Raw genomic sequence first — 128066 nt, 5'->3', positions numbered from 1 at the left:
TATTAAATTAATGAATTAGTAGATTCCAGTTTCAGCACTTTCACAGTGTCTATTAAACTGTTTTTTGATTACATTATCGATAGGCTCAATTATATTCTCCATAGACTCGATTATATTCTCCATAGGTTTGATTATTTTCTCCATAGGCTCGACTATATTCTCCATAGGCTCGACTATGTTCTCCATAGGCTCGACTATATTCTCCATAGGCTCGACTATATTCTACATAGGCTCTACTATATTCTCCATAGGCTCGACTATATTCTCCATAGGCTCGACTATATTCTACACAGACTCGACTATATTCTACACAGGCTCGACTATATTCTCCATAGGCTCGACTATATTCTACATAGGCTCTACTATATTCTACATAGACTCGATTCTATGTTCATAGTCTCGACTATAGTCTCCACAGGCTCGACTATATTCTCCATAGGCTCGACTATATTCTCCGCTCGACTATATTCCCCATAGGCTCGACTATATTCTACACAGGCTCGACTATATTCTCCATAGGCTCGACTATATTCTCCATAGGCTCGACTATATTCTCCGCTCGACTATATTCCCCATAGGCTCGACTATATTCCACACAGGCTCGACTATATTCTCCATAGGCTCGACTATATTCTCCATAGGCTCGACTATATTCTCCGCTCGACTATATTCCCCATAGGCTCGACTATATTCTACACAGGCTCGACTATATTCTCCATAGGCTCGACTATATTCTCCATAGGCTCGACTATATTCCCCATAGGCTCGACTATATTCTCCACAGGCTCGACTATATTCTCCACAGGCTCGACTATATTCTCCACAGGCTCGACTATATTCTCCACAGGCTCGACTGACTATATTCTCCACAGGCTCGACTGACTATATTCTACACAGGCTCGACTATATTCTCCATAGGCTCGACTATATTCTCCACAGGCTCGACTATATTCTCCACAGGCTCGACTATATTCTACACAGGCTCGACTATATTCTCCGCTTGACTATATTCTCCACAGGCTCGACTATATTCTCCACAGGCTCGACTATATTCTCCACAGGCTCGACTATATTCTCCACAGGCTCGACTATATTCTCCACAGGCTCGACTGACTATATTCTCCACAGGCTCGACTGACTATATTCTCCACAGGCTCGACTGTATTCTCCACAGGCTCGACTATATTCTCCACAGGCTCGACTATATTCTACACAGGCTCGACTATATTCTCCACAGGCTCGACTATATTCTCCACAGGCTCGACTATATTCTCCACAGGCTCGACTATATTCTCCACAGGCTCGACTATATTCTACACAGGCTCGACTATATTCTACATAGACTCGATTGTATGTTCATAGTCTCGACTATATTCTCGACAGGCTCGACTATATTCTCCGCTCGACTATGTTCTCCATAGGCTCGACTATATTCTCCACAGGCTCGACTATATTCTCCACAGGCTCGACTATATTCTACACAGGCTCGACTATATTCTACATAGACTCGATTGTATGTTCATAGTCTCGACTATATTCTCCACAGGCTCGACTATATTCTCCGCTCGACTATGTTCTCCATAGGCTCGACTATATTCTACACAGGCTCGACTATATTCTCCATAGGCTCGACTATATTCTCCATAGGCTCGACTATATTCTCCATAGGCTCGACTATATTCTCCATAGGCTCGACTATATTCTCCATAGGCTCGACTATATTCTCCATAGTCTCGACTATATTCTCCACAGGCTCGACTATATTCTCCGCTCGACTATATTCCCCATAGACTCGATTGTATGTTCATAGGCTCGACTATATTCTCCACAGGCTCGACTATATTCTCCATAGGCTCGACTATATTCCACATAGGCTCGACTATATTCTCCATAGGCTCGACTATATTCTCCATAGGCTCGACTATATTCTACATAGGCTCTACTATATTCTACATAGACTCGATTCTATGTTCATAGTCTCGACTATAGTCTCCACAGGCTCGACTATATTCTCCATAGGCTCGACTATATTCTCCGCTCGACTATATTCCCCATAGGCTCGACTATATTCTACACAGGCTCGACTATATTCTCCATAGGCTCGACTATATTCTCCATAGGTTCGACTATATTCTCCGCTCGACTATATTCCCCATAGGCTCGACTATATTCCACACAGGCTCGACTATATTCTCCATAGGCTCGACTATATTCTCCATAGGCTCGACTATATTCTCCGCTCGACTATATTCCCCATAGGCTCGACTATATTCTACACAGGCTCGACTATATTCTCCGCTCGACTATATTCCCCATAGGCTCGACTATATTCCACACAGGCTCGACTATATTCTCCACAGGCTCGACTATATTCTCCACAGGCTCGACTATATTCTCCACAGGCTCGACTATATTCTACACAGGCTCGACTATATTCTACATAGACTCGATTGTATGTTCATAGTCTCGACTATATTCTCGACAGGCTCGACTATATTCTCCGCTCGACTATGTTCTCCATAGGCTCGACTATGTTCTCCATAGGCTCGACTATATTCTACACAGGCTCGACTATATTCTCCATAGGCTCGACTATATTCTACACAGGCTCGACTATATTCTACATAGACTCGATTGTATGTTCATAGTCTCGACTATATTCTCCACAGGCTCGACTATATTCTCCGCTCGACTATGTTCTCCATAGGCTCGACTATATTCTACACAGGCTCGACTATATTCTCCATAGGCTCGACTATATTCTCCATAGGCTCGACTATATTCTCCATAGGCTCGACTATATTCTCCATAGGCTCGACTATATTCTCCATAGTCTCGACTATATTCTCCACAGGCTCGACTATATTCTCCGCTCGACTATATTCCCCATAGACTCGATTGTATGTTCATAGGCTCGACTATATTCTCCACAGGCTCGACTATATTCTCCATAGGCTCGACTATATTCCACATAGGCTCGACTTTATTCTCCATAGGCTCGACTATATTCTCCATAGGCTCAACTATATTCTCCATAGGCTCGACTATATTCTACATAGGCTCGACTATATTCTCCATAGACTCGATTGTATGTTCATAGGCTCGACTATATTCTCCACAGGCTCGACTATATTCTCCATAGGCTCGACTATATTCCACATAGGCTCGACTATATTCTCCATAGGCTCGACTATATTCTCCATAGGCTCAACTATATTCTCCATAGGCTCGACTATATTCTACATAGGCTCGACTATATTCTCCATAGGCTCGACTATATTCTCCATAGGCTCGACTATATTCTGCATAGGCTCGACTATATTCTCCATAGACTGGATTGTATGTTCATAGTCTCGACTATATTCTCCACAGGCTCGACTATATTCTCCACAGGCTCGACTATATTCTCCATAGGCTCGACTATATTCTCCATAGGCTCGACTATATTCTCCATAGGCTCGACTATATTCTACACAGGCTCGACTATATTCTCCGCTCGACTATATTCTCCATAGGCTCGACTATATTCTCCACAGGCTCGACTATATTCTCCACAGGCTCGACTATGCTCGACTATATTCTCCACAGGCTCGACTATATTCTCCACAGGCTCGACTATATTCTCCATAGACTCGATTGTATGTTCATAGTCTCGACTATATTTTCCACAGGCTCGACTATATTCTCCACAGGCTCGACTATATTCTCCACAGGCTCGACTATATTCTCCATAGGCTCGACTATATTCTACATAGGCTCGACTATATTCTCCATAGGCTCGACTATATTCTCCATAGGCTCGACTATATTCTCCATAGGCTCGACTATATTCTACATAGGCTCGACTATATTCTCCATAGGCTCGACTATATTCTCCATAGGCTCGACTATATTCTCCATAGGCTCGACTATATTCTACATAGGCTCGACTATATTCTCCATAGGCTCGACTATATTCTCCATAGGCTCGACTATATTCTCCATAGACTCGATTGTATGTTCATAGTCTCGACTATATTCTCCACAGGCTCGACTATATTCTCCACAGGCTCGACTATATTCTCCGCTCGACTATATTCTCCATAGGCTCGACTATATTCTCCATAGGCTCGACTATATTCTCCATAGGCTCGACTATATTCTACACAGGCTCGACTATATTCTCCGCTCGACTATATTCTCCATAGGCTCGACTATATTCTCCACAGGCTCGACTATGCTCGACTATATTCTCCACAGGCTCGACTATATTCTCCACAGGCTCGACTATATTCTCCATAGACTCGATTGTATGTTCATTATCTCGACTATATTCTCCACAGGCTCGACTATATTCTCCACAGGCTCGACTATATTCTCCACAGGCTCGACTATATTCTCCACAGGCTCGACTATATTCTCCACAGGCTCGACTATATTCTACACAGGCTCGACTATATTCTCCATAGGCTCGACTATATTCTACACAGGCTCGATTATATTCTCCGCTCGACTATATTCTCCATAGGCTCGACTATATTCTCCATAGGCTCGACTATATTCTACACAGGCTCGACTATATTCTCCATAGGCTCGACTATATTCTACATAGGCTCGACTATATTCTCCATAGGCTCGACTATATTCTCCATAGGCTCGACTATATTCTACATAGGCTCGACTATATTCTCCACAGGCTCGAATATATTCTCCGCTCGACTATATTCTCCATAGGCTCGACTATATTCTCCGCTCGACTATATTCTACATAGGCTCGACTGTATTCTCCATAGGCTCGACTATATTCTCCATAGGCTCGAATATATTCTCCATAGGCTCGACTATATTCTCCATAGGCTCGACTATATTCTCCATAGGCTCGACTATATTCTCCACAGGCTCGACTATATTCTACACAGGCTCGACTATATTCTCCATAGGCTCGACTATATTCTCCACAGGCTCGACTATATTCTCCACAGTCTCGACTATATTCTCCACAGGCTCGACTATATTCTCCATAGGCTCGAATATATTCTCCATAGGCTCGACTATATTCTCCATAGGCTCGACTATATTCTCCATAGGCTCGACTATATTCTCCACAGGCTCGACTATATTCTCCACAGGCTCGACTATATTCTACACAGGCTCGACTATATTCTCCATAGGCTCGACTATATTCTACACAGGCTCGACTATATTCTCCATAGGCTCGACTATATTCTCCGCTCGACTATATTCTACATAGGCTCGACTGTATTCTCCATAGGCTCGACTATATTCTCCATAGGCTCGAATATATTCTCCATAGGCTCGACTATATTCTCCATAGGCTCGACTATATTCTCCATAGGCTCGACTATATTCTCCACAGGCTCGACTATATTCTCCACAGGCTCGACTATATTCTCCACAGGCTCGACTATATTCTCCACAGGCTCGACTATATTCTCCACAGGCTCGACTATATTCTCCACAGGCTCGACTATATTCTCCACAGGCTCGACTATATTCTCCACAGGCTCGACTATATTCTCCACAGGCTCGACTATATTCTCCACAGGCTCGACTATATTCTCCACAGGCTCGAATATATTCTCCGCTCGACTATATTCTCCATAGGCTCGACTATATTCTACACAGGCTCGACTATATTCTCCATAGGCTCGACTATATTCTCCGCTCGACTATATTCTACATAGGCTCGACTGTATTCTCCATAGGCTCGACTCTATTCTCCATAGGCTCGAATATATTCTCCACAGGCTCGGTTGTATTTTCCATAAGCTCGACTATATTCTACATAGGCTCAACTATATTTTCTACAGGCTCGGGATAAGCATCTGCTCCTGGAGACATCTTGGGACATAGGGCAGCCAAACAGATAGTGTATGAAGATGAGGAAAAAGGTTGTTTTGATTCAAAAAGGGGGTGAGATTTAAATAGACTTCCTGTTCGTCTCCTGACCTTAGCTAGTAGAGGCGATAAATTTAGATTTTTACTGGCAACTGCATTGAAAAACTGTAAATAACCTTATTGTTTTTGTTCTGCCAGTAATGGCACATATTTCTTTTAGCACTGAAGTAATTAAATGTGTCTCTGATCATGTTAAACAAAATTAGTTGTTATGTAACTCTTCTAATCTTGCTGTAGACTATTTGAATGAGAAAAGGCACAAAATAATATTAGTAATATTTCATCTTATCCTTATCTGCACATCCAGCTCATGAGGTGTGCTAGAAATGTGCAAAAAGATGAACTCAGCTTCCTGCAAGACCAGATTTAAGGAAGTTAGTCTTTGTATTGTTTGGGTTGCACTGTTCTCTTATCAGCTCTATTATTAGCTGGCCACTCGCTCTCTGCAGTTGCCTTCCTTCCAGTATTTCCTGATTACATTTTTCATCCCTGTCTCAACTACATCCCCGGTTTTCGTGCGCTGTGTACTTTCCCTGGCAGTTCCTGTATGAGGTGACATCCTCACCATGATTAAAACTGTTTCCCCATGAGAAAAGCAACGTGCCCCAAACTTCCACCGAGACATGCCTCGATTACCTCTGTGACTTAATTATATTTTACACTTGAGGTTTTAAGCCAAGTCTGTGACCCAGTGTCTGCCAAAAGCATAGCCAGCAACACATGGATTACATGAGTTGTCCGTCAGTATTCCCAGACAATTATACCTGGTAGAAAAATAAAAGAGGTAGGAGGATATTGAGACCTTATGTAAATATTAGTGTTATTATTTCATGGCTTGGCAAAGACTTTCATCCCAAATGACTCACAAATTCTGGAACCCATTTGCAAAGCCGAGCTTTGCACAAGAGAAAAGCAGGTAAAGTACATTGCTCAAGGGTACAACCGTTCCACATAACACGTGTTGTATTAAAACAGGTCGTGCTCAAATTAAGTGGACCCATGAATTGAAATGAAAAAACGGTCCCTTTTGAGAGGAAAATAGATTAGTTTTGCTGATAGATGATCACTCTGTGATCTGAATAAGTAAATTTTGGCCAGTTGTGGTAAAGCTGATTTGTATCAGTTAAGATTTTGTCCTGAGGGCCACTGCAGGGCGGTGGGAGGGAGAGAGTGGTTGGGGGGGGCGGACATGGCAATTTATCCATGAATACATCAAAGCCTTTTAAAGTGACTTAATGCTACAGATATGATTTTTCATTGTTTACAGTGTATAACCAAATTTAATTTGCTGCGAGGAATTCCTAAACAGAGTTTTAGCTTTACATTCCTGAGGCTGTTAGCGTCAAGTCAGTAACATAAAATGTTAAATGCAGTTGCCAAACACGTCTCTCTATGCAAGTCTGGTGCAGTACTGACCTTTTAATAGGAGTATATTTGACAGAGTTCCCTGTGGTACTATTCATTATTGTTGTAACACTAGCTCAAGTACCTTAGTGGAAAGTAGAAATTGTGGTTCCCCTCAACCAAAACCTGCTCATTATTGTCCATGTGAACTGCTTGTCTGATTCATTAAGCGTTTCCCGCACTGCATGCTCAAGAGACACAGAGAAAGCAAAGAAAGAAGGAACTGTACAAGGGAGGGAGGAAGATGGTAGGCTGTGGTTTAGCATGAGTGTGCTTGAAGTGAAACATGATTGATTAGTGCATTCTTGGGTTGACATGCCCCCGCTGCAGCTGAAATCTGTTAACTCAACGTACACAGAGTGAACCGAATGAAGAGTCAAACCTTTGTGACTGCCACATGGCAAATGTCATGGTTGGCTGGCCAGGGCACAGCTCAAGTAGGGTAGCGGAGCTCTAAACAAACAGTCAACTATGGGACCGAGAGTGTGTGTGACACCGCATGTCCATGTTTGGCAGAGTATGCATATGTGTGTGCATGTGTTTGTATTCAAATGGATGCATGCATAAAATGATGGGTTGTATTTTTCCTTGGCTGACATGAAACCTAACACAACATGACAGAAGCTGTGTGTTCGCTAACATCTGTTTGCACATTATAAACAAACATGGCATTGGACAAATCTGGTGAGAGACAGCCACAGCTACATCCTGTGGATTACTAGAGGAAGTGAACCCGGGGACTGTTACTGTTGCATTCACAGTACATGTCACCGGTTTGAGATCACTCTAAACAAAAAGGTCCTTGTATTTTACTCTCTGCATCCATTCTAGTTGGGTTAATGTGGATTTAACACAACTCTGGTAAAGGTCAGATTAAATCAATTCTTGGTAAAGCCAGAGCATGGCCTTAGTGAGGCTGAGGAAATACAATAAGAAGCAATGTGATGAGTGTTGCGTGAACCTACCTGTCTGGAACCATTAGTGGTTACATCAAAGCCTAAATGAAATCAGAGTCTTGCTGAGAGCTGTCATTATTAGAGCGGTTTGAGAGTCTGCAGGGCCAGCTTCCAGATCTCCCTCGAGCCCAACGTGCTCTATGGGGACAGCTAACTCTGCTGCAGCAACTGCTGCTCACTGTTCATTTCTGTGGGCCGAGTTCACACCTGTTTCTGCCACTAATTAGTAAAAATAAGGTGAGGAAGAAAGGCTTTCTGAAATCATGATGCTATCAAATCACTGCTACAATGAAACTGCCATTAGTGGTATTACTCGCTCTTCTCAGCAGGACATTGTAATGATTTCTCACACAAAAGATAATAAATAAAATATACCATCCCATAAAGCTGTTACGTAGACTTTTTAAGTGGAAGACTTCGGATGAAACTCTACCAGATGAAATGCTAATTTCTAGATACATGCTTGTACAATTCACCACGGGGAGAGTGAGGTGTCACACGGCTCTACATGCTGGTTTCATAGAGTTCCTGTCCACGTTATAGTGCCATAGACAGAACCTGAGGCATACCTGTTCAGTCAGTCTAAATATAGGTGTGTGCAGCTTTATAGGTGGCCTTTGCAGTGAGGACAATCATTGAGATCTTGACCATTGTGGGGGAAATAGCAGCTCACCAGGAGTGCTGCGTGGCTGTCACAGAAGTCCATGCTTGACAGGCTCGCACTTGAAAAGTCCCTGCGCTGTGAGCGACTGTCCTCTCTCTCCTGTCTACCCCTTATCTGCTCCCCTCAGCCCCTGCCACACACACACACACACACAACTTTTCTTCATCCATCACACAACAGTGTGCTGCAACAACTGTCTCCCTCGGCCACCTCTGTTCCCTGCCCACTCAAGGAAGATGACATGTGTTTGATGGCCAAAATCACTGCGCTGTCTACCTTCTCTGTCTCCTCGGCAGCAAGCACACCACAGCCTGGGGGCGAGTGGGGGTTGAGTGAGTGGCATGTTTGTACTGCTCAGCGCCTTCAGAAGAGATTTAATGTAGCTGATATGTTGTTTTGTTTGTTGCTTTGTATGTCGCTCTTAATTAGCTCCATCGACAAACAGCTGCCCCCCTTAAAGTCACTACTGCTAATCAGAAAAGTCGAGGAGCCAGAGATGAAGAGCAGAATGACGCTGACCTCAAAATGTCAACCGGTGTTGCATTTCTGATTGTTTACGCTCGCTCTTTCACACACTGGTGTGCATGATCTTGGTTAAAGCTCTTTGCATATTTGAACTCTGCTTTTTGTCCATAGTTCTCTGTCCTCATAGAATTAGTTAGGAAGGGGAGGAAATTAAAAGGCTAAAAAAGCCTTGTGGCTTTTTCTTGAAAGGATGGAAGCTCATTATGGGGAAACAGACTGAACCTTGGCTGCCTACGCCATTCATTTGGGGAGCCATGAGGCTCATTATCCTTTTGGAGAGACTACAGGTCAGGGCACCACATCCTGCCTTCCGCATTCACCACAGCAACAAGACCCGCAGAACACTAAGGTGACGTTATGGTTTTTTGCTGTTATCTTATTTGCTACTCAGCCAAAGAGTCAAGAGGAGATGAGAAGAGGTGACAGCTGCTAGTCACTATGAGCTTGGATGGTTGATGGTAGTAATGACGTTTGTTTAGGGAGATCTGCATCAACAGTCTTAAAGTTTTGCCACTGCAGCTACTGAGGTGGTGCAATGTCCCACAGCAATATGAACTTAGGTAAATAAATAGTATGTTTTACCTTTGCCATACATATAACCACAATGTAATAACTATAATATACATTTTGCATCTTTCTGTGGGCGAATCCTTAGCCTGTGTCAGTCTGGTCTGGCTCAGGTCATATTTAGTCAATGTATTTGAAGAAGTGCACCTGCTATCATTGCTTTTTTGGTTGCCAAAGGCCGTTGTTGTTGATTGTACCCTGGATGTGTTATTGACTTCAAATCCTCTGGAACAAAAACAAAATGAAAGTGAAATCAGTGTGAAAGAAAATAAAAGCCAGAATAGCTCTTGGGTCTATGATGCCAGTTCAGAGATTTCTTAAAACGCCACTGCAAATAGTAGAGAGAGATCAGATCTAGTCTATGTACTGCGTATGGACCAAACAGAGTAACTTACATAAAAGATTCAGACTCAAGCCAGCTTCAGGTTTCTTACCTCTATGGAGCTCTAATTTGTGAGCATGTTTATGACTGTAATGGGTGTGAGGGCCCTGATAATGCTCCTGAGAGTCGCCCACGCACTGAAGAACTTAATATTATGAGCATACTGTTGATGAAAAGAAATAATGTGATTGAGAGGTTGCCGTGAAATGTATTTATCATCTACCTGGCATATTGTAGGTCTGGCCTTCAGAATCATCCTTCTCCTCTGTTCCATGTCGCCCTTCAAGTTCACCTCCTCCCCTCTAGAAATTCCCAGCTTGTCCCTGTGTCTGTGCGTCTTCTGCCTCAGATACACTTCATTCTGTGGATATGCATCATATCATACTAAGACTCATATGTTAAAGCACAGACTGTTTTGAACACTAGACAGTCCACTCTCAGTTTTTAACAATACAAACCCTTATCATACTGTATAATTAGTACTGACACTGCATTTTGTAGTCTTCAGCAGCTTAACTAGCAAGAGTTACTCATCCGTGAATTGTACCACAGTGTTGTCATAATCTTTAATAAAACTGATAAAAATATATTTTCAGTGATAAAGAATAAGCCCCATATTTTTTCAGCATCGCAGCTTTTTTCACCTGTCATCTGTCCTTGGGTTCAAGAAACCAGTAACAGACTTCTACCCTGGGCACCAGCTGTTTTTATCTGCTTGTTGCTGTTGGAAATGATGGCACTCAAGGGCCCTTTCTTAGCCTTGATAGGGCTGGGTATCTATTCTGAACCTTATGGCTCTTTCTATACCCCTGCTAACAGTATGACCACAGTCCGCCCTTATCAGTAACCCCACCACAGTCCCCTCCTTGATAGTGGCTTAAGGGAAAGGGAGGGAGGAAAATGGTGGTTTGGATGTGATGTTTATGATTCCACTGTTGCTGCCCTTTCCTGCTCCCCACCCTCCCAATCTCTGAATTCCATGGCTGACCGCTAATGGAACAAAGCTGCTGTCCACTCATCTGTATGTGTCACATGTTCTGCTCCAAGCCCCCACCCTCCCACGGATATAGTGAATCATCTGCGAGAGAGTAACTGGAGCACATGGCCACTCTGCCCCCTGGCTTTGCCTTGCCAGTGCCAGTGATGAACCCACTGCCTGCCCAAGGAGAATAAAGACAGGGCAGGCAAGAGTTTGCTCATTGTGGATCTACTCTCCTCTCCACCCCTGCAGCTTGCAGAGCTCAAGCCTGTATGGGTGGCCCTGTCGGAGGCTGTTTGCTCTTAATTGAGTTGCTCACTCAGCCACTGGCCCTTGGGGACACCTCTGTGTCACTTCCTATGATTAACCTAAATTTCATCCATCGTCCAGGACTGCTGCCAGATCTGGTACGGCTAAGAAGTATGTGTTGAGACATGCAGAATAAAAGAGCAAGGAGAGAAAAAGAAAACAGGGGGTTGAGGAGGAGGCCACGGTAGGATTGGATGAGGGTGGCAGAACAAATCTACCTATTAACATGAACATGTATTCATAAAATAGAGAAGTGGATACCATGTGAAGGGTCTAACTTTCCTGCCTCAGTGAAAACTGTACTCCATTGATGTCGCAGAGGATTGAGCTAGTTGAGTGGATTTAAAAATGATTGTTTGTCCTACCATGTTCCATTAAACAGCATTGGTGTGGACCAATTTTGGGCTTTTTAGCTCTGGCCTACCTGCAGGGGACAGGGCAGTAATGGATGAGGTTTTCTCTGTTATTTTCTCAGGCTATGTTGCTCATTTCCCCAGTAAGTATCAGGAGATCAAATGCAGAGAGTGAGGGGCGATTCTGTCCAGTTCTATACTGGGCCGAACAGACCTTTCCTTTATTGGCACTCCAAGAAGAGGTATAAATCACGTCAACCAGCATCGACCAGAACCTTGGTCATGAACAGAAGTTCACAACAACACATGGATTTGCTGCTGTCTGTGATCAATGTGAAGTTATTTAACAGCTTTGATGGGCGAACGTCAGCGAGCACCATTGTTTTCCTTTTTGGTTTTCGCAGCTTTTTCTTGTGTTTGTGCTCGCTTGTTTTCTTTCTCACTTGCTTCCTTTTTCATGCCTATTTTGTTTTCCAAACACTTGTGTGCATCGGCAGCCCTCTCCCTGCCAAGGCACTCATGGAGAAGTGATAGGCATGGGGAGTCTGTGGGCCAGCAACCATGAAATAAATATGGATGGTCATGAGTGAGATGAGCGGGGATCATCTGTTTTGCCATCTGCTTGTGCGAGAGCGTGGATGTAATGACTGTAGTCCTGCCTAGCCCGTTGAGCCTTCCGTTGCTGGGAAGGCGCTTGACGGAAACGCACACTTACTGGGTCGACAAAGTCACACGAATACACATACACCCCCTGCGTGTACATGTACACATTCATACATGCATGCACGCACACACACACCTGCACAAAGAAGCACCACTGATTGAGCACGCAGGCAGTTGTTCCCCCTAAAAGGTACAGTACAAACCAGTAGCTGCACACAGAGCCGTGTACGACAGTACAGCAGCGGTTTCTCCGCTAGGTCCGGGTACAAAACCCGGTCTGCTGTGTGTGTTCGAATGCTCTGCCTATTCTGTGAGCATCTGGCCCGTCGTGGCCATTAGAAATGACAGGTTGACAATTGCCAGGCAGGATTGGTGTTGGTGATTGTTCAGCTGGCACTGTCTACACTGTGACAGTCTGTTAGTGTCTCTGCATGAAGAACAACATGGGACTTGTGTTTGCACCACTCTGGCCATTGAGGGGAATAAAAAGCTGCACCAAACCAGCAGCACCAGTGACTCCCCCATCAGCCCTCCGCTCTGCCCCCCAACCAGACAATCCCCTTTTTTTTTCCTTGGATGGGTTTGTCGCTCAGGGCTGGTAATAGTTTGAGTGTATGTTTAACTATCTATCTATCTATATCTATAGCTATCTATATATATCTATATATAGATAGCTATAGATATAGATAGAAGAAAAGGAAAAAACAGGCTGTTGAATTATACATATTCCTTATGGAGGGTGACACAGTAGGAGCTCTCAGAATCAATCTTGACGCTTGGATGGAATCATAGAGCGCAGAGAAAATGGCAAACATTGCTGTGGCTCAATGGCCTGATGCTCTCATAAATATGTTTTTATGGCCCTGAATGAGCTGGGCCACAGAGATGTTTGGTGCTCATAAAGGTGTATGTGTGTGTTAGCCTGGTACGGTATAATGCTTACTGCTGGAGCTTCAAAAATATTCCTAATTTAATTAGCCTATACAACATGAAAATCAATAGAATGTCAATCATAGTTCAGCATGTGCTGTATCATAACTCAGGAGTTGAGTGCAAGACAAAGACTCGATTGCTGACTCTTTCTTGTTTCTCAGCCTGTCTTGCAGGGAATGCTATTACTGTACAGTGTATATTGTATTGACCATTTGCACAACAAACTTACAAATGCATCCAATGCAACACAACATTCTCAAATCAAATCCTGTCTCATTTACTGGATCCTCTGTGGAGAAATTGAACATTCTGCTGCCTCTGATTTTTCATCCATCCTTTGGGTTAAGTGTTGTCTTGGGAACTCGGAGAAAAGCAGGCGGCTGGGGGTGGAGTGGGGTGAGGGAGGCTGTTAAGAGGCCCTTGAACTATAGTCTACTGTCAGTGGAGAGTGCTGAATGAGAAAATTGTCCAAGAGGAGAAAAGAGAAGCAGAAGAAGCAACAGATTCATGGCTAGGATGATTTGCTTTGCTTGTCTACACCCCCTGAAGCTGCCAAGCTCCACTATCAATGAAATACACTTGAGCTAAACCTAGGATAACTTCTCACTATGTACAAAGTCATGGGATGGGAAAGTTAAAGTTGCTTTAGTTATAATGTGGTTTTTTCCCTTTTCTTCTTGTTTTCAGTGTCTAAAAAAATAAATAAAACGTAGCAGCCATCTCTATTCAACTGAGATGCTTTTCTCCCCTCGTTCAGTCTGAAGCGTCACCAACTGGCTCGCTCTGCAGCTTATTTCATGTTACCCTGCCATTTATGTTACAGCAAACACACTCTTTGAAATCAGTGTGAAGAAAATATCCGTCCCGACTGATGTGTGGCAGCCACAGGACACACCACTGTGTTTTGAACCTGTGTAATTTGGTGATTAATGTTGACCCTGTCTGCCCGATACCTTATTTATCTCCCGTTTTATTGAACCACAGGGACTTGAAAGACTGTAGGAACTCAAACTCTGGATGCCAGTAGTGCATGAGTATGACGCAAAGGAAGTCCCCTACCTCTTCCATTCTTTGATGCCCTTTAGTTCTTGGATGACTGACCTGCCAATAATAGCCGAGCCTCACTTTCATGGCCTGTTTGCTCCAATAAAGATTAATAACATGATGTGGATTTAAATGGCACAAGGCTGGCATCGGCTCTATGCCTCATTCCACATAGGGCTAGAAATAGCCAATATCTGGCCCAAAATGTTATAGGGAAACTGGGATTAAGTTTAGCTTGATGTCGGCCATCTCGCCACTGCCCAGATTTCTACTAGCACTTTCCCAGCAGCAATCTCACAGCTTTGTGGGTCACATCACAGAATTCCTGTCATTGAGGGCGGCGGGTTTTAACATCCAGGACTGTGATATCTCCTCCCAAAACCCTTCACTCTGCCTCTTCCCTTCCACCGATAACAGCTAATCCTTGCCTCACATTAAACTGTGACCAAGATCAATTAAAACCCTGCCTCACCCTGATAGCAATCTCCCTCAGCAGCAGTCAGTGGTGAGGGAATTTTGTGTGTGTGTGTGTGTGTGTGTGTGTGTGTGTGTGTGTGTGTGTGTGTGTGTGTGTGTTCAGCATGTGAGTACACATGTGGATGAGTCTGACTGTGTTTGTCGAAGAAGACAGCCATAAAAGAGAGCCATCCCCGTCGTCTTCAGTGGGTTGCAGTCAGTTGCCAAGCCACAGGGAGAGTCTGCCATTGATTTTCATCGCCTCTTAACAGAGATGAAAGACAATAAAAAACAATAACAGTGATGATCACAACACTGCTGGCCATGTATGCATATAATGATTATCCATATCTTAATTAGTATTCTTTCCTTTGTTGTAATAAGGTTTTTCTGGCACTGGTCTTATCATTATTATGAATTCTGTAATAAAACTGAGTAATGCTTTTGAGTGTGTGTGTGTGTGTGTGTGTGTGTGTGTGTGTGTCTGCAGCTGGGATGATACAATGGTGCTGATTGTGGGTCTGCACCTCACATTGTTCCTCCTTCTCTCATTTCTCATTTCTTGGATCGGCCCAATGGAGATCACCCACACAAAGAGGATTCTCTCCACCTATCATTTTTATTTAGAAAGTGGAGCGTAAGTGGGCAGTGTTTTCTGTTGCGCATTGTGTGCCAGTTTTCTGGTGCAGAGTTGTTTCCAAAACCATTGGCATCATAGTGAGACTGGTTGGCAGATATGGTAGGTTTGGTCTTGGGGTGCCAAATGTGCTTTGGCATGTGGTATGGAGGGGTTGGCTAGTGGGAAGTGAGGGACGCCATGAAGGTAGAGGAGAGGGAGGGGATGGTAGTGAGCACGGCAGGACTGGGCGGGAACAGAGGCGGAGTAGAGTCTCAAGCGTGCAGGCTGGCTGCCAAGCCGACTGTCATGTTAGCCAGTGGGATCGGCTGCTGTGGGCCTCAGGTTGTTTTGGTGTGTACATCAAAAGGACAGGCTGTGAACATGAAAACACAACTCACCCCCCCCCCCCCATCTATCCCATCTTTTGACTCTCCTACACTACTTTTTTTTCTTGCTCGTGGGCTCTCTTTTCGTCTCCTTCCCCACGAGAGGCACATCCAAGTTGCTGCACTATCTTTGAGCTCAGGAGGAGAGACAGCACGCCTGCAGGGTTGCCACGACAAAGTGCAGGATAAACCCGGGAGAGAGGCGCAAAGGATAGAAGTGAAGAAGAAAGGTGGCCAGAGGAAATGAATCCCCCATATTTTCAACAGAACAGATGACCCAGGAAATCTAAACACAAGCTTCTCACTGCATCACAAACCACAAGAAAAGTGCCATCTGCTGCCATTTTCACCCTCCTTTAATTCTGTCTGTATTTTCTATTTTGCACTGCTGTCAGCACTGTTTCAATTACATCCTGTAGCTGATGTCTATAGTGGATTACACCAGCTTGGCTATGGCTACGGGTTGACGTGTGTTTGTAGACTATGCAGGGCTTTTTTCTTTTGTTGTCGACTCCAAAGACAATTGTGTTCTTGGCCTGCGAGCAGTTTCTACCCCTTTGCACCACAGTGCAAGAATTAAGTTGTGAAGGATCCAAAATCAGAACAAAAGATCCAATTTTGATTCCTTAATGTTGTTGTTGTTGTTTTCTTCCCATTTTGTTCCACACTTTATTTTTAGTTGATGAGCTTTTTTCTTCTCCTAGATTGGCTCTGCTTAGTTGTGACCTAGTTTATTAAAAGGGGGAGTTTGGCCAAGCCATGGGAATCAGGGGCAGATTAACTTTCACTTAGTTCTCCCTAGCACAGCTCCATATGTCAGAGCTGCTGCTACTGCTGCTATAAAAAAAATGGAAGTCACTATAAAAGAGTAAAATAACTTGTGGGTGTGAAATGCCCACTTCAACTGAGCAGCTGCATCCTTAGCACAAACTAAGTGAAGGCTGAGTTATGCTGCTCGTCACTGGCAGTCACCGCTGCACTTTCGTGACGATACGGATCCATTTAGAGCTCAACACAGAATTTTAACTACTGACTGGACCAACACAACACTAGATGGTTCGTACATTATCAGGCAGTGCTGTGCTGTGCCTATATAAACACATAAAGTAATCATGTTCAAAGACGCGTTCACAGAGAGTTGGAAATGGTATAACAAAATGGGAATTTTTCTCAAGTTACTGCAAAGGAGAAAATTACGTAGCCTTTCTACTGCCTGCTGTGTGGGAGAAAACACAAAGCAGCTGAAGAAGGTCATTCACAGTACTTTCCATCTCCACACATGCTATAGCCCTGATGTGTACAATAATTACATTTCTGAGGAGGTGCACACCACAGCATGTAGGCACCTCAGGACCTCGGTGCAAAAGCATCACTCAGTCTTAAGAGTTTGTGTTTGGGGCTTAGTTTAGAAGTGAGTGGCTAGCGGACAGAAATGGAAATGGGTTGTATTTCTTTATTAAAATTTGGAGTTGGCAGTCTTTCAGGCGTCAGCAGCCATCTCCACCAATGCCAACAAATACAACATAACAAGTAAGCAAAGGAAAAGTGGTTGATTATTTGATTATTGGGCGGAATAATATGCAGAAGTGAATCACAGGACATCACTGTTTTAGAATAATAGGCTGAAAACATATATATATATATATATATATATATATATTTACATATCTTCGCTGTTTATTTGCCTGATTTAGTGTAAAAACATCCATATTATCCACAGCCTTGCTTGTAATTAAGCATATTCAGAAGTGATAACCTCAGTGAACCTTAAAGCATTTACAGAATTATCCAACTAAAGTCAGCTTAAAAATAAATCAGGGATCAGGAGTAAATGACAAGAGGATAAAGGGATAGAAGATAGGAGAATGGTGTAGAAGGGTGCTCTGCTGCTTGTCTTGCTTTGCTGCAGTCAGAGGGTGTGGGCCAGTTGGTTATTTAGATGCCAATGAAAGATCCTGGGGGTGTTTCTTTTTTTTTTTTCTTTCTTTGAGAACTGCTATGTGATTTCCATATGTCAGTAAATGCTGCTTCTGGCTTAGAGCATCACATGCTCACACCCATGACCCAGTAATATTTTAGCATCCTGATCTGGGCCCATCTTGTATAATAGGCAAATCTGTCTAAGCCTCACTCATGGGAGTACACAGTTACTGGCAGCAGAAGACACCATTTAAAGATGGGTGACAGTTACACTGGTTGTGCATTAGACGTCTTCACAACTAATTGGAGTCTGACTTAGGTGACAAACCATGTCACAGCGTTTACCACTGCAAATGGACCACTATTCATCGGTAAATAGCCCTAAAGGGGCATGAGCATGTGCTGCTCGTGCTAAATGTCTACAATGAAGCAGGACAATCAGACCAATCCAGTGGATGTCTATGGGAATAAATAAGGAACCCTTCTTCTCTTCACACTGTCAATTGAGGTCTGACTATAAATTCAAAGAAGATTCAAATCAGTCTCCGGATGCAAAGACACGCAGACATTTGCATGGTGACACAGGATGTATAAGCGGTCAGATGATGTGCATATGACACTCAAGATGGACAAAATGTTCCTGAACTAAATGGTCACTGGGAACATGAGCAAATGCAATGAATGCCGTGTGGAGTGAGTCACTTAATGACTGCAAAAACAAATCGCACACTCACAGTCAGAACACACACAAGCACTAATCAAGACGGGTGAATCCTGCAGGCAGATCACTCATCTATGTCTCTGCCTTTCATTACCTGCCCTGCTTCATGTGAAGACAGTTATATGGAGTTGCTTACTGCCTCTGCAGAGCATCTCTGCAGGGCCCCCTCATGGTGGTCCCCCCCCCCCCACCACTGAAAAACTACCCGTGGCTACTTTTAAAATTGTATCGGATGATTAGACTTGGGTTGTATCCCAGAACACCACTCAGCCCCAGCAGGGATTCAGCAGGGAGCATCACAGCCAATGCATAATTTCTCAAGATGGGGAGACTCACACTGAGCCAGTGTGTCCCAATCCTGCAATGGCAAACATGTGAATGGTTTATCGAAGAACTAAATAAGGCCGTATTGAACAAATGGGAAAAAAAAACCAAAAAAACAAAATTGGACTTGACACATTCAGATGGAGTAACCAGTTCAGTAAAATTCCAAGTAAATGCTCATTATTGGATAAAGAGGAGTTGGATACTTCTTTTTCCTTTTCTTCTACTTCTATTTGGCCTGTTTTCTACTGTCTGCTCCTTCATCTCCCACATTCTCCATAAAGGGATGCTCAAGAATACACGCCGCAATTCTCTCTTCCCCAACTTATCCACATCTTAATTAAAGGTTTTATGGCTTTTCCTAAGTTTTATTTTGTATTCCTCTTCAGTTATCTTATCTAAATGCTCTAATGGAAGGCAATTTTCTAAATCTGAGGAGAAAAACTGCATTTTTGGAACAATGACAGCAACAGCATAATGTTATGAAGATATTTGTGGACCTCCCTTATCTGCCAAATGAGGAGATTGCAGTCTCTTTCATCCAGTTCTAATCAACGCTGAACATGTGGGAAACTAATCGTGTTTTTCTGTTTGCAAAACAGCACCCGCTTCACCTCAGAGTGGGACAGTATACTGGCTAGAACAGATTATACTCTGTGCTGTACATAACAACGGGTCAAATGTACAAAATGTGCATCTTTTATTTTTAATGGCTTATGAATATTTAACTGCCAGGGTCACTCTGCAAAAAAATCCCACAGTGGAAATCAATACATTTTTTTTTTTTCTTTTTTTTTTTTTTGTGGAAACCTGGGGAAAGCATTTAGTCTCACTAAAAAATACTATAATTTACCCTGAGCGTAATCTCTTAAGCACTCTGCCAGGGAGAGCTGACAGCACTGAATGTGTGTGAAAGAGTTTCACTGCATGTGTGCATGGCTGCATGTGTGTGTGTGTGTGTGTGGTTTGCTGTCGGGAGCCCTTTGTTGTGGCTTTTGCACTGTTGACTGTACTTTTCGTACCGCCGTGTGTACAGCGTATGACTTGATTCCAGCAGGATTTATGTGTACAGTATGTGTTTATGCAACTAGAAAGGCATCTTTCATTCTGTCATGCTCATAAATTTAATTTCTAAGTCAAGAAACATGAAACAGGAATTAAAAAAACAGACTTCCACTGTGACTGGATGTGTGCCAGCATACTTTCAGCCAATTTTTTTTTTCTCCTCAGCTTTTTTCTTTATCCAGCACTAAAACGTTTTAACTGGGGGTGATTGTGCAGACCTATCTTCCAAGGGTTTTCTGGAGAGCAATGGTGTTACCATGGTGTTCGCACCCCTCTCTGTGCAGTAAACAGGAGCCAGTGATTCCCCATTGGTATGATTTTGCATGCAGGTTGGAGAGAGAAAGCTGCTGGCCCCCCAAATGCATTCCATCACCAGCTCCCTGAGGGTCCACTGCTGGAGCCGTATTACGACACATAGAGGAGAGCAGGGACAGAAAGGTTTGGGCACAGGGAAATGGAGGGGTGTATTAGAGAGGGAGGAAGAAGATTTTCAGAAGAATGTGTTGAGGTGGATGAGAGAAAGAAATATCAAAACGATAGAGGAGAAAGCAGATACATGTTAAGGAAGTTAAAACAGGATGAAATGTATAGTTGGCACATAAAAGCAAAAGACAATTATAAGCAGCACAATATCTAACATCAGTAGTTTCTCCAGGAAAATGTTATCTCAGCTGTCCTCAGCTGTCTTTGTGAGGCCCCATACAGAGCCCTGAGTTAGTGATAGGGGCCATACTGATGAGCAGTCCCGATGCAGTGTGAGTGTGAGGTAAGCAGCTAAGACGCCGGTGTCTTATCTCCTGCATGATTTTTTTATTTACTTTTTGGAGTCCAATCCTTTTATCTGTGATCTAACCTGCAATGACGAGATAAAGCTGTGCTGACTTTTCCATAAATGCACTTATCCGAGCTGTACAAGCTCTCCAATGCCAATGAGATCGGCAGGATGATCACTTAGTATTCAGCACGCATGCCTTCACCTGTACTGCCCTGTGTTTCACACACTCTTGCCCACAGATATACAAACACACAAAGAAGCATACACATACACCCACAGTACATGAACTCATACACAAAGCACAAAGGCGTGCACGCACAAAAACACGTTTCCACTTGTGTTGCTGTGTCTACAGGCTATTCACAGTAATAGCTTGGGCTTTCAGCCCTAAGTGTGTTTTTTTCTGTTCCAATCATACAATAGTGCCTGCTGAGCTGGCAAGTAAGAATATCAAACAGCAAATGCAATTCCTGAGAGCCGTCTGTACCAACACCAACTTGTAACATGAATTTTTCATCATTTGGTGTGGTAATATTACCTCATTAGAGTACTCAGGCAGCCATTCAATAAGCGTGGCCATTCTCCCTGCCAAGACTGGATCAGTGGTTGTATCAAAACAGCTCAATTCATTCACCCCCACCCCTCAACACACACACACACACACACAGGGGATAATATCTTGCTTTACATGCATTGCATCAATATGTAATGAGGGTCATGTGTGACACTTGAGATAAACATGTGAGACAACCCCTGGAAACATATTGGGAATATTGAAATATGTAAGCTGAATGCACAATGCCCACACAAACACACTAAACTTTTCTCTCACACACACACACACAGTATTTTCCATATTTCTATCTCCTTGTCTCTCTCACCCTCACTTTCACTCATCTTTCTACTCCTACTGGGATCACAAGGTATCAGACACAGAGCGAGATGGGTGAGAGGTGTGTGTGTATGGGAGTTGGGTTGTGGGGGGGGGGGTGTGACTGACTAAGAACCACGATTGAAATATCTATACAAATATTCCGAGCAGGTCTTAGAGCGCCTAAGTCACTCTAGTCTGGTGTATTCATTACTTCCCCGGCTCACTAGCCTTATGCTCACTTACAGCAGACAGCTGCTAGCTCTTTTGGTGGGTTGAGCCCAGTCTCCTGGTGAAGTCAGGAGAAAACGCTATTTTCACCTGGCTGCTATTTATTTGTGGGATGAAAACATCACAGGTTGGGACATTGCAGATCTGCACCATCGCATCATAGCAGGTGTTCAGCCCACGTGGTAAAGAAGCACTAGCTGGTTATTTATTAATTTCTCTGGCTAGGAAAATATTTACACATCTTTGCTGCCGCTTCTCCAGAAGCATATTGTTGTTTTTCGTCACTGAGTGTGTTTTTACTCTTCTCATGGCAGGAAGCCATAACATGAATGGAAGTTATTATACGAGGTGAGCATGCAAGTCAGGAAAAAAAATGGCCGTTTGACACTTTAGACTCAGTAGGGAATTATGAAATAGCTGCATCTTTTTTTAGAGTTGTTACAAAGAATAAACAGCTTGCCCTAATAACACAGGCTGCACAGGACGTGACGTAGATGTCTGCATGTTTGTAGACACATCAGGTCGGGCTGTTTCTTTAATTTTAGCTAAATTAGTAAATTAGAGGCAGGCAATATGGATTAAATCCTAGAAGGTAGTATGTCTGATTGGTATACAATACTTTTGAAATATTGAAAATATACTAAATATTATATTATATTGTAACATGGCTCTATCATCAATCTGTATTTGGCAATTTGTTCACATATATATATATCTATATATATATATATGTTTCTACAGCTCTTAATCCACATTACATGGATTTAACATGAGATACACAGGGATTTGAGAAGATCAGCGTCTGTTTAGAGATATAAAAAGAAAAAAACCTCCTTTTTGTCATCTTTATATCCAGTGCAATGTTGAGGGGTGCTGTAGACTGTAGACTCATAATCTATTTTTGCATGTTCATGTCAAATACATTGTGCTAACAAGTCCCACATCTTTCTGCTCTAAGCCCCAAATCCTTTATCCCTGTTGTTGTCACGTATTCTTAGCCCAGTGTTGTTTCTTACCCAGCCCAGCAGCCCATGTTATGTTTCCTGTTCTAACCATCTTATTTACAGGTTATGGTCTCATGAAAACTAGCTCTGATGATTTCGGACACCAGAATGATGAGGCGTGACGTACATGATGGACGCAGGAATCACTCCCTGACTGACCGGTCTGTGCCACAACTACACCAGCTGTCTCTGTGCCTGGTGGAGCGTGCTGTCTCCCCCGACCTTCATCACTCCCAGGCCTCCGGCAAGCTGCACAGCTTCTGTTTGCCTCATGCTAAGAACCAAATCTGGCATAAGGCTGCTTAACATAATGACACTTCTGCACTGTATCACTTTATGGTAAGCCCGCTCATATCTTGATCAAATTTGATTCAAACTGATCTGAGTTTAGTGAAGTACAAATGTTGTACCGTTTTTTTCCAGCAGCGACCCTCTGAAAGATCCATATTACTGAGATTCTGTGCATTGGTATTAGATTAAATACTTGGTTGTATAGTGAAGCCTTCCTTCAAATCCACTGGTAATTAATATCTGAAAATAATATACTACATGGTTCATGCCAGATACCAGGAAGACTTGTGTGAGGCAGGAATTGTCCTCAGGAACCATGTCTGCCTGCGTCTTGGCCTCGGTCAGTCTTATTGCTTTGGTCCTGTTTCACAGCCCCTCTCCCTGCTCCAATATGATAAGATTTACTGGCATGTCCAACGGGTAATCTTGTTTATTCACTGTAGCTGTTTGGATCCCAACATCACCAGGAGAATTAAAGCCTCTGAATCTCAGTAGGAGGTCAAGCAGGGAATGGAAATGTAGTTTTCTGTCTCTGTTCTGCCTCAGTGTTGGTGTTCATTAGTATTGTAACAACTGATATTATTTTTGCTGCAGCTTACACTTACATTCTCTCTTCTGATGTTGATCTCGTTCTCCTACTTGAGCTCTTCATCCCTGCTTCCTCCTGTTTGCACGAATGTGTTTGTGTGTGTGCGAGAGAGAATCTCTCAACGGCTCAAATACTGTTTACCGGATGTTGCTTCTGTTTCTAAATGGTGCCGGTTCAACAGCCACGTTTCAGACTCAACACTGATTTCTGGATTCCGTAGCATCGATCCAGCATCTACCCAGCAATTTATTAAATTGCCACTAAATTATTTAATTGATCAGTTGGAAAAGCCCAGAGGTATTTGGGCCAGGAGGGGCAACAGAGCTGACAGTCTGCGGGTTAAGCAGGGGGATGCGGTCTGTCACATGAGCATGCTCTCGCTCTCTGCAAGAGATCTTCAGTTATAAGAGGCTTGCACTACTTTTGCATCCGTCCCGTCAATCCTTCACCTCCATTGAGATAAGCCCAGGCCTTTACCACTTGGGCTTATGAGGGAAATCTGTAGACACTGAGAGTTGATCTCATGCTTTTTTTAACTACAAATCCTCTTTGCAAATCTTTCCTTTAGAGACATTTGACATACTGCATTTCAATCTGGCATCACTTTGTGGTCCCTGTCCTTCTTTCGCCCCGATACCTTAGAAGGTAAAGATCATCACACATTTTCGCTTATCACTGGCCAAGATGTTGAATAATGGGCGGAGCTTGATCTGCGATACAGCGTCACCATCCGTCCATCACATCAGCATGAAAACAGTCCCGGTAAAGCTGAGATGTAATCTTGGGATTCAGATAGCAGCAATATGTAAGGACCACAACACCGGCGAAACACAGCTCTGACATGGCAATGTGCAAGTCACGCTGCAAACATAGTGTGTTTCTGCCCTCTTGGGTCTGACAATCTCTCCATCAGTGAAGCGAGTGGCTCACAAAATCAATTCAGCAGCAAGAAAGAAACAGACCGCATGGACATCTTAGGTGACAGAGAGCTTTTATTTACTCTCTTTCTCACTTTCACCTCCTAATAGATAAGACATCAAGATACCCACAGGGAGCTGTTTGTGGTGGTCTGTATCTTTCTATGCGTGTGTGTGTGTGTGTGTGTGTGTGTGTGTGTGTGTAGGTGGAGACGGAGGAGTGGGAGGTGGGATGGGGATGCAGGTTGTATGCGATTGCATCAGCTATAGCGCCGGATTCCTGGATTTCACTCACGTATAGTGGGGCCATTGAAAGGAAACAGGTGGCAGAGTACGGCAGGGTTGAGGGAGGGGGCTATTGTAATTAATGCTGCAGATGCTGCTTTCTGCAGCGCATCTGGGCAGTGCTCTCATTTCCAGAAATCTCCTCCAAATTCTCTGCAAATCCCTGCAGGCCTTCAGAAGCCTTCTAAATCTCTCTGCAACTTCTTCTATTTCCCCTTGTCTCTTAACCATCACCTCTTCCTCACTCCTCTCCCTTTCTTCTCCTGCATCTAATACGGAAATATTTCATCTCCTCTTCTTTGCTTTTTTCCATATTTTTGATGCCTCCTCTGTCTTTAAAGTTTTTAAATGCTCCATGCCACTGTAACCTCCATTTCCTTTTCCTCCCAGCTCCTCACCCCCCCAGACCCACACACCTTTGCATAGTTCAGCAAACCAGAGGCATGTATTTGCGTGACAGTGATAGCAAGCCCAGTCTCCTGTGATTACAGTGTACTCAGGATTAGAGGGAATATGCTCTAACATATTCACTCTGCTATTATGCTGATATCCCCTAACGCTGCTTCACAGGAGCACCGGAGCCAGGCCAGGACGCTGCCTCACTGCAAACAACATGCAAAGCACCAGGTGGGATACAGCCTCAAAACTGGCCAAATGGGACTGCAGGGGGTTCAGTTCTGATTCAGCAGCAGGAAGAAAATACACCAAGTTTGTATTGATTAAAGCAAAAGTGTGAGTGGAACCTTTTACATAAAACATGGGGCAATTTAAAGGGCAGGAGAAATAACGGGAATGATATACTGTATGCAGTATGATCTGCTGCTTCCACTCCTGTCATTTTGTAAAATTGCAACATGCGATACATTCAGATGGAGGAAAAAAAAGTAGACATACTTTGATTTGCATTCATTCACACATGAAGGGCACATTAAAATAAGGGCAAAGAATTTAACAATCTCCTGAATTTTCTCCCCTCTTATCTCCCCCAGCTCGGCAAGCCCTGTGCCAACGGAACGCTGGGGAAAAAAAAGCATCTTTGCATAAAATAGCAAGCGAGCAAAATCTAAAACAGTTGGTGAGGAACTCTAAATAATCACGGTGCTTTTGGAGATGAATGCATTAGCATAACTTAGTCCCAGCGAAGTAATCACTCGTCTCAGGGTGAGAAGATCCCCTCTAGGCTCATCTCACTCCTGCTGTTTGTAGTGCCCTGAGTTCAGCCTTGGCAGAATGACTGACCCCCTGAGAGAGGGGCCTAGATAGGACACGTGGCAGGGAGGAACAAATTCCAAACCCCCTTTGGTTCGTAGCAAAGTGCCTTCGGCAAGTGATAAAATCATACACGAAGAAGGATAAATCTGCTACAAAGCATCATTTACTCTCTTTATCTGCATATGACTGTGGGAGTGACCACATGTACTGAGAAGACAGTGTGTTCAGATGAAGCTATGACCATGTCAGCATGTGTTCACTGTAGGGAGTCTACAAGTGAAGAAACTAGCATGTCTTTAAAAGAGAAAACATGCTCTATATCTAAATTAAAGGCTCAATGTGGGACTGTTTTTGACAGATCCTAGTTCTGCATTTGGAAAAGAGGCTCTAATATGAAGGACCTTAACGTTTACCTTTGGTCTTGCATTTGAAACATGGCAGGAAACTGTAGTTAATGTAAATGTAAAGTACAAGTACATTTATATGTAACTTTGTGTTGTTAAATGTTATTAAAAAGCAATCCAGCCCTGCATTGGACACAAAACAGACAAATCAGTTAGTTGTAAAGACTGTGGACTTTCCAGGTAATACATGTAATGTACTTATTGAAAGCTGCAGTGTCCAAATTATTTTATTCGAGGTAGAATGGGCCCAATTAAACCACAGGGTCCAGAGTGAGGCTATAGCTGAGCTTTTAGAGGAGCCATTTAACTCTCAAACTAAGCACTAATTTTCATGGTTCAGAAGCCAAGTCGTCTAAGACACAACAGGCTGAAGTGGGAAAATGTCTAGTTTTATCAACGCTGTTTGAATTACTTGTATTCACAAAGCAACAATGCATGTGCCAAGTGCATTCATTTCTCAGCGTATACCCCTTCACACATGCATACAAAACCTACAGACGGCTAGATACAGCTGCCTTCTGTGCATGTGCAGTCACAGTTCACTCAGGGTCGTCAGGGGTTGAATGTCTGCCAGTAAAAACAGAAAAACAAGATTAAGTGCGGTTATCAGCCACTGTGCAGCACAACAGCTCCAGCATCAAACAACATACATACAGTATAACCTCTATAGCGACAGTAATTTGACTTCTGAATCTGTTATCATTTCTTTCATGAAGGGGGAAAAACTGCACGTGTTGCTTGGATTGTTGTTTGGACTCTTTTATTACCTTGTCTGGTTTTTTAAATGTGTCAATAGCAGCTCTGGGAAACAAGGTTTATATAGTCTGGGTGAACTTTCTGTTCTTTGTGAAGTAAGAATATGACTGGCTTTATGTGACTTGACAGTGGCTGCATTTATCTATTTAATTTATGCATGATTTAATTAAGCCATAGCTGCAACTCACAGAGTTAAAGGTAATGCAGAAGGTTTGGAAAGGTAATGTTTTAGTAATAGAAATGAGTATTATGTCTAACAATAAAGTCTGAAGCTGCAGAAATACTGCATCTTGGATACATTAAATGTTAGTCATATTCTCCTTAGTGAACCAATATTTATCAATTATTAACATCAGTAATTCATCGTAGATGAATATAATATGTTTATTGTGGCTACAACACCAGTTAGGATGACCACTCAAGGATTTTAACTTCATGCTATATTAATCAGTGTTAATTTTAATGATTAAACCGTGTCAACTACCATAAACCATTGGGAATCAGCATCCAATCAGGAGCTCTGAGCAGCTTTCAGCTCCCTGTTTTGTTTCTGTGATCACTGACCCTCGTCAAAATGTTTGGCATTTTATTTTTTTATGTTAGCTGTTGGCACTTCGCTACAAGCCAAAGCGACACTGTAAATACAGTCACTGTTGCTCATGACAGCCCGCGGACCTTGTTCTTGACAGCTGACATCCTACTGCATGAAGATTGCTAGAGAGTAGTTCTCAAACTGCTCACGAGTTCTGCGTAATCATGTGTGTGCTGTTTTTTTTTTTATTTTTAAGAAACGCTGCTGTTGAGCTTTTCAAATTTCCTTCACTCTTGGAGCACCGCAGACTGATTGCCACTCCGTGCACTGTACTGGGGTGATGTACAGGAAATACAGATTTGTTGTCGTGTCAGGAGAGCTGTGTCTGTAAGCCTCTGTGCTCGTGTGGATACTAGTGACAAAGAAGGTTCCCATTGAAGTTGCCTTTATTTAGATTCTGAAGAATCAGAAAGAGGCTAAAAGTGAACATTTCCACTGGAGCGCCAGTCTCAGGGAATTCAAAGCTCATTCACAACTGACAGAGGGCCTTGTGTATTTCAGTGTCAGACTGAAAAGTCTGCATTAGCATAGTCTTACTGAAGTTCCCTAAAGTGGCACATATATATTTCATCAAATTCTGCCTTTTCTCTCGGCTGCTTTCCAAATGTTGTGTGACTTGCATTGTGTCACATTCTGATGCATTTCTCTTTTTTTTCCTCTGCCTCTCATGGGTTTTATGTTAATGGATCCATTAGGGAAAAAAAAACACTACATGTTTACAGTAAATGTGACAGTTGGTTGTGCTCTCGCTTATCTTTTCTATCCACATCACAGCATTCATATCCTTCTTACCTCTATTTGCTAGCTCGTGTTTCCTGATATGGCAGCTTGTTTCCTCCTTTAATCAGAAAAAGGTAGTTTTTGATAAAACAGAAAAGTGTTTTTGACCTGCTGGGGCTTTTCAATCATCACAGGCTTTTTTTTTTTTTTTTTACCATGGAGAACTTCCATGTTGTCTGGTTGATGGATTTGAGGTCCAAAACCAAAACCCCTTTGAAATCCACACATGTACACAATGACGTGGCTGTGCAAGCAACCTAGTATGCACACACACATATCAAAAGACCAACAATATAAGGGAATTTTATTAGGTCAACTCTTCCCGTGTTAAAGTGGGAAACAAAGGCTGCAGAGCTGAATTCACTGGAATCTCTGGCCAAATTTCCCATATTTGACTACAAAACTTGCTGGCGTCGTTGATAGTTGGCCTCTCAGTAGGTTGGCCATACTTTTTCATGTGTGCGTGTTCGTGTGTGTGTCTAAAGTGGCTATTTGCTTGTGCTCATGTCTGTGCATTGGTTATGTGCATGAGTTTGGCAGGGAACATGATCAGGATGAAAATATGTGTTGGCTTACTGACTTGTTGGCAAGATCTAAATGAGAGCAAATAAAAAAGGAGGCCAGGAATAGAAGATGGGGATGGACGGACACTGCAGAAGATAAAAGGTTCAGATAAAGGCAGTGACGGCCAATTCTCCATGTGTTTGTCAACCCTCTGATGTTACAGGTGTTATTGTCTAATCCGTTCGCTTTCTGTAACCGCCAGTTGCTAAGGGGTCATCCACTCTTTTCTACCTCTATGCATGTACGTCTGCGTGTTTCCTTCCTCTATTGTCTCTGTTTCTTCCAGCCCGAGTAAATGTCAGAACAAGCTGCTGCTCTTCCCAAACCACGCCGTGGGAGACAGACCAACCTCATCGCCGTGGCAACCCTCTGTTCTGGCTCATATAAAGAGGCAAATGCGGAGAAGAAAGGAACTTTTATGCCTCTGAACCCCCACTAGTTTCCTTACCCTCCCCACAAATCCTTATGCATTGTCGCCCAGGCCTGAACCATGTGGCCAAACTCCCAGGCTTCACTGAGACTAGAGGAGGGGAAGAGAGGAGAGCTGCCATTACTAAGTAGGTGATGAGGGATTTGGGGAAATCAGTTAGATAATTAAAGTATTGCAGAAATATTAGCAGGAAGTCTATGGCACAATGTTCCTTGGTATACCTTATGCATTAATTGAATAGTAGCACATCAGTTCTCAATGAGAAATACTCGCCTGTGACATTTCTCATAAGAGGTAAAGAAAACTCCATGAATTACCAGCAAGGCAAGTAAATGGCACTATTAGACTTCCCAGAATGCTTCCTTGACTCTGAGCCATTGTATTTGATTTCAATTTATACCAGCAGGAGACTGCCTGATACCTTTCTTCTGTGGTAATGGCTTTCTTCTGCAAGCTGACTTGTCACCTCTAACAAGAAGTGTACCTTAAGGGATTTCAGTGGTCATAAGGAGTAGTGGTAGGAGCCTGGCCAAAGACTGCCACTCATAGCCAGAGTAAAGACTACTTTCTGTGACAGCACAGTCGGTCGTGGCACTAAGTTGAGCTGCTGAAATGACAACATTTAGCTATTACTGTCCTTCAGGGAGAGGTAGGAGACCACTGGTGGTGGTCAGAAGTGAGGAACCATCTGGTTGTGTGTGAGGGGCCATATTTAACACTGGCATGAACCCAGTACTGCGTCTCTGATGCATCTCCTGCTTTGCACATTATAATCACTGTATGTCACTATTATAATCAAACACACACAGACCATAATCTTTAAGTTGTTTGTCTGCTCTAACAAATTAGATTCCTTTTCTCCCTGACGCTGTAACAAATTCCTGTCTCTTATTCTTGCATTGGGTCTTTGACCTTTACCCTTTTTTCATTTAACCCACACCAACGTCACATATTATGTCACCGTATCCATCTGTGTCTATGGAGAGGAAAATCTTCCTCCTGCTTACAGCTTCTTCACATTTCATCACTGAAAAATGCAATGGATACAGAGCTTCAATCTGCAGTAGGTAAACAAATGCACAGGTGTGGGTGAGTGCAGTATTTGCATGTAAATGTTAGTTTCGTGCAGAAAGGGCTGTTTTGCCAGTAATAATCAGTGATTACACATGTGGTTCCATGCTCCCTCATTAGAACTAATATGCTGTGTGTATGTGCATGGAGGGCAGAAGGTACATGCATGTACGAGCTGTGGCAGGTGTGTCTGACAGTGTTTTCATGTCAGATGCCCTGTTTTTGTTTTTTTGTTTTTATCCTATGAAGTTTTTTAAGCTATGCGTCCATTTTGGCTAGGATTTTCATTACGTGTGTCTGTATGGACAGTGGGTATGCATAATAGTGTTTTCTGCTCGGCTGGCTGTGCCGGTGTGCGCCTGTGTTCAGGTTCCACATGACCCCGGCTCCACTGGGAGGCCCATGTCTTTAATGTCCCCTGTTCAGTTCTACCTGAAATGTGGGTCAAAGGATGAAAGAATGAACCCTATCTGCCACCCAGCACACACAGACTCACTGGGCTCTGAAAAATGGCTTCCTGGAGATTTGAGTGGTAACAAGGTGGCGTTGTGGAGGACACTGAAGCACACAGCCTTTACAATTCACCTTACGTAGCAGCAGGCGTAGTGTCCTAAATCTACATTCTGTTACATCTCTCCATTAACAACAGTTATCTACTGCAACAGTCACTCATCCAGTCCTTTCCCATCTCCCTTCCTCTGTCTCTTTCAGTTTGTTTCAGGACAGCTCAGAGTTGATTTTGCACAGACTAGATGAGAATGCTGGATTTGCAAGTAGGCAGCAAGTCGATTAGAAATGCATTGTGGCTCAGTGTCTTCAGTGTCTGCTGGCAACTCCGTGGCTGTCTCTCCATTTCTCTCTTGCAGTTTTCTTGCCTTACCTCTATTAGACTTTATTTTTCCCCCTGACTAAACCTCTCCAACAATGCTGATGCTCTGGACCAGCTTCAACTCTCAGAGGAGGAAGGAGCCCTGCTCAGGCATCTGTGCATGTCAGTGTGTGTGCAGGCATTCCTGGGTATGTTTGTGTGGCAGTTAGGGAAGATAGTCCTTGCCAAAGAACAGGGCGAGCATCCTTAGTCCCCTGCGTTTTCGAGCAGCAGCTACCACTGAGTTCTTTTCTTTTGCTGCTAAAAAACACTAAGGGGAAGCAGGGAATTGTTCCTGCACTGGGACACTCCGCCTGTCTCATAACATAGCCCTGAGGGCCTCAGGCTTGGAGCGGGGCAGTGTATGTGGAGGTTGTTAAGACCTACTGCCTGTCACAGATAAAGGCTGCAGGCCTCCTACTAGCAGCAGGACACAACCATCTGGGAGGACCACTTGCAGTGCTTATATCCATGCAACCCCCTGCTGTGCATCCCTATATTCACACATACACAGTATCCTTTGAAATCTATGCTGGGCCAGGGGAGGACCCTGTCAGGTTGATGGAGAAGTCCCCTTGGCACACTTTGTCTCCACCAACTTTTTAAAGAAGACTTAAACACACACACATGCACGCACGCACACACACACACACACACCTTCTATCAGTCTGGGCAGTCAGTGCTTTCTTTCTCTAACACCTCCGTGTCTCCATCTTGCCCGACCGGTGCAGCACATTGTTCCTGGCCCATTCCCTGAGAATGGCAAAGGGGTGTAACTTGTCATTGTGTGAACAGACATCAGTGCTTGATGGGAGCTTTAAAGACAGAAAGGAGATTCCTCTGTCGTTGTGGAGGACACTGAAGCACACAGGCAGTGTGCAGTGGACTCTAGAAAGTGAGGACCACTGTATGCATTTTGCATTGGCTGATGTGCGCATCAGTGTGAATGTCCAAATTACACCATTGCGATTTCTATGCCATTTAAACCACATGGTGGTCTGCATTTGCTCCTGGCTTATGGTTTGTGTATCCCACAGTTCTAAAGAAAACTTTTTATGTTCTATAATGGCCCAAACTGTGTAGATATTAAATTTCAAGTTTGCGCTTAAGCTTGATAAATGAGACATCACCAGTTTTGGCAAAGAATGGTCCCTATTACATCCTAACAAGACCAGTGTATCTTTTTTTAATAAGCTCTTTTGTCCAGGTTAGACAGTTATGAGTGACGTGACATTGAAAGGCTCTCTCATACTGTCCCATCTTGCACCTTAAACTTACAGTATGGCATTCTGTACATGGTATAAAAATGGTAAAACGTGTAGTTCTGGATACTAATAGATAGTGAAAGACAGCGCACACTAATGAAATATGTATGCTGACATACGGAGGGAGGACAGTGGATAGAATTAGAAATCTTAACTTGTTTGGTTTCTCCTGTCCGACTCAGGTGCTGATCGCCTTCTATCTTTACCAGTGGAACCATGAGGAGCGCGTCATGGAGCTATCCAGGGAAATTACCCTGTCGACAGACGGCACATTGAGACTTCGTTAGCACAACCACCCAACCTAGTGTCTCTCCAGCCTGATCGAGCAGAGCAAGTCTCCATGACAGTAAACAAAGCAGAATCACAGACCTGATGAAGAAAAAAATGTTCTGTTTTTTCATGTGATTCAGTCGCTGCAAATCCCTGAATACGCGTGTGGTTTTGTGTGTTCATGTATTTGCACATATGAATTTGTGGAGTCAGTGTGTGTTTATCTTTGTTTTTTTAGTATGTATGTTTATTTTGTCTGTGATTTTATGAGGGTTTTTATATGTAAATTAGACTGAATGTATACAATGTGTCCACATAATACACCATATAATAAATTTCTGTGTTTAGGTGTTTATATTTGTGTGTGTGTGTCTTTCTACCTGTGTGTGCGCGCATGTTTCTTTGTGTGCTTCAGGCAGTGAAGAATGTCTGTGTTGTGGAGAAAGAAGAAGCAGAGGAGAGGTGTAAGTCAGAGACTGCAAGTAAACAACCTGCAGTAGCTACAGTAAGTGCCAGTCTTCCTGCCTCTCTTCCTCTGCCTCCCCTCCTTCCTCCTTTACTTTTTATTCCTCTGCTTAAACAAATATTCACAGCGATTGTACTCATTCAGAAATCTTCTGGGCTTTGCGCCTGCGCTCCCCCTTTTCTGTACCTAAATTGATAACTGAAGCGACTATGGCCATGTAATCAATTAAGGTGTTCATCCCCATCTCTGAATCAGAGAGTTAATTGGCTGGTGCCACAGAGAGGCTGAGACGGAGAGCAGCCTAGGGCAGGAGGGACTGTTGGATTACTACAGATGGGCTGTCAGACCTATTTGCATTGTGCCTGACTTGAGGTTGTTGATTGGTTTTCTGGTTCACAAATTGCTTGGGTGTGAGCCGCACACAGGTTAGGATTGGACCTTGGTGACAAATCCTGCCAGTTTTACTGAAGAGGGCAGGAATAGATATAGAGCACTCACAGCGGGTTATCTCTGGTTTGATCCCAATCTTTCAGACAGATGCATGCAGCTTTCTCTTCCATTAAACACCCTTTGTTACTTTTTACCCAATGTCCGGAAAAATTCTTTGCCACCTGCAGTCAGCACTGCTTTGTCTGAGCACACAGAGAGCAAAGCATTTCAAGTCCAAACAACCCTGCAGTATTGATCCACCCCACACCTTATTCCATTTTGTCCTCTAAAACATGGCTTTTCACTCGGTTGACTTCTATTCAAAGCCATCCAGTGAGACCTGTATCAATGGGAAAGCTTGACTTCATTCCATAGCTCTGGAAGCCCCCTGGGAGCTAAGCATAGGCTGCTAGACCATGACAGGCAGGGGGCTAATAGGCCGGATAGGATTGGATAAAAGAAGTGGGGGGTGTTCTTACAAAAAAAGTTTTAAGACCAGGACACGGCCATCTGCTTTTGTGGTGATGAGCATCAAAGCCTGAAGGAGCCCTGTTGGGTCCCTCTTTCAGATGGCTGTCCTACATATGGACTTCATATTTCACCAGGACAGACAGTCAGCAAGACCCATTGGGCCACAGCCCAGGCCACTATTCTGTCTCCCTGCATGGTTTCCAGCCTTTGAGAAGAGCAGCAAGATTACTTTTATTTCTCCTGAGAAATGTGGCTAATAAATGACCAGGCTTGACCCAGAGGATTTGGGCCTGTGCCCCCACTTCACTAACTGAAGGTATGGAAGAAGCAGGGCTCCTCGGGTGTGTTGCTGTTAAGAAAAATGTTAGAGAAATGGGTCAGTGCATGGCTGCAACGACATGCTCCCAGGGTGATTAATTATTGAAGTGACTAATAATACATTTGCTGGTAGCACCACGGGGCTTCAGTCCACAATGGTGGCAGTATAACAATAATCAGCCCTGTTGCATCTTTTATATCTACCCACCCTTATGTCTCCCCAACTTCCTGTTAATTTCCACTCTTTTTGTTATTTTGCCCCTACAGATTTGTTCTCCTCCTCTGTCTCTCCCACTTGACAAACACAGACTTCATTATCTAATTATGCCTTTTCACTCATTCTCCCAATCTCTCCCTATCCTCAGCCCCTTCTCTCGTTTCCCCTCCGTCAGTAGCATAGCCTCTATTTGCAAGTGAGGCTGGGGGAAACGTCTGCTCCTTGATGAGAAATGTGAAGGCCAGACACATATAATATCAGTGCTGATGAAAACCAGCCACTCTTGTCTAATTTCGCTTCTCCTTTGCCTTTTGCTAGACTTTGCTTGCCTCAAGGTAGCATATGGCATTCTCTCAGACTGCTGGACTCACTGGCCTCCCACACAACCATGTGCAGCCATCTCTCCCTCACTCACAGCTCCTTTATGGGCTCTCCAACAGTTATTTTCTCCCGTACCCCTGTCCCCTGCTACTGTGTGGAGCCTCCGCATTCTATTTCACACAGCCACACTTCAGTGACGTTCACTACATGGACGGCTCAGGTCTGGCAGTCAGTGAGAGGAGGGCGGTCGAGTCTGGAAAACAGAGTCATTAGTTAAATATTAGCCAGGCTGCTCTTTTCCCCAGCTTCCAGCCTCAGGAGGTGTGCAAGAGTCATACACTTAAAAAACAATGGGCCGTAAGGGGATGGCTTTGTACTGATATGTGCGCACGCACACACACACACACACACACACACACACACACACACACACACACACACACACACACACACACACATAAACACACACACACACACACGTACAAAGAAACCTCCATTTCTACAAAACTCCTATAGAAGATGTTCACCTATAAATAAATATAACCTACAGTTACAAAGGAAAACAAGAGCAGACATACTTGATATGGGCTTTGTTTTGCCTCCAGATCTATTAATTCTGAGGTGAAGACACAAAGTTAGTCGACAGTAAAGTCGTGCAGATACAGAGAAAGTCGTGTACCAATGTATGTGTTGCATTTTGTTTTGGATATTATGGGCAGTGGGAAAGTGAAGCCAAATGCAGTATTTGTTATTTCCTGCCCAGTAAAAAAGATGATAAATACATGGAGGTAGATATTGCTTGCTTTGGTATTTCTGTCAAGGTTCTGCAGCATCTGTAAATTACACTTGGGCAGGTGGTTTATCTTTCTCTTTCGGTGGCTCGTTTGCTTTGATGGTGTGAGAAGATGTTTAGTTTGGTGATTTTATTGAACTCTGTGGATGCCATATTGGCCACTTTTTTAGGTCTTCGTAGGAGTGATGCTTCATGTGTTTCACTCCATGTTTGTGTGTGTGTGTCTCTCTCTTCGAGGGGTTGTGTATGATGTATGGGAGGCACAAGATGCATGAACATGGTGCACAGGATTCATGCTGTTTGTGTGGTGAAGGGTGTGTTGAATTCATGCTGTGAGCCATAGAGATCATCTCTGCTCTGCCCAGGAAGCCTCTGGTCAGAAAACAGCTATCTCAGCACACTCCCTCTCTTCTCATTTTTCCTCCTTCTGTTCTGTCTTTCTTTATCGCCTTTATATCGTCTTCACTTTAAATGCGAAAGTTCAACATATGAAAAGAACATTTAATGAAGAAAGGAATGCATTTCTTAATTTGACCCACAGTATAGCATGATAAGCTACAGCCACACATTCAATAGGATTTTCTTCTCTGCTGTAGCTTCCATATAATGTCCATCTTGTGGAACTCCACTCTTCAGGTAACTTAAAGCAGATGGTCCTGCAATGGGAAACAGTCTGATTCATAACTTAGCAGTCCAGAGTCCCTGCTTTCCTTCCTACTGCACCTAAGAAATCACCTCATGTCTTATTTTCTCTTTGACAAGAGAGATGTGGTTAAAGTTTGGAATTTGAACTGGTAACAAAACAGGGCACTGACATTGACCAGGTAGTGCAGAAGGACAAATACACTTCAGAAGGCACACATCTCATTTTACTGAGTAGACACTATATCTACTGTCCTGCACTGTTAGACCAGTGATAGATAGATAGATAGATAGATAGATAGATAGATAGATAGATAGATATATTATATAGATAGATATAGATAGATAGATATATTATATAGATTGATATAGATAGATATATTATATAGATTGACATACATAGATAGATATATTATATAGATTGATATAGATAGATATATTATATAGATTGATATAGATAGATAGATAGATAGATATATTATATAGATTGATATAGATATATTATATAGATTGATATAGATAGATAGATAGATATATTATATAGATTGATATAGATATATTATATAGATTGATATAGATAGATAGATAGATAGAAGCTTTATTATATTATGCTAGATATATCGATATATAGATAGATACTTAGCTAGATCTATTATTAGATTGACATACATAGATAGATATATTATATAGATTGATATACATAGATAGATATATTATATAGATTGACATACATAGATAGATATATTATATAGATTGATATACATAGATAGATATATTATATAGATTGACATACATAGATAGATATATTATATAGATTGATATACATAGATTAGATAGATAGATAGATAGATAGATAGATATAAAGATAGATAGATAAACATAGATATATAGATATAAAGATAGATAGATATCTGTAAATTTGAAATTCCTGCCACACCCATGCGTTTTCAGCTTTGCCTTTTATCGTTCCCCAGAATCCCCAGCTGAGTGAACTGGGCAGGCACAGGTGTGAGCAATTAGTCGGACTGAGTAATGTACTCGTCTGCTCTCAGCTCTTTGCTCTCCTGAGTCCCAGACAGGGTCCATTGGGCAGGCAACAGTGCAATTAGTTCAATTTGGTAGCGTTGATTCATCCAACAGTAGCCCCCAATGCACATTCTCCTACAATAAAACACAGCTCTATGAAACAGGTCTAATCCTCACTTTGGTACAGAAGTTCTGCATTGCAAATTAATCAGCAGTGTCAGACAGATATTATAGTACAGTAATATGCTCTGTGATCATTAAAATCATTTTGTGCCAAAGGGTTAATAAAAATCACAGGATTCACACGTTTTTCAACAGTCAAGCATGTGTGTTTGGGAGCCTACAATACCCAAGGCCTATTTGTGAGGGTTTAGGCGTATAGTATTTGTGTTGAAGAGGTGGCACTGATACCTCATTCAAATTAATTGAGGTGCAGTCCCTTGCCCATATGGCATATATTTGCCGTGCATACTCAATAGAATCACTATACACACATGTTCATAACCCTTTAATCAATTAGTCTTTGGAGAGTAATGCAATGTCAGCTGGTAGCACTAAGGAGTCCCTTTAGTTTGCGTCACACACACAGCCAGCTCACACTAAATCTCCAGTCCTGCCCCCCCCCCCCCCCCCCGGCACCCCCTCACCCATTTTCCTGGGTATTGTCTATGTGGAATATGTAGACTGGCCTGAACTCTGCTGACAAAAAAACAGAAGAAAGTGATTAAGCAGAGTGAGCTAAACACATGTAATGCATATTGTTTATCAAGACACTGTGAAATCATCGTGTTTCTTACCATGCACGGCCCCTTAACTGCTTCTTATGGTTACAACTGTGTGTAAATGGACCCTAGCTACCTACACAGTGCACCCCCTCTCCCACCTTGCCAGATCAGGAATGCGTAGACACGTTCCGCCTGTAATGTTCTTTACCGTTTGCACTGTTTATGCAGTCCGCAGACTCATTTAAATAACCTTGATTACTTTATTTCACCGTGCTGGTTTGTGTGTGTGTGTGTGTGTTCGGTTGGGGGGACACGCAGAGAGAGAGAGGGTTTACAGAGGTAATGTAGTGTTCCTTGGTGCTTTTAATTCCTGTCGATTATGACAGTATGTGCAGTCTGGCTTATTTATTATTATATCATAAAGTCTGTTTATTTTAATAAGGCTTATAATGAATGGCACCATTAGAGCGCTGAATTCAGGAATGTGCATAGGCGGAACAGCACTGATTGCCCATTCAGGTTTTCCTCCCTGTTTTCTTAAAGGGAGTGTGTTGGGGAGTAGTGGAGGGTTCTCTGGACTGATTCACTTTATAATTAAAAAAGTCCAACCATCCATGTTTATTTCTTTATGTGTTTAGTGCTGGATGGGAACCATTGCATGTCTGTGCTTGTCGTTCTTCACACAAACTTCATAGTTCTGTGTTTCAGCAGTTCACGGTAAGAACACGTACACAACAATAAAAACAATAATCAAAAGTTATTCAATCTAGTAGCCTGTTTATCTTTTGTCAATTCTCTGCTTCAGAAGAATTCACTCGTCTTGTAGAGCCTGTCGAGATGCAGTCAGAAATGGGAAATTAAGACTTTTAATCAAATTATTTGTTCTGCTTTAAATCCCCTAAGGATATTCACTGTACCTTTAAATCAGATTTGACGCTTGTGTAGGATTGCGAGCATTGTTCAGTGCAACTTTAATCAGCCTATTCTGTTTTGTCTTTGCTGGTTTTCTCACACTTTTGCAATTAAGCAAGAATTTCTTTTGAAGTTGATTGCCCCCTTCTCTCGCATTGCTTTGTCTGTAGTTATTCAAATGAGAGCATAGCGACCTGGCATACCACCCTGCATTGTGCCTGCTGAGTTCATACCACTGCTATAGAGCATAAACAAAGACTGTTTAATTAGGTGCCTTGCACTTTATTAGTCCTTAACTCATACTTAACACACATGCATAGACACACACACACACACACACACACACACACGCACACACACACCAGCATCCCTCCTGAATACAAACAACACTGCCTGTGTTATGGTCTTAACTTATTAAATAACGAGGCTCTTACTCAGCTTGAACAAAGAATAGTTAAACTGCAATGAGGACCAGCCTATGTGTGCTTGCTCTTGTGTTTGTGCGTTTGTGTTGTCTTAGCCAGAAACAGCAGCTTTTTGCTAACTGCCCTTTTTGTCAGGATAACAAAGAGGAAAGATGCAACATTTATAAATCTTAAACTGGTGAATCCACCTCCGTCTTTAAATATATGCAGGCACATGCGCTGACATCCCTTTTCTCTAATTTAGCCTCCTCCTTTGTCCCTTTGACAACTTTGGCCCAATAGACTCTTTAGCCTGGTCACCATGGAGACCCCCCCCCTCCCAAGTGGCGTGGGAGTGGTGCGGGTCAGGGGAGGTCAAGCCGAGGGAGTGTTTTGGCAAACGGAGCACGCTTCATTAGGTCTTTTGGCTTGGGGTTCATTAAAACTGCAGGAGAGGACATTCCAGGAGACTCTATTAACCAAGCAGTCCTGTGTCACACCGTCAGGCCAACAGATTTGAAGCATCTTGTGTTGAACATCCCCCCCCCCACACACACACACACACCCCTCCCTTTAGCCCCCTCCTCACACGCAGACACAAAGCCACACGTGCACACATGCACACACACAAAACCACATGTAGATTTTGTATACGTGTGCACAAACACAGTTGGTTAGGTCTTCGGCGACACCGCTGGCCCACTCTTCCTGCGCTCTCCCTCACACAATAGCCTCCATCTGTTGGCCCGTTGAACTTTCCCTCGCGGTCCTCTGGGGGTTGTGAGTCTGCAAGTGCAGGGAACCACAGTCGACCTTTCATTGCTCCCGTGACACCTTCGGATCAAAACAGACACTCGGAAGTCTGGCAGTAGAGGGTGGGGTAGAGTGTTTTGGAAGTAAAGTTGAAAGAAGGAAAAGAGATAGATTGTTAGAGGGATGAAGTGTTGTTGAGGTGGGTAAGGGTTAGATGACTAGAATGAGGTGGGAGCAAGTTGTATGAGGAATGAGATGATGGAAGGCAGAGGGGAAGATTAAAAGGCACATGCTCTGTAAGTCACTGGCAGTTCATACATTTAATCTTAGTGCAGATAGTGTGGCTAAAATAAAAAAAAATCCTATCAGATTGAGCTACAGATATAATTACATCAAAACACTTTGGTTAGATCAAAATGCAAGCTATTGCACTTCAGAGAGACCCTGACTGAGCAATGCTTTTAGCTGTCGGCTGCATAAGCAGGTATAACTGGATTATCCTTGTGTTTTGGTTGGCGAGCCTTATCGTTGTAGGCTCCGCAGTTGGTCAGTTCAAACTGGACAGATTACAGTTTGCAGAGAAGAGGTTTAGCCTCATTTGAAGCTCTGATATGTTAATTAAAGTGGATTTTCTGAAAATGGGACGGGCGGGATGGAAAACTCCACCTTAACAAAGCCATAAGCCCATCTGTTGGCAGAGGTATATTTGGGTCTGATTGGGTGTTTTTCTTGATGCTCTTGTACTTCTACCCCTTCGAGAACCAGTTGGAGCCTTTCAGAACGAGGACATTTTTGTAAGATGTGGTCTTTATGGACCGTGATTAGTTTAGCATGAGCCTAGATAATAAACTTCGAAGGTTGCAGTAGTTCTGTTCAAATAGGTGTCGAATCATAAGCACAATACATTTGCCGTCCGGTAAAAATAAAGAAACTAATATACGTGTTTCATAACAAATGTAGTATTTCAGACTTTTTTTTTCAGATTTAATTGGACTTAGATTTGCTTCTCCACAGCATATACATCTCGATGCACTGTGCTTTTGGACCTCTGATGTTATGAAATGTAGTGCAGGTAATGTGTATCTGTGTATGGCGTTAAAATATACGATAAGCTAGCAGGTGGCCAGTCTAACTTATATGAATTTCTTGCTCAAATCTTTGTACAAGTTGCACAAAGCAGAAGAATTATCGATAGAAAAACCCAGATATCTTCTTATTTTAACCACTGCTTTTTGAAAAACACCACTAACTGCTAGACTATGACTGCAACGCTGAATAGCGCCGCTCAACTGAAGACACATTGTCTGCCTAATACATAATGAGTCTGACTTAACAGTAGCTTTGCTGTTGAGGGTTGAGGTGACAAAAATCTCCCAGAAAGGAGCCTCACTCTCTAATAATTGCAAATAACAAAAACTGAATTTCAACCATTTGAAAACTACAATACCAGGACCCCCTCTTTAACATAAAGAGTGCTAATACTAATGCTTTGTGAGACAGGTGAGGGGGAACGTTGCAGGTGACCTCGGCCCACTGTAGCTAAAGCTGTAGCAGTGAGAGCTCTGCTGAAAGTTTAGTAGAAGAATGAATGTAGTGAGTGGAGGCCCTTTCATAAAAGATATAGGAAGACAAAGATGCGTGTGGGGGCGTGTGGGGTGTATTTGTGGACAGCAGAACACAAATAATATAACAAAAGGGTTTTGTTATTAAAGTGGTCTTTTATTGCTTAATAGCTTTTGTTAAAGGCTTGTGATGGATCCATTCAATATTGTTTCTTTCCATGCCTTGTTTTTGCCCCCGTTTTTAGCTCACCCAGATTTAGCTCAGTTTTATCCTCTAATCCGTCTGTTTTGTTAGTGACACTGGGAGAACAGCCTGGGCTGTGTGGCTCAGCCCAGGCTGTCAAAGCGTATAACATCTCTCACCAGGTTCACGTTATTGCCTGAGCTCTGTGTATCTTTATATTGAATCGCTTGTGATATGAGGCTCTGGTGTTGGATGTGTGTTTGCAGCTGTGCGGGTTTGTCTGTGTGAGCGTGGGTGCATGAAGCACATACCGTACGTGTGTGTGTGTGTGTGTGTGTGTGTGTGTGTGTATTCACTGTACAGTACGTGTACGAGGTGGCTCCCAATAAGTGAAGGGGACACACAGGAGTGGACACAACGGTTGTGTTTTCTGACCTCAAGATTCAATATTGTCCCCTCACGTGTCTTCAACCCTCCCACCACCATGTTCCCTCCTTTTGTCCATCAGCACAGCGGCGTGATAGATGGGGTGGTGGAGACGGTGGATGTTAAAAGTTTGTGGGCTGTGGATGGACAGCTCGTCCTGAATATCAGTGGCGCTCTGTGAGCACTGGGAATTTGATGAGCGAGAGCAAAGGAGACGTCAGCACTTTCCCTCCCATGTATTTTCACCAAGCCAGATTGAGTTTTATTATCTGACCCTGGTTCTCTTCCCTCAGTGACCTAATAATATTGTTTCAGTGATCCCATCCAACCTCTGACCTCAAGACTTCACGCAGGAATCCGTTAGATGAAGAGTTCCACTTTCACAGAGAAGCCTGGTGCTTTTTAGAGTTTTGCTTCCTCCTTGGCCCTGCTGTGCTAAGACGCCATAGCAACAACTTAGTGATATTCATTTGTGCAGCGTGTCTGTCTAAATGTTGCTGCAATTAGCATCATTTGCCCAACATGTATATATCCCAGGATTTTAGACCTGCTCAGTTTGTCCTGCGAGGTGGCCTCATGTCGATCTTTACCTAGATCTGCATAAAACCTCATGTACCAGGTTTCATGTCATCGCTCTATGGTTGTTACGAACGTCACAAATCAACAAATTAACATGGGTATGTAGGAGCTTGTTAGGCAGCTTTGGTAAATGGGGGAGATTTGGGAAATAATCTCTTTCCAATCTGGACATCACAGCTGGTTGTCCCAAGCCTCTCCATCCATCCTGACACACACACACACACACACACACACACACACACACACACACACACATATGCACAGAGCTCTGAACCCCATGTTGCTGCCATCATGCACAGGGACACAGGGATTGGGACTGAAGGGGAACAGCAAAGATGTGTTGGCAGGTTTAATTGGGTTTTTCCAAATCCGTCTTGACCCCGATTCACGTCCTTCCACATGCTCCATTGTAACTTGGTCCACAGGTCACCTAGAGAAAACAACTTATGAATCCCTTCTCATAAACTTGGCAGCAGTGGAGCAAGGTTCACGTCCCTATTCAGACTGTGTTACTGTGACAGATTTTGAAGAAAGTGCTGCGAGAGGGGATTAAGCAACTATCTGTGCTGTCAGACTTTTAAAAGTCCTCTTATCTGTGTTTGCTACTGCTATTTTAGCATGCCTGTAATTGTCATTTCTGCTTTCTGGTGATGCATGCTTGCACTCTGTGGCTGCTTGTTAAATCTCTTTCTCCTGTGGTCAACTGGGAGCCAGATTGGCCGGAGGTAAAAAAATAAAAAAACAAACCACATTGACCTTGTCTGCAGATTTAGAACACAGAAGCATCACCAATATGGCAGCTGTACTGTGGCAGGCGGCAGAAGCCGTGGTTCCAATCAGATCATCGGGTCAGATAGCTGTAGTTAGTGCCGAGGCTCAGAGCGTGGATGTGATTCTCTACAGCTCATTGCACAAAGACAATTTTGCAGTCCTTTGTCAAATCCCCCAGAAGTCCTGAAGGGTTGCCGAGGCCCCTTTTCATTAAATTAACCGGTTCTGAAGAACTGTGGGCGCTGAACTAGTTAAATCCTCTTGGTGTGAATCTCATATTAGGTGTGGAATATCTCTGTCTAAGGTGTCAGACAGCTACTGACTCTGCACTGTCACACTCAGTTTATAATTAAACATTTTTTCTTTATTTTGACAAGTGACCCAATCTGAGCTGCCACATTGCTTATCCAGCGCAGTGAACACACCCACAGGCATTCACAGGAGCTCAGTCGCACAAAAATATCACATGCAGTCTCACTCCTACTCCACTTTTCTGAATCAATCTCCTGGACACAGCCCTGTCTTTCGGTCTTCCACGTATTGTGTTACTTTCCACCATAGTGCTTATTGCTTTCTTTGATTAATCTTCCTCCTTGTTTTCCCTGCTGCACCGCTCTGAGTCAGTAGACTTCCTGTTTTCAAAACAACTCCTCATGTCAGCCTTCCTCCCATCTCCCCCCATCCCTCGCTCCTCCCTCGTCTTCTATTCATCACTCCACAGTCCATTTTACAGTATCTCTCTGTCTCCTTCCTCCATCCGTTTCTCTCGCTCCATTACCTTGCTCGTCCGTGTCCCCTTCATCCCACCCTCTGCCTGTCTAACCTCCTGACATCAATTCTTTTTACCCTCTTACTGTATTTCCCTCCTCTCTCCTGAATTTCCCCTCTCTCCATTCATCTTCAGGTCCTCTGTCCGTCTCCCTCCCTCCCTCAACACCTCTCTGTCAGGCCCCAGCTCTCTCCCTCCTCTTCCTTCGTCTGGCAGTGGAACAGCTCTACTCTTGCTGACAGTGCTGTTTGTGTGAACTGAGTGCTGAGCTTCACAGCCCCCTCGCCTCCCATTGCCCCCCCCCCCTCTCCTCCTCATCCTGCACCTCTCTCCTCCCTTTCCTCCTGCCTCCCACCTACATACCCCTCCAGGCGAGGGAATTAACCTTCCAGCCCTGGGCTGCTGGGCTTAATGACTGTCTGTGGGGCCAGCTCTGACTACACAACCCAGCTGCTAACATCTGGGCCACACACACCCACTTGCACTGCCTGCACGCATACACCACTCTACACAGAGAGGAGACTGGACACTGGTAATTTGCAGTATGCACAGCATAAGGTTGCAGTCCTTGAATCTGTGCCACTGTGAGGGTGTGTGTGTTTTTGCCAGTCTTTCTTTATTGCCTGCTGCACAAATGTGGGAGTTTCTTAGCACCATACCCACAGACAGTGATTGGTCTATCATTACTGCATGGCTGACCCATAGGGGAACAACAGATGCAGCCGTATAACTGCTTTTGTGTTTCTACTGAGCAAATAGCTTTTACACGCTGTCAACACAGAGCTACACCGCAACTGTGACCTATCAACAGTTTGAATGAAAAATACATGCATGTGGAAAACAAACATGACCTTTAAGTTGTCTTGAAGAAGAGCTTTCACTATATTACACCGAGCAAACTGGTGGTATTCTCCAGCCACCATTCACTTGGAAGTATATAATTGATAAAGAAATATTCAGGAAAAAAAATCAAATATTCCACAGTTGAAAGTCAGTTCTTTGTCCTGTGTGTGTTCTCTGTCTATGCAGCAGAGCAGATCACCCCAGGAGTATTCAGTATGGGAAATACAGTGATGTGGATACTCTATTCCATCCATTATATATGAGCATAAATGTTACAAACTACCAACTGTGAAGACATCCATGTTGCATCTGTATCTTTGAGGGCTGCTCTGCTCCTCCCAACCTATCACAGTGAAATGCAAAATAATGAGTTCCATGAATGCTCCCCAGAACGGCAGAACAGAAAGAAGGTACATGCTCCTATTACTGGCTCGCTGCAATTTCCTTTAGCCTTCATAGTTATTTCTCCAACTGTACTGAAACAAGAGGTCCTGTAACTTTTAAATGGCCAGTTTGTTCATGTGTTACCTTCAAATTCTTCTAATCCTTTGAGCAGCGATGAAATTTTTGACATCTTTTGACATCTTTCTTGTTCAGGTGACCCTCTTCTAACCAGCACTTCTCTTCTTCCCTGCACACTTCATTCTTCAGTCTCTACTTCTGCCTCTCTCCCTCTCGCTTCATCTGTTTGCCTCTGTCTTAGACTAAGGAGTGAGAGAAGGGGGAGTCCCATTGGCATTCTTTAACATCTCCGTTGCTCACTTGTGTTCAGAGAGCCATCTGTAGATCAGGAAGACAAAAAGACGCTCCTGAGCCTCAGCGTCACTCAACAGGTAAGCACAGCTCTCTTCCTCTCATGCAAATCCACACACCTATTCAAAGCTTCTTGGCTTTTTTTTTTTTTTAAGGAGATACACCCTCTCTGTACGTCTGTCTGCACTGCCTCACTCCTTTTCTGGGTGCACCCTAGGCAGGTAGATGTGCTTCAGTCGGTAGAGGTTGAAAAGAGGTTTTGCCTTTCTGTCTCAACTTTTTCCTGAGGAGTGCGGGTGTGTGAGTGTGTACGGCAAAGTCAGTAATCCAGTAAACTTGAACACTTTGAGCTGAAGGGAAACTGAGACAAATAACACACGAACACCTAACTTGGGGTTTCTTATGGGCCTTGAAGTCGTACTGGACATGTATATTGTTACGGTTGTACTGAACTGCCGGACCAAGCCGGTGTGATTTAGCCTGCCTGTACTCGAGCCCTGAGGTGCAGTCCTTCTGTGTTCAGCACAATCAACCAGGTTTTAATCAAACTGCTTAAAGAATGCCCTGTTTTAATGTACAGTCAAGCGATTCCGATTAATTAGATTCTGGTGATAATCTAATCTGCATCTCTTAGAAAGCCTGTTATCTGCAGGTTGGTATTAAAGCAGTTCACAGCACCACTTCTCTAATCTGTAGTGATTGGAGCCTCAGGCAGTTGGTGAGATTGGTAAGAGGTTAGGCAGGTATTAAGATGTACGACCACATTTGAATTGGATCACTGCATGGAGGTTGAAACTTCATTTTCTGTACATTGAATGATTTCATGTGGTTTCGCGTTAAATTGGTTTAGGATCGAGTGTATTGAGTCGTTTGATGATGTTATGAAAGACACCATTAAAAATCTACCTGTCGGGGGTCACGCTGAATAGTTCAGCTGCTTCTAATGCCCTTGCGGGAAGAGCGACAGCCTCGTCTCTAAAAGCGAATCAAATTTCAAATCAAACACAAATCACAAATTTGCATTTGTAAGAAACTGTTGAAGAACAAAGTAAAAGCGAAGGCAATAAGTGCTATTTTAATAAAATATGGGTATTTTTATATTAGAAATCAGATTAAAGTTCTACTCAGTCCTATATTTATCTAATGTTCATTTTAAGCAGCAGCAAAATGACATATCACCGTTATGCCACAAGCGTTACCTTCGTCGCTGATTTTTCCGACACTAAATCCAAATATCTGTCAGTGAATCAATATTGTTGCGACAGCTATATGCTTAAAGCAATTAGGGCGGTTGTTTGACTAGGTAATGGGAATGTGGGGAGGTCAGATAGGCTCTGTCTGCTTTCATTAAGAGTCCCAGTGAAAATGTGGCTCATGAGGCCAGCAGCAACCTTCCTGTGTTGGCCAGACACTTCTCTTCCACACAGTGAATACCTGCTATTTGGGGTCAAAATCTCAAATTATGGCTTTTTCCCTTCTATTGTAGGAAAATGAAAGAATTCCTGTAGCCTCTATTAAAAGATGGATAAGTGTGAAATGCAAAGCATGTAGAATTTTCCCTAAACAGGGCAGGATATAATGACTGTGTTTGTGTTTACCTACACAAGACATTAAAAGAGACTGAGATGAAAAGAAGACGGGCACTTTTAACCTCAGGAAAAGAATTTCTATTCATTGAAGAGGGAAGTAATTGCCCTTGTGTGCTCAAAGAGTATACTGGGGGCTCTGAAATACACAAATGTTTTGAGAGCGAAAAAATAATTGAGTGTGAGTTAATTCTTATCAAAGCCTGTTGGAGTGCAACTAATCGACTGAGGGGAGATGCGTCAAAGAGCCGTTGCCTTCAATTCATTTTGTCTATTCAGATGAGAAAATATTTAGTTTTCAATTAAGTAAATCACTATTATTTGTTCCACTCCTGCAGCAGATAAATTGAAGTGATTACAAACTGACTTACAATCCATAGAGGGCTCTTCCTGGTCAAATAAGGAAGAGTATTGGATGCAACGACTGTGAACCCAAGTTTTATTCTCTACATATATATATATATATATATATATATATGGATCCATGGGAAATAAGTTGTTTTGGCAAGTCTAATGTGTGTACCGTTGCATTACTTAACCTATTTAGTCACCAAGTCTTTAAGATAAACAACAAATTAAGCAACATAGAACTGACATGTTTTCTGATATACTGAGCCCAGAAAGCCCTGGTTTATGTGACTCAACAAACAAATGTTATTGTCATCACAAAAAAATGGTAGGCTCAGATAAATACAACTGATACAGAGACAGTAGTACACACACACACACACACACACACATACACACACATATATATATATATATATATATATATATATATATACAAATGCTTCCATATAGTCATGGGTTTCCGTTCATGTAAATGCTACTTGAAAATGACCTTGCACAGAATAGAAATTTTGCTCCATTTGAAACCATAGAAATATATATTGTAGGTATCTGCTCTGTAAGTTAAGACCTTTGGCTGATTCTGTGAGTGAAGGAAAAATAAAAAACCCAAAAGAAGCAACAGTAGCTGATGTCAATGTGATGTCAAAACTAATCACAAACTCAAATATATAATTTTAAAGAGAAGTTGTGAGGCACCAGGAAACATTAACTTGACTAATCAAGCCAACACTCCTCATCTAAAGCACAACTTACCGGCGCTATTCTCATTTTCTACACATTAAAATTGTGATTACACCATTATAATGATCTTTTAAAACACCTTTTGGCTTTTTAATGATACGTTTTAATTGCAGGACTGATGGACTGGCTGATTGATTGAAAGGTTTACTGTAATGATGTGCTTGTTAAAAAGCTTGTAAGACTAGAGTCAGATGTTAAGTAGATTTTTTAAATAGTACTGTAAATACACATGTTGTCACAGAGTCAAACCATAAAAATAAGCAAGTAAATATGAAAATACACTACTGCTATTAAATTGAAACACTACACTGTTGGACCTACATCTCAAAATGCATATTGTGAATACAGGCATGTGGGAGTTTATGTTTTTGTATGTGTCATGTTTTCTTTCTGATTCTTGTTGTCAGGTGTCAGTGGTGAAATGGACTTGTTGTCAGCACAGATTGTGTCTCCATCAGCACTACCCTTTCTCTGTCTCATCTGGGGTAAGAGAATCAAATGTGACCATAGACCTATCATTTACTGCATCTGTGGCCTTTTCAAGGTCCAGCCGTGTCCAGGCCGTTCGCTGAGCTCTGGGAACCTTGGCCTTATTCAAAGCTATATAAAAATAAGCAAACGGCTCCTGTATGTCTACAAGTAGCTCAGGTTTACAGTGATGCATGTACTGTAAATGTAAGACACTTAGAGAAACCTGGTTAATCCCATACTTATCGCTGATACTGTGATGATCTTATTAAAGATAACAGGTTTACCACAGAGTTAATGGGCTCACTGTGACAGCTGTTTACACACCTCTTTTCACTTTTAGTTTTCCAACTTCAGAGCAAATCAAGACATCAAAAACCAAACTGAAGTGGTGTACAGGACTCAAATATTGTTTTTGCTCCCTTCGTCTGTTCTTATTACTTATTCAAACAAGAAACCAGCGGTTGCATTCTGTTAACTGGTTGATTTATTATTTATTCTAGTGAAATGTAAACTCAATCATAGATTATTAGCGTTTCATGTAAATAGCTTCGTTGAACTACCCCTTCAGCTGCGACCATGATGGCTTTTCTTTTTTAACAGTGTTGTTTGGTATGGTTTTGCTCAAGGTCCAAGGCATGGTGAAGTTCTTTTTATACTTGACGATTTTTATAGACTGGATGTGTCCCTCCTTTTTTCGCCCTTTGGCTCTGAGTGGTTTATATAGAAAATAAATAACACCAACATCATTTTTCTTCTGCTACTGAATATTATGAGCACAATATTTCCTCACTAGTTTCTATGGTGATTAGCCCACTGACTTACAGTTCATGGAACATGCCAAACATAACCCTTAATTATCTGATAATATAGTGACCATAGTTTTGGATTTTACTTTAAAAGTTTCTGCAATAGACATTTTCACTCTATATAATATTGCTATGTAAAGTCCTATTTTTATGCTGACTCCAGGTCATGCATTTCCAGTGACCTGTGCATGTTTGCTCCCTGGATTAACTCAAATGCAGTGAAGCCATTATTAGTAGTATTATTTGCATTTGTGCAAGCGTGTAAATATGTCTCAGTTAATACAGTTCAGTTGAAATAGGCCTACTTCTGTCTTTTAAAGCTGTGGTGCTTCATATTTTTACAGTCGGTCACATGTTAAAAAAAGTTGTATGGTGTAGAGTTTTTCTACGACACTGAAGTATGGTACTATTTCAGCGGCCACTGTAGACCGCTGTTGAGTATTCATTCATGTAAACTGTATGGAAATCATCTCCTGTGTTTGGTTGTTTGTATGCATCCTCTGTAATGGCCAATCTTGCCCTTCATATTTGACGTGAGGTGACTGGTTCAGCCTTGATCTAAGAGCTCTGCCTCTCACTCATGTTGTCAGATGCAACAGAGCATGCACTTCACAAACAACTTGGTCATTGCTTCAATGAAGGTCAAGATTCAAACAGCCTAACGGAATCAGGCTGGCTTCTCTGTGGGGCATTGTTTAAACGAGATTCACACTTAGATATTAGCCACTAATTGGAGTATGCAGTTGCATTTGGCTCCTTGAACTGAATTTATTCATAAACCCCTCTGTATAATAATCATATAATCCTGGCCCCAGTGTTACAGGCTCATGGGCAGTCAGCTTTAAGGTTGTTTTTCTGACTTGAGCACACTGCACCAAAGTCACCTAAGATCCTGGTTGAAGGATGGCCAACCCCACCTATGACAAACAAGTTGGATTAAAGTGATAATCATTACTCTTCCCAAGAGGAATTAGCTGGTGAGGCATCGACATTGAAGAAAAACCGCAGGTAAATGAGGTCTCTGATACCCCCATGCTTTTTTTCCTCCCCCCACCCCTATCTGCATGGCTGAGGGGGGATTTAATTCGCAGTAATTACTTTATTGACTAATTTTCAGGGCTGGATCACTGCAGTTTCCCATCAATAAAATATATGCCAGAATGAATAATGTGGCCAGACACAATGGGGTGCCTTCTCAGACAAAGACTACAAGACTGCATTCCCGTGGTGTATATTAATGTCATGCTCTCTCTACTCCTTTTATTTCCTCCATAACACTCTAGTTTGTTCCTCTCCACTTCTTTGCATGAAATCTCATCACCCACCACACTTCCTTGCTCTTCTTTGAATGTCTTCAGGCACGTATGCCCAGCAGGCCTTCAGGTCTGAACCCAAGAACCACACTGTGCTGCAAGGAGCCACAGTTCTGTTGAAGTGCGAAGTTCTGCGGGCCTCAGGGACAGTGCAGTGGGTGAAAGATGGCCTCCTCCTGGGACCCCAGCGAAGCCTGCCAGGCTTTCCACGCTACAGCATGATTGGAAAACCCAACACAGGTAAACGGGGATACTCACAGAACATGGTTTATGATGTATTGTGCTTTAATCGGCCTATCCAATTCAAGTAAATGAAATTGTCTGATAAAAGCAACACTAAAAAGACACCAGAATTAGAAATCATAAATTGCCTATGGCTCAGTGACTCATGAAGTTTATGGGTTTGGCAAAGTTTAATAAAATCTCACAGATAAAATCAACTCATGGTCAAGGTTGAAGCTGAGGCACTGTCAGATATGAAAAGTGAACATAAGCTGTACCAGAGAAAATAACACCATTACATACTGTCACTATTAGATTAATATGCTTTATTTCCTTGCGACATATTGTTCATATGGTTTAAATTATAAAGTGTTGTCAATTCAGGAAGCAGCTTGATGTTGACTACTCTGAAAGTAAATGAGATGGTGTTGTTGCCATGGCTTTAAAGCGCTGCATTAACCCAACACAGACATTACAATAACTTTATGGCACACTAGTTCTCTATACAGGCAGCATCTGGGACTGAGGTGGTGATGAGATTGTCAACAGACGCTCACAGATCCCCCTCGCTGTCACTCACATGTAAAGACAAAAAAAATAAAATAAAAGAAAGAAAGAAATTAAAGCAACAGAGTGTCAGCAAATCAGTGAAATGTGGCAGGGAATAAAGCGTGTTGCAGAATCTGCACCACAGTCTATAAAAAGTAATAGCCAATTAGAAGGCAATCCCGAGTAAGAGAAGAGCATCTGTTCCCGATCAGCCCACAACTAGACAAGCCGCTCTTCACTGTTGCACAGTGTGGGAGACCACCAAAGACACATAAACCATGTGAGATGTATGGATGCCCATGCATTATCCATGTATATTGATGCCTGGTGTTTACGTAAAGAAAATGTTTGTCAGCTGAATAGTTGTCAGTCAGAACTACAGCAGGTGCGGGGTTAGAAAATGACCCTGCACAGACGCAAAATTTCAACAGTTAAAATCGAGGACACAAACATACAGACCACAAGACTGGCAGAGTCATGCAATCAGAAATAAAATACCTGTCAGTACAGGTACGCTTTCTCAAGAAAAGAAACTCCAGAGTGATGTACGCATTCACTTTGCACTGCACGGAAAGAGCAAAAGGTAACACTTGACTGCACTTTCACATTCCAGTTTTCACTGATTGTCACCATCAGTGGTGTTTATTGATGCCAAAAAAAAAACAAACCACGGAAATCACGGTCGCACAGAAGAGCCCAGCGTTGATTTCTACATATACTTACAGTAGATGTAGTAGTCTTAGTTTCTTCAAGCTGGAGCAATTATGTAAATGTGTATCGACATTTCTGGCATTTCGTGTGCAACAGCGAACATTGTAAAGACACAGGTAGAACAACCTGCTCAGGCACCGACACATTGAGCTCTTCTTAATTTATTTTCACTCATTGATCCACAAGGTGTAACTTAATTGCAGTAAATGACACAGGGCCATTCAATCAGGCAGTCAGAGAAAATTAAATTGTGAATGGACACACATGAAGACAGCGTTTTGACCTTGTCCTTTTGGTCATGACCCAAAGCTCATGACCATAGGTGAGAGTAAGAACGTAGATTGACTGGTAAATTTTTCACCACGATGGACCGGTACACCGACCGCATTACTGCTGCCGATGCCCTGATCCGTCTGTCAATCTAGCATTCCATCCTTCCCTCACTCGTGAACAAGACCCCAAGATACTTAAACTCCTCCACCTGAGGCAGGCTCTCTCCCCTGGCCTAAAGATGGCAAGCCACCTTTTTCCGATTGAGAACCATGGCCTCGGACTTGGAGGTTCACACTCGGTTCACACTTGCTTCACACTCGGTTGCAAACCGCCCCAACGCATGCTGGAGGTCCTGGCTCGATGGAGCCAATAAGACAACATCATCTGCAAAAAGCAGAGATGAAATGCTGTGGTCCCCGAACTGGACTCCCTCCGGCCCTTGGCTGTGCCTAGAAATTCTGTCCATAAAAATAATGAACAGAACCGGTGACAAAGGGCAGCCTTGCTGGAGTTCAACATGCACTGGGAACAGGTCTGACTTACAGCCGGCAATGCAAACAAAGCTCCTGCTCCGTTTGTACAGAGACCGGATAGCCCTCAGCATACTCCTGGAGCACCTCCCACAGGATGTTGCGAAGGACCCGGTCAAATGCCTTCTGTGGTCAACAAAGTACATGTGAACTGGTTGGGCAAACTCCCATGAACCATCGAGCACCCTTGAGAGGGTACAGAGCTGGTCCAGTGTTCCATGACCGGGACGAAAACCCCATTGTTCCTCCTGGATCCGAGGTTTGACCACCGGCCGGATCCTCCTCTCCAGCACCCTGGCATAGACCTTCCCAGGAAGGCTGAGGAGTGTGATCCCTCTGTAGTTGGAACACACCCTCTGGTTCCCCTTCTTAAAAAGAGGGACCACCACCCCAGTCTGCCAATCCAGGGGTACTGTCCCCGATTGCCACGCGATGTTGTACAGGTGTGTCAGCCATGACAGCCCATCTACATCCAGAGACTTGAGGTACTCGGGGCGGATCTCATCCACCCCCGGTGTTTTGGAGGCTGATCCATCCAAACTATCAAATATTTCTAAATTGGCAAATTATAGTCACATATAAATTTGATCTTAATCACATGCTGGTGCAAATGAGGCTGTTGTTAAATGTAATGAATCAGGTGTGTATAGGCTTTATATTGACCCAGGTATAATCAATTAGCCCTAAACATGTGACAAAATAAATTAGAGGGAACTATATTGATTATGCGTGCATAACTGAATATGAGGAACATTGTTGTCCTAGCTACTCTAGTTAGTTTTCTCTTTGCCTTTCTCCTTCTATTGGAGCTTATGTAACCATATATATTTTCAGCTTTAAGGCCAATGCACAGACGCTGAATTGCAGACGAGCAGATATACTCTGCTGCAGACATAATGGATATGTACAGTATATATACTGTATCCCACAATTTTGAAATAAATAGAGCAATAGACAAACAAGCAAATCACATTGCAACCATCCACCATCTCCCCTACCATAAATACACAACCTCGACAACCTGATTGCACTATTTGAGAGTAATTTCAGGAAAGACGAATATGATTAATAACATCAATGTCTCTCACTCTCTGCACTCAATGATAACTTAGATGTGGAAATTGCTTCTGGTTGGTGTTAATTATCTTGCCAGCTTATTTGACACATGCATTTTTAGGCCTGGGCGGTTGTCACACCAAGATACTATTTTGCACACGTTGGTAGGCTGAAAGCCAGAGAATCAGGAGCTGGAAAACCAACAGTGAACATCATCTAATCCCCACAGGTTATGGCAATGCATCAAACAATTCAAGCCCTGCTGGCATGCTAGACTATCAGAAGACAGATACAGAGAGAAGGACTCTGCCTGGCATCAATTAATAGACAGTTTATGCAGTCGGGCTTGTGAATCTTGGGTTGGATTTCATTCACCTTACTGGAAATTCATTCTGAAATAAAATCTCTCTGCTACGAGTACAGAAAAACCAATCGCATGTCAATTGAAATGCCTACAGCAGGAGGTTCTCAGCAAGTGAGATGTTTTCATTCTACACAAATAAGAAAAGAGTCTATTTATAACCAGTTCAAACACCCAAAGTCAGTAGTAAAGTATATTACCATATTACCGTATATTACCATACTGAATTGAAATGCCAGGCCTGTATTGTACAAATTGCCTTTATTGTTAATTTTCCCATTTCCCAAGTTGAAAATTGCCTATAATTCACACACACTGAAATCACCACAGATGAAAAATACACTGTACAACCAACAGTGAATTTTATACTCGGTGGAGAATGAACAAGAAAACTAAATGAATCCCTCCTCTTAGTAATTATTTTTATATATTTAGTGTGCACACCCTTATGACAACGTAATATGTCAGAAAATAATAAATCTCTAAATCTCTATTCCAGGACAGTATTATCTTCAAATTGAAAAGGCCCAACTGGAAGACGACGCCCTCTATCAATGTCAAGCCGGACGGTCTGAAAGCAGTCCAGCAGTCGTTTCCAATACAGCCTGGGTCAAAGTGTTAAGTGAGCATGTCCATGCAATATGTCAACATAACCATGTTTTTTTGTTCTTTTTTGACAGAATAGCAAAACAATGTATGTAATAAAGCACAGTGAGTATCCTCAGTACTCCAGTAACATATACGACCTCTTGACTGGCAATCAGCATATAAAGAGCTGTTTAATATTCATTCCTATTGATAAAGAGCTGTGATTTGCTAAAGATAAGGCAGCTTTGTTTGAAGCAGAGTCTACATTTAGCGTGTCCTTCATACGATAGGACCCCTTTAAACCACATTTGAAGCATGTATGAACCATGAAGAAAATCATAGGTTTTGTAACTTCTCAGACAATATTTATTTCTTTAAAAAGCACTATGCCATCTGCACATGTTCCAGTAGTTCATATCTTTACACAGCAGCTACACAATAGAAAGTATGAGTACAGCCTGGTGAGCCTCGGGGCGATTCGTGTCTCTCCCTTGCACAGGAATAAATTATAACGGAAGTGATTGAAAAGTTTCTCCTCAGACATGGACTGGAATAGATGTAATTGTGCAACTACATAGAGCACCTGTTGTCACTGTGTAACAACTGGTATCCCTCTCTCCTTATTCCTCCTGCTTGTGGGAGCAAACCCATATGTGGCAAGTAACGGGCTCTAAAAGAACCTTTCTTCTCCAGGCACAGTTCATTTACTTCCATCCCCCTCTGTTGCTCACTGCCACACCATTTCTCCCTCTCTCTCTCTCTCTCTCTCTCTCTCTCTCTTTCTCTCACTTTCAGGATTTTCCTTTGGTGACCTTTTTCCTTTTTTGTGAATAGGGGGGGTGGGAGTTTGGGGGTTGTCATGGCCTCATTCTCCTGTGGGAAGAAAGCAGGTTTTTTTGACATCAATGGGGCCAGTGGGAGGGATGTCGGGTGGTGTGGGATAGGAAGAGGTATAGAGCGTAGACATCTCCTTTGAATTGCTGCGTTCTGTTCTGCACTGCAGCCGTCTTATGTCCTGCAGCAACCCCACACCTGCAGCCACAGCAGGCTTGACTCCCACATTTGTTACCTCTGAGATGCCAAATGCACGTGCACACACATGCACAGAGCCAACACAATTGCCTGTGGCTTTGTCGAAAAGGCCAAAATGTGTGGGAATTTCTGTTCGTGTTGCATCAGGGATTGCTGGTATTTATACTTACCATTACTGAATCCTACTTCTGCCGCAGCTGGTGTTTTTGTTCAGCGTTTTGGGAGCACTTTCCAGCTGTTGACTGTTTCAGATGGACAGTTGCAGCTGTACTGCTGCAAAGGGCAAAGAGTGAAGCAGCTGACTTAAAAAGCATTCTGCCATCTTGGTCCTAAAGGGTCATTTGTTCCATCCCAGCAACTCAACTGATTCAAAATACGTGACTAATCTGGGGATGGATAATGAGCTGATGAATTTAATCTCCTGTTAGTGGTGAACTGGGACTGGAAACTGTGCATCCTTTTGAAGAGCACAGGCTCTGATGAGTTCCCTGCAGAATTCTCCATCACTGAACTACAGCTCCCAGGGCCCCACACCCCTGGTCAGTCAACCATGGCCATATCCCATCAAGCCCTGCATCAAATCAAACACTATAAACTCTTTATGAGGAGATACAGTGGAGAAGAGGGTGGAAATGCGAAAACAAAACAGAGATTGCTGGTCCTATAATTGGATTCTTGGGTCAGAGGGAATGGTATCATGACTGGCTAATTCAAGATGGCTCACCACAGGCAGTAAATAGCAGGAGGCAAAAATGTCAATAAGCCTTATCCATGGACTTACAAAGAGATGTTTTCAAGACATTTCCATTGGTGCAACATCGTTTCTGTGTGTTTTTGCCTTCCTGCGCAGCTTAGATATGGGATTACTGCAATAGGCAGATCAAGTGGCAGTGAGTAATCCATGACAATAACAACCTCTGCTCCCTCCGCTGAAACCCCCTCCTGTGCTAAAACTTACCCCGCACTCTGCCCGTCACATACCTGACACATCCTGTGTCTCAGTTTATACCATTAGCCTTAGCATTTAATCCTATTAATGAACAACGCTCTCGCTCACCGCATTGCATGGCTCTACAGATGCCTCCTGCAAATGTTCAAAACAATTTCTTGATGTGTTCTGGTTTAAGACTGTGTTACTCATTCAGTTGCCATAGTTGGGTCTTACAGAGATATGTGCATGTGTGTGTGTCGCCATGTGTGTAAGCTTGTTATCAGTGTTGGTTGGAGGTTAGAGGACATTTTAGGAACCAGGGCTATGGTGAGTTTTTTTGCAGTAGCTAATGAGTTTAGCATTTTGAAGAGTATATAATGAGCCTTCATTTTAGGATTCCCTGTTATAAATAATGGAACTACTTATAAACGGGGGCACAGGCAACATAGAACATGGTGACTTTATTCATCATTATTCTAGAAAAGTTCTGACAGATGCCCAAGACGTGCCCCCATCACAGGACGACGTGTTGTACATGTGCATATTACAGCACCCAGCTGATGTCGCAGTGCCAGGGTCTTCACAATCAGCAGCAGACATTTTTATGAGCAGTAAAATAAGATACCTGGGTATCATTAAGGTAGATGGACAGCTGAGGCACTTCAGACTTTGCATGCGAGTGAAATATGTTTTGTAAATCGTCACACGGGGGAAAGATGCTGACAAATAAGGACTGAACTGTAATAAATAGACTCAAAACATAAGGTAAGAGCGACATTAGGAGTGGGAGAGTGAGGTGCGGCGTATGGGTGCGTGAGGGGAGTTGGGAGTAGGGGAGGGGCTGGGTGGGAGGGTCTTATTTCTGTCCTAGACACCTGCTCCACTTCTCCCCCAGAACAGAAGAGAGGCTGATGGAGGGGGAGTGAGAGGAAGTGGAAAAACAGAGCACTGTTTCAGAGGCTTTCATTGCCAGAGATCACACACCTGAGACCTCCAGTGTGTATGTGAGTGTGAATGTGTGCGTGCATGTGTGTTTATGCAGAAAAGAAAGGAAAAAAAGAGCATCCTCCTGCGTGCACGTGCATAAACCCGATGAGTTGTTGTTGTGTCTGTCTGATGTTGAGAAGTCTGATATTCTGGTCTCCATTATTTCCTTAATTCTGCATAATAATCTTTTTAGAGACTGTTTTCTCCTCTGGGCCTCTTCCAGTATTTTCCAGAGAATCAGCTTGGTGTCACATGTTTAACTGTGCACACGCTGGCGCCTGTTTTTAGAATGAAATGAGACGAATGTTGCTCGTCTGACACGTTCACTCTCCTGTGTCAGTGTGTTTGTGTGTGCAAATCTCCATGCACTGTAGACTTGAGTGTGTGCATTTGTGTATGAATGAGAGAGAACGATAGGTGGAAAGTGCTGCCTATGCATATTGATGTGTGTCTACTAATCTGCTTCTTATCTGCCTTATCCATCCATCCATCTGTATTTGTCTAATGAAATGAATTTTGCGGCTCACAGTTTCTCGTCTGAACGGCAGGAGCAAGTCTTCCCTCGTCTGTCTATTTTTATGTTCATATATGTACCTTAATAAAAGACATAGAGCCAGACAGCGAGAGAAGGGTAGAGATGAAATAGAAAAGCCGGCAGGCAAGTAGGCAAAGACGCAGCAGAAAGAGTTAATCAAGAGAACAGCGTGGTTGCTCTCTGTTGTTTGATCCGAGTGCATGTCTAGTAAATTAGAAAGAATTCGTGTGCTGTTGTCGGCCACATGGGTTATCAAAATTGTACAAATATATATGTGACTGAGCTCGTGCTGACTGGGCTGACTGGGTCACATGATTTGCCTGAGTGGATGTGATGGATGAAATGCTGTAATTCCCAGTCTGTGCTGGAACACACCTTCCCCCACACTTCTGCAGTTTAACTGCAGTGGTCAAGAAGGATAGGGAAGAGGGTGGGGGGGCATGGGTTGCTAGAGCGGAGTGATGGAGCGAATGATAGATAAGAGGAATAGGCCAGCAAGGAAAAAGATGAGATACCTGCCTGCCTCATTTGTGAACATATCATTACTCTTATTTTAGGATTTGTTAGGCTGCCAGACACTCCTCGAGCACAACAAGTGATGCTTCTGTGTGAATCATGTGGGCCTGAGTAGATTGAGAGTGCAGGGGCTGTCAATAGATGCAGGGCCCAGTCATCTTCTTGGGGAAGATCGGGGGGGGGATAAACAAATGCATCTCATTATTGCAGCGTGAGCCTCTGCAGTGCTCTGGGTAACTCATCACAGTCCACACAGATTCAATTGCTTCTTTTAAATCAGTTTGAAGCTGCAGCCACATCTCATCTGTCTCAATAGCAGACTAGAGCCCATGGGCAGCTCTGCACACAGCAACAGCTCCTCCTAGTGGCCAGGAATTGGTCTTAAATGCCACTATAAAGACAGTGGAGAGAAACTTAAAGACTGGCTGCTTGTGGTCCTGCTTGTTTACCCACACGTTAGCACACAGTGGATTTAAACCAGACACAGCCATCTTCCTGCACCTCTTCTCCTCTGCACTGTCTCAGCCAGTGTCTGTTTCCCAGTCCTGCCTGTGAATTCAGTCTGCATGAATGAACTGATAGTCTTGATAAAGAGCGGTTCACAGCTACGCAGACTTCTTTTTGATGAATGCTCGGTGACAGATTTCTCAGTTTACTGCTAAGCAATTTGGGTCACTTGTGTTAAAAGCTACTATATGCTGTTTTTTCCTGGAGTTCCTGGTTTATGGTCAGATAAAAGGCTTTGCAGTCCAGAACAGTGGAGATGTGAAGACTGCTTTGATCAGTCCAGAAAGCGCATATTTAGCTTGGGGGTGATCTGAGGAGAGAAGGCTTCGGTGTTTGCTGTGATAGATTAGCAGTGGATTGGTTTCATCATTATTTCATGTCTGTATTCTCTCCTTGTCCACAATTTGTATTCTAACTCAACAGGACGTCAAACCGCGCTGAGACGAATCACTCAAAAGCTGACAGTGTGACTTTCCAGTCACTCCCAAAAGCTACAAGTGCTTATTATCATCTCATTGCATTAGCTAATATTCATCCGAGACAGCAGCAGCTCCACTAACCCTAAATTAATGTGATGAATATCAAGTTACAGAAGTGACAAATATATGAATCATGAGCTGTGGGTTCTTTCATACAGTTCCTCCATCCAAGCCATATTTTGAGGTGGACATGACAGCAGCCTGGGAGGCAGGCAGGACATACACCGTCACCTGTGTTGCTCCTGATGCAAAGCCTGCAGCTAAAATCACACTTTATAAAGGTGAGTCACCCTTTCAATTGCACTTGACAGAGATGGTCAGCCTGACAGGCTGGAGCAAAGGGCAACAGTCTTTTGGATACTCTACATATTGAAATCGTAATAGGTCGCAGCCTGAATATTTAAATCACAACTTTGCTGAGGATAAAATACAAATTCAGGAAAAATTTCTTATTTCATAGTCTTCGAAAAGTAGAGTTGAAAGGAGCAGACTGTGTGGGTGGAAATAGCCTGAACATTTGAATTTCCAATTTCCACTGACTTTAAAATTTCATGTACAGTGGATGTATAACAGGTTCCTGGGTGTTTGCAAAAGCAACTGCAATTTCCCATTTTTCTGCTTTTACCTCCTGCTCCTCTGTCACAGTGATTACAGCGTACAGTCCTGAGACAGAGAGAGATAGAGGGCTGTTCTGTTGTTGTCTTGTTGCTGTGAATTTGTCTTTTTCTCTTATTAAAACATAAATCTTTGTTGTATTGAATAAGATGTAAATGGTTTAGTCTTTTTTTTTTTTTATTGCCACGCTGAGATTTAAACCTATAGACATGTTAAGTCAGTGGTACATACTGTTTTTCTACCACACTCACGTTCACATATTTGTCATGTTTTGTTATTTACCGTTGTGTGAGAATAACTGTCTCCGCTTCACATCAACAAACTTACACATGGTATTCTCTCTTTTTGTGCATCCCCCCCCCCAACCCGTACTGTGGTTTGTAGATGGAGTCGAGCTGACAGGTGCAGCGTCTTTCACCATGTCTGGCTCAAAGGATAAGCTCCTGAACACGCGTGCTGAAGTAACGTATGTGTTCGTTCGCCTGCCAGACTCATTCCCCTCACCGATCTGCTCAATCCCTCCAACTTTGTCTCTGTTTTTTTTGTTGTTTCCCTTGTTTTAGCCCCACTCTTATTTCCTCCTTCTGTCTTAGTGAGCACAATGAATTTCTGCACACAGCAAACTGTTACTTGGCACTGTGCGATTGAATTAGCTTCTGTCAAATGCACAAAATTGCATTGCAGCAGCGAGACAGATCCAACGCGCGCCAGTTTGCCAGGTGCCTATACATTAAACAGCGCCATAGATTACTTTAATCCTGCTTGTCTCCTCTGTGTCAAAGATAATAAGCTCTTGTCATATCCTGAGATAACATTGGTACTGAGGAGCTGCAGCGTTGTGAAGCTCCACTGCAGAACAGCCGAGGTCTTAGACAATATTGATGCTCCCTCCTCATATTCACACTGAGCGTGCACAGCAGTAGGCCATGTGTGATTGTTACGGTTGACACTGTACTGTAATTTGATATGATATGATATAAACTGATAAAGTAAACAAGGCTCAGAATATATTCGCTGTACTGCAGGAACTCGTGGATGTAGTATGTACATCACAAAGTGCATTTTTAAATGTATTTTATGGTTCTTGCAAGTGGCCAGACAGGGAAGAGGAAAATTACTAAGCATATTTGCTAAAGTACTCTACAAAAGGATAAACCTGAAGTACTTTTACTTTATTTATTTCTATTTCCTGCTGCTTCTTCTTTAATACATTTCAGATGTAAACACAGTCTTATATTCTCCACTACACTCACCCATCAGCTTGGAGTTGTCAGGTTGTTAAATAATATCAATATAAATACACTCAGCAAAACAAAAACTAGAGAAAAGGTCAGAAAAACATCTGCAAATTTGTGTAGCAGAACTTTTTCTCCTTTTCCTACCCCATTAGTCTTCATAACTCCAGATTTATCTTCTGACCCTTGGGGAGTCCCAGTGCTTATATTATTAAGCATTGGACTAAATCTAACTGTATATGAAGCAGTTAAAACTAGCTTGACCTCGAATAACTACATCAGTAAAATGGTGCCTACACACTGATGCATCATTAAGTTACTCTAGTAGGATTTTGACTGCAGGACAAGTTGTACTTTTAATGGAATATATTTACATCTGTAGCTCAGGAGGTACAGCCAGTCGGCCATGAACCAAAGGGTTGGTGGTTTGATCCCTGGCTTCTCTAGTCCACATGTCGAAGTGTCCTTGGGCAAGACACTGAACCCCAATTTGTCTGATGTCAGTGTGTCAGTGTGTGTGTGTGATTGGACAAATAGTGTAAAAGCACTTGGAGTGTACTCCGAGTGTAGGAAAGAGCATTATGGCAGGTGTAAGACCATTTATTAGCGATTCTGTTTATTCAAAGGATGTGAACACTTCTTTAGTACTTTGTATGAGTCCATGTGCTCTGTCTTTACGCCACATCGTTTCTTGTCTTTCTGTTACCTCTCAGAGTCACCGCTCTGAGCTCAGACAATGGGAGGCAGCTGGTGTGTCACGCCAAGAGCCCGGCCCCTTTTCGGCTGGTGGAGACCACGCTGACCATGAACGTGCACTGTGAGTGTCTCAACCTGTCTGGAAACTGACAGTCAACACCCCCTCTCATTCAAAGAAAGAAAAAAAAAAAAACACACCCGACCACACAGGAGCCCGATGTCAGGGAGGCCCTGGGGTAATCCGGCCTCGTGCACTCAGTCTGTGTTGGTGGTCCACGGAGAGACATTCAACCCGAAGTCAAATTCACACCTACTTCAAGACAACATGAGTGTTGCTGCCTCCACTTCACAAGACTGCCCCCGGTGGGCAGAGAGTGATATGCCCAAAGCATGAGACTGTTTTCTTATAAAATCCCCACAGCAGTGGCTGGAAAATCATAAAACCATCATCTGCTATGGAATTTGAATCACTTTAGTTTAGATCTTAGGTATTTACACCTTTAGTCTTTAGTACGTTAACCAATACATGATGAATTTTATCAGTGAGGCTTTGAATACAATAACTAATACAGGCCACCATAGTTAATAATAATGAATCCTACAAAACTAACCCAGCAACTTTTGTGCTCATCAGCTCAAATTAAATTTAGAACCCACTGGGGCAAAAGGGAATGCAGTTTCTGCTGCTTTTTCTTTCATGTTACCATCACAAACTGCATGACGGCGTATAATGAAATTGCTGCTGCGGCACACAGAAGTGAGTTGACACATATGCTGTCTCTGTTTTTCATTGCATTTGGCATTCCCTTTTCCTCTTATTTGCCAAGGCCACAATAAAAGCTATTATAGTTGAATGCACAAAGAGTGTGTCACTGTTTGCTACAGTAGCTATTCATTTTTTATTTTTTACTGTGTTGATCAGTTGGAGTAATTGATTGTTTAGGCCCAAGAGTCTACTCACCAGCTTCTCCCAAGACTAAATCAAGCAGTTGATTAAAGTGGAACAGGGCAGCTCACTCCTTCAGCAGCCGGCGCGTCCTACACCGCTGCTGCCGTATTATCCACAGGCTGCCCAGACACCTTAATGTTGTCTCTGTCTATGCACGTCCACTTTAGGCGCCTCTGCTGCTGTTGGGACAATCACCAGTGACGGTGAACACTCCTCCCTGCCTGCCTATCACTTCCCCTCTGTATTAAAGTATATGGGCTCTGTGCTGAGTGCTAATGTTGCAAAATCTGGGACCACCGCTGCAGCCTTACTCAGCATGCCGGCCCATCAAACCAGCGCAGTGGCCATTTTCAGCCAACCAGATTGTTAGCAAGGTGCCAATTTGTCACACGGGCTCAGGGTCGGCAGCCTACTCTCTGAAACTGATTGCAGCAATAACAAAGGCCCGTCCTCCTCTAATTTATTTTACTGCATATATTTTATTCAAGGAGCTGTAATTTATTCATATTTCACGTTGCCTTATTACTGTTTGAACATCTGTTATTTTGCTTTATGGACTGGATCCAGCTCACTGCTCCCTTAATACTTAATGCTTTCATCATATCTGGACCTTTTATCCCACAGTCATGTTGAACGTGCCCAATTTATTGGCCCTGTCTCAACAAATAGGGATCCTACCTAGTCAATTGCCAAGAGTGTTCTCATCACAGTGCAGTTTCTTTTTTATGTTATCATGTTGGTCGAATAGAATCCCTCCGCCCCCCTGTCCCCAAATTACTGCACTTCTTTTCTTCTTTCACCTTCTTTCTTGAGTTTTCAATTGCCCTCTGTGCCATCAAGTCCTTTTTTATTTTTGTCTCCTGTTCCCTGACAGTTCCCCCTCAGCCTCCAGTTATTATGGGTCTGGAGAGAGAGGAAGTTAAAGCTGGGAGAATGCTCGTGTTGGAGTGTGTATCATATGGTGGAAACCCCCTAGCCACTCTCCACTGGACCAAGGTAAATCTTCACCACCATCTGTTAAGGATGCTTTGTAGCGCGCAGTCACACTGGCAAAATGAGCCATTTTAGCTGAAAAATTTGCAGTTTAGGTTTCCCATTTTTAGTAGCTTCTGTATTTCACTGAATCAAACATGTTCTTGGTGCTGCTTGTTGGAGCTTTGTCTGTGTGTGTGTGTGTGTGTGTCAGAATGGAGAGATTCTGTCCACAACTTGGGAAGAGGACGTTGTGGTGCAGAAGTCCAGCAGTGTCCTGAAGATGAAGCCCACCCCTGCTGATAATCAGGCAGTGCTGTGCTGTGAAAGCGTCAACCTGGTGTCTTTACAGCCTCTTTCTATCAGCCGCACAATCACTGTGCTCTGTGAGTGAACATGATGCTTAATATAGTGCACGTCACTGAGGTGTGCGCACACACACACACACACACACACACACACTTACACACATAAAGCCCTGGCAGACTTTTAGTAATGGATTATTAAGGATATGGACATGAGGCAGAAGAATATAATAAGAGTCTTACCTCCAAAACCAACTCTTTTGCTGTCCCAGCATAAATTCTAATGCTAATATCATTAATGAAACTAATGGTTATTATAACTGCAGCCCATATTGCCGACTGCCTCTAGATTAGTATCACTCCATGCTCTTTCATAGCTGCTACACTAATTTAGCTGAATTGCTTCAGTGCACAATCCTGAGGCAGTGAAGCCTACACTTTGTGCGACAGTAACGCCCATGGTTAATAGATTATACTCTTCTCTCCGAATATAAAATGTTTGTTTCAGCAACAATAAAACAAATACAGAATTAATATTCAGCAGCCTTGGCACATCGAGTCTAACACTAGCCTGATTTCCACTACAGAGGCATACAGCGTAAGTCAGAGCATGAAATGCTACGTGATTGATGTAGCTATTTTATGTAAATATGATTTGAATTAGAATCGGCCGTCGCAGAAATTTCATGACCATGCTGTGTCAAGGTGGCTGAAGTTATTTTAGTGCTCCTCCTTTCCTCATCAAGCCCCAAAAGGCCCTGATGCCATGCCTCCCAGTCATCCATTTATGGATGTTGAAAATGAGCGGCTGACTGCCTGACTGCGCTCTAGGCAGTGGCAGAAGCTGGAGGGCAGAGTTAAGTTTCAGGGGTGTAATATGAATATGCCTCTTTTACCATATAGCACCATGATTTTAATAATCTTTGTGTGTGACATGCACAAATGCATCGCGCTCCGTGTCTCATGTGGGAAAGACGCACATACATGTAGGATTCACATACATGGCACCTCTTTCTCCATGTCTCCCAGCTCCGTCCCCAGCCCCTTTATTCCCACAAAGGCTTTATGCAGCTGCATCACTTTGCCTGCAGCTATTGTACCCTGTCTCCCCCTGTGGTTAAAACGAAGCAGACTTTAGAAACCACATTGAAAAACCTCCTGAGAAAACAAGTTGCCACTCAAAGTGATTTTCTCTCTCACCCTTGATGCAGCTCAATGTTTCACATCCAAAAATAGTCGAGCTGCTACTGTGATCAGAATTCGTAGCTGTTCAATGTGCTATTCATGGGGAGATATTTTTACTGACTTGTCTTTGTATGTTCGCCTATGTCTGCGTGCGTGTACTTCAGTTGAGCCAGCACAGGTGATTCTGTCGGGCTCATTCACAGCCGTTGAAGGAGAGGAGTTGTATCTGAGCTGCTTCGCCGCCTCCAGTAATCCCCCTGTCCAGATTCGCTGGTGGCTGGGCTACAAGGAGCTCAACACCACTGTTGTCGCTATGGAAGAGGTGGGACTGCACGATCTGCACGAAACTGAAGTCTTTCTCTCTGAGCTGGTAGACGAAATAACAACAACACTGAGACAAGACAGTGTACACACTGGGTTATAATTGCTGATCATGCTGGTTCGTACAAAGAGAATACTAAAAAGGGGAATGTTTGTTTTGTTGTGAACACAAGGCGAAAGGCATGAAAAATCATTTGTAAAAGCATTGCCCTTCTATCCACGCTGCCTTCAGGGTACCAACAAAAAGTTACTAAAATGAAATTTGACCTCACGTGAACCTTTAAAGATAAAGGACAATGTTATGAACATGAGCAGTTTCTGAATAGGCCTGCTGCAGCTTCTCCAGATAAATCGGTGGCTGATTCCCAAAGGAGGATTCTGCAGCTCTTCTCCTTTTTTGTGTATGTTAATAAGATCAAAGTGAATAAAAGCTGACACAGAAGATGAGCATTATTAAACAAGCTCTTTATTCATCTGGCAGCAGCATTTTCATTTGATCTTGCACCAGGCACTCAGTGTGCTGTGTGTGAGCTTTAATGCATCTGAAACAGTGTGAGGTTAATGAAGACTGACGCTCTTGTCCAGTGTCTTTGTTAGTCTTTCTGACTGTGGCTTTTACAGTAATCACCACAATAATGGCTTTAATAACCAGATGTGCTGCATAGGCATGACCAATGTCAGGCAGGTGCAAAATTACACTTTGCTCAACAGTGTGCAAAGCAGGAGAGTCAGATGAATATGGTTATTTATCACAGACATGCACAACATCGGTTATAACAGCAGCTAATTTGCCATCTGTATTCTCAGGACAAGCCGATATGGGCTGTCTTTCCTCTCAGATTTTTATTTTCCTCTCTCTTCTAAGAGGCCAATGCTGTCTCTTCCCCAGATGAAAGTGTCTTGTCTGTCTACAGGGAGACAACGGTGGGATGATGACCCTGTCCAACACGACCCACCAGGTCTCCAGAGAGGACGATGGCCTGAAGCTCACCTGTGAGGCCTTTAATAAAGGCACACACTTCTCCAAGACGCAGACGATGAAACTTAGTGTCTATTGTGAGTGTGGTTTTTTAAAAACGATTTGGTAAACATTACCAACATAGCAAAATCACCAAGACGAAGGACGACGCTTTAATTTGGTACTTTTTAAAAAAATATCTTATCAAGAACACATAAATCTGGAATGGTTCAGAAAAGGTCAATTCTAAATACAACTCCAAATGTCACAAACCACAGAAAAGTGCTTGAAGAATATACACTATAACTATTTTCCAAGCCTCCTGTGTTAGGTTTGTGTTAAAGGTGTTTTTAATTACAGTTTTTCTAAATTGCCAGATTTAAAAGATTTTGTTGGTGCTTTTTTTCTTTTTTTTACCAGACCCCCCTCAAAAGGTATGGATCGATGCTCCTCATCAAGACGTCCCCCTTCAGGCAGGGACCAAAGTCCATCTCACCTGCTTCTCCACTGGAGGGAATCCTAGTGGGAAGCTAACCTGGTTCAAGGTTAGTCTGTATATGCACATCTGTCTATATATGCACATCTGCTCTGTCTACTGTGCACACCTTTTTGCATGTAGTAGCGCCCCCTATTGTTTTAGAACGGAAGGGCAGTGACCGATGCACTGATGCAGACGTCTTTCGAACGGGGTGTGGCTCGAGAACTGGTTCTGGGCCTGACGCCGAGTGACAACACGGCCACCTACCGTTGTGATGCCACAAACGAGGCAAAGAAGACCATCTCTGCCCACACTAAGCTCACGGTTCACTGTGAGTTGGAATAATACATAATAAACACAGCCTGACCTTTGTTCCACTTTAACTCAACAGTCAACAGAAAAGCACATTAGGGGATGAACAGATTCAAAGTAGTTATCGTTTCCCTACTTTTCCTACATTTTTTTTCTTGTGCACCCGATGGTTCTCCAGTTACAGCAATAAGTATGAAGATCACGGCCGCAAAGGAGGAGCTTCGTCAGGGCGAGGTGCTAACTCTGGAGTGCCAGGCTGGAAGTAGTAACCCTAAAGCCAACATCTCTTGGAGTCTAGGAGGAGTCAGGTTTGGCAAGACCGGAGATGGAAAGGCCCATGCAAATGACAATGACACAAATGAAATAGCTAATTCAGTGTCAGAATGAATATTAATAACTGTAGTATAATACCTTTATTAAATGAGGACATATGCCTTGTTGTTCAGTTTAAGGATTTGTGTTCTAGGCTCCAGGGAGAGGAGCAGCCACCCAAGAGGGCAGCGTATGGTGGCGTTTCAGTGAAAAGTTTTCTGTCGCTGAACCTGAGTTCACAGCATCACAGCCAGAGGGTCATTTGCCAGGCCTACAGCCCTGTGCTCGCTGAGGGGGTCAGCACATTTTTCAAACTCAATGTGCTTTGTAAGTAGAGACTGAATTGTTTGTTCATTTCCTTCTTGGTGTCTTTGCTACCTTCTTTATTTTTGCCAAGTGACCAAGAGATGTGGTTGGCATAAATCTTTAAGGATGCAAGTGATGATCTATAACGTAAGCTGCTTGGCTGATATACTTTCTGCAGAGAAATGTCAGCGTGTAGTGTGTGTACGGGCTCCTGTCTTTGAGTTTACTGTCGAGCTCTGCAGCAACAGCGTGTCCTAATTGTGCGTTTGCTTTGCTGCACGGTCATGTTTGTCTTTGATGCCATTTCACAGGCAGCAGCCAGCTTCAAAGCTTGGTTTTGTGTATGAGCATGAAGGAATGTCACCGCGTGTTTGTGTGGAGCTGCAGTTGGACAACAGTACTGTCACTCCATGTTTGAATGCCTGTCCCTCTCCCTCTTGTGTTGCCTCACACCCCCATCATCTGTGTGTGAAGTTGCGTACATCTGGAATTATTGGTGGGATGTTGACTTCCTGCTGGTTTTCCCTCTGAGTCTTTTGTATGTCTCACCATGTTTTGTGTGTGTTTTTGCTCTTGTTTGCTCCTTTTCGTTCTGCAGGCCTGAGTCTTTTTGGTCTAATTTTTAACTTACTGCTGATGTGTGCTGTTTCTGTGTCAGACCCCCCACAATTCAGCCCTGACCAGCCAACGCAGGTCCAGGTGGTGGAGGATGACATGGCAACAATCCCACTGCTGGTCTCCGCTAACCCAGAGGAGGTCTCCTGCATCTGGCTGCACTACAGAGAGAAGCTGGTCAAAGGTGATCCAGGGCTGTGTGATGGCTCTATAAACCAGGTCCTAGTTGAGCTGAGCCAGCAAGTAAGCACTCAGCCCTGCCATTCAGGGTCTGAATAAAACATAGCAGGTTAGCCAGCATGGGACCCTGCCAAATGTGATTCTCATTATGGCTCTAATGTATGCAGTCTAAATGAGGATTGCTGTTTCCCTGAGTACAACACCACGTTTCTAAACCTGGCTTCTCCTCCAGGCCAGTGTCATCAGGGCCCTGCTGTGACCAATTTCTTTCTCTCACTGTCTGGTAGCTCCATTGTACACAGCCACCACCATAAAATGCATGTATTCTGAATATGAAAGTCCACCTATTACAATTTATGTGCTCTAGTACAGAAGATGTTGCAGCCTTTTGTTGGTTTGATGTGGGAAACAAGCCAGGTCAATCAATAATGCAGCATTAGATGTCACTTAGAGACCAGTGGACAGAGGACATGTCGCTGATGAGCGTGTGATGAATACTTAACACACTGTTGGTTTGCGTGTGTGTGTGTGTGTGTGTGTGTGTTTTTAATAGAGAGGGATCTGCGCTACCACTGGTCAGACGATCACTCACTGGAGATCAGGAATGTGACCAGGAAAGATGCTGGAGTTTACACGGTGAATTGTGTAAATAATGAGGGCGTCGGCAACGCCTCCATCAAGCTGGATGTTCAGTGTAAGATCCAACACAGAGAAAATCACTAAGCAGACACGTGTATCTTCCCGCCCATACACGATGGTCTGATTTCTTTCGATTTCCAGCTTGGAAAAATGTTTGTATTTCACACTTTTACTAAAAATGAAAAATTGAGTACCAATATATTTAGACAAGTGGCAGCGGCACCGTAGCTGTCATTTTTTTTCCCCCCTTTCTGTTTTCATCATTTTTAGAGTCAAGTTTGAAAGCCAGTTTGGTAGCGAGCAGTTGTAAGATTTACTATACTTTCTAGGTAATAAATAAAGTGCTGCAGAACACCGGTCGTAGCACAAATAGACAAAACTATTTGAGAAATTTGTATTTTTTTAAGCATTATTTTTTATCAGGCTGCTGTCCTTTAATTATTATTATTATTATTATTATTATAACAGGCTGCCTGTGCAGGTATACCTGTGGGTCATAAGCCAACCACATCATTTATCCTTGCTAAATAACCTTGCATTGGTTTTGTATCTATATGCTACATACATACAGTAACTACATGCATTCATGCTCACAGCAGCGTTGACGTTCAACTCCGACCCTGGAAACATGCCTCATTCATTAGGCCTCCATGTGAGGCACATCTACTGCTGCCCCAGGCCCAGGCTCGAGCTCTTGGCCCTCTACCCCCATACTGATAATTTAATAATGGAAGTGTTGCCTGTTCCACCTAAGCCCATGGTACAAGCCTAATGGCTTCTGCCATCCTGATGTGACCGGGCTTGACAGTTGTAGGTATCCATTATGTATGGAGAATTGTAGCAGCTTTTATGGCTGGTGGTGTAGGCCACTTAACAATGTCGAATCTGGTTAGTAGGCCAACACGGGTGGATTCCACCAACTGAGAGGTCTCTGTCTCTAGTGTTTCCCACCACTGTTCTTCAAGTGTGAACATGCTGTAGGTTTGGACAAGCAGACACTAATGGCCTTATTGGCAACATGGTACATGGCACCCATGGGAAACATAAAAGGCTTGTGAGGTAGAGGCGAACAAAGAGTGGAAGAGGAGCTGTACACGAAGGAGGAGGGAGACGATTTGATGAACAGCTGGATAAAGCGAGAGATCAAGGAGCTGGCCAGTCTGAATGGGGGCTCTGTGGTCATTTTGGCGGGGTGGCCATGTCACTAAACCATGTTGTTGCTTCAGTATAAAAAGACTAATGACACTGTATCAGAAACACAGAGGCAATTTGGATGGAGTTCAAAGCAAACAAGTATAAGTAATTATAACAGCACAGTGTGCCTGTGTAATTGGTTGGCAAATGATTTGTTCCAAGTTGGCACATTAACCTTTGGTCTTAGCTCTGCTCTTCTTCCTTACTCTCAGATGCTCCTGGTGTCAGGGCAGAGAAAGACCCTGTGTTTGTGAACGTGGGGGAAACAGCAGACCTGATCTGTGTGGCAGATGCCAACCCTGTTACTTCAAACATGTTCTCCTGGAAATGGCTGGTGAGAGCTTACGCAGACACACACTCCTTGAATTATATTTCCTCTAGCCACCTTCCTTTCTCTCATTTTACCTGTTCTTACCATTTATCTGTGGCTTTTCTAAATGCACACATGCACCGTATTTCACTGGCTCTAACTGTCCTTCCTCCCCACCTCTCCCTGCTCCACACTCAGCCCAAATCCAGAAAAATGGCTTTCATTACTGCTGCGTGACTAAAGGCCACATTCGTCAATGTGGCATGGTCTCTGTATCTACTGATGCCTTCTCTGGTCTAACCCACCCCCTGGCAGTATTTTGTGTCCTGCTTTCAACCTACACAGCCCCTCCTTTTCTCTCTCCCTTTGGCTCTCCAACCCTTGGCATTATCCTTCTCTGTCCTCAGAGCTTGTTCCCCTGACGCCCTTCCCGTCCCCACCTCAAGCTCTGATGGTTTGCGGCTGAGCTCTCCCTCACTGCCTACCTGTTTTGCTCGCACAGCCGCCAAACCCCAGCCCTCACCCAGGAGGAGAGGACTGCGTATTGATAGCTGCTGTCTTCCACTTATTCCCCCTCACTCTGTCTTCCGCAGGGAGAAGGGGAGGTGGAGATGGGCAAGGAAACCCAGGAAGACGAATCAGGCCTTCTGACCATCTATAATGTGACTCGGGCTCATGCTGGTCTTTACCAGTGCACAGCCAATAATGGCATAGCACCCCCTGCCAGTGTAGATGTGCAGCTGGTAGTGCAATGTGAGATTGTGGTATTTATTCTCAGTGTCAGAGGGGAACAAAACACACATGGTGACTTATTTTTGGGAACATGTGCATGTTTTGAGCCTGTCAATAAATACTCCTGTGTTGTGTGCATGAATAACACTGATGGCCATCTCGTCTTGTTTAGTCAAACCAGAGATTTGGAAAGGAATCCAGTGGAGGAAAGTAGCAAGCAGAGGGGATGGCACCACTACAGCTGAGGTAGTGTGTCAGGCAGAGGGTATTCCACGGGTTGACTTCTCTTGGGAAAAAAATGGTGCACGTATGGACTTTGCAAACCCCAGGTCTGAAAGCATTTTTCCATTTTATATTCTTCTCTTGCCATTATGTTCGCAACTTGAGTGCTGCTGTCAGCATTTGGTTACATACTGATGAATCCGCACAATTAGATTAGCTTCGACCACGATGTGATATATTCTTCTGCTATTTCTTCCTATTTCACCACTAATTCCAGATTTAGAGCATGTTATACTTTGCTTTTCACTATGCAAATACCTGTTTAATGCTTCTTTGATGTGTGAAATTGGGTGACTTAGTGCAATCTGCAGGACATCACAATCCGTGCTGTCTGCCTGCACAGGACTTATCTCTTTTTCTGTGTGTGTGTGTGTGTGTGTGTGTGTGTGTGTGTGTGTGTGTGTGTGCTGCAGGTATGAGGAGCTGACTGTGAGGGAGGGCTCCATCCACACCAGCACAGTTCGAATAGTAAATGTGAGCGCTGTGCTGGACTATGCTATCTTTGGCTGCACCGCTCACAACTCACTTGGTGAAGACAAACTCGACATTCAGCTCGTCAGCACAAGTAATTACGTACTGCACATTCTGTGTGTGTGTGTGTGTGTTTTTGTGTTAGTAGTGTTTATCTAGCAATGCATTTTTCAGATAATCATAAAAACCTGAAACTTAGTCATGCTGTAGGTGCTTTTCCTTCTTTTCCTGACTGACTCACATTACTGTGTTTTTTAAGTGTCTGTAGTAATACTGATTAAAAAATGAACGTCCACATATGGAGCTCCACAGCACAAATTTTTCACTCATTGTTTTTGGGCAGCTCATAGATGGTATAATTGAGTCTCACTGTTCAACACACCGTCCCTGTTCTCAAAATGTTGGCACTTATTTCCAGTAAATACACTACCTGAAGCCTGAAATCACAGAGAGCCTAATTAAACAAATGGACTGTGAAGAAAATCAAGACTCTAGTAATGTTAAGACCCAGAGTCAGTGAACTAAACCAGAGCTAAAAGGCAAATATATATTCTATACTCACTCAAATTGGTTTCTGTGGCTGCTCACTGTGTAAGAATTTGTTAATGAAATTCAATAAACCAACACTATGGGCAGCTTGTGTTGTTATCCGTATTTGGTCAAGTTTTTTTGTCCGCTAGTGGTCAAAACTCACCTAAGGCAGCTTTAAATGGATGGCAAAAGATCACAGTCAGTGGTTAGGGCATGCAGCATGTAGAGATTATGCATATCAAGTACTTGGAGATGTTTTTTCAGTTCCTTCCTTTGGTTCTAATTTGGCAGCATCTCAAAATAATTGTGTCTGTGCTTCCTTTGTCCAAGGTTTATCAGCCTTTTCCAGCAACATAACAATAGCGTGGGTGGGTCATTGAACATGCAAAAATCTGTAAAGTGGAGATAGTTGTTGCTCCTGAGTGGAACTTATTCCATTGCTCTATCTCTGCCTTATCGCCGAGCCTGTAGCACTACTTCATTTTGCCCTTTGATAATGCTGCAGTGATATGTTTTGCTCTGCAGGCGTGCTCAGTCTTTTCTTCAAGCTCCCAGTCCAATCCTTGCACCACAGCCACTATCAACAACATCCTGCTCTCAGCAACGGCCCACAGCCATCATTGGACACATTTAATGTTTACTATTAAACCCATAAAAAACAATCTAATATTGGCTCGTTTTTTTTTTTCTTTTCTTAGCTCTGTGAATATTCATAATTAATCTGACACAGTGATAATACATTTTATATGCTTCCTTATCACTTTAGAGCCCGAGAGGAAGAGAGAGACTTTTTTTTCGTAGCGTGGTGCTTTTTGAATTTGAAGGAGACGAAATCCAAATAAGGCTGACCTCTTCGCCCTGGAATCTTATGAGTGGAGCTGATAGTGGGAATTATTTACTCTGCAAACCGGGCTTCAGCCTGGAGCCAGAGACGAGTAGAGCACCCCCTTCTTATGTAGCTGCTGAGCTATCTCTGCTCCTCCTCTCCTTGACTGTGTCTCCCTCTACCCACAAAACCTCCCTGCTTCTTTCCATGATCCCAGAAAACAAAAACCACTTCCCTACCTCGACTGAAACGGTGCCTTGTGTCAAACTGAAGCCTGTTTAGCCTCCTGTGATCTTTGTTTACAATACTGATGATAATCAAGAGGCTTCATCCTTGACATCCATGACTTTGGTTGGATAAATTGGGCCAATGAGCCACTTTGTTCTTGGAGGTATCGGCCATAGCTCTGTCCATGTTTTCTGATCTTTCGTACGACAAAGCGCCAACGTTTAGAAACACAAAGCTGTTGCTGTTAAAAAAGATGATCTAAAATGAACTGTAATTAGAATAAACAAAGAGGTTTCAGAGGCTCACTAATAATTTATTTTACTTGCTATTTGTAATTATCTTCATTATAATTTCCCACACTTAAAATATTATGATAGTTATAAATGTTACTGATGGTCGTAATAATTGTGTTTACAGATCAGTTTCTTAGACCTAAAGACTTTTCAAATAGCTGCGTGGAAAGTGAAGGTTTTACTCAAACAAATTTAAAAGCACATTTGTTTTTTTCTGTCTTCGACTGTTTTGCCCTCAGATCGCCCAGATCCTCCTTCATCATTTAGAGAAGTCAGTGTTACCCATGACTCAGTCACTCTGGAGTGGATCCCCGGCTTCAGTGGTGGTTTGAGCCAAAGATTTCGAATCAGGTAAAACATCATCATGAAAATGTCATTTTTGGAAATGAATCAATGAGCGCTTTCATAATTTATAGAATAGAATTTCTTTCTGCCAGGTACCGATGGGAGCAGTCGACTAGTTTCCTGTACATGGACGTCTTTCCTCCTATGGCCACGACCTTCGCTGTGACCGACCTGCGACCTGTCACCACCTACAACTTCTCTGTCAATGCTCTCAATGCAATGGGAGAGAGTGACTATGCTGACAACAATGCAGTACTGACCATCACCACCAAGGGTCAGTTTGGAGTAATGCCAGCACCCATTCAGTTATATACCCATGGCGGTGAAAAAAACTCTACTGGTTCATGGTTTATACCGTGCACATTTTTAACACAATAAAAGGATCACGAGTGCAGGTTTTTGTTATTGTCCTTTTGTACTTTCTAGAGAGGCCAGAGCAAGAAGGAGTCCCAGCAGATGATGACTCGGCCACACAGAGTAAGTCTTTTATCACTGCTCTCTGAACAAGCTCTTAAGGGCAGTTGGAAATTGCTGTTTGCACAGCAGCTGGCTTCATTTGGCTAAATCATGTTAATGTATGCACCTCCAAGGCTGTTAATGTTTGCTCTAGGAGAGTAGTCGTTGTCATGGCGCCCATCCATCCTTTTTCACCTCTGCTGGTCTTTAATCAATAAAGACAATTGAGAGAGTGGTTGGGTTCATCTCAGTCAGTTTTTATCTTCTCAAAATTTCCATATTTCTTCCTTTTTAACATTCATTGTTATGCACTGAACTAATTTTTGTGACGTTTTGTGAGCCAGGTGCAGGTCGACTGCCACCCTCTTTGACGATAGTGTTGTCGCTGGTGTTTGGAGTCCTGCTGGTGTTGAATTCACTGGGTTGCTTCTTTGGACTGAGGTGGAGAAAGAAGCAAGGCCAGACAGGTAGCCATAATGGTCTTTTCATCCGCGGCTGTGAAAGTGTGACATCCATCACTTTCTCTCATTGTATTGTCATTCCTTAGCAAAACTCTAAAGAGATTAGTCTGAACCGTGACGCAATTGTCAGCTCAGCCTCTCTCTCTGTCCTCGTGTCCTTCTTTCTAACTGTCTATTGTGCCTCCTCTCCTGCTCGTTCCTGAATCCTCAACCTCCTGCCACATTCATCCTTCAAAGCTGTCACTTCTGTGTTTCGTCCATATCTTTTATCTCATTTACTGGCTTTACGTCCTTCCTCTATCTCTCCATCTGTCTCTTTCTATTTGGTCTTAAGTCTGACTGTCAAGTTCTCCCACTCAATCTTTTATTTTTCATTCTTCACCCTCCTCTGGCCTCTGGTTTTTCCATAGATTTTTCACAACTTACTTCTCTTTTATTCACTCACTGTGTGGCCTTTTTATTGCTCTGATCAATTTCAGTGCTTATGAGATGGTGTTTCCCTCCTCAAGTTCTAATTTCCTCCAATGTCTGTTCCCCCTGCAGGGGTTAAAGCAGGCAGCATGTTGAATGGAAAGAAGAATGAAGAGAAGAGGTAAGTAAGGGCCCTGCAGTACAAGTAATAAAGAGACACACATCCAATTCACTTTAAGGAGTCTGAGCCATTGGCTGACCCAGCTACTAAAACAGCCAAGCAGGCTAAACAACAAGTATCTGTCAATATCCATTTATATTAGTGTCATCAAAACTGCTCCAAAATCCTGCAATAAATAGACGTATTTACCAGCTGATGCATTTTTATTAAGAACTGAATGGGTGCAGGAAGATAAGGGTGCTGTGTGGTGTTGTGCATTGCTGCTGGTTCATATGTAGCAAATCTGAAGACAGAAAGAACCAAACCTTTTGTCCTCCCGGGTCAAATTGACCCGTTCTGTTTTTTATAAAGCATGAGGAATAAAATGATCATCGGTTTTTTAGTTGTTTCCAACATATTAACATATATTTTACACTTACAGTAGGGAAAACATCCGTGTCATTTTTAGTTAATTATATGGAGGAAAACCAACGTTATCACATATTAACTTTTGAAAAAGTGACAACAGCAGGGTTTAAGGAATAAGAGTTTTCTTTTTGGAAAAAGAATCAAATAGTTGACAAAATCTGATTCCTTCACGTAGGTCCAGTCAGTCAACTGTAAGCAACTCCAATAATTATGAAAGCAGAGAAAAGATCAACATCGCAGCCCAACGCACCCTCCTCATCGACTCTGGATCGGACACAGACAGCCATGTCTATGAGGGCTATGCGGCGGTAAGGCCGGGAACGAGCGGGATGAGAGGAAAGAAAAGGGCACTTGAGAAAATCTGCAGAGACAGAGAAAGTTGAGTAAACACATGAGTGGAGGAAAGAGGTTAGGCAGGGGGTGAAGGGATCTGACAGGAGAGGAAGTGGAGAATTTTGCCATAACAAAGAAAATGGGCAGATAAACTAATGAAACCTTTAGCTGTGCACAGAGAAGGAACACAGATCAATACCTCACAATTAGCATTCAAAATACTCATCGATCTCACTGAAATTATCATTTTGTACTTTAAAAAGGCCAAGGAGGATTTGAACCTTGGAGAAAACTGTTGAGTGAGGTAAAATGAAGCAAATAGCACTGTGCTGTCAGGATGGGGTATAATGAAACCTGCAATCCCCATGGAGGAAGGCTTTATCTCACCCCCAGTTTCAAACAGAACCTGCCTGTGAGGGTCGGTTCAGCCAAATTACCAAAGAAGTTTTGTTTTTGTTTGCTCATGGTAGCTTCCCCCTTTACTGCTCACATTCTCAGTTTTATTTTCCCAAGTCTGACATGCCAGTCTGTCACATATGTGTGTAGTACAATGGAGGTGGGCCACATAGTGTTGAAATGAATCACAGCTCATTCTGTAAATATCACCATTAGTCAGAAGAAGGCAGCAGGAGGGAGGCTAAACAACATTTTCTTAGCTTTAGTGCAGCGCCCTCTGCTCATCTGTAAAACATATGGCATTGTCATTCATCTGAAGGTCAAAGCTGATGTGATGCTATCGCCTCTGTTTCGCTAATTTCAGGAAAGTTCCCACTATTATTACCCTGCCGGTGACTACATGCCGACACTCAGTCCACACCCTGAGGAAACACGTAGGTTTGGTGAGACACAAATATACACCAAAGTAAACAAGGCGACAGTAAACACCTCATGTCTAAAATATGATCCAGTCAGAGCCACATAGGAGCTGCCTTTTTTTTTTAATTAGTCGTAAGCAGCCCAGAGTATTTTTGTATTTATTTGAATGTTCATCACTAGCAATTGTTGAAGTACATTAAATTTGAAATATTGTAGTTGTATTTGTTGATGTTTATGCTTTTTCTGTGTATGCCATGTACCCTCGAAGATGTGCCCCACCTCCCTGTGGACTCTCACAGCCATTTGTATGAAGATGTAAGAGACGGGGCTCTGTACCAGGACATCCTCACTCCCTGTCTTCCTTTCCCCCCATCCTTGTTTGACCACAGATTGCCTCCTCAAAGGACTGACTGGAGACCACCAACCTACCCCCAGGTCACTAAACAACAGCCAGAGCTTTAATTAAAGCACCTATTTGATATATTAATTAAGCTGGTTGATATAATAAATGAATTAACAATACAGGTAGATGATACATATATATATATATATATATATATATATATAGCTTTGTAGTGTATATACTGGAACTGAAATGGACTCTGTTTCTCAGCAGGGTCCTGACAAAGTGAGAGGGTTTGTGGACGATCAGCAGCCACAGAGAGAGTCGGATCTTCCCTTTGAGCTACGAGGCGAGTTAGTCTAGAATGAGAAAGTCGTAGCAAACAGATACGTTGTGACAGGACTTTAGACTCAGCAGCAGTAATCAAGAAAAGCGTTGTACAGCAGATATTCAATTTATTTTATTCTTTTTGGACATTACTTTGCAAGTCACGGGGAATGAACGCGTTACAGGAGTGGACCTTCTAAATGAAATGAATTGAAAGTCTCAGTAACCTCATGTCAAAAAGCTGGTACCATATTTGCATGTTTTTCTAGCACAGAGCTTTTTTAGGCCACCAGCTTATCTAATTCTCACAGTGCTCTTACTCCATGCTCCTGCTCCTCCTTGGACCTCGTTTTGTTCTTTCACCTTTAACCTGTTTCTCTGAGCCAAGTTCTGGTCGTTACCCACGCCTCGGCCTGCAGGCAGACATAAATCATAAACGCTCGGAGACAGGAGCAGATTGGCATCATTGTGGTTGACACTGGGGCAGAGGCAGCTCAGACTTACAGTGCCACCCAAGCAGACATCATTCTTTTTGCCTAACATCTGATGTTAATATTTTCCAACATGTACCAGAAACAGAAGACAGTGGCTTGTCCCTCTTCTCTCTGATAACGGAGACCCAGACCTCACAGTTAGACCATGAGAATCCCTACAGTGGGATAGTACAGTGGTATTTAGCATGAAAGGCCATATCTAGGACCAGACGCTAATCCAGTTTTCTCTCAGCTCACAGCGTCAGTGGTAGAAAAAACCATACAGACGCTTTGCCAAACTTTGGCTGCTGCTAAAAAAAATCCACTCTCCTCTTCCTTTGGTTTTTATTTTTATGCAAATTGTTTTTCATTATAGTTCACTGTTGACTTTTACTTCGCATCACATATAATAATAATAATGACAATAATAATGATGATGATACTAATAGTAAGAAGAAGAAGAATAACCAGAGATGCGTTACACAAGCCAGCAAACTGTTTATTATATTTAAAGCCAAACATAAAATCCAATAAAAAGTAGATTTTATATCATGTTAGATAGAACCAACTCTAACTATTTAATAAAAAAATTATTACAAGGCAATTTGACAGTGCTAACATGCACATTTAGCAGGTTTAATATTCAGCATTTTAGCATGCTCCTGTTTGCTAATTAGCACTTTGTGCAAAGTACACCTGAGGCTGATGGGAATACCACTATTCTGCAGGTGTCTGGTTAAAAGTACTACACAAGTATTGGACATATTCCAGTTTGGACCTGGTGATAGTGCTAGATGAAAAGTCAGGCTATATCCAAAGTTAGTAGAGGAAGTAGAGCTAGAGGATTTCCTCAACTAGACTCATTCAGAGGTCATCCCAGAGCCTTAAAGTCTGGGCTCTTGGTGACCACCGACACAGACGGATGGTGTTTTCCAGTATTTTAATAACGCTGTGTATTTGTGTAACTTCAGAGTTTAATATTTACTGTGTAGATATTAGAAACTTCCTCAAAGTTTTCATTTCTCTTTTTGGTTCCTGCTTCTTAGTTGTGTACAGAAATAGTGACTGGGCTCTTTCTATATTTGTACACAGAGCTGTTATGCACGCATCCTCTTTCTGCTTCCACATTCAGTTTTTTCCCTCCAGCATGTTTTGTCACATCAGCCTCATGAGCACACACATAACACAGACAGCTCTGCACAGACAACAGGTCCATCTTCATTTATTTGTTCCTATATAGAAATGTAATCCTCTTTTTTTCCCTTTTTTTGACAAAGCTATAATGTGAGTTGTTGTTTTGCTGGACCAAAGTTCACACAGCGTCACTTTTTTGCTAAGGAACTGTAGTATCCAGGAATTGAAATCCTGGTGAGGTTGTTTGACCATCTGGTGGTTTCTGGTGAGGCCTCACTGTCTGATGATAAATCTCAGTGTTTCACTGAGCTGCTTTCCCTCAATTAGACTCGTTATTCTCCATCATAGGCTGTCAAGGTGTGTTTGTCTCATTACTGAGCAAATTGTTTAAGGTCCTGTCAAGCTGACTGCTGTGTTCGTACTGAAGCCTGTTCATGATGCATTCATTTCAGCTCAGGCAGGAATGATAATCTGCTTAAGTGAAGACCTGACAGCTCAATGTCAGCTTCCATTGCTCCTCACTTTTTATATGTTGTGTTCAGACGAATCTCAGCAAACACACAGGCTGCATGAATACACAATTAAAACAAAAGAGAACCAAATAAAGAGACTTTAATTTTCTCACCTCTAGAGGTGTTTTCCACATATAGTTTTTTAACCCCACTCCTGGATGAAAAAAAAAAAAACAACAACATATTAGATTGAATAATACTCCTTCATCACTCTAACGGGTTTTGCTACCAGTGGGAAGCTAAGTCAAATTTCTGCAAACCCTTTCACTGCTCTCATTATTAAGATTTTTTAATTTGAGCAAAATAGAAACCAAATCGAAGGCAACTGCAGGTTTCACAGATTAGAACATGATTTTATTATGAGTCACTTGGTGGTACTGCTCTCCTGTTGTCAGCGGTGAGGATATAATATGCACTCCAGTGTGGAGAAAAGAATGCAACTGAATAAATAAACGGTAATCCATGAAAAATGACTAGGAAGTAAAAATACAATGAATTGTTAATTTTGATAAGGGCAGAGCAGAAAGCGTGTTGATGTGATTCATGAGGTGTTGATGCCTGAGCATGCCTTCTGTATCAGACAGTGTGGAAAGGGGAAAGTCCAAAATATGCCACAGAGAGGGCGACATGGTTTTAGAGCATAATGACTAGAAGAGTTTCAGATTTTTATCTTTATTAAAACACTGCACATTTCCAGGCCACATTTGTCTCTACTTAAAATAGTGTGTGGTTAATTTTAAACGTTTACCGGCGTCACCTTCTCTTGGCCTTTCTGTTCTTACCTTTCTTTTTCAAGTCCCAATTAATCCTGGATATATCTTTTGCTTGACTATTGCTTTTAAAAGATCCCGTTTAATATAGGCTTTATTTGTAAATGTGTATGCACATCTCGTCTGGTGGGGGAAAATAAACTGACTAAACTACCAAGTAATGAATTGTAAATATCCAGACAGGAACAAGCTATTGCATCACATTCATAAACAGATTGATATTCTTGTGATCATATTTGTCACGTATAAGCAGATTGTTATTGGTTACTTATAATTTTCAAGGTTACCTTATCTCAGTAAATTGGCTGTGATCATGTACTACAAGCGTACTGTAGGTGTGTGATGTTAGACAGAATCTAATAAAGTTAATTTTATCTTTTATGTCTGAAAAAAACCGAGGAAAACCCGAGGACGGTCACAATGCAAGTTGTATTAAAGATGCTTATTATAAAGTGCTTCTTTAGAGACAGACCACAGAAATGTGACTGTGACAAGCTGATCTGAGAGCAGCTCTCTGGACAAACACTGTCCTCTGGCAGCTGGGATGAATTGCAGGCTTTGTCTGCTGTAACAGTCTGGGTTTGTGCTTCTCGGTTGGGTAACGCTGTGGGGTCACATTCGCACACACAAGTCATGTCTTTTGTGTTTAAATTCATTGTGATCAGTGCAGAGCCTGTAATTTTCTGTGTTACTATGTAAAAGAGTCTGGGGGTGTTTACATAGAGGCTTTTTAATGACATCTTCTATAAATAAAGTTCTCAGTTGCAAAACAGAGATCTTTTTTAAACATGAAATATCATTTGCTTTTTGGATGATATTGAATAAAAGTTTTCAACAGTAAGAATGAAGTCATATAATTAAAATTTCCTCCAATATATACTGTACTCCGTTGTGTGTGAATACAAATATACTAGCAATCTTTTCACAAGGTCATTAATTTCATGTTTATGAGATGGCAGCATGGACACAGATGGCAGATGGACCTTTGGACAGAAAAGAGTGAATAAACATGGAAATATAGAGTCAGCTAGACAGAATGACAGACAGGCAAACACATGGGTGCAGTAGCAGAGACTGTACGCTGTAGGGAATACAGAAATAAAGTAGGACGACAAGCCACCATGCTAAGAGACAGCTGCAGACAGAGATCACAGCACAGTGAGTGAGAGTGCAAAACTGGAAGGCAGAGAGCAAGACGGAGGAGGCCATGTTATGAGAATGAGTGGGTGAGTGAGAGACTGAATTAGAGTTCAGACAAGCGGATGAGGAAGTAGTGATGGTGAGCGAGATGGGTGTGGTTGGTTAGCAGTTACCCCATCAGCCTTTCGGAAGTGATTTACACAGGAAGGCATTGTGGATTATGAGCTCGTGGATAAATCTCTGGACTCAGGCACCTTACAGGATGGATACTAAGGTAAGGTAATATAGTCTGTAGGGGTGACTAAATATCAGAGGGCTGAAGGGTGTTTTGGTGAAGCCGACCGAGAAGAGATTGATGGAGAATGACAGACAAACGGATGAACAGACAGACGGAGAGTGAGTGAGAGTGCTAGATGTGACAAACAGGCAGGCGGGTCAGGCTAGGGGAAGGGAAAGACGCCTCTACAGCCCAAGGGAAACAGGCCTCATCTTGACATATGCTCTGGAGTGAAATGAAGATTGGCATGACCTGCTAATCTGAGCTGTCACAGCTCATGACGGCCACAAACACTCACCTGTCACGCTGTTCCAAGCCCGGAGGACGAGCTGCCACCAGGATAGGTCAAAGATTGAGATTCGTTTTATGCTGGGGGTGGATTCTAACCGAGCTGTTGGCCAAGGATTTCATCTCTCACCCTACCTGCCTTTGCTGTAGGTCTTTGTGTTGCTATCAAACTCGTACAACAATGGGCAGGTTTTTACCGACTTCCATAGCTGTGTGTTTCAAGCTGGGGGCAAAATGTTGTGAGGGGGAGGAAGAAATATGTTTTTCCACTGATTCAGGCGATGTTGCGTACCGGTACAGGATTTTCATTATGTTAGGAAGAGTTGTTTTGACACATCCTCCATTGCCATTTTTTAATTGGTGACAGTTGCAAACTCAAAAAAACAGGATAAAGTTTGATCAATAGTGCCACAAGGTTCAACACAGATATGTGTGGGAGAACTGCATTACACAATGCACAACATCGAACACTCATTTTTGACAAATGGAAAAAAAAAAAACAAACAGCCGTTGTAAAGTTTGACATTCAAAGTGAGAGTCTGTTTGGTGCATGCTGTCTGAGGAGTGTGGGTGATGTTGCCTGTGTGCGTTAGGAGGAAGGAAAAGTGGCCATGTGGTGCTAACCTCAACGAGTAAATCTTCCTCTCTTTGATTCGCACTGTACAAAATACATCCGAGTGAATGCTTCCTGCTTCCCATTTGTTTTAGCATTCTGTGTGTGTTGGCCTTGTAGCCATGACCTAGAAAAACAATTAGAACATCATTATCATGGCTAAAGAGATATTGTGTAAATTAACGGTATCTTTCTGCGAGCTAATGAGCGGACATTTTGTCTGGATGTTGTGTAGTCTTCAGCAACAGATGCCTACTGCCTTCAATTATGGAGTCGGCTAATATACATGTGGGGGGTGTCTGGGTTTCTTTTTGTAGAGATTACATAGGTTAATGTGCAGTGGCCCCGAGGAGCAACATGGAAAAATAAATACCGATGTTGATTGAAAAAAGAAATCCATGCCTCAAGGTAAAAAAACCAAACCGTCCCTCAGATTAAAACTCTTCATGCTGCTGGTGTGACACCAAGAGATGTCAGCATTACTACAGTCACTGGGACTTTCACAGTAAAGTGTCTGGGAGCATTTAATTACATGTATTATAACCACAGGCTGTGCTGAAGAGTTACACTTTAGCTTTTCTAGATCAGCTGCACCTGCTCTTCTCATGAAATGCTTTTTCTTTCAGATGCATTTGGCTTTGACCTTTTTCCTGTTTGTCATGTTAAAAGGTGAGTACAAAACTCAACGTGGCTCCTACATCTGGGTCACAAACCATTTTCTCTAAACTATGTGTGTTCGCTCTACAAAACGCTGCCTCCACTCCAAAGCACAACAGGCTAATGAGTAAATCCTGGCAAACCAAACTGCTCATGTCTGGTAAATGCAAACTACAAAGCACCAGCTAGTTGTTTGAAATGACTATAACCATTGCTGGGCGGCAGGTGGCTAATTTATTAACCATATTTTGACAACACGGTGTAAAGAACCTGGACTAACAAGAGACGGGCTGTAAGGAGCAAACTGGGTGGGCCAGTCTTTGGTCCTCGAGGGTCACAGCCCTAGATCTTTTTTTTTTCAGCTATCCTGCCTTACACACTGCTGATTACCTGGGTCAGGTGTGTTCAACCAATCAGAAGCTGGAGGATACCAACCAGGAAAAGGGTGGAGTAGGGGAAGACAAAGTGAATGGGTATCTCATGATTGACTGAGCACACCTGATCCAGGTAATCAGCCGTGGTTAGCGCTGGCATGGTCAGAAAACAGGGTCGGAGTTGCTCTCCCCTGGTTTAGAGACCAACAGCTCTTGTCCCATTTTGACTTGATTTATCAAACAATGTGTAAAATCTTATTTAAGGCAACTTCAAGACCCCTAATGTGGTTCATTAAAGTAGCTGAAATCAGAGCATTAGCCGAAGTAAGCGGAGCTTTTGTAGAGCTTCAGCACTAATTGGAAGGTGCTGAGTGAGTAAACACACAATGGCCTCACTGTCCTGTTGTCTCACACAACAATCCGGCTCTGTTGTAACCAGAGGTTTTGTAAGAGCTACGTCTTCGTAGCTGTGGCGCTCTGCCCACTCACAGCACTATTACTGTGACATATTCTCAGCATGCATGCTGGCCTCTTTCTCCTGCACGGGACAAACACATTCTCAAGTGTGACCTCTGCCATGACTACATCACACCATTGTTTGGGATTGTCACTGTTCTTCCTGTACAGTGCACTTTACTGCGATCTCAACACGAGGCTTCACTTCACTTGTGTCTTTTGGTGATTAATGTGTCCTTTTCTGCCACAGCGTCAAGGGCTCAGGCTCCCACAGATCAAATGGAGCCTGTGGACAGCAAGACGGAAAACATGACAACAATGGCCACCGGTCTGGCTCCCACTGGTACGATTCTCGTGGCTTTTCTGAGAAATACCACCACGACTACCTTTTCAGTCTCTCTCTGTCTCTGCCTATCTATCAATCCATCTTATCTGTGGTTTTGGTGGAGGTAGGAAATGACCACATCCTTTATTGTAGTAAAAGTAGCAAGAATGTATTGAAAACGTCACTTAAGTAAAAGTATGTTGTAGTACTGGTACTTTAGTGAAGGGGCCAGTGTTTTCACAGGGCTGACAAACATTCACACCTCATTTGACACTGCATCATAATTTTTAAGCTCACCCTGCTCATCATCGTGGGTTGGTAGTATCTGTTGTGTATTTATATATCTACCTAACTCTAATACATATGTCAGCTACTTGTCAGTTCTAAGCTGCTTGTTTTCTTGGTGTAACAGAAAGAACAGGGGGGAACCGAATCACTAGAGATGTTGACTCCTCCCCGGAAACCTCCCCCGTTGCACAAACCACAGACCAGCACTTGAGCACAGGCAACCACACGAACATCATCACCACCACATCAGAAATTAAGACATCAACAGGTAGTCTGGTGTGTCATTAGTGCTGTAGATCGCTCTAACAAGCTCCATTTACCCTGAGGTCGTTCATCTTTATCATGATTTTCTCCTTTAGCTCCAGAAGAAGAACAGACTACAAAGCCCAGCACTGTTCTAGGTAAGAGTCCTCACACTGTCTGTCACGTGTTTGAACGCCCAGTTGGTGGAGCCATTGACTTTGGCTGGTAGATAAACAGTGAGCACTGCAGTAGGTTATGATGTCCCTTCACACCAATAAGCCCTCACACAAATAGCAAAGGCTTATGAAATTTATACCATCATGAATGCAGAAAGCTTTAAAACTAATTATGAGGTAATTAGAAAACGTTAAACTCCCTGTCCTTGTTGAGATATACATGAATTTTACTGCACTCGGGGAAAGCAAGAGAACTAAAGTGAGCAAGACACAGATAGCTCTGATATGCTTTTAAAAGTGTCAGCCTAAATTTCCTCTGAGAGTCATCGCACAGAACTATTCACAAATTCAATTAAAATTTAGTTTGTCATAGGACTGTACCTGGTATTTAATGAGTAATTATGTTTGGACGTCTTTGACAGAGATAAGAAGTCAATATGTCCCAAAAATATGCTTCAATATATAAAATTAACCTCTTGCATTCTAAAGTCTGTCTTATAACTTCATAAATATTAAACAGAGAAGGAAAGGGAGAAAAGAAAAAACAAAAAGCCAAGGGAACCATTGTTTTTACTCTTTTTTTTTTTTCAGCATCCACGGTGGCATCTGTAACTGCAAAAACCACCAAAGAAGGAAGGAATCAACCTGTTGTCTGGGGTAACTAAAAATTTTCCCACTCCATAGTTACCTTAAATGCCACAGGCATCACAGTTTCATCGTTATCTCGTGGCAGACTGCCTGTATCACAATTCCCTGTCTTCTAAGCAAAACCCAGGATGGAGCAGCAGAATCGAGCCCCTTATTTTCACTCTTGCCAACAGATTAATGCTTGATTGTACCTTATGCAAGAAGAGATAAGATATTTATGTCTTCGTGCTGTGCTGGCTTATAATAGGTGTAGCTTTGATACATCATCAACAGCATGTCAGCGGGGCCAGCAGATGTGTCATGGTGATCTTTTTATTTTTTTTCTTTAGAGGTCTCCTGTTCCACAGTCAAACTTAATTCACTACTTTTCTTTCTGCTTTCACTTCTCATAGATAAAGCGTGGGACCAAAATTTCATCTATGGTAAGAAGTTTGATTTGACTGTGTTTGTGTCGGGATCACCTGTTGTGTGTGTTGTTGAGTGTTTCTCTTGTGTTTCATATGTCCAGATTATGAGCGACTGCGCTATGCTGGCCTGTCCATTGCAGCATTCCTCTTTGTTGTGGGCATAATGATCATTAGCTGTAAGTATGACTTTAAAAGCCACTTTTGTGTTGGGTTATCTCTGTAATTATATTCAGCCGCCTTCATCACTGTTTTGCTTATGTCTAACTGTAGGTGGCAAGGTCTGCCGGCTACCCAAGTGTCACGGGAGGTCATCAAAGTAAGTGTTTACAGACTTCACCTTGAAAGACAATGAAAGCTCACAGACAAACGTGACAAAATTCTAGTCTGTTGTGTTTGGAGAGTAGCTGTGCTTATATCGTGCTGTTGGGTACGACTTAAGTCATCTGTATCACACACTGGATGATGTATGGCTCACAGTCAGATATACAGGAGCTCAACAGAATGCTGACCGCAATGTCCATGACCATTAATAGATAAAAAAGATTAGGATTAAATTGGGTGAAGCCATAGCGGACAAACTATGACCACCACAAACCAGAATGTGGTTAATTCTTAAAATGTTTTGTGTGTTTTCTAGGACATATCGGGTCGTCCAAGGATAGAGAAGAAAGCCAGAGAGAGAGAGATACAAGCTGCAAGAAACCAACCATGAGTCTCTCAAGAGAAAAAAAAAAAACACTCAACCAGCACCTGGAAACATGTAGCTGTGACTGCATGCTGCTTATTAACAGTGTCATATAAATACAACGAGTAATAGAAAGTTATCGGATAATAAGAAAATTATGAATCACACAGACACAAATGAAAAAAGTGGAACCATCACCAAGCTAACCTTTGTCAGTGTTATTTCTATACCATATTTGACAAAACCAAACTTACAAAGTGAAGTGATTATTTATGGCAAATAATGAAGAGCTTATTCAAATTTCATCACAGCTTTAACCATGAAGCAGGCTTGTTTTCTAATGACATTTGTTGAGATAATATCTTACAGAATAACCTCACAGCATCCCGTATTTGACGGTCTCCCACAATATCTATTTTATCAGCACCTAAAAACCAAGCTGGGTCATCTCCTCTCCCTGTACACTCTACACTTTCAAACTGAACAAAAATGTGATGTTCACTAAGGGGTGGATAAGCCTCTTAGAGGCTCTGCGGTTGTAAGTGAGTAAAGCCCCTGATTAAACAAGATTCACTGGCGCATCATCTTTGCATCCATATGGCATCAAAATGATGGAAGCAACAAACTGGTAGAATCCAAGCAGATTTTATAACACAATTCATGTCAGAATAAAACACAGTCCAAGATCAGAACAGCTACACGGCGTTGTATTCACTGTTTTAATTACTGCCAGAACCAAAGAAGCCTGCAGTTGTGCAAATGGAACTAATTCATAACATATAGTTGCATTTTGGAATCGTATTCTGGCACAAATAATACATGTATTGATCTGCTTACAGTGTCTATAAGTGTATATGAAGTGTATATAAGTCTTTAAATTTAAATCCCAATTTAAACTCCTTTCTGCAATGTGATTATAAAATACAAGTATTTTACATAAGAGTTTTTTTTTTTTTTGGCAAATAACGGATTCCCACCTCCCACAGCTTTTATACACACACACATTTATAAATGATCGGTGAAGACATCACCTTTTTTATACACACACACATTTATAAATGATCGGTGAAGACATCACCTTTTAAAAGTCAAAAACGACAACAAAAAAGCCATTTAACTAAATATGGTATTTCCATCAAGAGACAGGTCAGTTAATTTGTTAATACATTACATTATATATTATATCAAGAGCTAGAATAATTGCATAAGGTCAAAAAATGCGTTTAGCCTGATTAAAAACAATCATCCAGTTGTTTAAAAAAGAGGCATCTCCTTTTCCCACATACATCACAGACAGAGAGAGACTGAAAAGGTGAGTGGTGTCGCAGCAGTGGGGCTTCACAAGAGGGAATGATGGAGAAGATGTTGGTCATACTGTTTGTGGAGAGTAAGCTAGACCAATTGCAGACCAATTGAAATGTTTTGTGCTGCAATTTATGTCCAATTGTCCTCACTCCGAAATGCTGATATGCAGTTAAGGTTCATTGGGCCATGCTACACTTTTTAGAAATAACACATTGTAAACACAGTGCTGAAATATGAACAGTAAAACAGAAGCACAGTAACAACTGTGTCTGCCAATACGTTTGTTTGCTAAACAAAATTAGCTAATTTTGCTAAAATAATATGCTACAATGAGCTGAAGGCGCTTCAGCACAGACTTATAGTGACCGTATACTACGATGGAGACAAATGACAAGCAAAGGTCTGACTGGACTGGAGACAGGCCCCGCCCACCGGTGGCGACATTTCTGTGGCTCTAAGATTTAGTGGAAGCTCCTGCTTTAACATATTCAGTGTTTAACCCAATGTAGCCATTGCCAGTGCTGCTGACTCTACAGTTCATGCTCCTCATGAAGCCACAAATGAAAGACTAACTGGAGTTTGTCCCCTTCCCCTTTAAACGGGGAACGTTGATTTCTCCAGGTTCCCTTCCATGTGTCGGTGTGAATAATGTAACTAGTGCCTTAGGTTCTGGCATGGGGATCTTTCCTTCACAGGGCAAGATTTATTTACATTTACATGGAACCAGAAAGTCGTCATACTCTATATGAATGAAACAAAGGCCTCATCATCCTCAACACTTTTTGATTCATGAGACTTCATCCCTCCTTCACACCAAGCCTCCTCTCTACCAGTGTGTAAGTAACATTAATCTCTCACTGCACAATTCAGAGACCTATTTACAATCTGCACAACTAAAGTTTAAACAGAGGGGAGAAAAAAATAATAATAACACACTCATCGTGGCTGATTAATTTGCTGCCTTGCACAAGAAGGTGTTCACACTGGCTATTTCCACTTGTTTCTTTTTACTGAGCATGAGAAGAATGAGGGAACAGGTTTTTATCTTCCTGCTGTCACTCCTAATAGGCAAGGAACAGAAGATGTCAGACTAGTGAACAGGAGAATGAAGTGAGCACCAGACTGGCTTAGTGTGGATTAGCATGGTTTGCCTAACTCAACCACCATTTCACACTGACAGTCTGTTCCATTTGCACCAAATCAAAGGCGAATACAGTTTCACCACATAGCTGGTGGGAATAATTTTGTTTCAGGTAGTAAAAACAGGCGAGCTCTGGCTGTGCTAAATTATCCCTTTTACAAAAGAAGCTTTAAGCCACATTCACTGGCTTTGATTTGGATTCCTCAAATAGAATCCAATTAAGGAGGTTTGAATGTGTTCCAAATGTCCCCGGATAATTATATGTCGAGGTATGTATGAGTAAATGTCGAGTACAAATGCTGGGACAAAGAAAAGAAAAAGCTGCAACAGTATAAAAAAAAACAATATATTTTATAGATTAGCAACAAGAAACAGAAATGCTTGAACAAAAAGTCCTGAACAGAGAAAAGCAGGCTGTTGTGCAAAGAAGGCTAAGTGTCCTGAGTGAGAGAGTAAGCGATGACATAGCCCAGCGTGCTCTTCTCTTGCTTTTGTGTTATGTCGGGCTGCTGCATAACCAGGAATTAGACAGCCTCTTTCTGGCCCTGCTCTGTTGGCACGGAGTAGTTCCTGAAGAAAGAGAGGACAAGAAGGGAAAACAGGGCAAGGAGGTGAGTGGGATGAGGTGAGGCGGGTATGTCAATCTTTATATTTTTAGGCGCTTTCTCAGTTTGTTAGCAAGAAGACACAAGAAACGTCCCTATGTGCCAGAATTCAGGAAACAGCACGTCTCCCTCATGCTGCAGGGTTCTGACAGGTGCATGGTGACGGCATCACCTCAAAACACAGCTCATCCCCAGGTGGGACTTTAGAAACCTGGCAAGGCACTGTTGATCCAACAAGCCAGGGGTTGCTGTGTGATTAAACCTCCTTTCAGCAGCACGATCAGTCAGCAACAAACACTGCCAGACCTGACTGCAGCCCCAGGAGGCAGCCGGTAATCCTGCGAAGGAATTTATCCCTTACAGATTGACTTCACTGCTTCACAATGGCAGCTCGCCTGCTCCTTTAAGATATCTGGAGACTAACTTGAACCTTTCTGACCCCGGCTGTAGGTCATGTACTACTGCACACCTGAACACAAAAAAAGTGATTACTCTGCAGAAACCCCTCCCAGAGCTAACTGCTGCTAAATAAGCAGAGTGATAAGTGAGTGGCTCTTTGTATAACTGGTTCAGGCTGTTCTGCCGTCTGACTGCTGTTGGCAGATTGTTGTCATGACACCTGGATCATGTTTACAAAGTTGCTTTATTCCAGAGCAGAGTCATAAACGAAAGCACACGTTCATGAGGTAAGCTTTGGAGCAGGTCGGGTCCTGTCCCATTCGGTCATGGAGGCCCAGGGGCACTGTCTTAGGGCTATTGTTTGATGCCTCAAGATGGAACGGGTTAGAGGTGGGGAGTGTTCAGTGTTGGCGGTGAAGGGCCTCAGGCTGTAATACTAATTGCAGAGCAAGTCTGGACTAGCTTAGAGTTTTGCTACTTGAGCGTTTTTCTCTGTTTTGTTGCTGACAAGTTGGATAGAATGGGGCAAATTGGCAAGGCAGCAAAAAGGCTGTTACCCACCAGACTGGTTCTGTCACCTGCGGGCTGACTTAGTGTCAAGTGGAGTATGTACTTCTTATGGAGACTGATATACTATGAACTGGTTGTACGAAGAAAATAAATGTGCTCCTGCTGATGAGTGTGAAAATGAAGTACAGTACATAAAAATAAGAAAGACAGTTTTCTTCAGATCCAACATGAAGAAGAATGAAATAAATGTGACCTCACCCTTGCGGTCCTGTGTGGCGTTTTACTAACATCACCGCTGAAAGAAAGAAAAGAAAATGGAAAAATGTCACAGATTAACAAGTGACAAAAAAATGATATTTACCTCTGCATGAGTAGTTTCATAAGGCCAAGCACTAACAGTCTTCACAACATTGAAAAGCAACGGGCACCATTTCACCATTTATTCCATTAGCCTGAACAAAGCGCAGAATACTTACTGATGATCGCGGCAACTGCAAGAGACACCACAGTTGCAAGTACAACGATGATTATTAGAGTGACTGGAGCTAAAAGGCAAAACATAACAGGCTGGTTATACATGTCTTAAATAAGCAAGGATGGGTCAGTTACATTTTTATGTCTATGATATTATGGATACCTCAAACTTTACATTTGTAATTGTAATTAAATATTTCTCTCACCGGAGGAGTTTTCTTCTTCACCTGTAGTTTTATCTACAAAGGAACTGGAATCTTTTTCCACCATCTGAAGATTTGGGTTCCTTGTAGCTGAACAAGAGAACAGTTTGGTTATGGAGATCGCTTCATGTTTCAAACGGCACAAGGTTAAACTGAACTTCTTCTCCCACCAAACTGTGATTCTTCATGTACAAAATTAACATTACTTCTTACTTCACAAACGCTTGGAATTCAAAAGCCCCAGTCGAACCACAATTTGTTTTATGCACAGATTAAGTATACAAGATACAATTTAAAAGGTGCTGGTAGGCGGATTTTGTTGTTTACATTTTTTTTTTCCATCTAACTCTCAGCAAGAAATTGAATAAGCAGATATCCTGAAATGATGGACTATTTCTTTTAACTCACACAGATGGTTGTTTTATGTGATGAGTTGCTTAAAATGAAAAACGTGCATGGAATCATGTTTGTTTATGTGCTTGTGTCTACAGACAAGGAGAAGGTTCAGAGGCAACTTCACAGGGACCTGACTGGTCTCCGGTCTTGTTCGAGACACATCTGTAATTCTATCAAACGTCCATCAAAGTGAAAATGAGGAGTGACGGTGGGAGGTGTGGAGAGAGAATGAGAATGCCAATGTCGATTAGCTGGCCAGCAGGATGGCGACGTGTTCACTGGCTTTTCAGCAGAATCCACAGGGTCCATTCGGGGAACTAATTGATTCCATTCAGGACTTAATGGTTGGAAAGAGGGTAAGCCAACAGGGGCCAGAGCCCTTAACACATCTCACTGGACTAGAGCACTCACAATGCAGACTTACTGACAATAATTACAGAGGCCCTAATCTTTACATTTTCTCCTCTGGACAGCTGCCATTGCACTGCTTGTTGGTGTGATGCCGAAGGTAAACACCCTCCTCCTATCCACTCTTGAGAACTAAAGAAATAAACTCACCAGCTTTCACATAATCTTCATCATCATCCTCTGTAAAATAAGAAATTATGTACTTTAGGCACAGAAGTACATGCAAATAATAGTACACGCTTTAAATACTTTGACTCATTTGATTAAGGCTTTTATGAAAAGCAGAAAAAATACCTGTAAACAAGAGGTAATACTGTACAGAAGACCAAGACCCATATACTGTAACCAAGAATCCACGCCTAGAAACATGACGTGAGTCATTCTGTCTGATACTAAATTAATTAGCTCATGTTAACAAATATGTCTGCTACGATTCTTGACCCACTAAGCGAGCCTGAAGTCAAAACAGGGACAAAACCTGAAAAAAATAAAAAACCTAATTCAAATAAAATTCATTTATTTCAGTCAGATATTTTGGTCCTAAACTGAATTCAAGCAAGAACCATTCAGTTGCTGTTAGCCTTGAATAGCACCATATGACACCTGTGCCCAGCTTACTGAAAGGCTTAAGTGCTCCTGGTGCTCCTGTTCTTTATTTTGTAGAAAAATGGTTTACATACCGATATCAGCTGAGCCTTCTGTCTCTAGTGAAACAGCTGGAAAAAACAAATCAAGCAAGGTGTATAAGAATACATTCACAGAATGGTTTTAATGTTCAATATTTGTTCAAAATCAGCTCCAGAATGAAGGTGTCTGCATGCACTCTGCAAATAAAGTAACTAGTATACACACATTTATTGAATTTCTTGGATCCATTCTTATTTTCTGGTCTCTGCTATGTTGCTAATTTCACTAGGCATTTCTATGTTATTCTTACATTTTCTTTTCAGGTGGCTGCTCGATACAATAGTGAAGGCATACATTAATCCTGTTGCACAGAGCACAGCCAGTGCACATGGTGAGAAAAACATGCCGGCACAGGGACACATAGACCCTGATTAGATGTTTATCACCTGAAAGTGTCACAGAGATGAGAACATACCAGCTCGCAGCAGCAGCAGACACAGGAACAGCAATCGCATCATCTTCAAATGCTGCAGGGGCAAAGAAACCAAGTTAAAAATATCAGCTATTAATATTCAGTCACTGATGTGTGTAAAATCTTGGTGTTTTGGTTTAGCGAAGAAGTGTGAAATAGCAGAAATACTATCTATTGTTAGGACTTAGCTTTTACTTTGTGTTGCAGGATCACATCCTCTCCTAGTCAGTGGAAAACTACAAATTCTAAGACAACCAGTCTTTCTACTGTGTCAGTCTAGATTGTAATCTGAACGGGCTGGTGGCAAAGGGGTCAGTGAATGACAACCTTATTTCCCATAGTGCTTAGCAAAAAAAAAAATTGTTCCAAGAATTTTGTCAGTCAGCTGCTACTAGTGCCTGTTCACCATTTTCCCCTCCCTGTGCAAAAATACAAGGTGCATCAAAAAGTACTAACACCTTGGTGCATCCTAAGTAATATTCCTGTTGTGCCACTTGACGAAGCAAAACATGAACTTTATTTAACTTAAACATACTTATCTATCAACTTCATCTTGTTATAGGAACAAAAAGGATACACTTACATTGGCTGTGATTTATTTTCTGTATCTAGCTAAACAAAAAAACAAAAAATCACAACTTCCTCATGGCACAGGGCCCAAAACAAACCCTACCTCCGCTCCTCATTATTAATAGATGTGAAACACAGATGTTCTTAACCTGGCAAACAATGCTCCAGCTGTATTTAACACAATGCAAATGGTGATATTTTTAAATACGAAAACATGGGAATGACCTCTCTTCTGGATGGTCACGGAAGAAGCCTCATTGGTCAGATTTATCCAGGTTGGCTCTGAGTCAAGAGCCAACAGTCACCGTGATACTGCACAGAGGGAACTCTGACCTTTGTGCCAAATACTATGCTGCACACGCCAGTTCATTGTTAGCCATGCCCATTGTGTCCTTGTTTCCTCCACAGTTAATGACTATGTGAGAAGAACTGAAGTGAACCTTCATTGTTAAGGTGCCCATTATGAAACAGGGCTCTGAGGGAACATAACAAACCTTTAACACCCTTTTACCACCACACTACAGTAAGTGCCCTACTGCTTCCTCTCTACTCACTACACTTTAAGGAAGTGGGTCATTTTCATCATATCACTGGTAGATTATAGTTACCATATTAGGTGAACAGGCATAAGAAGGAAAGTAGACTTGGGCAGACACAATGGAGGCAGGACACTAGTCAAGAGCAGTTTTTTTTTTTTCTGTGAGATTTGGACAGTTTTATAAAATCTGTCCATAAAACTGTAATCTCATCTATTAATGCTTTCATGGCTGTCCACTTCATTGGGCTGCATAGGAATGACTATGGCCCAGTCCACAAGAAGATTATCTTCATGCTAAATGAGAAGAAGTATTCTGGTTGACTATAGTGGAAAAAGATGTTAATCACAGAACTGAGGCTGATGGGACAGGGTAGTGCAGGCCGTTCTGGCCTCTTCAATAGCTGCAGTAAATCTCCAAACACAAACAATCTATGAAGCTGCAAATAAAATCTTTATCCAATTTTCCTTTTCAGAGTCGCTTTGGGTGAAATAATAAGCTGATCCAATTTGAAAATATTTATCAGACCCATCCACTGCCTCTGTATCAAAATAGCTCCTAATGACTGTTGTTAATTTTCAGAATGGGTAATATATTCTTGTACATCCTAATGTCGACTGATTTAATACCAAACCCAATTTGCAGGACATAATAACCAGTGGCTTGCTTATGAAGTAGACATGCCAGCTGCCTTCGGGCTAGAGACATAAAGATCATAGATGGCAAATGAAAAAATGTACAAATCATAAAACTGGATGCAGTGCTGCGAGAAGGGCATATAGTGTTGGAGGACGAATGCATCTTGCTTTTGTTCCCATTTTTCCAGGACAGGATTAACCCTGATCCTCATACCTGTCAGTCCAGGTTAGCCCACAGAACAAATGATGTGATACCAGGTTTAATTTTGAATGATGAACACTTTCCACTCCTTACAACCCAACCAGTACAATGCACATCAACAAATATATACACACAAACGGAAGCATACGACATGTACACAAACAGAACTACATACACAGATACAGACTTGTATCTTTCTTGCTTGTTCGCCCAGATAACAGCCCTCTGCTAAACCACTGTGCGCCGTTGACAAGACTTTGACACCAGTGATAACAATCACCAGCGTGTAAAGATATCAGAACTACTGGGACTTAGAGGATTCTCAAAAAAACAAGTACATGTAAGAAAAATTTAGAGAAATAAGAGACAGCAAAGAAAAACTTTATGAATACTGTAAAGATGTTTCAAAGCTGAGACAGACCTACTCTTAAAAGAATGAGCACAACTGCAAGGACCAGTGTGATTTGTTACTCATTGCCATTCATTGTTAAAAGTTTAAAAGCTTAGTCTGCTTCAGTGAAGAGAGAAAAAATAGTTTTACTGAAAAGTTTGCCATCTGTACAGCAGCTCTTTATCTAAGTAAGGTCGATGCAAACCTTGTTTTTTTTTTTTTTGCACAACATAACACACACTATGCTTTCTCACTGGACCGCAAACAAGTAACAAGGAAACTAATGACAAAGTAAAAATAAAATAAACAACAACTAGTAATACCAGAGTTGACACGATGCATATCAGTGAGCAGTCCACCAGCTGTAAGCTGTTTTTTCCAGCTCAAATGGAAATAAAAAGATCATTTTTTATGCATAAGGGAAATGAGAACTACAGCAAAACTACTAAGAGGAATATGAGTGTGTGTGTGTGTGTGTGTGTGTGTGTGTGTGTGTGTGTGTGTGTGTGTGTGTGTGTGTGTGTGTGTGTGTGTGTGTGTCATTGAGACATGTCCTGCATGTGCATACAAAAATATTAACATTAATTTGCCCCCAAAAGTTTAGCAACCAGACTCAGGACATCCAGACTGGGCACGCACACCTCAGGTTTGCTCTTTATCAGATGGAGACAAAGCTGTTATTCTTTGTTTTGTTAACAAGACTATCAGCAGACATTCCATAACTCAGTCTATCCTACATGAAGCCTCATCGCTCCTCCAAGACACAAGCACCGCAAAACCTCTGCAAAGACAAAAAGGGATTCAGCCTAAGCCTTTCTACCTCTGCTTCACCTCTGACACTGGTCTGCAGGGTAATGTTATAAAACAATATTGACACCTGTGCGTAGTGTGGCATCAGCATTTCACACACAGAGGAAGTCAGTTATAAAATTACAATCCGTTCCGTAACCTGTTTCCTCCAGAAAGAAATCTGCAGATCCTGAATAACCATAATCAAGTTACTGTGTCATAACTCACTGTTAAGCAAACAACTGCTGAAATCTCTCCCCAACACTTAAGACTATAAAGGTGTTAGGAATAACTCACACATACCTGGACAAACTGTGAGCAAGCCAGAGTGAATCAACACAGAGGAAACGAAAAAGTTGTACTGCAGGATGCTCATTAAATGTTAGTGGTAGTAACTGTACAGCCTGTGTTAACACTGAAATAACCAAAGGACATACCGATACAGGAAAACAAGCACCGTTATTACAAAACGTCTAGTCCTTCTGCGGAGCAAAGCTTTGGAAATAATATCCCGGTGGCTCTTTCTTCGTGTCTGCGCTGCCTTAAACTTTGACAGTCGCCACAGCTGTACGTCAGTCGCTCAGCAGCGTCGAGTCACTGACAGGAAGAGCTTGTCTGCTGCTGTGTGGGCCAAGTTCAGTTTTATTCTCAGCTACATGGGAATTCACGGCCACCTCATTCTGCGCGCATCTGCCTTCAACGTTTGATTTTCAGTCATGCTTTTGCTCCTGCGGAAAGCACCTATGGTGTCTTTGCTGAAGTTTCCCTCACTCAGTCATGATACAAGGCCAAGGAGGGTAATGATCGGTCATATTTTAGGTTTAAAAACGGACCTAAGCATCTTCATATTAAGCTGCAGCTGGTAAAGACGACTGACAGCACCTGGCAGCTTAATTAGGCAAAACGCGATGACGTCACCGATGACCCGTGTAAAGCACAGGTGTGCTAATTGGCTGCAGCTTCGTGTTTTCACCTTTGGCGTTTCCCCCGGTGACTAAAAAGCATCAAATGTGTATAAGTTGTTGGGAAACCCGTATGATACAGTTATAGTGGTTCCATCCATGCCAGGGTTCATTACCTGTGCAGTTATGCAGTTCTACAGCCTGTGTGTGTGTGTGTGTGTGTGTGTGTGTGTGTGTGTGTGTGTCTAGTCTTAATCTAGTCTTCATTACTGCTCTCATTTTTTATCTGCAGCACAATTGTTCTGTCTTTCCACTTTCACCTGCAACACTCAAGCCTCAACACTTCTGCAGTTTATACCTTAAGAAGTTCTGTTTGTCTAGTTTTGAGTGATGAATGGGGTGCGGCCATAGGAACAGAACAGGCTACTAATCTGTGCACTGTTACAGGGAATTATAGTCAGTAATTGGCACCTTGAGAAATCTTCAGTTGCCTTTCTCATGCATTGGCCTGTGCATCATTGTTTGCTAATAACAGAACCAACACATCTATAGGTGGCTACACAGCTGTTGTAGTGCCTTAGCGTGTAATCTTTTGATTTGTTTCAGAATAATGCTAGGCTAATGTTTGCACTGACAGTCCATACATTATAACCAATACCTGCAAGAAATAATCCAGTAGTATTAGCAAGGAAAACCAGAACATAGACTGAATGGTAAGACTTACATCAAAATTAGATGTTGTCCAGAGTTGTTTCTATGCACTGCTGGTATGTTGCTGCTCCCACGCCAAAACCCCTGTTATCATGGAAACTGCCAGAGTGAGTGTGCATTAATACAGGTGTACTTAGAAATGCTGGTGTTTATTGGCTGCTGAGCTTGGTGAAATCTGACACCACCCTCTTCTCTGTTACGCAAGCAGCGCCTGTTCTGTGAAACTTGTTCTGTCTACAGTGACAAGATGCAACTGCTTTATTGTAAACATGCTTACTGTAGTAAAATCTGCTGCTGTTAGGAAGCCATCTTTGTTATTCATGTTGCTGCACGCTATATTAAGACTTCCTGCGGTTGAGATGTGGAAGTATATTCAAATGTTTTATGAAATAGAAAGTGTAATTCTCTCTTTTTTTTTTTTTTTTTTTTAAAATCTATAGAAAATTTCCACTAGAACTGGCCCTCTAATGTTTTCTACTCCTAATGATCCAGTAACAAATGTCAGCCATCAAAAAATAACAGCCACTGGTGTTTGGACCTTTCTGAAGCTTCTGGAAACCAGCTTCATGCAGTGTATATTTCTCTGCAAGCCAGGCAAAGACAATTCACCTCCTCAGTGTGAAGTCTGTAAAGCTTATAACAGCCCTTTGCCTCATTTGGCTCTAAGACTTTTGATTACAGACTCATTTGTGGTGTGTCCTTCTGGGGGACCCACGATTAGCCTAACTTCTTTATCAGACTGCTGTCAGCCAAATGGTGATCACCAGCTTAGCGCCCTAAGCGCATTTTCGGGAGGGGGGGGGGTAGTGTCCTTAAGTCATATATAGGGGTGCTGAAGAGTGTGTGTCTTCTGAGCAACTCTAGTCTCTGGCTGGCAGTTACACACCCAAGAAGCTGTAAGTGTCATGGTTAGTTCTATCTGTTGTAGATATACATCTGGGGAATGCTTGTATGGATTTGCTGAGCTGAAACCTGTCTCTCACTGGAGTTTGGATTACACTATCCCTCCCTCAGTAAACACAGGAATCAGTCCCATCTTCCTGTTGGCAATAGCTACTTTCAACTCTGACCTGGTGTCAACACCAGTACTGGGTGAAATAGTGTCTCATTGTCAATGGAATGATGAAGTTCATCCCAAATGTGATCTTGGGTAAAATCCACATTACAAGTGATGTTTCTCTTCAGCTTGTTAACATTAGAAGTGACAACGGACAGGGTCTTAACTGTACTTCCTTCTGTAAATTATGCCAGGTATGACTTTATGACAGATACTTACACAGGAGGTTTAAAGTCTTAAATGCTCAGATGCCTGATAAAACTGACACTGATGTGGCACACTATTTGAGTACCATGACAATACAGATGGGTATCCATCCATATGATACTGATGCTTTTTCAGTAACTAAGAATTTGATGAATGTGTTGTAAATTTAATTTGCAATGGATAAGATTACCATTTTTCTTTATCAATCTACACTGAGTAACTCATAGTGACGCAGTGCAGTCATGGAGTTGCAAACCTGTAGTCAGTCAAGTAGTCAGTCCCTTCATTTCGTACTTCCTAGAAGGCCTTTTGGCAGCAATCACAGCTGTGAGTCTTCTTGCACAGTTTATCCTGGTCTCCTGGCAGATCCTCCAAAGACAGGTTAGATGGATTGGGTCTATGACCTGCAATCTTGAGGTCACCATACAGATGTTTTGTGGTGTTTAAGTCTTTGGCACAGCCACTCAAGTAGACTTTTCCTGAAGCCACTCCACCGGTGTGCTCCTGGGAACACGCAAAACTTGAGGAACGGTTTTATACCCTTGTGTTGATCTATGCCTCACCACAATTGTATTGTCAAAGGCCTACAGAGAGTTCCTTGGATTTCATTGTTTTTGTGCTGCCATGCATTGTGAATTGTAGTCTCTTATCTACACAGGTGGGTGTCCTTCTAAAAGATGTCCATAGAATTCATTTTGATACAGGTTGACCCCAGTCAAGTGCTAGACAAGTCTAAAAAAGAGTAAAGCAAACACAATCATGTTTTGGAGGGCTACAGCAAATGAAGTACTTTTTTGAGATTTGGGATTCAGATTGTATGTACTGTAGAAAGACTTGTCATTATTGGTTTTTATGTACAAATTGATGGGCCAAAGGGCAGTTTCATCTGTTTTAAAATTAAAATCTACAATAGATGCTTTCTAAAGCTATTATGAAGGTGTCTCTTAATTTCAGCTGCGACATCTTGAGATTTAGGGCTTAGATAGAAGTGATTTATCAAAGATGAAAAACCTGTTCTTTAAGTCTAAAATATGCTCTGCATGGGGTGACTCTTATTACCGTGGGTTTAATGGAAGACATTTTGTCCTCCAGGGAACCTAAAACATTTTGGTTCAACTTGTCCAGGCTTAGAGCCTTCTGCCCCACTGCAGATTAATGTAGCCAGAGCATATTTGAACAGTATCACTGTCTCCTCTATCTGTACAGTGCAGATAAGGTTTCACAGCTTCAGTATCTACATAGTCACAATCATGTAATAGTGAGTACACTAATATAAATATGACACTTTTTAGAGTTTGTGCATTCATTAACCTTTGTCTGTTCTTATATTTAAATATATAGATGGGTGGATTTAAAAGAAACATCTCTCTCTCCTGGCTCCCTGAACCTTCATCCAAGTGGCCCCAGTGTCATCTTAGCCTCTACTTCTGTCTTAGCTCTACAGTATAATCAGAAACCCCAAGTTACCAACACAGCAGGGCATAGTTGTCTACACCAAGGTTCCCACTATTCCTTGAAGAAGAGCTAGTTAGCAGTGCTAGGACAAATATCTTCCAGCTAGATGTTAGAAGAATGTTATATCTACTAACTCTCGTTTCTAGTGAAGTATGCAAGGTTATGAATGGGGGGTCTCACCTGTTACATGGGCAGGGCTAGGATGAGCATAACCAAAGGTGAGTCTCACTATACTACAACTGATGAGTGTAATTTTGATGCCAGTGGCAACTGTACCTGCCTACACTTCTCATTGTCCCCCCAGAGGGCACATGGATGATTTTAGAGCAGAGGTGCAGGACCGGTTGAGGGATGCTCCCAGCATTTCCTTTAGGTGTGTTAAAATGATGGACCTGGTTAGTCCACTGTTGACCACTGTTAGAATTAACAGCATGATTTTTAGCTTCACTTATGTCACACATAGTGCAAATTGTATCTGTCTTCTATCAGCCTTGAGCCATGACAAGGTAAAGCTCTACGGGGCTGAACTCCGTACAGAGAGACTGTATAGAGGCTCACCTAGGAGTTATGGTGCCCAAGAGATCTGATACAGTGTGAATGCCAGTGATCTTCTCGTGTGATTTCTATAGTCTGCTAATCCAGTAGGTGATGAATACCTGATGCTGAATCTGACATCCTTCAGGCCAACTGACACTGGCAAACCAGCAGTGAGCCTGAATGTGTCAACAATGTACCAACCATGTTGAAATGGAATGTGCCATCCAAGATGGCCAAAGGATGTGTCCTGCATCACTTGCTAAATGCACAACATGAGTGCTACACGCATCAGGTTTGACTTTTAATTTGGCAAGCTCCCATCTTCTTCTATGCTACAGTGATGAGGGAGAGTCAGACGCCACTTTCGTTACTCAACAACCAAAAATGTACCTCAGGCGCCATGAAGTGAACATGTCATTAGAGCGAGGGCATTTTGGAAAAGTAAAGGTAAACAGTTGCACATTTACAAATACAAACTGTTCAGTGTGCTTTGGTTTTAATGGTAATGTTTCAATTTTCCTGATTGATGGTGTTCTGAAGTGTCTTCCAAACCAAATGGATCACATAGCAATAATGCATTCTGGCTCAGTAAATTGTGTTCTTGTAAACATTAGGGTTATTGTCACTTATTGAGGGCCTGATCTCATATAAATAGCAATTCCTGCCTCTCACAAAAAAATGTGTGGCTTGTGTGGAATCAGTGTTGTGGCAGATGGAAAACTGAGCCTGAATGGCAGACTTGGAAGAGGTATTTCTGTCTTTGCATCTTCATGGCCACTTTCACCACCTGGAAGGAACTGATCTGAAGAATGTGATCACTGTTGTGTGTGCAATTATACCATGGCAGTTAAATTTCCATCTGATAACCTCTGTCACATGCTTTCTCTTGCAGGATTTTTCAATGGATACAACACCTCTGTGCGCCCAAAGGCCTTTTTCACTGTGTCAATGACTTGTGTGTCTAATGTGAATGAATTAATATTTAGTAGTAATCAGAGATAATATGCTTATGCATGCCAGGAGGGTGAAGCTAAAGTCAAGCCATGGAGTTTGAGTAGTGCTGAGTATCATTAGTCTTGACTCTTACATGTGCATGTGTTGCTTCATTACTCTGCTATGCCGTGCCAGTGCATGTAAATTATATAGGTAAATCATACCGATCTGGACACATGCTTCTTTTGTACCTCTCTGGGAAGCACTAAACAGTAGAGTTACCAGGTTTAAATAAGCCAGCAACACTCCTTTTCCTTCCCACACTGCCAGCATGACCAGAAAGCTCTTACTGCAATATATGTGTTGATGTGTACCCTGACGTCTGTGCTGTTTTGTCCAATATCCCCCTGCCCGTGGCCCTTTTATGAGGAATGATAATGTGGCTTTGGATACATACAGAGTGGTAATGGCTGTGTCAAAGGTGAGCTATGTGTTTGTTCCTACCATGGGGCCCACTAGGTGAGTGGCCTGTGAGTAGCATATATAGTTTCTCTTTTATCATGGCAATTAATATTAAAGCTAGATTCTCCCTAATCCAGTGAAACTCTATACATTAGCATGTGACTTGAAATTTGCTTTGTTTTACTTTTAATAAATCCTGTGGCTCACTGAGGGTGTGATTCACAGGTTTGGCCATGAACAAGTTGTTACAGTTGAGCTAAACAAGTGACAAGCCTTAGTTAGTTATTCCATGCTCAGTTAATAACATGACTCATTATCTTGACAAATGAACATATGCCTCACATGTACATGTGACACACGATTAATCACAAAATATTAGGGCTTTGTGTTTTTCTGTGTTTCTGTTACTTGTCACGAGAACAGTTTAAAATCTATGCCAGCAGTGACTCACTGTTTTCAGTAGATTGGAAAGATACTGTTGGCTGAGGGATGCCCTGAGCAATGTAACTGCTCTGTCGCTGCCACTATGTGCTGTGACCCAGCCACATGCCCTGAGGGAGACAGATGCACCTTTAACAAAACCTGGGGCTGTGCAAGAAAAGGTAGGCCCAGCTAGTTCAGTTGGGTTGGTTTCCATTTCCTGAACTGTTGGTGAGTCAGCTGCACTGTGCTCATCTGTCTTATGATATCATATTTTCTGTCATGTTGTTATTCTGTCAGTTGTTTTGCAACCTCACATATGCTCCAAATAAGGTTGAAATAGGGTACTTCTTTTTTTTTTTTTCTCCCTGTGTAGTCATTTTAACTAAAATGAAGTTTACTCCTCAACTTTCGAATTCTCCATTAGCTTAATCTCTTGTCTGCCTCAGGGCTTCATCATGATTGTACTGTCAATTTCAAGTAAGAATGCACCTTATCATTTTCCTAGTACTTGTGGAAGAAAGGAACGAAGTCGAAATGGAATCTATCACGATTGTATGTGAAGGTGTTTTTACGTTTAATTCCAAGCAAAAACCGTTTTCTTTCATTACTGTGACAACAGAGTTCTTGCATTGAGCCTATTCTTTACATCAGTTGATTTAAGTGCTGAGTGTTTGCATTTCTATCCAGCAACATGTGGACTTGTGGTGAGCAAAGCCAATCTCAGCAAACCCAGTACTGGGTACTGGGAGGCTCTCACTTCTACACTTTTGATGGAAAGGCATTTGAAATCTAACTTACGATGCCACTACAGAAAGGCGTTACCAGACGTAAGGTTTCTTCTCTTGAACCAATCCATGTCAAAGTGGCAAAAAACAATATTATCTACAATGAGCAAAATAAAATGTTTGGGTATGGTTAATTTGGAGATGAAGAAACAGTCAGTAAACATAGCCATGATGTGATTTAACTTTATTATAGGGCAACCCGTATTTCTCCAGTAAGAACATTAAGTTATAGCCTTTTGTGGATTTTTGATAGTTTTACCTCAGTGCATTCTTAATATATGCAAAGTGTGGTCGTGCTGGAGACTGCTGGAGGCTCCAGGTCAAAAACATGGTCAACCAGGGCCTTTCTGTGTGGAGTCTGCAGGTTCTCTCTATATTTTTACATCCCACAGTAACATGCAGGTTAGATTGGTGTCTTTAGTTTTCCTCCAGGTGCAAGTGTGAGCGGCTGACTTGTCAGTCCTATGACAGGATGATGATCTCCTTAGCTTGTACACTGCCTTTTGGCCGAGTCAGCTGGGACCCCCCCCTCCCCACAAACACACACTCACACACACACACACACACTCACACACACACCACCCTGGATAGAAATAAGTTGGTTAGCGGATGTTTGTGCTGACTCCCCAAGTGAATTGTGAGGAAATGCTTCTGCCTGTGACTATCCTCATGTCTAAAATAATAGAGTGGCCTGGTACTCTGTGTGGGAATAACAATGACATCAGAGAGGATGATCTCAGGACCCTACAGAGTAAGGCTGCTGATGCTACAGTGCCACCTGTGGCTGGACTTGGAAGGTTTCTGAAAAAGAGGCTTGGTGTACAGCAGACTGTGGAGATGCATGCACACATTGCTCTGCTGAACAGTTGCCAGAGCAAAATGTAACCAGTCATTGGATCTCTGAATACTTTTGGTCACCATAAAATCTTTTCTTCAGTGCTGGGAAGCAGCTAATACTAAACTCTCAGAAGCATTTAGCATATTTGACCTATGCGCTAGTAATGACCCTCAGAATGCCTTTTGCCCAGTTTTTGAGGCCTGTTTCCTGCCAAAACACCCAGACCCAAATTTGCAGAAATTTGGAATAGTGTTTTTCTGCCATAAGCAAATTGTTTTTTAAATTTATATTTCATGAATTGGCTACTTGTCAAAATGTCTTACTAATCAAAGTTTAATTAATTATTGGTGTTCTGTTTTCAATGTTTACTTGCAGACATGCTTTAATACAACTACACTAAAACCCTTATAAAATATTAATAAATGTTTAAAATCGGCTTCCTCTCCACTTTTATTCTTAACAATGGGTTTTTGTGACCCCCACATCCCCCTGATGCAGTGCCATTTGGATTCTTCTGGTCCTGATGAATACTTTGATGTTCAACATGTCTGAAGCTGTTTGCTGCACCCCCAGCAGATACCCATGTACGCCAGACATCACATGTACGCCAGACGTTTGAGTAGTGTGATTATGATTTGCATGTCACCTGTCAGTACCAGTTGGTAGGCAAATGTGAACAAAAACAAAGCCTTGGTGCCATTCAGGTACATGTAAAGACAGACCAACATGTTTAGTCAGCATTGTGTGCTCTGGTCTGAGTGGTGGTAAAGCTAAACAGCAAAAGCATTAAGAACATTGAGGTGAGTGATAGTCTTTTTTTTAACGTTGAGCCACATAAAGAATCATTTGTGACAGAAATAAATCATAACCTAAAAAAATAAACTTGACAAAGGTAACTTTAAGATGTTATCCTCAGCAGACTTTCAAATACAGTTCTAGCTCCCCCTACAGGTTGATGGTGTCAAGTGTAACATGCCCTGTCACTTCACACCTGCTGCACTGCTTTTATTTTATGCTGCTCAATGATGGCTACACAGACATGGGCTCTGAAGTTAGATTTAGCACAAGGTGGCAGGGTTACCATTAGTCTCTCCAGTAAATATACTAAGACTACCCATGGACTGTGTGAGAGATAATTGTGATCCTGCTCCTGTCCTCTCAGCCCTGAGCATTTTGGAAGAATTTGGAGAAGCAATCAGAATATTTGTTGTGTGGCTCACTGTCTAAGAGAAAATTGCCTAAAATGTTAATCTGGTATGTTTTGCTGAAGTCAACAGACACTTCAAATACTGTCATTGAAAATTGGACCCTGCCAGCTTTTACAAGTTTTGCAACAATGTCCTGTGTCTTCATGAAGGTCTCCAGCCTTCACTGTGTCACCCCCTTTCATAGTATACTGCTGCCTGCCTTTCCCTCGGGCTACAGGTTATACCTTGAAGATTCTGGTGTGAGTGTTAATGGAGTTCCCAGCTCTGCTGTGCAAGTAAATTAAATTGTCTACAATTTTAACTGTGCTGTTTGGAGTTCAGCATTATTGCACATGAAATATGGAGAGTTTGTAGGTGCCTGTGCAAGTATAGAACAATTCATCATGTTTAGACTGATACTGATTCTGATATTGATCACATAATAGGAAAAAGGAATGGACAATATTTACATACAAATAATATAACTGTGAAGTTTACCTTATGTACATATTGTGTTTCTGTATAAGTTTGATGTATGCATGCTGTGACTGATGTTGCTATAAGTTAAAAAATATATGTGTTGTTGGACCACTAGATGGTAGTAACGTATCACTAGTCATCCATAACCTGTACACCATTTTTGTGCTCTCTTGCACTAAGTGACTGCTGTCTCTCTGTATCTGTATAGACTCGTCCAGTCTCTAAACTGCCAGTTGTAACATGAGTTCTGTCTGTTTAGTTCTACCTTGGCCGGCAGAATAGAAATGCCTACAAACACTGTGAAGAACTGCCTCTGTGAAGCAGGCTTAGTGGAATACTTCAGGATAGGTGTTGTCTATATGTGAACAAAGCTGTTCAATTCATGCTGGAAGACATATCAGTTGTCAGTGTCTTCTGTGGAGAGGGTGAGGAGCCTAAGCTTATGAGAAGTGTCCAAGGTTAGAGGTCTGCTCTGTTACTGGAGCCATATTTGATCGATGGGTATTTATATTTTATAGTTCATGTGACTATACCCTGGTGCAGATGTACTCTGGTGATGACTCAGTCATGGCACAGACAGACAGCAGAACAAAAATGGCTTCAAGTTCATTGACATTTATAAGCAAATGTGCGTGTTCAATGAAGCTGTAGAAAAAGACAAGGTTCAGAGTATTAAACATGCAATAAACTGCACTACACGGATAACAACTCTGCAGCCATCCAGGAGACACTTGGTAGAACTGACACACTTTACACCTGTAAGTAACAGAACAGTTGAAGAGACCATGTCCAGTCTGGGTTCATCCACCTGCTGCCTCGATGTTTTACCCACTAGATTTCTGAAATCAGCACTAAGCAGTTTGTTACCACAACTCACTCAATTAGTTAATAACTCAGTACAGTCTGGAACATTTCCAAGGGCCTTGAAAACTGCTGTCATTAAGCCTCTCCTAAAGAAGAGCAGTCCTGATGCCACAGTACTAAACAACTACCGGCCCATATCCAATCTGCCATTTTTAGGTAAAGTCCTTGAAAAAGTTGTTTACCAACAACTTACTGACTTTCTCCTGCTAAACAACTGCTTTGATGATTTTCAGTCAGGTTATAGGCCCCATCACAGCACTGAGACTGCACTCAACAAATGACATTCGTCTGAACACTGATGCTGGCAGGGTCTCTGTCTTAGTACTGTTGGATCTAAGTGCTGCTTTTGTGATCTATTACCAAGGTTAGAGGACTGGATAGTCATCTCTGATACTGCCCTTAAATGGTTTAAATCATATCTTGGAGAAAGGAAGCACTATGTCTCAGACCAGGCCTTGACATGTGGGGTCCCCCAGGGGTCCATCTTTGGACCCCATTTGTTCAATCTTTACATGTTTCTTTTAGGCCAGTTAATGCATAGCAATAATGTGTTCTACCATAACTATGCAGATGACACTCAGATTTATGCACTGTATCACTCACAGCAGGTGAATATGGACATGCACCGTGTCACTGAATTGAACAGATCACTGTGTGGATACAAAACAACTTTCTCCAACTAAACAATGACAACACTGAAGTAATCATCTTTGGGCCACAGAAACAAAGAGAAAGTGTCAGCAGTCACCTCGAGTCTCTTTCTCTAAAATCTAAAAATCATGTTAGAAATCTAGGGGTAATCATGGACTCAGACTTGAATTTTAACAGCCATATTAAATTAATCACATCATCAGCATTTTACCACCTCAAAAACATTGCCAGAATCAAAGGGATCATGTCTAAACCATACTTGGAAAGACTCATCCATGCATTTATCTCCAGCAGGTTAGATTACTGTAACGGCCTACTCACGGGGCTCTCAAAACGAGCTGTAAGGCAGCTGCAGTACATTCAGAACGCTGCTGCTCGGGTCCTGACTAGAACCAGGAAGTACAACCACATTACTCCTGTTCTCAGATCTCTGCACTGGCTTCCTGTTGCTCAGAGAATAGACTTTAAAACAGCACTGCTTGTGTATAAGTCTCTTCATGGCTCAGCACCACATTACATCTCTGACATGCTGATGCCATATGAACCATCTCAAACTCTGAGAACATCAGGGACAGGCCTTCTGCTCGTGCCCAGAGTCAGGACTAAACAGGGAGAAGCAGCGTTTCACTTTTATGCAGCTAAAATCTGGAATAGTCTCCTGATGATGTTAGACAGGCCTAAACTCTGACAGTGTGTAGGTCCAAGCAAAAAACTTTTCTTTTTTGCTCAATAGAACTAAAAGTGTTTTATCTGCAGTCATTCTCCTTTTAATTTTATTTCATTATTTTAAATTATTAAATTAAATTAAATTAAATTATTAATTATTTTATTATTTTATTTTCATTATCTTAATTTTTGCCGATGTACTTTTAATTTGTCTTTTATTTCTGTTTAAGCACTTTGAATTACTGTGTATGAGTTGTACTATACAAATATACTTGCCTTGCTTATGTCAAGGAACTGGATGGGAATCCTATTTCGACAGCTGCATAGAGCAACTACAGTGATCAGTTTGATATACCTGAAAATGTTTTAATTCATGATTTCATAACTTCCAACACGATTGGTTTATTCATCTTTTAGCATGTGCTGTGTATTAATTTTCATGGCATAGACAAATAGTTTTTTACCATTTACAATCTGCAGTTATTCAGTGACATCATGGTCTGTGAGCCTGACACCTTTCATCATCAGGGAACTTGCCCATTAGTGAATCATCCTGCAGGGACAAATGCGACAACAGCTGTCAACTCTCCCAGTCTCCTGTGCCTTAGTATGACTCTTCCTATACTGCAGCCTCCTCACCCATCCAGGATTTAGGATGCATACAGGTACACTACTCATTCTGCATGGAAAACCCTTGTATTGCACTGGGCTATAAGGCAGTGTGTGAGGATGCAGGATTGTTAACTAGTGGATAAATGTCCATTTTCAGTCTGATGACATGGCAGATTATTTACTGATGTTTCAGTTGAGTAAATGTAAAATATGATGCTGAAAATTTATTTTGGTATCAGCTTATGAGTGTCCTCATTTCAGCCACTGTGCCAGTGGTCGTTTCTCAGTGTGTCCTGAGTTTATCCAAACAGCACAGTTCCTGGGGCACTTTGAGGAGGTTTGCCAGTCTTTATGATGGCTTTACCACCGTACCAGCAGTGTGTTGTGGGTGGATACAGGATGAGAGAATGCTTAAGGTAACAATTAGCATTATTGTGTTTTGTTTAATTAGAAAGCGTGATTAAAGATATGTCTGGGGGCTTTTTGTCTTTACTGAAGGGACACAGACGAGTGATAGTTGACTGGGGTAAAAGAGAAAGGAGGGGACCTGTGATGAACCATACAGTGGTGTTGAAGTGTACTTGTGGACCTGCTGACGGGTGAAGTCCACTGCCAAACAGCCCAGTGCCCCAGAGGAATGATCTTCAAGCACCTGTATCAAAACCTGAAAAACCCTAAATGGACTTACATTCAGTATAGCTACAGATTATGTCTGATGCTGGAGGCGTTTGCATAGTCTCAAATTAATACTGTGTATGCTTTAGAAGTGGTAATAAGATAAGAGGTCCCAGGAAATGTTTTTTTATAAACAATAGCAATAGGAACAACACCACTATCTTAAAAAGTAAACACTGTAGATTATGTAATTGTAATGTGTTCTGTTTATTGTCCTTTGTGCATTAGTGTGAAACCCCAAGCCTTACTTCAGCAGCTATGATGGTGAGTCCTGTTCTTATGGGGACAGCAGTCTGCGGTCCTATTACATCTTGTGCTGCCACTAAGAGTCCCAGCTACCTGTGGGTAAAGTGTCACTCCCCACTTTTCCAAGGTGAGCATATGGTTGTCTATTTGAAATTAATTTGAGTACCCCTTACAGCTGATTGTGCACCAAGAAACGTTTAACATCTGATATTTCTGTCTGGGGTCAGAGCTGGGTTGTCTCAGTGAAATTAGCAAGTATTGTCTCATGTGTTGATGTTGATGCTTTATATTCATATTTCAAACTCCATAGACAGCCACTGAAATTATTCTGTTCTCAAAGGTTGTTTCTGTTGTTCATTTAACATTTTGAGTCTTTGCACTGTCTTGCACATTTACACCATGCAAGTCAGTTTGATGTCACTTCAATAGGAGGAGGACACTGATGCAGAGTGTGATGAGTGCGACCTGTCATCAAACAAAAGCATGATCTGTAATACCTTGTTATTCAGAAGTCAGTTTAACCTTTGCTGGAACAGTAGTGTGGAGCGTGATATTTGCACACTTATGTCCATCAGTAAAGTTTGTGCTGGGGCAGGGCACATAGAGACCCAGCTATCTATCAGTGGAGGCATATCCTACAGCCTGCAAATCTAAAAAATACAAAGAATACACACACACACATATATATATATATAAGGTAGAAAAGACGAGGTAGAAACGCAAAAACACATTAAAGATTAGAAATTCATTGGCATTTGATCAAGTGAAATAAGTATGTGATCCCCAAGCAAAGCAGGACTTTTTATTTGGTGGAGAAACTACAAGCACAGAGACAATTTAATGGCTAACGATGATGAAGTGGTTCAGCCTGATCTCCAACTGTAGACCTTGTGTTGACAGCTCTTACAGGCTTGTTGCTGTGTTTCAAATGCTCTGCATGAATTATCATACAGGAAGGCAGATTGAATGTATGACATGATACCCATTAACTGAATGTAAATTTGTTTGACCTAATTTATTGTTGCAGAGCAGTTCGGTCAAGTCATGGGTTCCCTGACTTTTCTGGCTGGTAAGTGTTGTTCTTAACAACATTATTGTGTGTACTGTACTAAGTTGTGTGATTCAAAATGATTAATAGTCACTTTGCTATATTGTATTTTCTTTCTTTACAGTGTCTTCCAAGGGCACACCTTAGTCTAAATCCCACACTATACACACACTATGCCCACTGTTGCCTAGTCTAAGGTCTTCTAATGAACACCTATTAAATGTTTGAGTTTTTTTTATTCACTAGTTCACCCGTATCTAGTGCAAACAGTTGACTTGCTGTCTGTCACTAATAACCCTCAACTACATGCTGTTCTTTCGTGAGTGACACACAAGACCAACAGAAACCACCTGCTTAGCCCAACAACTGCCACTCAACATAAATGTTAGTTTGTTTAAGATTTAAGTGCTCAGTTCCATTAATTATCCACCCCTTCTGCAAGCTTTTCAAGATGCGCATCTTTGTTTACATACACAGACCTGCCAAAAGGGCACAATATAAACACTGGCAGAAATTGATTTGAGTAGGGATTATATGTCAGCAAAATAACATATAAAACAACAGTAGGTGCGTGATTACTGAAGTGTTTTTTACCGATGAATGACACTAAGACAACACACAAGAGACAACACACTAGGAGTCAGTAAAACATTTTGAAAGGTACAAAGAGGTCTTTGTACCAGATGTCCTTATTTCTACATTGGGAATGTGAGACAGTGTATGTTCCAGCATTTAGAAATGCATGTTGTCTGTAATGTCACAAACATCCAACATAAATTTTCTTTTGCTCAATCCCAGCCCTTTTATCAAACGAAACTGTTAGATGTCTGCTTCAGGAGTATTATGTAACATAGAAGATAACTTAGGATTTTGGTCTTATCACGATCTTGCCTTGCCCACTCTAAAATGGATAATATTATTTGGTTACACCAGAATATACAATCCAACTGAATGTGGGCAAATAATCAAATTGACCTATATCTGCCACGGCCTTTGTATTTCTGCTGATTAAAAAGTAACAAACTGGGTCATATTGAATAATCATATTGTAGAACTCTAAAAAAGGAATATAATTAATGTGTCTGTGATATTCAGATGTCTTTTTTCACATTTTGTACATTTGACACTTAAGAGAAGGAGCAAGAAAGATTTTTAAAGGAGGTTACAGATTCATAGGGACTTTCAACCGGTTACTAGAAATAACAGACAGTATGTGCATGTCACTGGGTGTGTTCAAGAAGCAAAAGATGATTCATCCCATACATATACTTGGTACTGGACCTCACACCTGCAGTATGTAAACATATTGCAGGACATAAAAGTCACTGCCAAGTTCTACCTTAATTTGTTTTAGAGGAAGGGTAATTTTTTTTTTAGGTCATGCTTGAGGGGCCTTAAGATTTTGATTGGCTGAGTTTCTGTCTGTATAATATATAAAAGGATGGAACAAAAGAATTCAGCATATTTTACAGGTAAGCACTGTTCATTATTTGTTTTATGGTAGCTGTATGGTCAAATTATTACATTTATTCTACTCAAATAATGTTAAAATAAAATTCATGTTTCTTTCAGCCATGGGGAATCTATTCCTGCTTTGTACTATAGGGGCTTTACTCATCTGTAAGTATATTTTGTCTTTTGAATTTTTCATATTTTTTAACTGTGGGTGGACTCATAGATGTCCCTCATTTTCATTTCAGTGGTTAGCAGAACCATCACAGTAGTATAATAGTAAAAGTACTCAGCAAATGATTCTTTCTTTCATATATATGAAAATTCCTGCTTATAAATGGACACCTATTAACCCTGAGTAAATATGCTTAGCTCGTTTAGTCAGTCAGAGCAGCATTACTCAAGCATTGGCTCTTAATTCCCCAGCAAAATATGAAGCCAAGTAGTTATTCGGCTTGCAGCAGTTTATCAAAGTTGTCAACCCCATCGTTGTGTAGCCTTCCCAGGTGCTGGTGTGAAATAAGTAGAATGTTAAACAGGTGAATGAGTTGAGAGTGCAGTGCATAAGGGACTGAAGTCCAAATTGAAATTTGCTTTTGTTGGAAATACAATTTACCTTACGCTGCTGTTAAGCTGAAGCTGTTATACTGAATAGGGGAAACAGGACTGTAATGTAAGTTCTTCAGGCTTTGACTTTGCCCTGAAATGTGATTTTGAAAGCAAAGACATAACTATGGATGATATTTGCATGATACAATTATATTGTTGGACAGTGTGACTTATACAGTGTGACTTATACTTATACAAGAGTCAGTCAAGTGATTATTTCTCTGACTAAATCCCACATAATGTTTATCAAGACACAATGCAGTCTGTCCATTACAGACCACAATCATCACTTTTTATTTAAGTTGGAAGTGAAAATATTTTGAGTCACTTTCTCTTTGGTTTCCTATTGTTGCTTTCTAACACAATCCAAGATGTCTCAAGGCAGTTTTTCTATTCACACAACTAGTCTCATTTATTTCCTAATGCTGTTTTGATGTATTTTCTTCATCAATAAGATTTGTGAGCCACAGTTTTGTTCTTGGCTCCTTGATTTAGGTAACTGAAAAAGAAATCACTTTTGACATGTTTTTCTCTTTGTCTTCTCTTCCCGTCTGTCAGGTCCATCTAGTGCTGGATGGGCAGGGAGGGAGTTCGCCTTCTCATTCATGCAGAATTATCTTCCAAATTATGATACACCTCGCTTTCAGCTCTACATCACTGCTATTCAGCCCAATGCGAGAGTGAGAGTGCAGGTGCCTTCGTTAAACTTTAAGGAAGAGCAAACAATAAATGCAGGAAATGGGGCCACCTTCAGTCTCCCTACTACTGTTGAGATATATGGCAGTGTGAAGTCTCCCAACACAGTGCACATTGAAGCCTCAGCATTTGTGACTGTAACTGCCTTGAGCTACAAGCAGTACACAGCAGACACTGCTGTGATATTTCCTGTCACTGACTGGGGAACAGAATATTTCATCTTTACACCTACTGGAACTCCCGAAGGCTTCTTCAAAGAGTTCTCAGTCACAAATGGTAAAGAGAGCAACAAAGTAGAGATTTTTCCACAAGGCTCAATCAGTTTCCAGGGTCGTGTCTATGGTAGCGGCAGCCAGATGGTAATAGATCTGCAGCCATATGAAAGTGTCCAGCTCCAGAGCCCACATGACCTTTCTGGCACCAGAGTTACCTCCCAACGCCCTGTTGCAGTTTTCACGGGTCACACTTGCACCTGGCAATTTTCAAAATGTAACTTTGTTTTTGAGCAGCTCCTGCCGGTATGCGGCTGGGGATCCAGCTTCATTGTGCCTCCCCTGAGCATCCAGACAAAATATGACAGTGTGTTCCTCCAGGCCTCGCAGCCCACCAAAGTCACAGTGCAATATCCCAGCCGTCAAGATGTTATGAGTTTGACTGGGGGGCAGTTTAAGGAGATCCGCTACCGCAGTTCTGAAACACTGTCCATTAAGGCTGATAAAGGCATTCAGGTCCTCTTACTTTTCAGTGGTGTTACACTGAATTTCTTCCGAACCTTTGACCCTTTCTTGATGACAATCCTGTCTACAGACCGCTACTGCTCCTCCTACTCAATAGAAGCTTTGCAGGACTTTGAAAACCAAATCCTAATTGTAGCACAGACCAGTGCCATAGCAGAACTCCGGATTGATGGTGTGAATCTCCCGGCTACTGTCCAGTGGAAAAAGGTTACAGGGACAGATTTCTCTTGGGCAGAGATGCCTGTCAAATACACACCTGACAGAAACAGACACACTGTGAGCAGCTCAGGTTCCAGCTTTGCTCTCTACACTATTGGTTTCAGCCACATGAATGGTTATGGCAGCCCAGCACATTGTCTACAGCCAGGTAAGGTGTGCTCACACTGTTTAAGGACTGATTATTTCCCTCACAAATCATTTGCAAAGTGATGTTATGATAACCAGGATATTTACCGAAGAAATGATATACATACATTTACTGGAATGATGTGGGCATTTTCTTTGTATTCTCTATGGTTTTCTAGGAAAAAGATTTTTGTCCTGCAGTACTATGACCTGCAATGCCAATGAGGTGTGTGAAATGAAAGGAGGGTACGCGTCCTGTGTCCCCAAAACTGGCACCTGCCGGGCCGTGGGAGATCCTCACTACCGAACCTTTGACGGCCGATACTATGACTTCATGGGTACCTGCACATACGTCATTGCTAAAAACTGTGGAACAGACGGCCAGCTTCCAGACTTTGAGGTTCTCGCCCAGAATGAGAACAGAGGAAGCCTTAGGGTGTCTTATGTCGGCTTGGTCACAGTAAAGGTGTATGGTGTCACCATCACAGTAGTTCGGTCTGAAACAGGTCGTGTTAGGGTAAGACTTCATATTTCTGTTAATAAACTATTTCAAAAACAATGTTTTAATATGATCTTTACTTAGCTTATTATAAATAGTAAAGTATTTTTTGTGTGACAGACTGAAATGCAGACATTCATTCCTGTACATGTCTGTTATATACTCAGACTACACTATTTGTTTTCTTCTCTGCAGATTGACAACACTCTGTGGAGTCTACCAGTAGCCTTGAACAACAACAAACTGATGATGTTTCAGAGCGGTCGCTCTGTTGTCATTGAGGCTGATTTTGGTCTAAATGTCCGTTATGACTATGAACACTATCTTGTGGTCACTTTGTCTGGTAATTACGCTGGTAGGACTTGTGGTCTCTGTGGCAATTTCAATGGCAACCCCAAAGATGATTTCACTACACCCTCTGGCACCCAGGCAGATGGGCTTGTGGCCTTTGCGAGCAGCTGGAAGGTTCCAGGGCTGATAGAAGATGCTCTGTGCAGAGATGACTGTGTGGGAGGGTGTGAGCGCTGTGAAAACAGCCTGATGAACATCTGGGCAGGTGACTTGTTTTGTGGGCTGATCACACTTATAACAAATGGGCCATTCAGCAAATGTCATGCTGCCATCGACCCACAAGCATACCTGGAAAACTGTAAATATGACGTCTGTATGGGAGGTGGCCTTCGACATTTTCTTTGCAAGGCACTGGAGGCTTACACTGAAGCCTGCCAGCTTGCTGAGATCCAGATTGAAGATTGGAGGACAATTGCTCAATGCCGTAAGTACTGTACAAAACACTGTATGTGCATACGTTTTCTTCTATGCTGTTGCAAGCATTTATTACAATCTGTTCTCCGTTTTCTCCCTCAAGCTCCCAAATGTCCAGCCAACAGCCACTATGAACTCTGTGGCAGTTCCTGTCCAGCCACTTGTTCTGATCCTACTGCTCCATCCAAATGCAAGCGCCCCTGTGTGGAGACCTGCACCTGCAATGCAGGCTTTCTTTTGAGCGGAAATCAGTGTGTGCCTGACACTCAGTGTGGTTGTACCCATGAGGGCCGATACGTCCCGGCTGGGGAATCGTTCTGGGCTGACCAGGGCTGTCAGCGATGGTGTAAATGTGTTGCTGGTAGCAGACGTGTGGAGTGCCAGGATAAAACCTGTGGGGCAGGGCAGCAGTGCCAGGTGGTTGAAGGCATTAGAAAGTGCAAAGCAGCCTCCCACAGCACCTGCCAGGCCACAGGTGACCCCCATTATAAGACCTTTGACAAGCAGAAGTTTGACTTCCAGGGTACATGTGTCTACCAACTAGTTGCACTCTGCTCCAAGAACAAGGAGTTAGTGCCTTTTGAAGTGCTGGTGCAGAATGACCACAGAGGCAGCAAGGTGGTTTCCTACACCAAGTTAGTGGAGATCAAAGTGTATTCCCTCAGCATTGTCATAACCAAGACATACAAGGGTCGGATTTTGGTAAGTGCTGTGTGTTATCTAGTATGTGAAAGTTTAATTCTGAGTGATTTGTTCAGATTCTGTGTTTGATTTTTTTCATCTCTTTATGTAAATATCATGATGTGTCCTTCTCCAGGTGAATGATGAGCTACTCAACTTGCCTGTCTCGCTGGCAGAAGGACGGGTATCTGTATATTTGAGTGGCATGTTTGCTGTTGTTACCACAGATTTTGGCCTCAAACTCTCCTTCAACTGGGAAAGTGCTGCATTTGTAACACTGCCAAGTACCTACATGGGAGCTGTTTGTGGACTCTGTGGCAACTATGACGGCAAACCCCAGGATGACCTGATTCCCAAGAATGGTGACAAACCTGTCTCACCAGCAGACTTTGGTGCCAGCTGGCAAGTGGCTGAGATCCCGGGTTGTGTCCATGGCTGTAAGGGGGTATGTCCTAGTTGTGACATTACCCAGAAGGTTCAGTATGAAACAGGAGATTTCTGCGGTATACTGACAGACCCCAAAGGGCCTTTCCGTGATTGCCATGCTAAGGTGGACCCAGCTGGCTTCTTTGAAGACTGTGTTTATGACGTTTGCATGTACAATGGTAGGAAGGATGTGCTGTGTCAGGCTATTACAGCATACACATCTGCCTGCCAGACCGCTGGGGCCACAGTGTACAGCTGGAGAACCAGTCAGTTCTGTGGTGAGAAATCCATCTATTCATCCATCCATCATATATTTCCCCACTTATTCCTAACCAGGGTCCCAAGGATCTGCTGGAGCCTATACCAGCTCTCTTTTGGGTGAAATGCAGGGGTCCACCCTGGACAGGTCACCAGTCCATCACAGGGCCACATACAGACACACAAACAACCACACATACTCACACTCACTCCTATGGGCAGTTTAACAGGCATATTTTTGGACTGTGGGAGGAAACTTGAGTATCCAGAGTAAACCCACGCAAGCATGGGGAGAACATACAAATTCCACACAAAAAGCCAGGTAGCGAACCCAGGACTTTCTTGCTGTGAGGCAACGGTGCTAACCACTCATCGACCGTGCTGCCCAAGAAATGCATTAATTTAAATTAAATAATTTATATAAAAAGTACAGTCAACATGGTTTATTGTAGTAGTATAGAAAGCAAATATTGAAGAAATTAATTTTAAAAAAAGAAACTTTAATTTTACTTTATTCTACTGCTCTGAGTGTAGTCCTTGTTTACGTGTACTTCACAATGTGTTTTCTACTGTTCTAGGGTTTTATGCAGTTTTGTAATACCTGCCTCGTGGAATCTGTCCTCACGTTGCCTTTTATGTGTCTTGTGTACAGCTGTGAAATGTCCAGCCAACAGCCACTATGACATTTGTGCGACTGCCTGCCCTGCCACTTGTCAGAGTCTGGGCCCTCCTCAAGGCTGTCGGGGTCAGTGTAAGGAAGGCTGCTCCTGTGACGAGGGGTCCATCCTCAGTGGAGATACCTGCGTTCCCTTTTCTCAATGTGGCTGCTTCTACAAAGATCGCTACTACCACGTCAGCCAAGTGTTTTATCCCAGTGGGCAGTGTGAAGAGGAATGCAAATGCACACAAAATGGAGAGGTATTGTGATGAAGTAAATAATAATTTTAACTTTATACTGGTTGGTGTGAACTCTTGGACTTTTCAACCTTTCTCTTGTGTCTCTTTTTCTCAGACTGTGTGCAAAAAGTTCACTTGTGGCCCAAATGAGAAGTGTAAAGTAGAGAATGGCATCCAGAAATGTCACCCTGTTGGTAACGGTGTATGCCAAGCCTCTGGTGACCCCCATTACCGCTCTTTTGATGGGAAAACATTTGATTTCCAAGGCACCTGCACCTACACACTTTCCAAGAGCTGTGGGCTGGAAGGTACCCTCCTGGTGGCCTTCTCTGTTGAGGTGGAGAACGTGGAATGGAACCAGATGAATGTCAAAGGGGTGTCTGTCACTAAGCTGGTTGCTGTGGAGGTCTATGGCTTCACTCTTATCATGAGGAACAACATGTATGGAGTCCTGGTGAGTAACGACATTAAATGTTCATGTTCTTCGTATAACAAAGATTCATATTTGGAAAACAATGGAATCTGTTGGTTCTGTCATGTAGCAGCACATAGTATAAATGCAGAGAGACATAAAAGAAACTTGTCAAATATATTTTAACATTCTTACCCTCAATAACCCTCGTCCCTTCTTTAGGTAAATGGAGTGTTTAACTACCTTCCCCTGAATCTAAATGATGGAGCTGTGCTCATTTATCAACAAGGCATGCGCTATGTTGTTGCAACAAATTTCGGACTGCTAGTCACTTATGACCTGGTCTACCAGGTGACAGTCACAGTACCTGGTACTTACCGTGATAAAGTCTGTGGCTTGTGTGGCAACTTCAATGGTGACCAAAAAGATGACTTCCAAATGCCCAGTCGCCAGCTCACCACCAACGTCAATGAGTTTGGAGGTTCCTGGAAGGTGACTGTCCCTAATGTGGTGTGTGACAATGGCTGCGAAGGGGACTACTGTCCAAAATGTGACCCAGCTCGCAAGGCTGTGTTTTCAAAGACCACTAACTGTGGAATGGTTACGTCACCCAGTGGACCTTTTGCAGCGTGCCATAAAAAACTTGACCCACAGCCTTACTTTAATGACTGTATATTTGATGTGTGTGTTGCCAATGGTGATGAAAAGGTGTTGTGTAACAGCATTGCATCCTACGCCTTCAACTGTCACATGGCAGGAGTGGATGTAAACAACTGGAGGACTGCTTCATTTTGTCGTAAGTTAGGAGGAGTCAACCTCTTATTCTCATCTGCCTTCTGAAAGCTATTGTGCTTATTAAAACTAAGAACAGGTTCTACTCTAAAAGTTTCTCTTCCTGTCTTCTGATCATTTTTAGCCATGAACTGCCCAGCCAACAGTCACTATGAGGTGTGTGCAGATGCTTGTTCTGACCCCTGCCCAGGCCTCACACAGATTGTTCAGTGCTCCACCAAATGTACAGAGGGCTGTGAATGTGACGCTGGCTTTGTATTCAATGGACAGACATGTGTTAGACTTTCTGAGTGTGGCTGCTATGAGAATGGAAAAACCTATAAGGTAAAATTCAGCACCAAAAAGCCATTTCATACACAGTAATATACAAGTGTTTGCTTTTGAGGATCGAAGGGGCCTAAGCTACTCCCCACCATGCTAACTAGGAAATAAAGATGCCTTTACTTTTTCCACAGTACTGTGGCATTATTGTTGACAAGGCCCTGCCTTTTTGAGTCATAGAAATGGGTACAGAGGATTTCTCCTGACATATAACTATGTGGCTGTCTAGATTTCTTTCTTGTAAAGATTGAATGAACATGGTCTAGACCCTTCTATAACGTGTAATGTCTTCTCCTATTTTTGCCTTTGTCCAGCCTGAGGAGGTTGTGTATGAAGACGACTGTAACACGAAGTGCACCTGTAATCCAGCAAAAGGACTAACCTGCGAAAAGTACTCCTGCCCTCAAAGCACCAAATGCATGGTCAAGAAAGGAATCAGGGCCTGTTACAACACAGGCAAGGCAAATAACTGCACTGTATTACCAGATTTAACTGTTTTTGACTTGAATTTATTAAATTCCCTTTATAACCTGTGTAGATCCCTGCAAAGATGCTAATTGTCGGGTCAAGGAGCGGTGTCTTGTTGAGAATGGTGAAGCTGTGTGCGTCCCTGATTTCACTGGAATCTGCTGGGCCTGGGGTGACCCACACTACCACACCTTTGATGGTTACAACTATGACTTCCAGGGCACCTGCAAGTACGTCATCTCCAAGACTTGTGGAAACTTGGATGGGCTAGTTCCTTTCTCAATCACAGAGAGAAATGATAATCGAGGATACACAGCAGTTTCCTTTGTGAGAGAGGTAGATGTATCTGTATATGGGTACACCATTACCATTGTCAAGAGCCAGATTGGTCGAGTTATGGTAAGATTTTTGTTTATTTTCTGATGTGTTTGATTTGTAGTATTTCATTCTACAGTGTACAGTATTGTTTATTCTAGTGTTCTAATCTGTTTCCTTTAGGTGAATGGGGAGCTGCAGAATCTGCCATTAAAACTGGGTGACGGTGAAGTTTCAGTATACCAGAGTGGTCTCACTGCAGTACTACAGACTAACTTTGGCTTAGTTGTCCAGTACGACTGGAACTGGGAACTAGTCATTAAGCTCCCCAGCAGCTACTATGGCCTGGTCTGTGGTCTGTGTGGCAATTTCAATGGTGACATTAGTGATGAGCTCCTGAATCCAGCTGGGAAACCTGTCTCCTCAGTTATAGAGTGGGGCAAGAGTTGGCAAACCCCTGACCAGGACAAAGATCATCCTTGCTGGGACACCTGTGAGGAAACCTGCCCTACTTGTGATGGTAGCCAAGTTAAGCTCTATGAGACTGAGGCTTTTTGTGGGGCCCTCGCAGCCAAGACCAATGGTGTGTTCCAGAAATGTCATGGAAGTGTTGACCCCCAGGCCTTCATGAACAGCTGTGTGTATGATGTGTGTATGAATAAAGGAGACAAGAAAATGCTGTGCCAGGCATTGGCCTCTTACAATAAGCAGTGTCGTGAGCAAGGGATTATCATCAAGGACTGGAGGAAACAGTTTAACTGTCGTGAGTATCTCAGTAAACAATTTGTCAAAGAATCTTTTAAAATATTCTTTATTTGACTGATGTCTTTTAATTTCTGCCCAGCAATGAACTGTCAACGCAACAGCCACTATGAAGACTGCGCCAGCCCATGCCAGCCATCCTGCTCATTCCCTGATCAAAAGCAGACCTGCAGTGGTACCTGTGTTGAGACCTGTGTGTGTGATGAAGGTTACGTCCTCAGTGCCGGTGTCTGTGTGCCTATTAAAACATGTGGTTGCTCCTATCAGGGTCGCTATTACAAGCCCGGCCAGCGCTTCTGGGCTGATGAGCCCTGCACTCGCCTATGTGAGTGTCATGCCACAATGGGCATGGTTACATGCCGTGAGGCATCCTGCTCTGCCAAAGAAAGATGCACCATAGTGGATGGAGAGCGTGGCTGCCATGCCATCAGTCATGCCACATGCACAGCCTCAGGTGACCCACACTACCGCACTTTTGATGGCTACAAGTATGACTTTCAGGGGACGTGTGTATATCAGCTGGTGGGACTGTGCTCTCAGCAGCCTGAGTTGGTGCCGTTCAATGTGACTGTGCAGAACGACAACCGGGGAAACAAAGTCGTATCCTACACAAGGACGGTCACGTTGTCCATATATGGCATTACCCTCACCATCAGCAAAGAATTCCCCTACAAGGTCCTGGTAAGTATGGATGGATCAGTGTGGATATATGAAACATAATGTTGTTGATTGATTGTTGAAGTCATCAGACACTAATGTTAGAAGAAACAGCATCTACTCCCATTACAGTACTGAAAAATAAGACACATCCATATTCAAATAATTGGGTGGTAATGCCCTCTGCCATAGACATTTAATTGCTGACAGATCCAGACAGACATAACCAAAGTAAGATTTAAATACCCTTCATGTAGGATTAGCAACAACAGAAAAATTGTTAAATCTATTATTATCTAATAATATTTCTCCCTCCCTTTTTTTTCTGCACTTCAGCTCAATGGGCAGCTTGCTTCATTGCCACTGAATTACGATAATCAGGTGGTGGTGATTCTCAGTGGCCGGACAGCTGTAGTCAAGACAGCTGCTGGTATCACTGTGACCTTTGACTGGTGGAGCACAGTGAGAGTTACTCTGCCCAGCACCTATCAGGGTGCAGTCTGTGGTCTTTGTGGCAACTACAGTGGAAAAGCTGAGGATGACCTGATCATGCCAAATGGCCAGACTGCCACTGATGGAGCCAAGCTGGGGGAGAGCTGGCAGGTGGCCCTTGTACCAGGGTGTTCATCAGTCTGCCAGGGGGCAGGGTGCCAGGCCTGCTCCGACTCTGAAAGTAAAGCGTACCAAGGCGAGAAGTACTGTGGCATTATTTCTGACAAGACAGGGCCTTTCAGAGATTGCCACAGCCACGTGGATCCTGCTCCTTACTTGGAGGACTGTGTGTATGATGCCTGTCAGTATCATGGTCATCAAAGGTCAGTCTGTGATGCAGTGAAAGTGTATGTCTCAACCTGTCAGAGCTTAGGAATCACCATCTACTCCTGGAGAACAGATACCTTCTGTCGTGAGTTTTTTTTTTATGTTTTCCTTTAATGTTTTCATGATTCAAATCTCTTATTTCAAAATGTTTCCTAAATCTTCTATCTTGTTTTTCTCTCCCTCTTCCCATCCTGTTCCACAGCAATGGTGTGTCCAGCTAACAGCCACTATGCTCTGTGTGCCAAGGGTTGCCCACTCACCTGTGCCAGCATAACCTCCTTTGCCACTTGCGACAGGAGTTGTACAGAAGCCTGCGAATGTGACGAAAATTACCTCCTGAGTGAGGGTACCTGTGTACCTGTGGGAGACTGTGGCTGTTCGTACAATGGTCAGTACTACAGGAAAGGAAATATCTTCTATCCTGAAAACGAATGTGCAGAGCAATGCATCTGTGGAGAGAATGGTGCAGTGTCTTGCCAAAAGGTCAATTGCCGTGCAGGAGAGATCTGTAAAGTTGTGAACGGAGTGAAAGGCTGCCACCCTGAGGGACAAGGCAAGTGTGTGGCTTCAGGTGACCCCCATTATATTTCTTTTGATGGAAGGAAGTTTGATTTCCAGGGTACCTGTGTCTATGTGTTGGCCAAGGTTTCTGATGATGACAAAGGGCAACTGACACCATTCACTGTAACTCAGGGGAATGAGAAATATGGAAATGGAAAGGTAGCTGTTACCAAGTCAGTTGCAGTGGCAGTTTATGGTTATGTCATCTACATCCAGCAGCGAGTGCCATGGAAAGTCATTGTGAGTGGAACAGCATTTATCCAGAATAGTATTGTGGTTTCATTTGTACATAATTTAATTTCAACCATGAAATAGTTTCTGAGATTCCACTTGTTTCCTTATTCAGGTTGATGATGAACTTTTCAACCTTCCTCTCTCCCTGGACAATGGTCGTGTCAGAGTCACCCAGAATGGCCTCAACATAATTGTCGAGACAGAGTTTGGACTGAAAGTCCTCTATGACACTGTCTATTATGTTGAGGTGATTGTGCCTTCTACATATCAGGGTAAGATGTCTGGTCTTTGTGGCAACTACAACAAGGATGGTGGTGATGACTTCTTACTTCCTGACGGCAATCACACAAACAATGTCGATGACTTTGGGAAAGCGTGGGTGGTGGACTTGCCTGGATTTCGGTGTGGAGGTTGTGGAGGACAGTGCCCAGTGTGTGATCAGGCCAAGGCTGCTTTGTATGAAAAACCTGATTCCTGTGGCATCATAAGTGCACCTGATGGGCCTTTCAAAGCTTGTCACAGCAAAGTTGACCCAGCAGCATATGTGTCTCATTGTATCTTTGATGTTTGTGCTGTGGGTGACAACAAAGATACTCTGTGTAACAGTGTGCAGGCCTACGCTTTGGCCTGCCAGAGTGCAGGAGCTCAAATCCAGCCATGGAGGAGCAGCTCCTTCTGCCGTGAGTTACACAAAACCTAGAGTGAAGAAATGTCCTTTGGTTTTTCTTTACATTTCTTACAAATGTCTTCTTGTCTTGTAGCTGCTTCCTGCCCTCCACACAGTCACTATGAGTTATGGGCCAACACCTGCACTGAAACTTGTGCCGGCTTTATTTACCCATTTTCCTGTTCTGCAAGCTCTTTTGAAGGATGTCAGTGTGATGCTGGCTTCGTTTTTGATAGTGTCCAATGTGTTCCCTTGGAAAACTGTGGATGTCTGCATGACGGCAGATATCTGACGGTAAAACTACTGACATTTTACTTTGATATCAAACATAGTAATTGTGCTACAACACAAAGTTAGTCAGGAACAAAATACCTTTTGCATCTAAAAATAACTTGACATTGTCTGTTCCTGTCATAACATTTACCCATGTGACCTGGAAGAGAAATCATTTGAACATTAAACAAAATATATGTTTCTAGGTGGGCCAAGCAGTGGTGGACAAAGACTGTAGCTCCAAGTGTGTGTGCCAGGCATCCGGGCTGAT

General features: G+C 42.5%; 3 protein-coding genes across 6 annotated transcripts in view; all 3 read left to right on the top strand.

The window, feature by feature from the left end:
- The first annotated feature begins 46263 nt into the window (after nucleotides 1–46263).
- Nucleotides 46264–83324, top strand: nphs1 (NPHS1 adhesion molecule, nephrin). Of its 4 annotated transcripts, none has more exons than XM_033325625.1 (31): nucleotides 46264–46364; nucleotides 46606–46787; nucleotides 49793–49870; nucleotides 52021–52215; nucleotides 56177–56299; nucleotides 61411–61533; nucleotides 62252–62333; nucleotides 63816–63919; nucleotides 65622–65743; nucleotides 65934–66105; nucleotides 67374–67531; nucleotides 68445–68586; nucleotides 68909–69033; nucleotides 69129–69297; nucleotides 69457–69586; nucleotides 69745–69917; nucleotides 70555–70695; nucleotides 71245–71385; nucleotides 72737–72858; nucleotides 73428–73587; nucleotides 73739–73895; nucleotides 74262–74413; nucleotides 76437–76548; nucleotides 76635–76816; nucleotides 76969–77019; nucleotides 77343–77465; nucleotides 78003–78051; nucleotides 78635–78767; nucleotides 79553–79631; nucleotides 79877–80043; nucleotides 80225–83324. In XM_033325625.1, the coding sequence occupies exons 3-31, from the start codon at nucleotides 49807–49809 to the stop codon at nucleotides 80312–80314; spliced, it is 3741 nt and encodes a 1246-aa protein (XP_033181516.1). In that variant the 5' UTR covers nucleotides 46264–46364; nucleotides 46606–46787; nucleotides 49793–49806; the 3' UTR covers nucleotides 80315–83324. The 4 variants fall into 4 exon arrangements, 3 of the variants coding, with proteins under 3 accessions (XP_033181516.1, XP_026149975.1, XP_026149974.1); XR_003294886.1 differs by having other exon boundaries at nucleotides 46288–46364; nucleotides 46727–46787; nucleotides 79553–79622; nucleotides 79908–80043; XM_026294190.1 differs by having other exon boundaries at nucleotides 46288–46364; nucleotides 46727–46787; nucleotides 79553–79622.
- Nucleotides 83325–84432: 1108 nt separating this feature from the next.
- On the top strand, nucleotides 84433–90322 carry fxyd5 (FXYD domain containing ion transport regulator 5). The gene is made up of 10 exons (XM_026293370.1): nucleotides 84433–84581; nucleotides 86112–86154; nucleotides 87223–87315; nucleotides 87710–87853; nucleotides 87945–87986; nucleotides 88596–88661; nucleotides 89045–89074; nucleotides 89161–89235; nucleotides 89330–89375; nucleotides 89697–90322. The coding sequence occupies exons 1-10, from the start codon at nucleotides 84528–84530 to the stop codon at nucleotides 89719–89721; spliced, it is 618 nt and encodes a 205-aa protein (XP_026149155.1). The 5' UTR covers nucleotides 84433–84527; the 3' UTR covers nucleotides 89722–90322.
- Nucleotides 90323–115643: 25321 nt separating this feature from the next.
- Nucleotides 115644–128066, top strand: part of LOC113122826 (IgGFc-binding protein-like) — a 15568-nt gene continuing 3145 nt past the window's right edge. Inside the window, exons 1-19 of the mRNA XM_026294433.1 lie at nucleotides 115644–115769; nucleotides 116769–118010; nucleotides 118168–118505; nucleotides 118683–119262; nucleotides 119356–119954; nucleotides 120070–120637; nucleotides 121270–121535; nucleotides 121630–121968; nucleotides 122149–122722; nucleotides 122843–123042; nucleotides 123354–123495; nucleotides 123578–123906; nucleotides 124006–124585; nucleotides 124667–125265; nucleotides 125578–126145; nucleotides 126263–126861; nucleotides 126968–127535; nucleotides 127617–127816; nucleotides 128002–128066. The exon at nucleotides 128002–128066 is cut by the window's right edge and continues 316 nt beyond it. Of these exons, the coding sequence (XP_026150218.1) occupies nucleotides 115658–115769; nucleotides 116769–118010; nucleotides 118168–118505; nucleotides 118683–119262; nucleotides 119356–119954; nucleotides 120070–120637; nucleotides 121270–121535; nucleotides 121630–121968; nucleotides 122149–122722; nucleotides 122843–123042; nucleotides 123354–123495; nucleotides 123578–123906; nucleotides 124006–124585; nucleotides 124667–125265; nucleotides 125578–126145; nucleotides 126263–126861; nucleotides 126968–127535; nucleotides 127617–127816; nucleotides 128002–128066 (8468 nt within the window). The 5' untranslated portion in view covers nucleotides 115644–115657. The remainder of the gene's footprint in view (nucleotides 115770–116768; nucleotides 118011–118167; nucleotides 118506–118682; nucleotides 119263–119355; nucleotides 119955–120069; nucleotides 120638–121269; nucleotides 121536–121629; nucleotides 121969–122148; nucleotides 122723–122842; nucleotides 123043–123353; nucleotides 123496–123577; nucleotides 123907–124005; nucleotides 124586–124666; nucleotides 125266–125577; nucleotides 126146–126262; nucleotides 126862–126967; nucleotides 127536–127616; nucleotides 127817–128001) is intronic.

Source organism: Mastacembelus armatus, chromosome 16 (genome assembly GCF_900324485.2).
Source record: "Mastacembelus armatus chromosome 16, fMasArm1.2, whole genome shotgun sequence".
Classification (NCBI taxonomy): Eukaryota; Metazoa; Chordata; class Actinopteri; order Synbranchiformes; family Mastacembelidae; genus Mastacembelus; species Mastacembelus armatus.
This window is presented reverse-complemented; position numbering and strand designations above follow the sequence as displayed.

Coding starts and splice junctions, on each gene's coding strand:
- nphs1 (XM_026294189.1), top strand. CDS start 46,311: ATGCAAAATAATGAGTTCCATGAATGCTCCCCAGAACGGCAGAACAGA. Junction 66,106..67,373: donor CCGCACAATCACTGTGCTCT/GTGAGTGAACAT, acceptor CGTGTACTTCAG/TTGAGCCAGCACAGGTGATT. Junction 69,034..69,128: donor GGAAGCTAACCTGGTTCAAG/GTTAGTCTGTAT, acceptor CTATTGTTTTAG/AACGGAAGGGCAGTGACCGA.
- fxyd5 (XM_026293370.1), top strand. CDS start 84,528: ATGAGCTCGTGGATAAATCTCTGGACTCAGGCACCTTACAGGATGGAT. Junction 87,316..87,709: donor CACCGGTCTGGCTCCCACTG/GTACGATTCTCG, acceptor TTGGTGTAACAG/AAAGAACAGGGGGGAACCGA. Junction 87,854..87,944: donor AGAAATTAAGACATCAACAG/GTAGTCTGGTGT, acceptor TTTCTCCTTTAG/CTCCAGAAGAAGAACAGACT.